Raw genomic sequence first — 144,179 nt, 5'->3', positions numbered from 1 at the left:
AAATAAGGACAATATTGTGGCACTTGTTTATATTTAAAAACTTTACAGCTTTACTAGGACTGAAACAAAACACACATTGTTTAATAAGTCATTTTTAGTATGTCAAACAATTCTTAAAAGGTGTGTCAGTTTATAATCTACTTGTAATGTAAGGACGTGTCAGTTATCTTCAGCCAATGCAAGAATTAACTTGCCAAAGAATCTTGTTTTTTTTAAAAGCAAATTATTATGCTGGATCAGTTGTGTCATACAATACATCCAACACAAGTTGAACAGCAACATTTACACATATTAAGTGCAAAATGGAATCTAAATCTTATACCATACAGTACAACTTCACAAAAGAAAACCCTATTAAGCTACTAATTTCTGCTTCTCTGAATGTCTCAAAACCACTTACTCGGATGCAGTGATTTAAAGAGCACCATTGTGTGATTCAATTACCATTGAATAGCGGGAACTATTACCAGGTTACAGAATTTCTTTCATATTTGTTTATATGTTGATTGCACAAAATGCAATTCAGATTCATTTCCTCACATTTTTGTGAAAAGAATTTCTTCCTACCAATTTTATACTTTAATTCTACACTAGGACCCCCTCTTAAAAATTACTCTTTCCCCTTCTCTGATATCTCCATCTTATTTTACCACCTCTAGTAAAATGTGAAGGAAGGCAACCTGTTTCTGAACCTCCAATATCACTCTGAACTAACAAGCAAACCCCATGCTTAACTCTCCACATGATCATTTATTCCTTACTTGGCAATTCCCTGACACTCTACTCCTCCCATGACACATAGCTATGGTATGTCAATCACATGCAGGGAATTAAAATATGAAAAGGTGTCCCATCAACTTACACAGAAACAAAAGTAGGCAATTTAGCTCCAGCATGTCCACCATTCAATTAGATCATGAATGAACTTTATTTCAACTTCATTTACCCTTTTTATTTCCATATCCCTTGACATCATCTAACAAAAATCTATTGGTTTCAAATCTTGAAAGCTCCAACTGACCAGCATCCATAGCTTTTCGGAAGTAAAGAATGCCAGAGTTCTATTGCTGTGTGAGGAAAAGAGCTTCTCACTTTCCTTCCCAGAGGACCTGCCACTAATTTTAAGATTATGCATTCTATTTCTGGATTCCCCCACCAGAAGAAATCGTTTCTCAATCTACCAAATTGAATTAACTGAGAAAATGCCAACTTCAATAGGGTAAGAATGGATCTGGGCCGAATAAATTAGAGTCAAAGTTGGCAAGAAAAATTATAGATGAACAATGGGTTACTTTCAAGGAAGAGGTATTTCAGGCAGAGTCAAGGTACATTCCCTCGAAAGGGAAAGGTAGGGCAAACAAAGCCTGGGCTCCCTGGATGACAAAAAAGAAATTAAGATAAAGAAGAAAATAAAGTGTGCTTATGACAGATGTCAGGTAGAAATACAACTAAGAACCAGGCTGAAATGTAGAAGGTACAGAGGGGAGGTGATAAAAGCAAATAAAGTAAAAGAGGGAGTATGAAAAGAGACTGGCAGCCACCATAAAAGAGAATCTCAAAGTCTTCTATAGACATGTAAATAGTAAAAAGGAGTAGGGCCGATTAGAGACCAAAAAGCTGAATTTATGCATGGAGGCAGAGGGCATAGCTTAGGTATTAAATAAATACTTTGTCTTTACCGAGGAAAAAGATGCTACCATGGCCATGGTGATAGAGGAGATAATTCAGACATTAGAAGGGTTTAAAATTGAATAGGTGGTATTGGATTTATTGTCTGTACTTAAAGTTGATAAGACAACAGGATTGGAGGAGATTTTTTTTTAATCTTCATGAGATATGGGCTTCGCTGGCTGGGCCAGCATTTACCTAAGTTGCCCTTGAGAAGGTGGTGGTGAGCTGCCTTCTTGAACCGCTGCAGTCCATGTGGTGCAGGTACACCTGCAGCGCTGTAAGGAAGGGAGTTCCAGGATTTTGACCCAGTGACAGTGAAGGAATGGTGATATATTTCCAATCAAAATGATGAGTAACTTGGAGGGGAACTTCCAGGTGTTGCTGTTCCCATGTATCTGCTGCCCTCGTCCTTCTAGATGGCAATGGTCATGGGTTTGGAAGGTGCTGTCAAAGGAGACTTGGTCCTGTAGATGGTATAACACTGCTGCCACTGTACATCGGTAGTGGAGGGAGTGAATGTTTGTGGATGTGGAGCCAAACAAGCAGCTTTGTCCTGGACGGTGTCAAGCTTCTTGAGTGTTGTGGGAACTGCACAATTCCAGACAAGTGGGGAGTATTCCATCACACTCCTGACTTGTGCCTTGTAGATAGTGGTCAGGTTTTGGGGAGTCAGGAGTGAGTTACTCATCACAGGATTCCTAGCCTCTGACCTGCTCTTGTAGCCACAGTATTTATATGGCTAGTCCAGTTCGGTATCTGTTCAATGGCATAACTCCCAGGATGTAGATTCAGTGATGGTAATGCCATTTAACATTAAGGGGTGATGACTGGATTCTCTCTTGTTGGAGATGATCATTGTCAGACACTTGTGTGGCACGAATGTTACTTGTCAGCCCAAGCCTGGATATTGTCCTGGTCTTGCTGCATTTAGACATGGACTCCTCAGTATCTGAGGTGCGGAACATTGCACAATCATCAGCAAACATCCCCACTTCTGACTTTATGATGGAAGGAAGGTCATTGATTGAGCAACTGAAAATGGTCGGGTGGAGGACACTACCCTGAGAAACTCCTGCAGTGATGTCCTGGAGTGGAGATGACTGAAATCCAACAACCACAACCATCTTCCTTTGTGCTGGGTATGACTCCAAACAACAGAGTATTCCTCGCTGATTCCAACTGTCTCCAGTTTTGCTGTGGCTCCTTGATGCCCCATGCAGTCAAATGCAGCCTTGATGTCAAGGGCAGTCATTCTCACCTCACCTCGGGAGTTCAGCTCTTTTGTCCATGTTTGAACCAAGGCTGTAATGAGGTCAGCAACCAAGTGGCGGAAAACTGGGTGTCAGTGAGCAGGTTATTGCTAAGCAAGTGCAGTTTGATAACACTGTTGATGACCCCTTCCATTACTTTACTGATGATCAAGAGTAGACTGATGGAGCAGTAATCGGCTTGGTTGGATTTGTCCTGCTTTTTGCATACAGGGCATTTTTGGGCAATTTTCCATGTAGCCAGGTAGATGCCAGTGTTGTAACTGTGCTAGGTCAGCTTGGCTAGGGGCACGGCAAGTTCTGGAGCACAACTCTTCAGTACTATTGCCGGAATATAGTCAGGGCCCTTAGCCTTTGCAGTATCCAGTGCCTTCAGCCGTTTCTTGGTATCACATGGAGTGAATCGAATTGGCTGAAGATTGGCATCTGTGATGCTGGGGGGCTCCAGAGGAGTTCCTCCAGCACTTCTGGCTGAAGATTATAGTAAATGCCTTATCTTTTGCACTGATGTGTTGGGCTCATCCATCATTAAGACGGGGATATTTGTGGAGCCTTCTCGTCCAGTGAGTTGTTTAATTGTCCACCACCATTCACGACTGGAATTGGCACGACTGCAGAACATAGGTCTGATCCAGTGGTTGTGGGATAGAAACATAGAACCTAGGAGCAGGAGTAGGCCATCAGCCCTTCGAGCCTGCTCCGCCACTCATTATGATCACGGCTGATTATCGAACTCAATAGCCAGCTCCCATTTTCTCCCCATACCCTTTGATCCCTTTTGCCCCAAGAGCTATATCTAACTTGTTCTTGAAAACATACAATGTTTTGGTCTCAACTACTTTCTGTGGTAACGAATTCCACAGGCTCACCACTCTCTGGATAAAGAAATTTCTCCTCATCTCAACCCTAAATGGTCTACCCCATATCCTCAGACCCCTGGTTCTGGACTCTCCGACCACTGGGAACATCCTTCCTGCATCTACCCTGTCTAGTCCTGTTAGAATTTTATAGGTTTCTATGAGATTCCCCCTCATTCTTCTGAACTTCAGCGAATATAATCCTAATTGACTCAATCTCTCCTCATATGTCAGTCCCGCCATCCCAGGAACCTATGCTGCTCTCCCTCTACAGCAAGTACATCCTTCCTCAGATAAGGAGACCAAAACTGCACACAATATTCCAGTTGTGGTCTCACCAAGGCCCTGTACAAGTGCACCAAGACATCCCTGTTCCTCGAATCCTCTGGCTATGAAGGCCAACATATCATTTGCCTTCTTTACCGCTTGCTGCACCTGAATGCTTACCTTCATCATTTAGCTCTGTCTATCATTTGCTGCTTATGCTGTTTGGCATGCAAGTAGCCCTGTGTTGTAGCTTCACCAGGTTGACACCTCATTTTTAGGTATACCTGGTGCTGTTCCTTGCATACTCTCCGGCACTCTTCATTGAACCAGGGTTGATCCCTAAGCTTGATAGTAATGGTAGGATGAGGGATATGCCGGGCCATGAGGATACAAATTGTGTTCGAGTACAATTCTGTTGCTGCTGATGGCCCACAACGCCTCATGGATGCCCGGTCTCGAATTGCTAGATCTGTTCGAAATCTATCCCATTTCACACGGTGGTAGTTTCACAAATGGTGGAGGGATCCTCGATGTGAAGGTAAGACTTCATCTCCACAATGACTGTGTGGTGGTCACTCCTATCGATACTGTCTTGCAAAGATGCATTTGCAGCAGGCAGGTTGGTAAGGATGACGTAAAGTATGTTTTTCCCTCTTGTTGGCTCACTCATCACCTGCCGCAGACCTGGTCTAGCAGCTATGTCATTTAGGACTTGGCCAGCTCGGTCAGTACTGGTGCTACTGAGCCACTCTTGATGATGGATGTTGAAGTCCCCCATCCAGAGTACATTTTGCATCCTTGCCCACCCTCAGTGCTTCCTCCAAGCAGTGTTCAACATGGAGGAGTACTGATTCATCAGCAGAGGGAGGGCGAAACATGGTAATCAGTAGGAGGTTTCCTTGCCCATGTTTGACCTGATGCCATGGGGCCTGGATTCGATGTTCGACTCCCAGGGCAACTCCCTCACGACTGTATACCACTGTGCCACCACCTTTACTGGGTCTGTCCTGCCAGTAGGACAGGACATACCCAGGGATGGTGATGGTGGTGTCTGGGACATTATCTCTAAGATGATTCCGTGAGGATGATTATGTCAGGCTATTGTTTGACTAGTCTGTGAGACAGCTCTCCCAATTTTTCCTCTAGCCGCCCCAGAGATGCAACTGGGAACTAGATTAATTAGAAGAGTTAGGAGTATAATGGTAGCAATTTGTAGACTTATATATGTGCTTAAAACCTTTTTTCTATTAATAAATGTTTAATTTAGTTTTGTAAAAAAAAACCTCTGTGTCAGTGGGCTCATTACTACTGAATTCAAGGCACGCATCCCGAAATAAAGTATAAATGACAAAACAGTTGTGACAGCTGTTTCAAGTTTCCCTCTGGGATTTGAGCAGTTCAGCATCTGCTGTGCTACAACAGTGTGTCACAGAGACCAGTGCTGGGGCCCGAAACTTTCACAATTTATATAAATAACTTGGATGAAATTGGTTAAATTTGCTGATAACACAAAGGTAGTAGGTAGGAAAGTAAGTTGTGAAGAGGACATAACCTATCTATATCCTTTTGTAGTCTCCTTAAGTGAGTGGGCAAAGATTTGGCAAATGGAGAATAACGTGGGAAAATGTGAAATTGTCCATTTTGACAGGAAAAGTAAAAAAGCATATTATCATATGATGAAAGATTGCAGAGCTCTGAGATACAGTGGATTCTGGGTGTCTTATTGCATGAATTGCAAAAGGTTAGTATGAAGGTAGAGCAAGTACTGTAATTGGAAAGCTAACAGAATTTTATCGTTAATTCTGAGGAAACTTGAATACAGAAGTAGAGAGGTTATGCTTCACTTATATAAGCCATTAGTGAGACTGCATCTGGAGTGCTGTGCACAGTATTGGTCTCCTTATGCAAGAAAAGGATGTAAAAGCATTGGAAGCAGTTCAGAGAATGTTTACTAGACTAATACCTGAAATGGGAGGGTTTTCTTATGAGGAAAGGTTGGACAGGCTAGGCTTATATCTGTTAGAGTTTAAAAGAGTAAGAGGCGACTTGATTGAAACATACAAGATCCTGAGGGGTCTTGACAAGATAGATGTGAAGAGGGTGTTTCCTTTTATGGGAGAATCTAGAACTAGAGATCACTGTTTAAAAATAAGGGGTCGCTCATTTAAGACAGCGGCGAGCAGAAATTCTCTCTGCAGATCGGGAGTCTTTGGAATTCTCTTCCTCAAAAGGCAGTGGGGAAGCAGAGTCTTGGAATATTTTTAAGGTAGAGCTAGCAAGATTCTTGATCGGCATAGGGGGAAAGGTTAAAGGGGCTAGGTGGGAATGTGGAGTTGAGGTTACAATCAGATCAGCCATAATACGTATTAAATGGCGGAGCAGGCTCTAGGGGCCGTTTAGCCTACTCCTGCTCATAGTTCATATGTCCTGATATATACTAACTGCCTAGACCTTGGTGAACAGGGCACAATCTCAATGTTTGCAGATGATACAAAACTTGGAAGCATTGTGAACAGTGGAAGCATTGTAAACAGTGGGAAGGGTAGTGTAGACCTTCAAAAGGACATAGGCAAGTTGGTAGAATGGGCAGACAGATGGCAGATGAAGTTCAACGCAGAGAAATGTGAAGCGATTCATTTTGGTAGGAAGAACATGGAGAGACAATATAAAATAAAGGGGCACAATTCTTAAGAGGGTGCAGGAGCAGAAGAACCTGGGTGTTTTTGTGCAAAGGTCTTGAAGATGGCAGGAGAGGTTGAGCTAGTGTTTAATAAAGCATACGGTATCCTAGGCTTTATTAATAAGGGTATAGAGTATAAAAGCAAGGAGGTAATATTGAACTTGTATGAGACACTAGTTTGGCCTCAGCTACAGTATTGTGTCCAGTTCTGGGTGGTGCACTTTAGGAAGAATGTGAAGGCATTGGAGAGAGTGCAGGGAAGATTCACAATAATGGTTCCAGGAATGAGGAACTTCAGTTATGAAGATAAACTGGAGAAGGTGGGACTGTTTTCCTTGGAAAAAAGAAGGCTAAGAGGAGGTTTGACAGAGGTATTCAACATCATGACAGTTCTGGACAGAGTAGATAGGGAGAAACTGTTTCCACTTGTGAAAGGATTAAGAACAGGTTTAAACTAATTGGTAATAGAAGCAAAAAAGTGACATGAGGAAACATTTTTCATGCAGAAAATGGTTAAGGTCTGGAATGCACTGCTTGAGAGAGAGTGTTGAGGAGGCAGATTCAACTGAACCAAGCGAAAGGGAATTAGATTGCTATCTAAAAAGGAAGAATGTGCAGGGTTACGGGGAGAAGGCAGGAGAATGGCCCTAAGTGAACTGCTCATTCAGTGAGCCAGTGCAGGCATGGTAGGCCAAATGGCCTCCTTCCACAGTCTAACATTCCTGTGTTTCTGTGAAACCTTTGAACATTTTAAATACCTTGTTCAGATCACCCCTTATCTTCTAACCTCAAGGGAATACAACTCAAGTTGATACAACTAGTATAATAATGAGTAGTTAGCAGTCAATCACAAATGCATTTTTTTGAATTAACTTTAGGTTAATGTTAAAAAAAATCATGGGTTACAAATTGACCACAGATGCTCAAGCAGGGAGAGAAGACAATTTTGACCTTCCTTCCCTCCTTGACCAACTTATTTCATCCTAAAAGACAGAGCTAAGCTATTATTAACAATGTCAAGTGCACAGTGGTTTTATCTAGCTTGGAAAATAGGACATCAAAATCACTACCCTATGCAAGAGTACAGGCTAAAGTTATCAGCTTCTCCTTCAGTAGCTATTTTCAGATTCTAATTATTCCAAGTGACCTAATTCTGTAAAACAGTTAGAAACCAGGTTTACTTATTTTAGATTACCTGCAAGTACTATATAAAAGGTTGGAAGTGGAAGGAGCAGCACTTTCCTCCAGAACACCTGCCAGGTGATTACTGCAATGTTGATGTTCAATGGAGAAATAACTGTAGATGCAATTATTCAGAAGGCAACACAAAGAGACATTCCTGGACCATAGGCTCAGTCCTTAGATCTCAATATTAATATACATTAATCTGTATAGGCAGCCATTGAAGCACATTGTGTGCGATTCAGCCAATCAGTAGTTGACTCTGCTACAGCCTTCATCGTTTGAAGCAAAAACAGAACTGGCACCTTACTTAACCAGCCCATGTTGATACTGATCCTCCACCTGAGCAGTAGTGCTAATTCCACATGCTCACCTTGTACTTATGTGCCTTTATACTTCTTTCCTTCAGTCACCTAACTAACTTTTCATAAATATTGGCAGAGTTTCAACTTCACTTGCCAACTCCAATAGAGGGGGATGTGGAGAATGCAGCATGTAAAGAAAAGTTTCTCCTCTTTATCTTAAACCTCATTCACCCATGTCCCTTCATTCTACATCCCTCAATTACTGGAATCAGTCTAATTCCATCTACTCTTTCCAACACTAGTTCAGGATTATTAATTTGACAAACAGATTTCCAGGATCCCTTTTAACTCTTGTTCTTAAATGTTTGCTAGTTTTCATTGATGTCATAGACAAAAGGACAAAGAGGTGTTGAAGGTGGTGATATTATCTAAGGAATGTGCTAATTAAGGGGCGAAAACAGGACAAGCAAGGTATAGATAGCCCTAGTCGGGGTGGGGTGGGGTGAAGGGAAGGGATCGAAATAGGCTAAAAGGTAGAGATAAAACAATGGATGGAAATACATCTAAAAATAATGGAAATAGGTGGGAAAATAAAAATCTATATAAATTATTGGGGGGGAAAAGTGGGGGTCAGAAAGGGAGTGGGGATGGGGGAAGAGGGCTCATGATCTGAAATTGTTGAACTCAATATTCAGTCCGGAAGGCTGTAAAGTGCCTAGTTGGAAGATGAGGTGCTGTTCCTCCAGTTTGCGTTGAGCTTCACTGGAACATTGCAGCAGGCCAAGGACAGACATGTGGGCATGAGAGCAGGGTGGAGTGTTGAAATGGCAAGCGACAGGGAGGTCTGGGGTCATGCTTGCGGAAAACCAAAGGTGTTCTGCAAAAATAGATTTCAGTTGTGCTCAGTTAATTGGTGCTTTTTCTATCTTCATGTATTGACATAGCCATTAATACACAGAAACAAGCAGAGAATGAATTACCAAGTTACTGCTGGAAAGCTTTTCCAGGAGCACAGCATCAACGAACTGCAGATCAATGGGGAGGGGCCACTGTTGTCATGAACATTTTAGTTTCCCAATATGGGAATGAGACTACAGTGTTTACTTTTGTCTCTACAAGAGACTCAGATTTGAAGAAGGTATGCAAATAATGAAGTGTACTCAAATTCTATGCAGCACTAGGGTATTCAATTAAACTGAAAAACACCACTGATTCACCAGCTGTAACACAGATTGTTTGTGAAGTTTTACTAGGAAGTAGAGATGACCTCCCATCTGGCCACTGCTGCCGAACAAACAATCAACAATCCACAGCATGGTTTGAGGAATGTGTGTGTTCATTTACTGCTAACTCCTGAGATAAGTAAGTGGATAGGTTGTATTAGTCTAAATCTGCAGGAAATAAGCAAGAGGATAATACATCAAAACTAAATTCAGCATGTGTGCTAGCGTAAAACATTACAAAAAAAAGCACAGGAATCAAAATATAATTGGAAACATTGAGCAAAGACATTCAAAAAATTAAGGATGTGTGTACTGGCAAACTATTTCACCAACCTACTTCAGCAATGAGACCATGTTTCCAGCGAAAAAACTTGCAATCACCCTTTTCTAACTGACTCTAGTTCTACATTAAGGACTTCGGTTCATTTGATTATTCCTGGTATCACTCTCCTCCACACCAATATTCCACCTCCATGAAAAGGTCTGAAATGCTGTCTTCTTTTAACTAATTATCTTCAATGTGTTAATCCCACTACTTTTGCACCACCATGATCTACAACCAACTGGCATTTCTCTTCACAAAAGCGAAGATATGCAGATGCTAGAATTCTGAAATAAAAAAAGAAAATACTGGAAATACTCAGCAGGTAAAGTAGCTTGTGAAGAGAAAAAGAATTAACATTTCATGTTCAATCACAGATCTGACTCTGCAAATCTGCCTGACTGTTTATTTCCAACATTTTTGCTTTATTTCAGCATTTATTTTTGATTTTCTTGATTCTAGTCTTATGAGTCATAATTGATTTCAATCTATAACATTTCCGAGATCAACTACCAACTATGTATCAGCGCTGCACCAAGACAACCTACTTACACCTCCACACCATCGTCGGACTATGCCCTTGCCTCAGCTCATCTGCTTACTGAAACCCTCATCCATGACTTTGTTCTCTCTAGTGTCATGACGCCAAGACATGAAAGAGATCATAAACTGTTAAATCAAACCTTACCTTTTAGCTTATTTAAGAAGAAGACTTTGCTGAACCAAAAGATGGCTGCTACAGGTCACGCAATTCACAAGTTGGCTACAGTTTCTGGAAATTTCCAACAGCAGTTACAAGACAAAAGCTCAACACTCATCCTTGTGCAATCTCACACCTCTCTTCGTTACAATCAACAAAACCAGAGAGCAGCAGATGATCCATCTCCTCTGCCTGGTCCGAGAAACAAAGGGGAAGCCAATGAAACACGTACATGGTAACTTGTGCTCTAATGTTGAAGATGTGGGCAGGGTTCTCGAAGAATACTTTGTCTCTGTCTTCACTAAAGAGGGGAATGAAGCAGATATTCTAGTTAAAGGGGAAGAATGTGAAATATTAGATACAATAAGCATAGTGAGAGAATGTACTGAGGGACTGACATCCTTGAAGGTGGATAAGTCACCAGGGCCAGGTGAATTGTATCCCAGGCTGTTAAAGGAAGCCAGGGAGGAAATAGTGGATGCTCTGAAGATCATCTTCCAATCCTCACTAGATACAGATGAGATACCAGAGGCTTGGAGGTCTGCGAACATTGTACCATTATTTAAAAAGGGTGTGAGGGATTGACCAAATAATTATAGACCGGTAAGTCTGACTTCTGTGGTGGGCAAATTATTAGATTCAATTCTGAGAGACAAGATATAATGTAACTTTGAAAGGAAAGGATTGATCAGGGATAGTCAGCATGATTTTGTTTGGGGAAGGTCGAGTCTTGCTAATTTAATCACATTTTTTGAGGAGGAAACAAGGAGGATTGATGAGACTGGTGCAGTGGATGTTGTCTACACGGACTTTAGGATGGCATTTGACAAGGTCCCATATGGCAGACTGGTCAGAAAAGTAAAAGTCCATGGGATACAGAGGAATATGGAGAGTTGGGTTCAAAATTGGCTCAGTGACAGGAAACAAAGGGTAATGGCTGATGGATGTTTTTACGAATGGAAAACAGTTTCCAGTGGTGTTTCACAGGGCTTAGTGTTGGGTCCCTTACTGTTTGTAGTATATATTAATGATTTGGACTTAAATGTGGGTGGCATGATTGAGAAATTTGCAGATGACACAAAAATTAGCCATGTAGTTGATAATGAAAAGGATAGCTGTTGTCTCCAGAATTATATCAATGGTTTGGTTGAGTGGGCAGAAAAGTGGCAGATGCAATTCAATCCAGAGAAGTGTGAGGTAATGCACTTGGGCAAACAAAGCTAGGGAATACACAATAAATGGGAGGATATTAGGACGAGATAGAGGAAGTGAGAGACCTTGGAGTGCATGTCCACAGGTCCCTGAAGGTGGCAGGACAAGTGGATAAGGTGGTAAAGAAAGCATATGGAATGCTTTCCTTTATTGGACAAGGTATAGAATACAAAAGCAGGGATGTAATGATGGAACTGTATAAAACGTTGGCTAGGCCACACCTAGAATTTTGTGTAGAGTTCTGGTTGCCACATCAGAAGGAGGAAATAATTGCACTGCAGAGAGCACAGAAGAGATTTACAAGCATGTTGCCACAGCTTGAAAATTGCAGCTAGGAGGAAAGACTGGATAAGCTGGGGTGGTTTTCCTTGGAAGTGAGGAGGCTGAGGGCTGATAGAGGTGTACAAGATTATGAGGGGCCTAGATAGGGATTGCCCGTTTCCCCTAGCAGAAAGATAAATTACCAGGGGGAAAAGATTTAACGTGATTGGTAGAAGGATTAGAGGAAACATGAGGAAAAAACTTCTTCACCCAGAGGGCGGTGAGTGTTTGGAATTCATTGCCTGGTTTCGTGGTGGAAGCAGAAACCCTCAACTCATTTAAATGGCTTCTGGGTCTGCACCTAAAGTGCTTTAACCTGCAAGGCTATGGGCCAGATGCTGGAAGGTGAGATTAAAATGGGCAGCTAGTTTTTTTATTTTTCCTTTTGGGGCCAGCACAGACAAGATCTGGTGAATGGTCTCTTTCTGTGCTGTAACTTTTCTACACTTCTTTGGAAGCTCGTTATACTTGCAGAGGCACTAAAAGCCACCAGTTTTCTCCCAAGGTGATAACTGGATTTTGACCATAGGCATGGAAACAGCTCATTAGCCTGCAACTGACTCATTAATAGGCAACAGACATGACCCAAACTTCTGACCTTTAAAGTTTTAATATTATATTTCCAGACTTGCTACTCAGTCTGATGTTTAAACTCCAGCTTGAAAACATCAAAGCAGGATTCCAGGATACCAGTCTGCATCAAGTCTAAGCCTCTGCGAGCTCCATTTTTCTGCAAGATTCTGCCAATGCCTGCCAAGCAGACCAAGTCTCTATATACCAACCTCATCTCACTGTGTCACCATCAGCTTTAAAGGAATTCTGCAAAACCCTGCTTCAGCCAGCTGAACTGTGGCTCCTACGTGAAGGAACGTTCACTGGACTCTGACTTTCTGAACTCTGGCAATCACGTGAACTGATAGCCACATCTGTGGTGTTTTTTCTTTAAGGTATTCACACTTGTAAAAGCTCCTCTTTCTCATCTTCTTATTGTGTTCTTGCAAGCATCAGAAGTTGTGACCATTCCTGGGTTTGAATGTGTGAATAAACTATAATTCTGATTTAACCATAAAGACAGCTTGTTACAAGTCACTTTAAAAACTGACCTCATAGGCAGAGGGGTTTGGGGAAACACGCATGAACTTAAGTTCGCCCAAAACACTTGATGCCTATATTCTAACCCATACCATGTCCTGTTCACCCATGGTGCTTGTGCTCACTAACCTACATTGGCTCCCAGTTGAGCAATGCCTCAATTTTAAAATTCTCACCCTTATTTTCAAATCCCTCCAAGGCCTCTCCCCTCCCCATCTCTGTACCTCCTCCAGTCTATAACCCTGCATCTGGCATTCCTCCACTAAACCCCTTTTATGATGCTCCTTAAAACCTATTTATTTGACCACACTGCTCTAATCATTAAGTGGCTCGGTGGCAAATTGTGTTTGATAGCACTCGCCTGAATCACCTTGGAATGTTTTATTACATTAAAGGTTATGTAACTACAAATTATTGTTGTGTCTTGAGTGCATCACAAATCACTCCTTGCATTTTCTAGCAAATTACTAAGGTTTACTCAAGAAACAAAAGTACTGGACATCCCCAATAAAAAAATAATAAATCGCCTCCTTCATTTGACAGTCTGATCCATCACCATGTCAGTTTCCTCTTTTCAGCTTGTATTTTTAATGCAGTAAAGCCCAACAATATCTTTCCATTTCCATTGTAGTTCCCCACTGTGTATCCTTGCATATCGCTGGCCAGCACAGATCAACCATATTTGTAGTACTGTTGTTGTGGGATGAACATGACAGTCATTCCCTTGGCAGCAAGTTTCTCACACATGATGCCCTCAGTTTATAATTGGTAGGAGGCAGATAGGAGACATCAAATCTGGAATAAGATTTAAAATGAGGTAAAAAGAAAAGTGAAAGTTTTTCCCCTCCAGTGTTCCGAACTTCCTTGTGATTGTATATAAAAATGGCATTAATAGAAGCTCAGGAACAGCTCTACCTCATTTTTTTTTTTAAACTGAAATATGCAGGATATAGGGAGCCTTCAAAGGTTGGAACATAGGGCAGGCAGTGACGTAATGGTATTGTCACTGGACTAGTACTCTAGATACCCAGGGTAATGCTATGGAAATCCCACCACAGCAGATGGTGAAATTTGAATTCAACAAAAAAAAAAATCTGGAATTAAAATGATCATGAAACCATTGTCGATTGTCGTAAAAGCCCATCTGCTTCACTAATGCCCTTCAGGGAAAGAAATCTGCCGTCCTTACCTGGTATGGGCTACATGCGACTCCAGACCCACAGTAATGTGGTTGACTCTTAAATGCCCTCTGAAATGGCCTAGCAAGCCACTCAGTTCTGAAGGGCAATTAAGGATGGGCAATAAATGCTGGCCTAGCCAGTTACGCCCACATCCCATGAACAAATAATGAAAAAATCAAATCAATTTACAAAAAAAAAATGTGATTCGAGTATCTTGGCACACTATCAAATTTGAAAGAGGAGTTGCCCAACCAGCTACAATTTAACTAATATGGGTGCATAATCATAATAAAATAGAAAGGCAAAGAGTAATCCAATCAAGCAGTTTTACTGAGCCTGATTATATGTTTGTGAGATGACAGGAACAATTGCCTCAGTACATCTGTAAACTATTATCTTTCAAAACAGCACCATAGTTTTCTGGAGAATGTATAAGTGCAAGCAGCATAAATATCTTGCACTCAAGAGCGTTGGCATGGAAATTGGACTTAGTCCAGGTTTTTCTTCCCTCTGAAATAGCTCACTGTTATTTCTTTTTAAGGACAAGGGTATGAAGTTCATTTACGGAATGAAACAACGGCAGATCTCCTGTGGCATTGCTTTCGCTAAGTCCAAATCTCTCCACTACATCTCCTCACCCTCCCATTATGCTCTTTGCATTTATTTTAGAATCATAGAAAGGTTATAGCACAGGTGGTCATTCGGCCTGTCATATCTGTACTAGCATCTGAAGGAGTAATTCACCTCGTGCCACTCTTCGGCCTTTTCCCTGCAACCCTGCAAATATTTCCTTTCCAGATAATGATCCAATTCCCTTTTGAAAGCCTCAGTTGTCCCTGCCTCCACCACAATCTCAGGAAGTGCATTCCAGATTCTAACCACTCACTGCGTGAAAAAGTTTTTCATGTCTCCATTGCTTCTTTTGCCCATTGCCTTAAATCTGTGCCCTCTAGTTTTCAATCCTTCCACCAATGGGAACAGTTTCTCCACATCTGCTCTGTCCAGACCCCTCATGATTTTGAGCATCTCTGTCAAATCTCCTCTCAACCTTCCTTTCTCCAAGGAGGACAGTCCCAACTTCTTTGATCTTTCTACATAACTGAAGTTCCTCACCCCCAGAACCATTCTCATGAATCTTTTCTGCACGCTCTCTAATGCCTTCACATTCTCCCTAAAATGTGGTTCCCAGAGCTGGATGCAGTGCTCCACTTAAAGCCGAACCAATGTTTTATACAGGTTTCACATAACTTCCTTGCTTTTGTACTCTATGCCTCCATTGATAAAACCTAGGATGCCATATGCTTTGTTAACTGCTCCCAACCTATCCTGCCACTTTCAAAGATTTATGCACATCTATACCCAGGTCCCTCTGCTCCTGCATCCCCTTTAGAACTGTATTCTTTATTTGAAACAAAAACTGAAAATGCTGCAAAAACTCAGCAGGTTTAACAGCATCTGTGGAGAAAAAATAGTTAACATTTCAAGCCCCTATGACTTTTCTTCAGAGCTAAAGAGAAGTAACGGTGTGATTAAATTTATACTGTTTAAAGGGGGGTGGAGGTAAAGCTGGATAGAAGGCCAACGATAGGTGGAGGCAAAAGAGAGATTGCCAGAGATGTCATGGACAAAAGGGTGTTGATGATAGTGGTACAAGCTAAAGGAGGTGCTGATGGTGGCATTAAGGTCAGAAAGCAGCATGTGATAAAAGCAGGACAAGGGGATGCACTCTGGAAAGAACAACATAAACAAGTGACAGATGGCCCTTGTGGGGGTGGAGTGGGGGAAGGGGACAGTGGTGGGAAAAAATATTGAAAATAGGATAAAAGGTGGGGATAAAACAATGAATAAAAATAAATATTGAAAAAAGGGGATAAAAAAAAGAGGTGAGAATGGAGGAGAGAGTTCATTGTCCAAAGTTATTGAACTCAATGAAATCCAGAAGGCTGTAAAGTACCTAATCGGAAGATGAGGTGCTGTTCCTCCAGTTTGCGTTGAGCTTCACTAGAACATTATAGCAGGCCAAAGATGGACATGTGGTATGAGAGCAGGATGGGGTGTTGAAATGACAAGTGACAGGGAGATCTGGGTCATGCTTGCTGACAGACAGAAGGTGCTCCGCAAAGCTGTCTGTGTTTGTGTTTGGTCTCTCCAATGTAGAGGAGACCGCATTGGGAGCAGCAAAGCAGTAGACCAAATTGAAGGAGGTGCAAGTGAAGCACTGCTTCACCTGAAAGGGGTGTTTGGGCCCTTGGATGGTGAGGAGGAAGGAGGTAAAGGAGCAGGTATTGCACCTTCTGCGATTGCATTGAAAAGTGCCGTGGGAGGGGGGATGAGGTGTTGGGGGTGATGGAGGATCAGGGAGTCCCAGAGGGAATGGGCCCTATGGAATGCCGACAGGGGGGCGGGGGGATGTGTGTGTGTGTGTGAAGGGAAGATGTGTTTGGTGGTGGCATCGTGCTGGAGTTGGCAGAAACGGCTGAGGACCCTTTATTTGATATTGTCTCTCCAGATGCTTACTACGAAAATAAATCACTTCACACTTCTCTGCATTAAATTTCATCTGCCACTTGTTCATGGATTCCACCAACCTGTGTCTTATTGAAGTTTGACACCACCCTCCTCACAGTTCACAATACTTCCATGTTTCAAATCATCTGGAAAATTTGAAATTGTGCCCTTTGCACAAAGGATGTGTCATTAAAATATAAACAGGCACAGCAGGGGTCCTAACACCAATCTCGGGGGAACTCCAGTACAAACTTTCCTCCAGTCTGAAAAATACTACGCTGTGTTTCCTATCACTCAGCAAATTTTGTATCCATATTGCTACTGTCTCTTTTATACCATGAGTTATGGCTTTGCTCACAAGTGTTATCAATGCCTTTTGGAAGTCTATGTACACCACAATCACAACTTTACCCTCATCAACCCTCTGTTACCTCATCAAAAAAACTCCAAGTTAGTTAAACACGATTTGCCTTTACCAAATCCATGCTGGTTTTCCTTAATTAACTCATTTGCTAAGTGACTATTAATTTTGTCCCGAATTATCGTCTCCAAAAGCTTCCCTACCACTGAGGTTAAACTGACTGGCCTGTAGTCATTGGGTTTACCTTTACATTCTTGTTCAAAAAAGGGTGTAACATTTACAATTCTCCAGTCCTCTGGTACCACAGCCAAGTCAAGGAAAATTGGAAAATTATGGCCAGTGCCTCCGCAATTTCCACTCCCACTTTCTTCAGTATACTTGGATACATCTCATCTGGTCCTGGTGCCTTATCAACGTTTATGTAGAAACAGCCTATCCAATAGCACCGCCTCGTGAATTTTAAACCCTTCAAATGTCTGAACTACCTTCTCTTTCATCATGACCTGAGCAGCATCTTATTCCTTGTTAAAGACAAATGCTAAGTATTTATTTAATACCTCAGCCATGCAGACTGTCTTCATGAGTAAATCCCCTTATTTTGGTCCCCAATCAGCCTCACTGTTCCTCTTACCACCCTTCTGCTATTTATATTCCTATAGAGGACTTATAGATTCCCTTTCATGTTAGCTGCCAGTTTCTTCTCATACTCCATCTTTGCTTGTTCAATTCTCCTCTGAACTTTCTATAAATTGGCCTGGTTTTCAATTGTATTATCCACCCGACATCTGTCATAAGCACAGTTTTTCTACTCCATCTTAATTTCTAACTCTTTCATTATCCAGGGAACTCTGGATTTGCTTGTTTACCTTTACCCTTTGTGGGAATGTACCTTTACTGTACTTGAACTCTCTCCTCTTTAAAGGCAGCACATTGTTCAGTTACTGTTTTGCCAGCTAATCTTTGATTCTAATTTACCTGGGCCAGATCCATTCTTACCCCACTGAAGATGTTTCTACCCCAGTTAATTATTCTTACTTTGGCTTGCTCCTTGCCCTTTCTATAGCCACCTTAACTTAATGATACAACGATTGCTGTCCTCCAAATGTTCCCTTACTGACATTTGATTCACTTGGCCCACCTCATTCCCAAGAATCAGGTCCAACAATTAGCACCTAGCTCTTTCTTGGTTTCAACCCTGCTTTCTGTCTGTCCCCAAAGTCCATCTCTTAAATCAATCCATATGATCTTTCCCTCTTTCTAATCTCATCTTTCTATTTCTATACATTTGTCCTGACCTTACCCTGCAATCCTGTACACCCAACTTATCTTTCATTGGCCCTGTTCAAAATTTACTGCAACAAGGTGCTCCCAAGTCCTAGGCTTGAATTTCATCAAGCATTCCTACACTCTATGATGCAAATTTATTTCTAAGCTCAACTTCCCTGAGCTTGCTTCCAGATCACAGAATGCTCCCAGTCACAGTCCAACGTCTTGCTTCTTTCCAGCTGCAAGCACATTCTCTCAACCACTCATGGTGAAATACACTGCCATAAATATCTTCTTAACCCTTCCACTGTGATAAATGTTGCTTTCCATCTTCCTCTGTTTCAAATGTCTTAAAAAACATCAGAAAGAGAGATCAATAAAATATGCATCACATCCAGGAAGGCAGAGAGGAAGAGAAAGTTACAGAAAAAGTAAGGCTAATATTTATATGGTACTTTTACCATAGTACGTGTTCCAAAAGAAATACTGCCGGGGAAAGAAATGTAAAACTAGGCAACTTAAAGTTTGATTGAAAAGGTGAGTTTTGGGAAGGTTTTTTTTAAATGGAGAGAGAAGTACCAAAGGGACTTAGGGAAGGAGATCCAGCCAATGGAGGCAAGCTGGTTATAAGTTCTGCCACCAACGGTAGGGCAAAGGGTCAAAAGCAGGGCACCAAGAGTAAATCACACAATACTGGAGGAAGTTGAAGGGGCAGGGTTGGGGAGACCATCGAGGAAGCTAAAGACATTTTTTTAAAATCAACTGGTAAAATAATTCCTGGGGGTATCCAGATAATGGTACTTGCTTACAAATTGGTATGGTCACTACAGATCCATAATTTGCTACAAGCCCCAGGCTTCAAGGCATAAGTTTGAATGAAATGTTTGGTTTATTATCCCCTTTTTCAAAAACAAATGGTTTGGCACTTGCAGCAAGCACATAAACAAAAAAAAACTGAAAAACATTTTTTTTAAACTAAACAACTAAAATATCTTCGGACACCTGAATCTTTAAGTAGCAACACTGTTAATCAAATTAAAACAACATCTAGTTCATCTTCCATGGCCAGGTAACTAAGAAGCAATTACATCATGCAGCACATCCGTCAGCAGCTGGAGAACAGAGAATTGCGATAACCTCAGTGCCACTAAGGAATATTCATTTTAGAAAGCATTTTCACTCCAGGTTCTCATCCTCCTCATTTAAGAATCATACAAATGCCACTACAGTTTCTGCAGTGTGTTTCTGGATGTATAGCCCCACGAAAACAGTATAACCAAACTAGAGGGTTTTTTTGGTCAAATGTTTTAGAAATGTCTATCATCAGCAATGCCAAATAGCTTTTCCCACCCCAATGATGAATAAGTAATAAAGATGCTGAAATTTCACTGCTGCCTGAATCACAAATCAAATTACATATTTGCAAGCCAACAAAAAGTTAAATATTACTTTCCTCACTCAATCCACTATTTTAATTATACTGATATGCATCTGTATTTACACATCATAGGAAAAGTGCAATTTGTCACGAGGTAAAAATTGTTATGTCTGACATGATGGGGAGCAGTTTTTGCTTCCTGAAAAGTCAATTAAATGTATATTCTTCCCCAGGAAGAATGCATCTATGAAAGTACAAGGAAACCATAATATGTCTGATCTGTTGTCATTTGGCAAAAAAAAGGACCTGAATGAATCAAGTCCTGAAGAAATGTATTGCCTGCTTCCCACTGACAACCAAAGATTATTTTTGAATATTGCATTATTAATTTTCAGCCTTCCACTGCTTTGAACTGAATGCTTCCCAATTTTTAGGTTTGCATTGTTACTTTCACAGAAAGCTAACAGCTGAGTAGGAATATATTAATGAACTGGTACTGTATGACGGACAAACCTACATAGCATAAGAAATTGAACACTTACCTCCTGCCCAAAAGGAAATCCACAAGTCTACAAGAGTTTTGACTCAAAGGAATGACACACAGTTGTGATGCATCTTTTTCTTTTGGATGGGGAGCAAAAAGAAAAATCAGGCGCAACCTTAATCACTGCCGTAAAAAAAAAAATCACTCTCCATTAGGGTTTACATCAAACACCAAAGCCAAAGTTATCACTCCTTCCAGGTGAGGACGATGAACATCATTGAATGTACCACAACAGTTAAGACAAGTAACAGGCAAAATAAACCAGTTACAAATGATGTTGAGCTTGAAAAACAGATTTATCTTACTGCCTGCCCTTGTATTCCAATGTCACAAACATACTGCCCAAACTGGCAACCTTCTGCTAACTTTTCACTTATGACAATTTATAGCCAACACAAGGAATCATCTGAGAATTGCCTCAAAAGAAATGTAGTATCCAAATTTCCCTGCCTTTCAGGCAGAAGCTGCTATACTTTGCTCAGTTTCCTCTTCACATCAGCACAGAACAAACTAGAAGAGAAACCTAAAGGGAATCATTGCCCTAAATTCATATTCTACCACAGTACTCTATGATGTTATACAGTAAACACAATGGTACTAGTGCATAAAATATCTGTTACATGAACAAAAAGCAACTTCAGATTACAATTTTTCATAATGAAACATCAGTACTCTAATTGCTTAAATTACGTGTAAATTTAGAAATAAAGTCCTGCATCCGTCACTATCAAAACATCACACTTAACCTAATTGGTACACGCACCATTTTTTCTAGTGCACATTAAGATACTAAGCATGACATTGTTTAATACATCAATAAGAATTCCCAGAAGGGAAAAAACAGTAAAAACTGGGAAATAAGAATAGTGGTCCGAATTGGTCTTGTATACCTTCAAATGGAACACCAGTAAAAGCTGGGAAATAAGGGTACTGGTCTGAACTGTTTTTTCTTTCTGGGTTGTGCTCTAGAAAAGGTCTGCTTCATTGGTGACTTAGTCTTTTCATGTGATCCTGAGGATGCGTCTTAAACACCGGTGATGCAAGTTGTCAAGTTTTCTTCCCTTGGTAGGTGCAAATTATCCAGGCTTTGCGGCCATACAACAATGAGCTGAGGACCTTGAGATTAGCATCATTGTCCTATGGGTCAGTTTGTATTTCACTATGCCTATTTTGTTAAAAGTGTGTTAAGGTTTACATATAGGTGTATTCAACATTAGAGTATGAGTCAACATTAGAATGGAATGTTGCTGAAAGCATTAACTGAACAATGTGTTCTTACTAACACTGAGGTTAGTTGGAATCAAAAATGTTCCCGCCCTTTTCATGTTTCAGAACAATTTGATAGAAACTCCTCTCCATTCTCTCATGCTCTTCTCCACTCAGCCAAGGTTCAGAGACCTTGGGAGATCAAATGGCATCTTATTTAAAACTACTGTGTACATTTACTGTTGATATATTTTAAGCTCTCTAACAGTTAGTTCCAACTTTAGGATCCAGTTAATCATCTGTTTCCAAAAATGTAACAAAAAAATGCAGTTTATATTAAAATCTGCTGTACTTAAAATGTTTTAAAATGTTAATTTTCAAGTATAAAAATAATTGTTCTCCTGTCCTACTCATACTACAATAATTCAATTGATCAAACTCATCATATATGCTTTCTAGGCAACAGGATCAAATACTAAGTGGATAGAAAGCCCAACACTGCAATTCCCTCAGATCAGAAACAGTGCTCTATATTTAGTTAAATATTTCACTGTCAACTGGTATTAGAATTGTAATTAGTAATTCCACAGGCAATATTGTCTGGTAAAAAAGTTACTGCTCCTTAAGTAATCACCTGCAGTAATTCATTGAGCTGATTAATGTTGTTGGCAGGCGAATTAAAGCAAAACTGGAACTTTATGGTCTGTATTCAAACGCTAGCTTAAAATAAAAATAAATGAAGACTATCCAATTAAAATACTTCTTCTGCAAACATTTACATTAATATTGCAACTGAATGAGAAAATTGTTTATTTTCTGTTACATCATCTGATTAAATAGAAGTGACAGATGGTTGTTTGGGAAAACCTAAACCCCTCCCAAGCCCTCAACAATTAACAGCCTTTAGATTCTATTATTTTACACATCAACCATGCCAGTACTTGGTAATATAGAAATCTCACTACTGCTGATTTTTTAAACGATAACTCCTTTCAGGTATAAGTTTTCAAAAGGAGATGCCAGGACCCTAGGCATCTGAAGGTATCAGCATCTACATGGGGCAGATTTGTATGTTTGTTGTTATAATTTGGTAATTTCTACTGCAGTATACAAATAAATGATTTATTGTAATTATAAATAATTTCCAGTTAGGATTTATGGGAGTAATCAAAACAAAAAAGGAATATAGGATAGAATATTCCAAACTTAAGTATTAAATTCTGGGTGAAGGAATCAAAAAAGGTACTCTCAAAAGCAGTTCTAAATATTCCAAGGTATCATTACACATAAATAATGAGACTAGCGTCCATTTTGAAAATATAAAACTTCCTGACCTGAAAAACTACACATTAAAACTACATGCATGTAATATGCAGACTGATACCATTCTGATTTAATTTGGATGTATGAGACTGTACACAGTCAACTCATTTTATTTCATTAAATATAAATGTTTTGTGAATGGGTTGTATTTACAAGGTAAATCCTTTTGATTAGAACATAATTACGGTATGAAATAAAGCACCTTCCGACAATTTAAAAATAATGATTTCTGCTTTAAAAATGTTCCTTTTATTGCATATGCATTGTTTGCTAGTCCTTTTTATCTATCACCATGAAATGAAATCTAAAGCTGTACTTAGACAATCTAGCCCAGCACTGCTGCAGGTTTCATACTTGCAATAATTCCTGAGGTCAAAGGTACTTTACAATTAAAATTTAAAAACCAAACCGACTGTAATTTCAGCTCAGTTTACGGTGAAAACTTTCAAAATCTGATTTAGAATATTAAAGCATTCTTGTGAACAAACATAACCCCAACTTTAATTGTTAATTCATCCCTTTCCTTGCCGAGATCTTGGCCAGCCACACCAAACATGACCTAGAGAATGAAAGAGTGTCCCCTTCATAGGAATATCATAAGTTCTATTAGTCTGGCTGCCAAATGTTGCACAAGAGCAGCCCAGTGATAACTCTCACATTGATTTGCTCTTGCAGGGAGAAACTTGGCTGCCACGCAATACTACCTGTGCAGCAAGCTGAGACAAGGACTCAGTAGGGAAATCAAATTTCTGCCACTCCAATCTGTGAAGCTTCAGGCTGGTGGTCAAATGCTCTCTGCCAGGGAACTTTGTTTTGTTTCATAACTGTATTGTCCCAGCATAAAAGAGACCACAATGTTCCAGTAAAAATTATTTTAGCTTCCCAGAGCCTCAGGCGAATTGATGAGCCACACAAACCACGAACATCCAAGATTCGATTCCCAGTCCAAACAAGTCAGCTGGTCTCAGCCAGAGCAATGATTAGGGCATTATAATTGACCTCACTGCTTCAAAGTTAAAAAGAAAATCAGCCACTGTTCAGCAACAGAGAAGTGCAGACAACCAGTTAGGATTTGGCCTTACTGTGATGTCCTAATTATCAAAAGTCTGCTAGCATTCACCATTAAGATTAAAATAAAGATCGGACACTTGGGGCAAGTAGTGGAAGGAAACCAGCACTGAAACCATACTCCAACAAATTCTATGCCTACAGGTCAACAGAAAATACAAAATACATTATTTTCCACATAGTAACCATGTTTAGAGTATTTCAAATTGCAAATATTGAATATCCCATCTGCAAGCAGAGAAAGAATGCAGTATGGAATTTGGTTACTATTTTATACTTCCACCCCAGGTACACTATCAGTACAAACAAGAAATTTCTAGTCCCAAAATCATTCTGCCTCTATCCTCCTTAGAAACTATTTCTTTAACCAAGCTTTCAACCAACCCATCCTAATATCTTTATCTGTGCCTCAGTGTCAATTTCAGTCCAGTTGTGTTCCTGTGAAGTGCCTCAGGGTGTTTTCCTATGTTACAGAATGATATATAAATGCATGTTATTGTTGTTGATATAGTACATATAAATTGCATCAAGATATTTTTGTACTGTTCAAGCAATTTCCTACAGTCCTGTTGCAAACTTTTTTGATTTGGCTAGATTATTGTAGTCTTATGCAATGTACTCATTTTTTAAAAATTGATCATTCATTTTTAGCCCTAACTTCACATCTGCATGTTAATTGCATTACTAAATTTAAATTAGAATTTAATTGTTTTATCACTAAAAATTCAGTGAATTAACATAAGTAATCTGTACACAAAAATTTATGATCAACTGATTACAGCAATACCAGAAATGATTTCTTAGAGTTCTCAAACCAAATTTATGCATTCAATAAAGAATTTCTATAAAGACTGTGCGTAAAAAAGGTAAACAACCTTCATGTATATAATACCTTTAACACAGTAAAAAGTCCCAAGGCTCTAGGCAGGGGCTTATAAAACCAACATGCATAATAATCCTCAAGCTTTACACTTCCAGGTGTTAACCAATATTAAAACCAGATATTTAGAAAAGCTTTGATCTTTTGTTTTAAAGTGAATTGCAGATTTTTTCAATGCATGAACACAACCTAATGCTATGTTCAGTTATAAGCAGCAGACCATGAAACAGGACAAAATAGCAAAGGTATTCCTCCGGTATAATAATAATTCCACAAACACAGAAGAGAGCAAAGCATAAATTTACACTTGATTTTTCATACCGTGTTAACAGTTCCAGTCAGGTTTTGTCTTCCTGCTTGATTAAATTTTGATGATAGTTTTGTTTGGTTCGCCATCATTTTTCAATTGAAACCAGCTCAGTAATTCGTGTAACTCTTACCGTCTTCATCCTCAGATTGTATCTCAAGAATCCACACAAAATGGACCATCATCTTGTGAAACTAAATTTTAAAAATTATTCGTTTGTTTAAAACAATGATTTCCTTGTGGCAAAAAGCAGCAATTTATTATTGGTCATCAATATTCATCTGTAACTTTCAACATCATCTGCTGATTGGTATGGAAAGGAAGACCGGCAATCAGCACCATCTTTCAGGCTCTGTAACCTTCAAATGCTAGGAAATAAGAGAAAAGACGCTTTAGTCATCCATCACCATTAACTTTAACATACCAACACCAAAGTTGAACATTATCAAAATGCTAATGTAACCTGTCACGTGCAGGGACAACAAAATCACCAATATTTACGAATTGTTTCGGGTAAATTGAGCTTGTTGAGGGGAGATTTATTTTAAACAAAACAAAAAAGGGTGTAAAGCTTACAATCCGTAATACTAAAGTTCCAAAGAAAAGAAATGCCCAATATCCAAAAAGGGCATTCAACAACTAAATGGAGCGTATGAAAGAAAGTATACGGCGGTAAAAAAAAATAGGAAGGTGTTTGGACAGGGTTGATGGATGCAGAAGGTTGCAATGGTGTGTGTGGCTCAGACTGATGGACAACCTGCCCTCTTCCCCCTGACAGCTCCAGCTTTTGTTTTGGCGCCAGGCAGCTGTCAGCCGACTTCAATACTTTACTCACAAATCACCTCCTAGTTTAAGATATATATTTGTAAAAGACAATACATGCGAAAGAAAAAAACGTGGAAGTAATTGATCAAATTACCTTCCCCCACCCACCCCGCAAGAGAACGAGATCGAGAGGCAGCGGTCGAGCTGTCAAAGGGAGTTCGACGGTTCGGGACAAACTCCCCCACCCAGCCCGCGATTTATTACAAACCGTCCCCGGCGCCTACCATTTGCTGTCAAGGTGCACGTTTCTGTCAGAAATAGCCCCCAAAGCTCCGGCAAAAGAAGCCAGCCCCTGCCCTGCCCTGCCCTCTCTCTCCCCGAAGCCACCACCGACACCCTCCGAACTACCGCCGCTCGAGCTCCCTCGCTTGAAATTGCGCCCTTGGCCGTCGGAGCGTGCAGACGAGCCTTGATTGACAGGAGAGGACGGCCAATAGAAATCAGGATCAGGTTGATTGACGGACATTTTATCCAATGGGAACCAGATATTGGCGACGGGGCGGAGGGCGCGACCACAACGGTTCGTCACCGTGATTGGACGATTGGATTCTCCAATCATTGCACCCGAAGGGTGGGAACCTAGGATAAATGTTTGCAATGGTCTCTGATATTAAATGTAATTATTAATCAAAGGCATCAAAACATTGGAGCAAATAACGAAAAAATGCGCTGTTGAATACAACGGTGCTCAATTGTCCTTTGAGATTTTGTCCCACACAGATTGGACTGAAAACACGTTTGTGGTTGATTGATGTTTCGATAAACGAATCACAATGAAAGACTCCTAATAGGGGCGGGCTTCAGGGGCCTGCGGCACTTGATTGACACTTATTTTGGCCAATGCGATTTGGTTGTTTGGGTTGGGCTGAGCTCCCTGCACAAAACAAAGCATGGAGCAACAGAAGCGTATTTAATCCAAATCACAGCATGTGGTGAATGATGTGTTATAAACTAGACCCAACCTATTTAATTTGCTGAGCAAAAGTTTTAACATTATCTCCATGGTTCTCCGTCCTCCAAAGAAAATAAGTCTAGCAATTCTTTAAGATACCTCTATAAACTGGTGTTCCTGATGATGTGGAATTCTGGAGCATGAGTGCCCAAATCAACAATTTTATTGCGTAAAGCCTTTAAATCCTCACCCACAGGCAATTGGTTTGGCTCTGGCATGCCCTGCCTCAGAGTGTGGCATTCAATCGTGGCTTTCAATAGAGAATTGGATAATTATCAGAACATGGCCTCCTTCTGCGCTGCAACCATTCTATGATTCTTGGCACAATCTCCCCACCAACCTTTTGGACCAAACTGTTGGTCAATCTTGCCAATTAATATCCCCAATTTGTTGATAGCACCTCTATGAGGCACTTGGGGGCATTTTTCTATGTTGGAAGTGCTACATAAATGCATATTGTTGTGTCAGCTTGACACAACAATAGCATTCTCTGACTCAGAAGGGTGTGGGGACTAGTCTCACTGGATCTCCTGAATACATAATCTAGGTTAACACTTTAATTTATTATGAAGGGAATGGTTCATTGTTTGGAATGTCATCTTTAGATGTTTGGTTAAAGCAGTTCAAGTGGATATAGAAGATTGAGCGGTACGTTTGAAGAAGAGGAGGGTCAATGTCCCAGTGTCCTGGACACATTGATTCTTCAACAAGCCCACCCAAAACAAATAACTGGGCATTTATCTCTTTGCTGTTGGTCAGACTTTGCAGTGCACAAATTGGCTGCCATGTTTACCCAAATAACAACACTGATAACACTTCAAAAGTAATTAATTGGTTGTGAAGCAGTTTGAAACACCTTGAAGATAGGAAAGGTGAATACAAAGGCAATTTCTTTCTCTAACAGAGGAATAAGATTTTGTAACAGTAAATGTAATATAAATGAAAAAGGCTTTTCCATACATCATGCCTGTGTCAGCCCCTGAAAGACAATTATTTGGTTCTGTTCACCCATTCCTTTCCTATGTATTGTATTTTCTTCCTTTATAATCTAATTGGAATAAAGAAAGACTTGCATTTATATAGCACTCTTCATGATCTCAAGATGTCCCAAAGCACTTTACAGCCAATGACACACTTTTGAAGTGTAGTCACTCCTGCAACGTAAAAAATGTGCAGCAGTTCAAGACACTAGCTCACCACCACCCTCTCAAGGGCAATTAGGGATGGGCATAAATGCTGGCCCAGCCAGCAATGCCCACATACCAAAAATGGATTTTAAAAAAGCCATTTGAGTAGAGCAAGATCCCATAAACAGCAATATGATAATGATAGGAAAATCTGCTTTTAAGTGTTGATTGAGGGATAAATACTGGTCAAGAAACCTTGTCCTGTTGCTCTTCTTCAAATTATGTAGTATAAAAGTTCAAAATAAACCAGAATGCAAGATTATTAATGAGAAAATTCAAAGTTTCCTGGTGGACAATTGCCCAGCGTTGCCTGGAAACACACCACTAACTTTGTTCCTCCAACATTTGGATTTCCTCTTTGGGCTTTCAGCATTAAAGTCTTGTCAAATTACAATTGTTAAGGTTTGCCAATTACATTGTTATGGTTAAGAGAAACAGGTGATGGGTATTAATTGAGCACATATAAATAGGGGATAGCTGGGACACTGGGCTGTGTGGGAGGAGAGCTGTGAGACTGAACAAGCCAATGAACTTCCTCAATGAAGAAAAGCTTGGTGTCTTGGTTTTCTGATTCATCAACTGACTTGGATCCTGTTAATATTCAGGTGCCCATGCTTTATCCCCTACAGTACAAGTGAAACAATAAACAGAATACCACAGATGCTGCATATCTTAACCCTGAGGAAGTGTCCTAAGGACTGATGGATGGTAACTGACTATTGTTTTTCCATTGATGCTGCTTCCCCTGCTGAGTGATCCTAGCTTTTCCTCTTTTTATCTTCAAGTCAGATTTGTTCATGCTATACACCTTAATTGTAATAAAGCCTTCTGCATCACATCATATTGGGGATAGGTTGGGTTTATTTTCCTTGGAACAAAGAAGGCTGAGAGGTGACTTGATTGAGGTGTACAAAATTATGAAGGGAATAGAAAGAGTGGACAGGATAAAATTGTTTTCCTTGGTGGAGAATTCTAGAATCTTGGGACATAGATTCAAGATAAGTAGCAGAAGGTGTAGGGGAAACATGAGGAAGAACTTTTTATGCAGACGGTAGTGGGTGTCTGGAATTCACTGTCCAAGTTGGTGGTAGAGGCAGAAACTCTAAACTCTTTTAAAAGGTACCTGGATCTGCACTTTAAGTGCTGTAAGCTGCAGGGCTATGGGTCGGGTGCAGGAAGGTGTCCTCGGGCTGGTATGGAAAAGAATGGCCTCCTTCTGTGCTTTAACTTTTCTGTGGTTCTATATTACATGCCAAGCTTAATTCATATACTATATTACCACTCTATGCTATATCAAAACATTTTATTGTATTCTCAAAGAGTTCCTAAATTTGTCAAACTTGTGCCTTTTTAAGTGAGGGTTAATTTTATGCACTATAATGGACTCAAACTGTACCCTCTACAGAGGCTGTTCTATTGTTACCTTGTCCCTCTCTTCCTTCAAAAGAGAGCAGCCAAATTGACATGCCAGTCCTCTGGCACAACTCCATGTCCCAGCATGTTTGAATGATTGTGAACATGGCCTTTGTTATTTTCTCTCCACCATCTTCAGTATTCTAGGATGCTTGCCATTAGAGCCTGGTCCCTTTGCCACTTTGGGTTCCGCTAACTTTATTAGCGCTACTTTCTCTGCTACAGTTATTCAATTACTCTTGTACCCTTTAGTCCCACTGTCGTACACAAATAAATGAGCATCCAATCAAAATGGAAAAACAATATCACAAGAAAGTGCTAAATGTCAATCATAACTGGAAGGGAACAGGATAGAAAAGGATTGATTGTGGTAGCAATTACCAGCTGGTATATGTCTGCCTGTTTAATATTTCCTATGTCTTGCAGGATAAGTCATCCATTTACTGAAGCCTGTCTAACTTTGAAACCAACACTAGTACTCCTGCACATGATTTCTATTGGTTCAGCTGTTCAGGCTCTTAAAGTTACACAAATATCTGTACTTTTCCTAATAAGACATTCACCTTGCTCTACTTTTACTGATCTTCTTAATTGACCCACATGAACTGATTCAGCTGGGATTCTATTGCACACATTTGCAATTCTATGGGGGGAAAATGTTCTCTTTAAACTCAAATATTATTTGGAGCATATCAATTTTGTACACTGTCACCTAGTTCTGTGCTCGTAGTCCAAATTAAATAACATACTTGTATCTCATTGTGTTCTTCTCATCTTAATTTCCAAGTTGTGACACTTTCCTGTTTCTTTTCCAAAAAAAATGTTAAATTCATAGATTCTCAGAATCTTACAGCAGTAACACAGGTGGACACCATTTGGTCCATCATGCCTGTGTTTGGCATTGCTCTGCAAATTTCTGCTGCAAGCAAAGTCAAACTTTTCAAATATTGATCCAATTCCCCTTTGGAAGCTACTAACAATTCTGCTTCCACAACTTTTTCAGATAATACACAGTACGTTCCAAATCATAAGAACTTTCTGAATAAAAATGTTTCTGTTCCCTGGATTTTTTTCTTGGGGAAATGAGGCATGTTGGAAATTTTTTAAAACTAAGCACCAAAGGCTCTTTTCATAGAGACACTATTAACCATCCATAAGTTAACAACATAGTTATCTTGTCACTAATGACCTATCCTCCTATGTTTTGTGTAACTCACCATCTTATCTCCGCAAGTAAGGAGACTGAAATCAGCTATTTCAAAAGTAACAAGAACTCTTGTGAAATATGCTCTTTCCCTCCACCTATATTTCTACACCTCCACCCACTCCCAGCAACCTGCCAGGCTGGAAATCTGTTTGCAAGACTTCTGAGCCCAAATGGGGTAGAGGAGCAAAGGGATTGTGGGGTACAGGTGCGCAGAAAGTAGCAACGCAGGTTAATAAGGCAATAAAAAGCAAATCAAGCTTTATTTTTGGAGGGATTTAATTGAAAAGCAGAGAATTAATGTTCAACCTTGGTTATACCACACTTAGAGTGCTCTGGGCAGTGCCCATACAGTAAAAAAAGAGGCACTGGATAAGGCGCAAATACAATTTATAAGGATGACATCAGAATAGATAAGCTTTTTTAATCAGAAAAGGCTGAACAGGCCAGGGCTCTTTTCTCTAGGAAAAAGAAGGCTGATGGAGATCTTTAAGATTACGAAAAGGTTTGATTGGCTAGACATAGGGAAGGTGTTTCTACTTGTGGAGGAGACCAGAACTAGGGGTTATAAACATAGGGCAAAATTTTCCGTATGATGTGCAGGGGGGCAGGTCTCTCATGTCTGCGTGTAAAATGACGTGCAGTGACATCGGGCATGCGTCCTGACATCACCGCGTGCCATCACGATATTTCGCTGGGCGGGCGTGCAATGAAGTCCGACACGTACCTGCCATTAATTAAAGGGCCAGTTAAGACCCTTTAGTTTTCAATCGATACTAATTTTTCGGCGCCCGTGCGATCTTCAGGTCAATACACGGGCACAATGAACAGGCAGGTAAGAGACTTTTCTATTAACCTCAACCACAGGGGGGGGGATAAGAAAGCTCAATGGGGTTGTGAATCTGCTCTGTGAAGTATTTATTGCAGAAAGTATTTTAAACTTGCCTGTGTGATCTGCAGTACTTCAGAATGCATCCCAGCTGCTTTTTCTGGACTTTTAACCTTCAGGTCAGCACTCTGCAGTGAGGAAGTCTGTAGCTTTCAAGAAGCCTTCCCTTAGCCTGGGAATGGGAGTTGTACTCTCCACTGGAGGCACCTCCTCTGAGGAGGAAGTGGGGGGGGCTAGAAGGAGGAGGAGGCCAGGAGTGCACATTCAGCCTCCAGGGGAGCCACCTTTGGGAGGACAGTGCAGGCACAAGGGGCGCAGGGCCAAGAGGTAGTCCAAGGTGGAAAGGGCTGCAGAAGACGCCTTTATTCTGCTGCCAGGGTTTACAGGTGGCGAAGCAGCTACCTCAACATGTCTGAAGCGCAGTGCCGAAGGAGGCTCTGACTGTCAAGGGAGACAGTCAACTCTATCTGTCAGATGATTGGGCCTGAGATCTCCCATAACTGTGAGGGTGGACACCCCATGCCGGTGGCTCTGAAGGTCACAGCTGCCCTCAACTTCTATGTCTCTGGCTCATTCCAAGGGTTGGTGGGTGATCTTTGCGGTGTCTCCCAATCAGCTGTCCAGACTTGTGTCAAGCAGGTTACAGACGCTCTGTTCAGACGTGCATTGACCTTCATCCACTACCATTGGGACCAGGCCAGCCAGACAGAGCGAGCCAGAGGCTTTGCATCGATTGCTGGCTTTCCCCGTGTCCAGGGTGCTATAGACTGTACACACGTGGCCATCAAGGTGCCAGCAGGTGAGCCAGGTGCCTTCGTCAACTGGAAGGGCTTCCACTCCATGAACGTGCAGATAGTGTGTGATCACAGGATGCAGATTCTACAAGTCTGTGCAAGGTACCCAGGCAGCTCCCACAACACCTACAACCTCAGACACTCCAGGTGCCGAGGCTCTTCAGTGCTCCAGCCCGGCTGGATGGATGGCTGCTGGGTGACAAGGGCTATCCCCTCAGAAGGTGGATCATGACTCCTCTCCACCATCCAAGAACAGAAGCTGAGCAGCGGTACAATAGGAGCCACACCTCTCCTGCACTGGGAGTGACCAGCTGAGGTCAATGCCAATGTGAAGGCTTGCTGGTCAGAGCACATCCCCAGGAAGCCCTGGCAGGTCTCCTGGAGTAGGCTCTCCATGAGAGTCGCCACTCTCTCCATGGAGGATGCATGGCGCTCGGACATGTGGCTCATTGCTTTGACAAGCGTCCGTGTAGACTCTTCCACCACGGAGACCAAGCCAAGCACGGCCTCATGTATCTCCCCCAGATGCTCCCGCACAGCCGGCCACATTTCCTGCAGCCGTTGCATCGCAGACAACTCCAGAGGCTCATCATCAAGCACCGACTGAGCATGTGCCTGGTCCCCTGCAATCCTCCGACTGCTGGCGCCACGGGCGCTCTCTGTCTCTGCAACTCCTCCAGCAACTTTAAAATGCCCTCACCGCTGTGCCCCGGGACACTAGCCGATATTCCAATTCCCACTGAGGTGCTAGTATCAGCACTGCTGGCAGAGATGGTGTGACGCTGGTGAGACTTCAGGTCCCTCAGGAGTGAGAGAGGGCATCCGTAGCTCCTCCTCCCGGCCATGCTCTGATGATGCTGAAAGGAAGAACAAGGACATTGGATCAGTTAGCGTGTGCACACACTGATAAACTTCATCCCTGTCGTCCCCCCCGGCTTATTTTGCACTCAACCTTCCAGAACCAATATACACAAAAATTTTTGGGGTGGTAAACACTGAGGAGGATACCCTTAGATTACAGGAGGATATAGACAGGCTGGTCAGATGGGCTGATCAGTGGCAAATGGAATTTAATGCGGGTAAGTGTGAGGTGATGCACTTGGGCAGGACAAACAAGACACAGGAATACACGATGGATGGTAGGACCCTGGGAAGTAACGAGGATCAAAAGGACCTTGGTGTGCATGTCCACTGGTCCCTTAAATTAGCGGAACAGATATATAAGGTGTTTAAGAAGGCATATGGGATACCTGCCTTTATTGGCCAAGGCATCGAATATAAGAACAGGGAGGTTATGCTGGAATTGAATAAAACGCTGGTGAGGCCACAGCTAGAGTATTGCGCGCAGTTCTGGAATCCGCATTATAGGAAAGATGTGATTGCACTAGGGAGAGTGCAGAGGGGATTTACCAGGATGTTGCTTGAGCTGCAGAGTTTTAGTTATGAGGAGAGATTGGATAGACTGGGGTTATTTTCCCTGGAGCAGAGGGAATTGAGGGGGACATGATTGAGGTTTATAAAATTATGAGGGGCATAGATAGGGTAGACAGGAAGGAACTTTTCCCCTTGGTGGAGGGATCAAAAACCAGGGGGCATTGATTTAAGGTAAGGGGCAGAAGGTTTAGAGGGGATGTGAAGAAGAGGGTGGTGGGAATCTGGAACTCACTGCCTGAAAGGGTGGTAGACGCAGAAACCCTCATAACATTTAAGTAGTATTGCATGTGCACTTGCAATGCCATGGCATACAAGGCTATGGGCCTAGTGCTGGAAAATGGGATTAGAATAGTTAGGTACTTGTTTGACTGACGCAGACTCGATGGGCCAAAGGGCCTTTTTCTGTGCTGTAGACCTCTATGACTGTATGACCCAGCAATGTTGCAACAATAACTAATTTAACAATCATCAGTGCTATGGCTGCTGGGAGGACAATGCAGACCTCACTGTTGGCCTTAAATACCTGGCTGTGCCACCCCAGCCTCACCAACACCAGTATACCTGGGTGCATGTCGCCCATCCAGCTCAATGGCCCCCTGCTCGAGCCGGGTTAATATGGAGAGGTGTGCCTGGCCGCCTCCAGTCCTCGTCCGCTCAGAGACGTTATGTGCATTCCTCTCCTGAGAAAGAGAGAAGATCATTCATTAGGGCAAATTGCACATGGACTCTGCACGTGCACTCCACACCCCAACCAGAGTGGGTCATATCAGGCCTCCAGTGCCACCTCTCCCCGCTGCTGCTGATCACTCAGACAAAGATGCTACGCCTGTTCCTCACTCACTCAATGCCCCCTTGGACACATGCTGCCTACATCACATTAGGAACCACACAGTATTTCCTCCCATAGCATGGAGGTGCAACTACGTGCAGCGTAGAGGGCAGCAGATGGGTCTTTGCTACGACACTTTGAGGCTCCCCTTCCACCGTCTCATCACCCTGAACAGGACATGTCCTGGAGTTCTCAGTGTGCTCCTAGTTGCATCTCCTGCGGGCTGCCCCCAAACTAGTCATGTGCGACTAAGAGCAACACATGGTGTTGGGGAGAACTCATCTCCTCATAGTCCAGTCAGGCTGACTTCAGCATAGGCACTATCTGCTTGGCCAACCAGCGAAGGAAAAATGCCCAACGCAGTCAAGATTTGGGGGGTGGGGAGGAGGCGGGGGGGAGGGGGGAGGAGAGAGGAGGGTGGGGGGGAGGGGGAGGAGGGTGGGGGGGGAGGGAGGAGGGTTGGGGGAAGGAGGGGGGAGGGAGGAGGGTGGGGGGGGAGGCGGGGGGAGGGAGGGGGGGGAGGGGGGAGGAGAGGGGGGAGGGCCTCAAGGGGGTAAGGCTATCTGCTATGTTAAATGCCTAATGCCAACATGGTACTCACCCTGCCAGAGCGCAACAAATTTTTGAAGGGCTTGCGGCACTGGATCCAGGTGCGTTGCACCATGTCACGGGAGCTCACCACCTCCTCCCAGGCATGTTTAGTCATGTGGGAGGATCTCCTCCTCCTCCCATCTAGAGGGACCAACACCTCCCGCTGTACTGCCACCCCCCCACCCCCCCCCTCCACTTCTGGCCTACCCTGCAGCCTGCCCTGCTCTTCTGGCCTACCCTGCAGCCTGGCCTGTTCCTCTGCCCTTCCCTCCAGCCTGGCCTGCTCACCCAAACCCCTCTGGTGCACCCTGGAACTGGCCATTGTCAGCAGCCTACAAAAGGCTGCCAGACCTTCTTTTAAACAGAGTGCTGGTTCGCCATTGGACCTGGCGGCCTGTGCACGCCCACCGCTGCCCACACACTCCTGCTCCATGGGAGTTGGCAAATATGTTGGGCGGGCCTTAATTGGCCCGCCCGTGTAAAATGGTGGCGCAAACCCGATCACGGGCGGCAAGCGGGTCCATGCCCGTTCCCGCTACTCCCCCCCTCAAATGGAAAATTCTGCCCATAAGATAGTCACTAATAAATCCAATAGAAATTTTAAAACTTTACGGGAAACTCTAGAGAGTGGTCACAATGTGGAGCTCACTACCACAAGGAGTAGTTGAGGTGAATAGCATAGATGCATTTATGGGGAAGATAGATAAGTACATGAGGGAAAAAGAAATAGAAGGATATACTGAGAGGATTATATGAAGAGGAGTGGGAGGAGACTCATGTCACACCAGCATAGTTCAGTTGGGCCAAATGGCCTGGATACGGTGCTGTAGACTCTGTGTGCCTCTATGTAAACAATGCTGTTCTGAAAACAGCACCTAGAGGTTATACATGAGTGACCATATTGCACAACTTTCCCTCCACACTTGTGAGTAAACACCTTCACTAAATTCTCTTCTTCTCAAAAACTCACCATGTGTCTTACTACAGGTGTGAGACTGCACTTTCCCACATCGCTTCACAGCACAGCAGGAAAAATATCTATTTGAAAAAACGACACAGAATTTGCTCAATAAGAGTAACTGCAAGAACATCCAAAACAATCATATCAATAGATTTAAACTGACATATATAACTCCATGATGTTGATTGTTCTGAATAAAATAACACTGGTAGTTTCTTTATATGGAAATATTGTCCATGAACTTATCATAATAAATATAAATTAATAAATATATGCTTAGTGCTACACAATAGTTTAAATAAAGCTATCCACCAAATGGAAAAGCTGATACATTGAATTAATATAAAAAGTGTGCACAAAGTAATGACCGATTCACATGCACTGTTTAAGAGTATGATGACATTTATTATTGTGCGTTGTATGATTCCCTCATGCTTTTGTTTTTCGAAGCAAACAATCTTTCACTAATGTACTGATCTTTTTACACTTAATGAGAAGTCATGAGTCATTAATGCCAACCCCTACTCCCTCACTCCCAGTGGGGAATTTGAGGACTATATCCTGCCTGGTCTTAGAGATTATCAGAATGTTCGGTTTTCATCTCCACATGCAGGAAAGAGGAAAAGGGAAATACAAAGGTTTTGAGTAACCATTCGTTTCATTTCATTGTCTAAGGTGAATATGGGCACAGTCAATTTGTACCAGTGCATGCAATGTCAAAAAAAACATACTTCTTGGAAACAGCCCATTGTTCTAGGTTATATCAATAATATCTCAAGAGCTAAAGATACAGGTCCTTAATTTCCTGCACAGTGGGAATGATGAAATTACCTCTGCATAATTACATTTTGACTGGCACTCGGCAATTCTATTGGAATAACTTTTTGATGCTATTTTTCATATGGTGCTGTCTAGACTCTATTAACAACGGTGCTGATAAAATAATTAAAACAGATCTGCAATTGCTGCAACTGTCAATTAGTCAACTCCCTGGACCAGCTGTCTAGAGGCATTGGGAGAACAGTAACAGCCTCTCCCCATTCCCCGCCATAAATTGCAATATATCAAATTAGCTACTAATTACAACATATTGAGGGAAAATAATTTTGAAATTCCCTTACATCAAATTTATATCAGGTTATTCTTTCCTGGTAGTTTAAAATTGTAATTTCCTTCAGCCTTCATTCAGAGGGTTGCAAATCTTTGGAATTCTCTACCCCAAAGAGCTGTGAATGCTCAGCTGCTAAGTATACTGAAGGTGGAGGTTGATAGATTCTTGGAATCTAAGACAATCTAGGGCTATGGGTATCAAGAAGGAAAGTGGAGTTGAGGCAAAGACCATCTTGATGAATGGTGGAACAGGCTCAAGGGGTCATGTGGTCTACCCCTGCTTCAATTTGTTACATCTTCCCTTTTCATGTTCCACCTCCCTCTTATGATCCACAGGCTTTCAAAACCCAATCTTTGTGCCCCCTAACCATTACCTTTTGATATACGATATCTTCTCTCATTTAAGAAAATAGTTAATGACTCACAACAAAGATATATCCCAGTGAGGAAGAAGGATTTGAGGAAGGGAATAAACCAACCATGGTTAACCAAGGAAGTTAAGGATAGTATCAAATTAAAAGAAAAGGCATACGATATGGCAAAGATTAGTGGTAAGCCAGAGGATTGGGAAAGTTTTAAAAAAACAATAAAAGATGGCCAAAAACAATAAAGAGGGAGAAAATAAACTTTGAGAGTAAACTAGCCAGTAACATAAAAATGGATAGTAAGAGCTTCATTAAATATATAAAAAGGAAGAGACAGAGACCAAAGTGAACATAAGCCCCTTAGAGAATGAGGCTGGGGAAATAATAATGGGGAACCAGGAAATGGCAGAGGAGTTGAATAAATACTTTGCATCAGTCTATATGGTAGAAGATACTACCAGCATTCCAATACTAAATAATCAAGTGGCAAAAGAGGGGGTGGAAATAAATGCAATAACTATCACTAGAGAAAAAGTACTAGGGAAACTAATGGGGCTAAAGGCTGATAAATTCCCTGGACCTGATGGGTTGCATCCTAGGATATTAAAGGAAGTAGCTACAGAGATAGTGGATTCACTAGTGGTAATTTCCCAAGAATCCTCAGATTCTGGAAAAGTCCCAGAGGATTGGAAAACTGCCAATGTAACATACTTATTCAAAAAGGGAGGGAGACAAAAAACAGATAACTATAGGCCAGTTAGCTTAACATCCGTCATTGGGAGAATGTTAGAGTCTATTATAAAGGGTGTAATAGCAGAGCATTTAGAATTATATAATCTAGTCAAGCAGTGTCGGCATGGCTTCATGAAGGGCAAATCATGCCTGACAAATTTATTAGAATTCTTTGAAAAGGTAACAAGCAGGATAGATAAAGGGGAACCAGTAGATGTAATATATTAGGATTTCCAAAAGGCATTCGATAAGGTACCATACATAAGGCTACTTAATAAAATAAGAACCTATGGTGTTAGGGGTAGCCTATTAGCATGGATGGAGGATTGGCTAACTAATAGAAGAGAGAGTTGGGATAAAGGGAGCATTTTCAAGATGGCAAACTGCAACTAGTGGAATGCCACAGGGATCAGTGCTGGGGCCTCAGTTATTTACAATATATATTAATGAATTAGCCGAGGGAAGTGAATGTACTATCGCCAAGTTTGTGGATGATACAAAATTAGATGGGAAGGCAAGTGGTGAGGACGACACAAGGAGGGATATAGACGGGTTAAGTGAGTGGGCAAAGAAGTGGCAGATGGGATCTAATGTGGGAACATGTGAGGTTATGCACTTTGGCAGGAATAATAGAGGAGCTGAATATTATTTAAATGGAGAAAGACTGTAGAAGGCTGCAGCACAGAGGGATTTGGGAGTCCTTGTGCATGAATCTCAAAAAGCTAACATACAAGTTCAACAAGTAATAGGAAACACACATGGAATGTTGGCCTTTCTTTCAAAGGGAATGGAGTATAAAAATAAGGACATCTTGTTAAAACTATACAAGGCACTAGTCAGATCACACCTAGAATACTATGAACAGTTTTGATCCCCTTATCTAAGGAAAGATATAGTGACATTGGAGGCAGTCCAGAGAAGGTTCACTAGGTTGATTCTGGGTATGGAGGGATTTTCTTATGAGGGGTTGTTGAGTAGGTTGGGTCTGTACATGTTGGAGTTCAGAAAAATGAGAGGTGACCTTATTAAAACATATAAGGTTCTTAGGGGGCTTGACAGGGTAGATGCTGAGAGGTTGTTTCCCCTTGTGGGAGAGTCTAGGACCAGGGGGCATAATCTCAGAGTAAGGGGATGTCCATTTAAAACAGAGATGAGGGGAAATTTCTACTCCCAGAGGGTAGTGAATCTGTGGAATTCTTTACCGCAGAGGGCTGTAGAATCTGGGTTGTTAAGTATATTCAAGGCAGAAATAGACAGATTTTTAATCAATAAGGGAATCAAGGGTAATGGGGAAAAGGCAGGAAAGCGGAGTTGAAGAGTATCAGATCAGCCATGATCTCATTGAATGGCAGAGCAGTCTCGATGGTCCGAATGGCCTATTTCTGCTCCTACGTCTTCTGGCCTTATGGTCTCTCCTACTTTTTCAACTGTGTTGGACATCTTGATCCTTGACCTTCACGTAGCTTTCTCAATTTAGAAAACTAACTTCACTCCAAATGGATATGAAGTAGGTCAAATCAAATCACCAACTTCCAAAGATAAAAATCAATCTGTACATACAAGGAGGAAATCCTACTGTTGATTTCATTCATTTCATCTTACCTACTCTTCCGATGATTCATCAACTTCTTTCAGATTGTACACCTTCAACCTCTATTTCCCGCTTGGTGAAGCAGCTGAATCACATATCTTGACCTGTTTCATGTCAGTTGATGGGATAATGCAACCTTCTTTCAATTCTTCAGAGGTACAGTATCTCCAAGTTAATCACTTGTAATTTTAACCAACAAGTATAACCTTTCAGCTTTCATTTCTTGACTTTGAATCAGTCTTCATTTATCAACATTCAACATTCTTCGTCCACCATCTCTGACGTCAAAATGGAACTTGGACATCACTAAAACCTTCCAAGAAGTTCAATTTTCTTTTCATCTAAACATTTCTCTTTTCTTCACCATTCACACTGCTGAATGGGCTACGAGAAAAAATATGTTTTCTGATCGGTCATCTCTCTTTTTCACTTATAGGTTCCAATCTTTTTCTTTCCAATCACATTCCTCATCACACACCTCATTCTCAGGATGTGGACATCACTGGCAAGGCTGACGTTTGTTATCCATTCCCTGGAGGCCCTGAAAAAGTGGTGATGGGTCTGCTCCTTAAGCTATTGAAATTTTTCTTTGTAGCATTTTGATACAATTGAATGTCTTGCTCGGCCACTTCAGAGAGTGAAGAGTCAACTATGTTGGTGTGAGACTGCAGTCACATATAGGCCGGAGTGGGTAAGGATGGCAGGTTTCCTTTCATAAAGGACATCAGTGAATCAGTTGAATTCTCTTGACCAATCAACAGCCTCATGGTGGCTTGTACTCATACCAGCTTTTTATTTCCAGACTTTTTTAAACTGAATTTAAATTTGTAACGTGGGATTTGAACAATTATTCTCTTGATTATTGGTACAGACCTCTGAATTACTACAGTAAATATTCCTACAATTTTTTTTCTCTTGCCCCTCCAACCCTGCACATTAGCTGGTCCTGTGTACTCTTCATCTGCACCTGGACCTTGATATGTTGAATATAAGACTCGTCATACAGGCCCTCAATTCAACCCATTCTTTTTCAAGACCTCAAACCTCTGGAATCTGCCTCCAACACCCAATATTTTAAGCTCAAGCGATGTGACATCTAATCATGATTTCTTAACTCATCCCTTCTCCCCTGTTTCCTCCAACGTTGGTGTATCGCACTATGTCTTGATAAAATAAATTGACATTGCTCCACAGGAGCATGAGGCAGCTCACTTTGAATTTACAGTTTTCAGGAATAAAAATCAAAACTCTACAGACTGATAAATAGCAAAAGTAATCACACCACAAAAGCAAAATATTTCAGATGCTGAAAATGTGAAATAGAAACAGAAAATGCTGGAAATACTCAGGAGGTCAGGCAGTAGCGGTGGAGAGAGAAACGTTTCAGATCTGTGATCTGTCATCAGAGAAGTAGTCTGTCTGGTTAGCAGTAAAATGCATTCATGTTCAGAGCTGGGGATCAGATCTATGATTTCACGCATAAATTCCTGACAGCCTCAGGGAGATCATCTGGACTTTGAAAAATATTACAAATAGACGAAAAAAAAATTTCCTTTGCTTGTCCCACTCGTGACAATGTTCATAATTTACAGAGTAACTTTATTACAATTTTTAAAACCCTGCATGAAACCTCATCCCATGGGTGGATGAGTTTTCATGTTTTCTCTATTTGTCACTGGGGCTCCTGGCCTGCCCACTAACCTTAAGGTTGGACGGGCAGGTCCTTTAATTGTTTTAATGATCCTGTCAATGGCTTCAATTGGCCATTGACAGGTCGGTGGGCCCGCAGCTGAATTTGCTGTGCTCCCGCCTTCCTGAAAATTTAAATGGGGCGCAGTGACGTTGGGAGCTCCCCCCCATCAACGTCACCATGTGTCACTTTACGCATCGGCGAGTGGGCCCCACACCCTGCTCGCCGAAGGCAAAATTCTGCCCCTATGTGTGCAAGTCCCTGGAGTGGGATGTGCACCCACAACCTTCTGCCAGAGGCAAAGCACTTTCCACAGCCAAGACTGACACCATGAAAAGTGAAACATAAACGCACATCTTTATTTCTTTCACCCATGCTACTGGGAGAAGTGAAGAGAAGCCCACATACATCCCCATTGCATAGAATGGAAAAGAATTGTGCAAAATATCTCAGACCACACTGGGGCATCTCCTAAGTTAGAAGCTATATCAAGATCAATGTTGGGAAGGAACTGGAATGGGGCCCAGTCTTTCCGAAAGTAATGCATCAAATAGCATATTTGCACAGATATTATATAAAGGATATGGAAGAACCAAAAAAGGTACAAACAAGATTTTAAAAGATGATACCAGAATGGTGAGGTTATAGCTACCAGGATCGACTATAGAGGCTGGGGCTCTCTTCCCTAGAAAATAAAAGGCTGAGGAGTGACCTTATAGAAGTCTTTAAAATTATGAAGCAGTTTGATAGGGCAGGCATCTGCATTTGTGGACAAATCCAAAACTAGAGGTCATACATTTAAGAAAATCACTAATAAATCCAACTGGGAATTCAGGAGAAACTTCTTTACCCAGAGAGAACAGAATGTGGAACTTGTTGATGTGAATAGTATCGATGCTTTTAATGGAAAACTAGATAAACACAGGAGTTAAACTAAGTAAACACAAGAAATGAATAGAAGGTTTTGAGTTCTACAGAAGCATTGTGGGCTTCTCTACACTTCTCCCAGTAACATGGGTGAAAGAAATAAAGAAAGATGTGCATTTACGTTTTACTTTTCATGGTGTCAGTCTTGGCTAAGGGAAAACTAGGTAAACACAAGATGTAAACTAGGTAAACCCAAGATGTAAACTAGGTAAACACAAGTTGTAAACTAGGTAAACACAAGAAATGAATAGAATGATTTGTTGATGAGCTTAGGTGGGGTAGGATGGGAGGAGGATTGTGTTCTTTTTATTTTTGGGATGTGGGTGTTTCTGAAGAAGGCAGCATTATTGCCCATCCCTAATAGCATTGCGGAGCATAAACACCAACATAAGCCAGCTGGACTGAATGGGCTGTTTCTATGCTGTAAATTCTATGTAATTCAATGAATCTGAAGCCACGACTATGGTTTGTAAGACAGTAATAGAACCCAGACCTCCTTATAATCAGTATTGACTACTGAAGTTTTGCACATGGTTTGTAAACAGCCTATTTTCAGGATATGACTAAAGAGCAAAGCAGCTTTTATGAAAGGATTAGAGAACTATGTCAAGAGAACATAAAAGTTGTCAAATCCTAGGATGTTGTCACAGTATTCAATCAGATAATATATGTCTAATTATTCAACGAATAATTGAGGTTCTGCCTAGACACCATGGCCTGAAATTTTCGCTTGTTGGGGATCGCTGAGCCCTGGAGTGGACAGGAAATGAGCCCCCCGCTCCCCCCCCCCCGCCCCCAGCGTGAAACGCGCCCCGAGGAAGGCTCAGCACTGCCGGTGGGGGGGGCAGGAAGGGGGAGGGTGCTGATGTCACCTCGAGCGCACGTGACCATTTCCAGTGGGCTCCCTGAGGGCAGACAGCTCCCTCGGGGGAGGGGGTGGGGGGGGGGGGGGTGCCGCAGACCTCCACAAAATAAAGAAAAACAACAAAAATGCTGCAAACAACGTCCATGCAGCACAATCAAGCATCTAAAAGCAAATCTCAATAAAAAAGTCCCCAGATGTCTCTTATTTTATTTCCCCACGGAAATTTCATCCCCACCGTCCACCACCACCACCACCATGGACTACCTCACATTTTCCCCACCTCTGCCAGATTTTTGCCCACTCACTTAGCCTATCGATATCCCTTTGAAGGCTCTGTGTGTCCTCCTCGCAACTGTTCAATTCACAATCTCTCATCTAACCTTGTCTTCAGCTTTCTGTCCTTTTTAATTCTATTACACGCACAGCCCTTTGTAAATGTGCTTTCTCTGTTCTTCCCCTGCTGCAGCTTCTTTGTCCCAAGCCACACTGTGTCTGTATCTTAACTTCCTTTCTGTTGTTACTGCTTACAGGTCAAGGGACAGCAGGTCCCTTATTATCCAAGAAAATTACAATTGACCTCTTTACAATTCATACAAGCTCTCAAAATCCCCTTCAAACGTTCTTAAAAACAATTCCACAGATACTTTTTAAAAATTATAAATTTTCCTTACTGTACTGCTTCCGGGTCAAAGGTTATCACAAAATACACAACATCTACTGGTTCCCTTTTATCCACCCTGCTTATTACATCCTCAAAGAACACTAATACATTTGTAAAACACAATTTCCCTTTCATACAATCAAGCAGAGTCAACAGGATTTTATTATGATTTTCTGAATGTCCTTCTACTACTACCTTAGTAAAGGATTTCAACATTGTCCCAATGACAGATATTAGGCTAACTAGCCTAAGTTTCCTGCTTTCTGTCTTCCATCTTCAGATTCTATCTATTTGAAAGTTTTCATTAACAGGATGACTATCTCAGCAGTTCATGTCTGGTTTAACTAGCACTACCATTACAAAACAAAAACAAAAACAGAATTACCTGGAAAAACTCAGCAGGTCTGGCAGCATCGGCGATGCTGCCAGACCTGCTGAGTTTTTCCAGGTAATTCTGTTTTTGTTTTTGTTTTGGATTTCCAGCATCCGCAGTTATTTTGTTTTTATCTCTGTATTATTACTACCATTACAAATATTGGCGGAATACAGATATTAGCCTGTGCTGCCTACACAGCTAAAGCATAAGAGTGTGGTGTAAAACAGGCAGCTGATTTGCCATGGCTCTAACGGGCATGGACTGGTGCAAATCATCTTCATCCCCTTCCTTACTCTGCTTTCAAGTTGCAATAGTTACATTGTTCCACCAGGTGGCAGGCCCTATTCAGTTTTACTGGAAATTTCAGGCAGACTGGGAGAAAAGGCAGAAGATGCATGGCAACATCTCTAAGCCAGCTGAAAATTGTTTCGATTATCAAAAATAAAAATTGAGTTTTAAAACATCAATTCAAAATTAATTGTGATGGCCAGATATTGCCAGTTATTGAATGGAACGTTCTTTAAAATAAATTTCCCCTCTTGATATTAGTTGAAGCTCCCTCAGCAAGGACAGGTTAAAAACCTCATCAAAAATGCCAACAGCCTCCTATCAGAAAGGCTTCAATACACCTGATACACCCATTTCAGCTTTAGGTGAAACTATTAGAAATGGTGAGCAAGTTTGTTTTGCCTCATTATTTTTCATGCTCGTTCAATTTATTTTATTCGCCCGCTTTTATTTTAAGCTCCCAGAGAACTGCACACAATTGAACTTGCTCATGGGCAATTTGGCTTGCATCAGATTTGCTCTCCAGTGGCTCTGTAACACTGCTCTTGCCTCTCAGCCTAGACGATCATGGGTTCAAACCCCACTCTGGAGATTTGAGTTTATAATCTAGGCTGACATTACCAGTGCAGACACTGAGGGAAGTGCCATCTTTCTAATGAGGCTTTAAATCTCAGGTGGATGTAAACGATCCCATGCACTATTTTGTATAAGAGCAGGGGAGCTATCCTTGTTGGCCTGGCCAATATTTATCCCTTAACCAACATCTCTAAAAAAACAGATCCCCTGGTTGTTAGCTTATTACTGTTTATAGAGGTCCTTCCTGTGCACATAATTGACTGCTCTGTTTCCTATATTACAATAGTGACAGCACTTCAATAAGTATTGTAAAGCACTTTAGGATGCCCTGACGACATGAAATTGCTATCGTCTCCCTTTTTATACCCTTTTTAAACATTTTTTTTTCCATTTAAGCAAACTGTCTGTTTGTTTCTATCCTGTATTGAGTCATGGTCCATTCACCCAGGTTTTTTTTTAAATTAAACAAAATGAGGTAGTGATATAATACTGGGAGTGAAACATGACCAAAGTCAAATACTCAGAACAGGCTGGCAGCGAATGGGAAGTTTGATTTTCATCGCACTAGATTTTCTTCCTTTCACTTCAATAATGAACAAGCTTTGTTTCAGGTATAAAAAGCAACTGTCCATTCAGTGCTGATTCATTTTCTGCTACTGGCTTTGACTGATTTAATTCCCACTGTAATGACAGTAAAATGTTGTAAAATAGCTTTCGACAGACTTCATCACTATAGTTCACTAAGTACCATTGAGCCCCTACAGCTCCCAACTCTAGTTGGGCATATTCCTGCAACTGTCATCCACATGATCTTCCTGCCACACCTCCCACTCCTGGCTTTGGTTGTCCAACTTGGACATCCTGATGACATCCCCCCTCTCTGCACCAACTGGGTTAGTTGCCCAGTTTTTGGCTGTCAGTCAAACAGCCTTTTCACTCACTTTTGATAGTGTTAATGCTGACATCCAAAAAAATCAAACACAATTTTTTAATGTCTCTATGACATTCCTTCCTGGGTTTGCTCACAGCAGTCTCCTGAAGATTTGTCTGGAATTACGAGAGACTCCAGGCAATCCTGGAGGGTTGGCAACCCAGCCCCAAGGCCACACTGAAAAAATTTCAACACAGAATTTAAAATGAAGGAATAACACTTGAAGGCTACTGCCCAGCCCCGATCTAAGTCAGAGAGTAGGTGCTGAAAATTGCAGTTCAGATTCAAGATTGGATCCACAGGAAGATTATTGAATCTACTGTAGATTAGCAGATCACATTAGCCTGGACTTTGTCAGTGATCATGGACTATAGCCTAGATCCTTCTGCATTACACCTCAAATGAACACATCAGTGAAAAAAGATGCATTATCAATATTTGTTCCCTGACATTTATCTTGACAGCACTTATACCAATCTTGTTCATTTCAGGGCCCTTGAGTCAGTGGCTGCTCCCATTGACACTAACTGTGGCTCCCTGACTCCATCGTCCATTTTCAGTAACCGCTTTATCCTCAGAGGGTCTCAGTGAGTCGGAGCCCATCCCACCATTACATTCCTATTTATTTTATTTTTAGCATTAAAAATGTGTACCGAGCCTATCAAAAGTCAGCCCGTCTTTACATGTCACATTGACCACATGGTACAATGTGCACTAATAAGTGTTTCTAAGTATGTGTGTAGTATAGTAACAGTTATATTACCATAGCAACCATTGATGTTGTGTATTTTTTTGGCCCAAGGACGTTACTGGAGTATGATCATTGAGTAGTCAATGTGGATCTCACACTGCTGGTTTTTTGCTAAAGTGTGCCTTACTTGAAAATTGGTGAAGACAATTGACCTATAAGGAATGTGAGAATGAACCAGGAGAATGAGATCAGGCACCATTGAGGAAATCTTACAAACTTCTAACTTGACAAGTGTCACTCAATAGGAATTGCAATCATTCAGCTCCATTTAAAATTCACAAATTTTGCTGCATCTAAGTAGTAAAAATATACACAGCTCACTATCTGTAAATGGATTCTTAACATGTTCCACCCTTATCAGTCATAAGTGCCATTCCTAACACTTGTCTACTGTTAACAGTTCTATTCAAAGTTCATTTTGATTGTTTTGTAAGTAATTAATCATAGTCCATAAAAGATCATAGGCATCTCTTGGGAGGAAGACAATTGGTTATATATAGTGTACAACACTGCTTAACATATAGAGAATGGACAGTCACTTCTCCCCATGTTGAGGATGTTTCTGGATTCAACTATTTTTGCTTTACAAGGTAAGACAAAATGATGTTTTCAAGGGGAATATGCAAAAAGAGTATAAAACTAATATTTTGAGTTCCAACTGTCATCTGGGTTCGCATGATAAAGGGGGTTGGAGAAAGTGAGGCAGAGATGGAGATGGGAAGTACAGGCAAAGAATGCCATTTCTTTCTTTCATCTAAAAGGGTAAATACAAAGTAATGAACTGCCTCACTAGACATCAGTATGTTCATCGAGTGTCAACATCGCCAACTCCTCCAACAGAACTGGCCATGGTGAATGTCACATCCACTTTTTTTAAAGATATCAGCCATACCTCAGTTGGTAGCGCTCTCACTTCTGAGTCCGGAGGTTGAGTTCAAGTCTCATTCCAGAAGCCTGAGCTTGTAATCGAAGCTGAAATTCCCAGTGCAGTATCAAGGGAGTGCTGAACTGTCAGAGCTGCAGTCTTTGGAATGAAATGTTACACTGAAGTCCTGAGATGCAGGCAAAAGATCTATTATCTTGAAGGAGAGGAGAGGGGTTCTCCCTGGTATAATGGGAAAATATTTATGCCTCAAACAACATCACTGGATCAGATTATCTAGTCATTGTTTTGTTGCTCTTTGTGTGAGACTCCTACATTACAATACTGACTACACTTCAAAAAGTACTTTGTTGGCTGTGAAGCACTTTGGGACGTGCTGAGGTTGTAAAAAGGTCTCTAAATAAATGCAAGCCTTTCCTTTCTTTTATTGACACAACTTACTTTTGCCATCTCACTGTGGTCTTGGTTGCTATTAGGAACAGTTTGAAATTCTCCAAGGAATGTGGCTCTGTTTCATTGAGCAATATTGAGAAAATGGACTCTGGCAAGTGACTGCAACTTAAAGTGAACCGAATGCAGAACAAGCTAACCACAAGCATCTGTGTGAGAGGAGAGGAAGCAATCCAAACAGAGGAACAGGATACAGGAAGATACTGGTGAGTAGAACTGCTAACAGCAGGGACATAGTTCTAATGCTGAGCGACATTAACACTGTGAATATCTTGTTGCAGCATTTAACGACACTACCAGTTGTGGCCAGAATGGAGATGATTAGGTAACAATGATCAAAACAAAAAACTGAGGATGCTGGAAATCCAAAACAAAAACAGAATTACCTGGAAAAACTCAGCAGGTCAGCCTGTCACCCCACTGGGAGTGACTCTGCTGTAGTTTAGATCATGAGATTACAAGGTGGTCATTAATATTTTAATCAGCAAACATGGCTAAAACTAGGGAATATCACATAAACACAATGGGGGCTGGAAGCTGCACTTTAGTTTTTGGAGCAAAGAGAATCAATCCTCATGGGTCACGAGACCCATTTATATCTACTGTTTACTGTTGGCTAACCAAATGTGGCTCCTTATCCTTCTGTTTCACTGAAAAAAGAGACATGCTGTTGAAGTTTTTTGCCTTGCACTCATCAGGACAATGCAAGAATGCCAAATTTCAAAGGGAACAACAATTTATACCGCATGAGAAAAATGGGCCTGAATTCTACCTTTGGGGTGTGCCCGATGTCGGGGTGCCTGGAAGCGGGTGTGTAACCTGCTCCTGGCCGAGTTTGTGCTGTGAATGTGATCTTATGCTGGGTGACCAATTAACGCCTGCCCAGCATGAAATGAGACTGCCAGACGTGTTTTCTGTGCATGGAGGTGGGAATGTGTTGGGTTCAATGGGGACCCAGTGGGGTGTTCAAAAGATGGAAGAGGCAGCTGCCTGAAGGCTGTCAGGAGTTGTTGGGGAGGCTGAGGGAGATGTCTGGAAGGTATCCAACAAATGTCCTGGTGCAGCCATGGCTTCAGCACCTGGCAGCTTCCATGGTGGAAGATGGAAGGGCAAGTCGGGTGGGCACTCTGCACACCCACCCAACCACAACCCCCCCCACCCCCCACCACCCCGTTTCTCAGATAAGTGCCTGGCAGTGCTGGTCGAGGAGGTCAGTGCCAGGTGTCATATCCTAATGCCCAGGGCATTAGGCAAGAGAAGGGCAGCCCACCTGACCAAGAAGGCCTGGACAGAGGTCGCCACCCAGGTCAGTGGGCACAACATGGTGCACTGCACGTGGCTTCAGTGTCATAAAAGATTCAATGATCTGCTGTGGTCAGCAAGGGGAAGCGCAGGAATGGCATTAACCTGTGGAAGGTGGGTGGAAGTCAGGAAAGGACCTTCAGGGAGATGGAACAATAATGAGGCTATTTTCCCCTGTCAGAGGAAGAACAGTCCTAACGCTGCGGACCGCCGCAGAACGGGTGGAGGAGCCAAATCTGTGCACCCTCATGAAGCACAAGAGCGATGCACTGGAGCTGGAATGTCACCGGCCAGCTCGCTCCACAGGTCGCGGTGAGGCAGGGGGTCTCGGGTGAAGGTCAGAGTGCAGGTGACAGGTGCGTGTGTGGTGGGTACTGGAGACATGACGGGCTCCTCTCATCAGGAACTGAACTGTCGTAGCCAGAGAGCCCAGTGAAGCCCCAATGCAGATGGCACCATGCAGCAGGTCTCCACTGTCTCCTCAGCCCCCTGAGCAAGCAGAGTGACTTTGACTCCATGTACTGATCGTTTGTCTTCCTCCGGCAGATGCGCCGCCTGCAGGAGCTGCCGGCGACCCCGAGGACCCCCCTATTGAGCTCTGAGGAAGACATCACACCTGCACCAGCATCACTCCGTCTCTCTGAACCAGGCAACAGCGCAGATACTCACATGTCGGGTAATGCACAGCGGTGAGGGCACATCACACTCACCTGAGGAGCTGGCAGAAACAGAGGTCCCAGGGAGCCAACAGTGGGAGTATAACCACTGCCAGTGTGAGAGAAGGATGAGGCAGCTAGTCTCCCTGCTAGGTGCTCATCCATCAATGGTGAGCAGGGAGGTGCAATTATACCTCATGCTGGTAGACTCTCTGTCGCCTGTCATCTCTATGGGCTTCCCTCAGGGTGGTTTTGACAAGGGCACCAGCTCCCCTGCCCCTCTGTCAGTGGGCCACTGCATCTGATGATGTTGCGATGACTGAGGAGTGCCCAGCCATGGGGCTGGATGCACCCTCCCAGGAGGAGCCGGCTCAGGCTCCAGCAGCCAGAGGATGACAGCCGAGTTTATCAGGATAGCAGAGTCAGCAGCTGTCCCAACGCTACAGTCAGCGAGAGGGGGGCACCAAGACACAGCGCCTGCAGACGTAAGTTGAAGGCACCTTGAGCACAACAGGGGCTTGTCATGGGTGACATTTTTTGTGTTAATTATTTTGACACTTGAATTAGGGATGAACACTTTGTTTGCTCATGTTTGGCCTAAATGGGCTGAGTTGGCTAGATGGTATGAATAGGTGTCAGGTGCAGCACAGCCTTATAAATGTATAGCGTTGTGTGGTGCTAGCGTACTGAGTTGAGTTCTCGGTTATTGATTGTTAGCAAAGGAGACGGTGCCATTGGCTTGACGAGGCAACAATGTCTTGGATGCCCAGTTGAATGTTCGCTACGTCACAGCATCCCTGGTGTCCCTACCTCCATGAGGCTTCCTGTCTTCTGCCTCGAGTTCCTCACCCTGTATCCCCAGCTCCCCAGGCTCTTCCTCTGAGCCATCACTTGAGTCATCCTCCGGGGTCTGTGGAGTTGCTTCGCTTTCCTCAGCCTCCAGTGGATCATCCCTTGACAATGCCAGGTTGTGCAGAGTGCAGTGTGCAGTGTGCAGGGTGCATTGTGCAGGGTGCAGTGTGCAGGGTGCAGTGTGCATTGTGCAGGGTGCAGTGTGCAGGGTGCAGTGTGCATTGTGCAGTGTGCAGTGAGCATTGTGCAGTGTGCAGTGTGCATTGTGCCGTGTGCAGTGTGCAGTGTGCATTGTGCAGTGTGCAGTGTGCATTGTGCATTGTGCAGTGTGCAGTGTGCAGTGTGCAGGGTGCAGTGTGCAGTGTGCAGTGTGCATTGTGCAGTGTGCATTGTGCAGTGTGCATTGTGCATTGTGCATGGTGCAGTGTGCATTGTGCAGTGTGCATTGTGCATTGTGCATTGTGCAGGGTGCAGTGTGCAGTGTGCAGTGTGCATTGTGCATGGTGCAGTGTGCAGTGTGCAGGGTGCAGTGTGCAGTGTGCAGTGTGCATTGTGCATGGTGCAGTGTGCATTGTGCATTGTGCAGTGTGCATTGTGCATTGTGCATTGTGCATTGTGCAGGGTGCAGTGTGCATTGTGCATTGTGCAGTGTGCATTGTGCAGTGTGCAGTGTGCAGTGTGCATTGTGCAGTGTGCAGCATGTGACGACTATAAGGGGACACACTCTGGAAGGTACTGCAATGCTTCTCCTGACAGGTCCAGGCATCTGAAACGTATCTTCAGCAGCCCGTTGGTCCCCTCCACCACCATTGTGGGGGCATGACACCTGTTGTATCTCTCCTCAGCCTCAGTTCTTGGATAATGGAGTGAGGTCATCAGCCACCTCTTCAAGGGATAGTCCTTGTCACCCAGGAGCCATCCATCCACTTGTGCAGGAGCCACGAACAGCCTTGGTACCTGTGAGTGCCACAAGGCATAAGCATCGTGTGAGCTCCCAGGGTAACGGGCATAAACTTGGAGGATCTGTGTCCTGTGGTCACAGATGATCTGAACATCCATTGAGTGGAGCCCCTTTCTGTTGACGACAGCTCCCGGCTCACCTCACCTTGGTGGCCATGTGAGTGCAGCAGGATATTACACCCTGGGCGTGGGGGAACCCCGCAATCACAGCAAAGCCTCGTGCTCTCTCCGCCTGGCTCACCTCATCTGCCTAGAAGCGGATGAATGTGTGGACATGTCTAAAGACAGCATCTGTCACAAGCTTGATGCAACTGTGTGCAGCTGATTGAGAAACACCGCACAGATCCCCCACTGAGCCCTGAAAAGAACCGGAGACAGAGAAGGTCAGGGCGACTGTGACCTTCAAAGCCACCAGCATGGGGTGTCCACCTACGCAGTTGGAGGCGATTTCCGGATCTATCATGTGACATATTGCTGTCACTGTGTCCCTGGAGAGGCAGAGCCTCCTGCAGCACTGGACCTTGGACATCTGGAGGTAATTGGGGTGCTGCCTGAACACTCTAGATGCTGGGTAGTGGCGTCTTCAGCGTGCCCCCCTGCCTTGGCCTCCCTGCTGGTCCTGCACCAACTGAGAGCCCGTGCCTCTCCTCTTAAAGGTCTGTCCCTGCGACACTGCCTGTGCCCACCTGGCCTCTTCTCCCTCCTGCCCCTCTCTTCCTCTTCAGAGGAGGTTCCACCAGCAGAATACACTATCCCCATTAGATGGGATGCAGAGGAGTAGTGTCTTGAAAATGAAGGAGGTCTGTGCTGCAATACTCCGGGGAACCTTCCAGGGAAGACGAGGGCCTGAGATGCTGAAAGGCAGGCTGGACAATCAAACGAGGTGCCAAGAAACTCTGGGACAAATCTGTACTCACACAGCAAAAGACTGGCAATGACAGAGGAAGCGCTGCTGCTCCGGGGGCCTTTTATCCTATGGATGAGGAAACAATTAAAATGTGAATTCCATCCACCCGTTTTGCCTGTGTGATGAGCTAAAAATCACACGGGCAATGTAAAATTGCAGTCAACAAGCTTTTAAATGACCTGATTGACCCTATAATTGTCAGTGGGCGCTGCTCTGACTCTCACACGCGTCCACCAGCCTCAATATTACACGCGTGCGTGATAACATCGGAATGTAAGCCCGACACCTTTTTGTGCAATTTCTTGTGCATTCAGGCTGAGCCCACGCCCAAACTCAGAATGTAAGATTCAGGCCATGATCCTTTTTCAGCAATACTCAAGCTCCGTACGACCAAGCAACAATCCTGCTGTACTCAGGATATTCTGCTTACCAAAGCTTTGGTTATGATTTTGGAAACTCTCAAGTCCAACCCAGTCACCAACGTATTGTCAAACACAGTGTTATCAATATTCACACTATATTTTGTGTCCTATCCACTTCCTGTTTAGATTATTTCTCTAGGGTGCACAGTGGAAATGTTGCAATTCCTTAGTAGTGGGCTCCCTTAACATTCCCGTTACCCCATGTGGTAAAGTCAGAACTAACAAAAAAATGAGAATATATGGAATAAGAAAAGGCTCCCAGGCCATCATGTTCAGTTCTTCTACAGACTCCTGGACCTGAACTCATCTGTTTAACCTCCAGATTCCCAAACAAAACCCTTGGATGTTCATCAGTCTCATGTTGACTATTTAACTTTGGTCCTCATGCCTCTTCCAACCCCAGAAGCCCAGGGACCATTGGGTCCCATAGATTGTTTGGTTGGGTCCATTTCTGTTCCAAAAACCCTGAATCCCATTCCATATCAGATATTTATCCAGCTTCTCTTTAAAGGATTTAAGTGCCACAACATCAACAGATTTTGGTGGGCATAAGTTGTAACTCAGGGCTCCCTTCTTAGTCTCCTCTTAGTCATCATCCACTCACCCTTGCTGCAATAGCAGGAAACCTGGAATCAGCTTCAATATCTATTCTGAAAATACCAACTCTATCTCCCTGACTCCTTTATTGATCAAAAGCTATTGCATTCTCCAACTGTCTGTACCACATCAGGACCCAGAGAAACTAGAATTTATTCCAGCTCAAATATTAGCAAAACTGAAGCTATTCTTTTTGGCTCCCACCAGGATCGATGCACCCCTGACCTTAATATAATTGACCTCCAGTGCAGCAACTTGAGGTTCTGCTCAATACTGTATTCACCTTTGTCCCCCCGCCTCACCTCCTCACCCCCATCAGTGGCGTTGTTGATACAGCAGTCTCTCTCATCCCTGCAGCATTGCCCATATCCACCCTGCCTCACCCCACCACCACATATTCAATGGCTTCATTATGTTGACACTCAACTTGTCAAATGCTCTTCTGGCAGTCTCCACTGCCTCAACCCTTCACAAACTTCAATAGTAGTCAACCTTATCCACACAAAGTCCCGCACTCTGATCAATCCCCAACTGCTTTCAGTCCTGCCCTTGCACTCAATCCCACAATCCCACCACTCTGTCCTCGCCTCACTTCACAGGTTCTTCAAGCCCCAGAAATGTGAATTCAAAACTCTTGTTTTCAATTTCAAACTCTAAAAAATAAGTTTAACTTTTCATGCCCTCAGGATGTTCCAATTCCCTTTACAGCCAGTTAAGTACACTTGAAGCACTGTGGATGGACTGCAGCGGTTCAAGAAGGCAGCTCACCACCACCTTCTCAAGGGTAACTAGGGATGGGCAATAAATGCTGGCCCAGCCAGCAAAGGCCACATCTCATGAATGAATTAAAAAAAAGTGTAGTTACTATTGTAACTTCCAAAAATGTGGCAGCCAACTTGTGCACAGCAAGCTCCCACAAACATGTGATAATGAGCAGATAATCTGTTTTAATGATGTTGGTTGAGGGCTAAGCATTGGCTAGGATAGAGAGGAGAACACCCCTGTTACTCTTTGAAATAGTGTCTTGGGATGTTTTACCTCCACTTGCAAGGGCAGACAGGATCTTGGTTTGACATCTCATCCAAAAGATGGCATCTTTGATGGTGCAGCACTCATTCATTACTGTGCTGGGAGCATCAACATAGATTTAGGGGTTGTGTCAGGACTTGAACTCATGACTTTCTGATTTAGAGGAGAGAGTGTGTCCAACCGAGGCATGGAAGGCACTAGACAGAAGTGTTGGCCAGGCTACCGGGAGAAGTCGCTGCTCTTCTTCAAATATTGGCATGGAATCTCTGACATCCAACTGAGTGATTGGAAGGAGCAGATTGGGATTTAGTCCCATGTTCTTTTCTGAAGGACAGCATCTTAGAAATTAAGTATTTCCATACTGAAGTGTGGACCTAAATTATAAACATGGGGCTCAAGACCACAACCCCCTGACACAGAACCAGATTCACTGTTGGCAAGAAACTGAGTGCAATTTAACCCTCAAGTTTGTAAGATAGTATCTTTAAAAGGCAGCAAGTTTGAATCCCTCTCAAGGTTGTGTTTAGAATGTCTCTGCATTGGAAATCCAAATCTTGCTGCAGGAGCTCAATTGCCACTGGAAAATAATTATGCTAATAAATGATTAATTACCAATATTGTTTTAAAGGAAATTCAGTGTTAAGTTCAATTGGATGATGATGATTTGGAAGAGCTCTTTAAAATATTTTATTCTTCCTTTTTTCTTCTCTATGCTTTGAAACCAAGTGCTGGTGTCACTGATTTTGGTGAGCAGCCCTGTGTGAGTCTGATGTTTCACTGTGAAAGGAAAGCAAATCATCATCTCTAGCTGATTAAAGATGAAATGAAAGCAGGGTCAGGGGTTGCTAATCAGATGGACAGAGATACCACCTGGGGGTAACATTTGGAAATGAGTCTCGTCATAGTTAATTGTGGCATTTCAACCATCAGAGCAGGTCAGAGATTTAAAATAACAAACGTTTCCTCTAATCTCCGTTTGTTTACAACCAAAAGATTAATTTGTCACCTTTGATTGTCGATGCCATTATTAAACCCTTTGATGATTTTTTCTCACTGTCTGTCAGACTGACAAGTGGTCAAAACACTTCTAGTTTTAAAGCAGCCCTGGCTCTTGCTTCTGTTCAGTAATGTCAACTTAACATCTGTCAGTTCTCCTGTTAAAATGGGATTTTAACTTCAGATGTGGCTAAGAATCGTCAACAAAGCTTCTATCAACAAAATGACATACTGGCCCCAGTGTTAGTAGCTTTAATATTATCACATTGCCTAAATTCTCATCACCAAATTAATTGCAGTGAAATTTTGGAAGCAGGCAGATTAGAAAGTCAAATTTATACATGTGTTGCTGTTATCCACTGTCTGTAATATAACAGCCTGGAGGAGTTTTGAGCTAATTTCCTGCAGCAATGGCTCTTACGCTTTGTGGAGATTAAAGTGATAATCCCTCTAATGTACAATGATACGTACAGAGAGAAAATAACAGTGTGAAACTTCTAGGCATTATTCTCTGGTGCACTACAATAGAATTGTCCAAACCCGCATAATACAACACGATAAAACTCAAGCCAACCCCATAGAATAGAATCCTACCCAACTCTACTAATTAGTTTAATTTATTAGCTCATTAGATCGATCATTACTGGCTGGGGAGGCATTTATTGTCCATCCCTAAATATCCTTGAGAAGTTTTCATGTCTTGTTAGGCATTTCAGAGGGCCATTAGGAGTCAATCACATTGTCTGGGTCTACACATGTAGGCCAGACCAGATCAGAGGTTGGGAAAGGTGCTATAACAATGCAAGTTCTTTCTTTCACTTCCACAGCATTCCTGAAGGCTATTGTCCACCTTGCCCCCACCCCACTCTCCTGCACCCATCTTCTCCTGCTGAAACTACCTGAATGCTACCAAGAAGGCAGTTGGCCTAACATTGTCCTCACAGAACCATCAAACTGCATCTGATCACCTAAAGTGGTGGCCACAGCTCACCAGCAATGTGCTAAGATCTGAGGTCCAATTTTGGGGGAGCCTTGGGCCTACAGCTTCTGGCTGACGAAATCCCAATGTACAATTTGTGGCTAGACACAGTATCTAAATAGTTGGTACAGAGTCTGCTGGGATCCCCTGCTTTTAGTCCCATTTTGGGTTATTTGCCAAGCTGATGTACTATCTAAACAAAAAGACATTTGCAAAGCCACCTTTCTCTGAAAATCAACGTGTAGAATTATGATCTTGTATCATTGCTATAGTCACTGCTAATAGAAAGAGGAAGTGGCAATTTTAAACCCAAACTACAGTACTGTCAGTATCAGAAGCTTGTGAAGGGAGGTAGCTTGTCTGTATCTGTACTTTCCTCCCATGTCATTTCTGGTTCACACATTTACTGAAGACATTTGGTTTCTAAGCTGGGCACTTACTGGAGCCATACAGATGTGCAGGTGTTACAGATGCTAATTTTCCATTGAAACTGACCCTTCACCTTTCACTCTGGGTTTTCCATTAAACAAATTGGAATAAATTTCACAAAATCTACTCTAGTCCAGTCAACAAAAATAAAATACTGCAGACGCTGTACCCTTCCTTTTATTCTTCCCTCCCCTCCGCACCCCACTCCCCGTTTGTCCTGCCTCTACTTCTAATTAAAGCCTGTTGTATCTTTCACTTTTTCCAGCTCCGGAAAAAGATCATCGGTCAAAGAAGCAATGATGACATGAGGAAAAACTTCTTCATGCAGCGAGTGGTAAGGATCTGGAATGCCCTCCCTGAGAATGTGATGGAGGCTGGGTCAACTGAGGCTTTCAAAAGGGAATTGGACCATTATCTGAAAAGGAAGTGTTTGCAGGGCTACAGGGAAAAGGCAGAGGAATGGCACGAGGTGAATTGCTCCTTCAGAAAGCCAGCACAGACATAGCAGGCTGAATAGCCTCCTTTTGTGCTGTAACCTTTTTATGATTCTATGACCCGAAACATTAATTCTGTTTCTCTTTCTTCACAGATGCTGCCTGGCCAGCTGAGTCTCTCCAGGATTCACTATTGCTATGGCAGGAGCAGGTCTAATTTGAACAGCCCTGATTTTTCCTCTCAACACCCATTCATAAGCAGAAAGCTGTTTTTGATTTGCTTCTCCTTTTATATGCAGTGGTGTGCTTCCCAACCCCACAAATTTCTATTAATAACCTCACAGCAAACTCGAGATGGGGTGAACTCAGAGGGTTAGTTTATTTGCAGACCCTCAAAGGCGGTAGGGTGTGTCGCTACGTAGCCCCCAGTGTATTCATACAATAAATGAGAGGTAAAGAAAGAAAGATTTACAGGACAAAGACCACAGAGCAAAGAATTATTGTTTGAGAATTATTGAATCCAGAATCCAGAATCAAAAGTCCAATGGGGAATGAACTGATACTGGATAATTCACTTTTCCAGTAGAGCTGACATCCACAATGAGATAGGCATGCAGAGATGAATTAGTCTTGTAGGTGATGTTATAACGTTCAGAAACAGTGTACAGGGGGCAGGTGTACAAATCCGGACAGAGCCCCTTTTCTGAGCAGCTGCTTAGTAAATGGAAGATTTCACGCTGATTTGCAATACAGCAAGAGAGTATAGCTAGTTCGTCTGAGTTCCTGAGATTGTTAATATTCCAACTCTTAGGAACTTGAAAGGATGGTTCCAGGGCTTTTTGTCCTAGCACACTAGTAGTGTCCAGTTGGCCAGGTGTAGCTTATGAAATGTAGATAGTCTTTGCATAATTCCTATTTGAATTTGGTCTCTGCAGCCCACAGGAGTCGTTAGCGTCTTTTCAGAGATAATGAGGCATAAAGTCCTTCAATTCTGCCATATTAGATCCTATTATTTAAAGGTCACAGCCAGACATGGCTTCAGCCATTTTAAAAATTCATTGTCCAGTTTTAAAATTTTAGGAATTAGCAATGATGATATATATATATATATATATATATGTTCACAGCTGATCCTCTATCTCAATGCAATACTCCCACTCATTCCTCATACCCCTTGATGCCTTTAGAGTCTAGAAATCTATCTATGTGCTTCTTAAATATGTTCAGTGACTTGGCCTCCACAGCCCTCTGTGGTAGAGAATTCCACAGGTTCACTACCCTCTGAGTGAAGTTTCTCCTCATCTCAGTCCTAAATGGCCACCCCTGAGACTGTGACCCCTTGTCAGAGGCCCCCCCAACTAAAGGAAACATCATCCCTTCATCCAGCCTGTCCAGCCCTGTCAGAATTTTAAACGTTTCAATGAGATCTCCTCTCATCCTTCTAAATTCCAGTGAATACAGGCCTAGTTGGTCCAATCTCTCCTCATACGACAATCCTGCCATCCCAGGTGTCAGTCTATTGAACCTTTGCTGCACTCCCTCTATGGCAAGTATATCCTTTCTTAGGTAAGGAGACCAAAACTGCATGCAATACTCCAGGTGTGGTCTCACCAGGGCCCTGTACATCTGCAGTAAGACATCCTTGCTCCTGTACGTGAATCCTCTTGCAATGAAAGCCAACCTTTTGCCTTCCTAACTACTTGCTGCACCTGCTGCAAAGGACCCTTTCAACATTTCCCATTCTATCATCATTTAAATAATACTCTGCCATTCTGTTTTTCCTACCGAAGTGAATAACTTCACACTTATCCATGTTATACTGCATCTGCCATGTATTTGCCCAGTCACTCAAATTGTCACAATTGCCTTGAAGCTTCCTAACATCCTCCTCACCACATACATTCCCACCTAGTTTTGTGTCATCAGCAGACTTGAAAATATTACATTTGGTTCCCTCATTCAAATCATTGATATATATTGTGAATAGCTGGGTCCCAACCACTGCTCCCTGCAGTACCCCACTAGTCACCGCCTGCCACTCCAAAAAAGACTCATTTATTCATATTCTCTGTTTCCTGTCTGCTAACCAGTTCTCAATCCATGGCAATATATCACTCCCAATCCCACGTGCTTTAATTGTGCCCACTAATCTCTTATTTGGGACTTTATCAAAAGTTTTCTGTAAACCCAAATACGCTACATCCACTGGTTCTCCCTTATTTATTCTACTAGTTACATCCTCAAAAAACTCCAGGTTTGTCAAACATGATTTCCCTTTCATAAATCCATGCTGACTTTGTCTAATCCCATTGATATTTTCTAAGTGTCCTATCACATCCTTAATAATAGACTCTAGCATTTTCTCTACTACTGATGTTAGGCTAACTGGTTTCCTTGTTTTCTACACCCCCCCCCACTTCCTTTTTTAAATAGTGAAGTTATATTTACCACCCTCTAATCTGGTGGGACTGTTCCAGAATCCTCAGAATTTTGGAAGGTGACAACCAAACACATCCATTATTTCCATGGCCACCTCCTTTGGTACCCCAGGATGTAGATTATCAGGTCCTGTAGATTTATCAGCTTTCAGTCCCATTAATTTCTCCAGCACTATTTTTTTTCTAAAGCTAATTTCCTTTAATTCCTCCTTCTTGCTAGACCCTTGGTTCGCTAGCATTTCTGGGAAGTTATATGTGTCTTCTTCCGTGAAGACAGCCAGTGCAGACTTGATGGGCCAAATGGCCTCCTTCTGCACTGTAAAGTAACACTGTGATACTGTAAAGTAGCTGTTTAGTTGCTCTGCCATTTCCTTGTTCTCCATTATAAATTCTCCTGTTTTGGACTGTAAGGGACCTACATTTGCCTTCACCAATCTTTTTCTTGTTACACTTATAGAAACTTTTACAGTCCACTTTTAGGTTCTTTGCAAGTTTATTCTCATACTCTATTTTTCCTCTCTTAATCAATCTCTTGATCCTCCTTTGCTGAATTCTAAACTACTCTCAATCCTCAGGCTTGCTATTTTTTTCTAACAACTTTATATGACTCCTCCTTGGATCTAATACTATCTTTAATTTCTTTTGTAAACCATGGTTTAGCTTTACCTGTTGTGATTTTGCACCAGAAAGGAATGTATAACTGTTGCAATGCATGCATCCTTTCCTTAAAGATTAGCCATTACCTATCCACCGTCATGCATTTTAATGAAGTTCCCCAATCTATCGTAGCCAACACGCCCCTCATACCTTCGTATTTTCCTTTGTTTAGATTTAGGACCTTAGTTTTAGATTGGACTACTTCACTTTCCATCTAAATGAAGAATTCTATCATGTTATGGTCACTTTTCCCTAACGGACCCTGGGTTACAAGGTTATTTATTAACCCCTTCTCATTGCACAATAACAAATCTTGGACAGCCTATTCCCTAGTTGGTTCCTTGATGTACTGGTCTAAAAAACCATCTTGTACACACTCCAGGAATTCACCTGGAACATTATTATTGCTAATTTGCTTTGCCCAGTCTAAATGCAGATTAAAGTCATCCATGATTACCATAGCAGCCTTGTTGCATGCATCTCTCATTTCCTCTTTAATGTCATCCCCTACCTTACCACTATTGTTTGGAGGCCCACAGACAACTCCCATGAAATGTTTTCTTCCCCTTGTTGCTTCTTAGCTCCACCCAGACTGGTTCTACATCTAGATTTTCTGAGCCAATACCCTTTCTCATTATTGCACTGATTTCATCCTTAACTAATAACACCACCCCACCTCCTTTTCCTCTTTTGCTTGTCCTTCCTAAATATCGAGTACCCTTGGATATTCAGTTCCCAGCCTTGGTCACCTTGCAGCCATGTCTCTATATTCGCAATCATACCATACCCATTTATGTCTATTTGCACTGTTAATTGCGAATGCTCCATGTATTCAGATACAGTGCCTTTAGATTTGTCTTTTTTAACATTTTTACACATCCTTTTTTGTGTTATGGCCTTATTTGCTGCTAGCCCTTGTTTCCTTTGCCTTACAATTTTGTTTTCTACTTTTCTGTCTTTCATTCCTATCTTTGTTTCACTCGTATCTCCCTGTTCAGGTTCCCATCCCCTTGCCACTCTAGTTTAAACCCCCCCCACCACGCCACAGTATTGATGAATACCCCTGTGACGATATTGGTCCCAGTCCCGCTGGGCTGCAACCCATCCAGCTTGTACAGGTCCTTTTTTCCCCAGAATCAGTCCCAGTGCCTCAGGAATTTAAATCCCTTCCTCCTACACTATCTCTCCAGCCACACATTCAATGGGTCTATTTTCCTATTACTGATCCTCACTAGCACGCGGCACTGGAGTAATCCTGAGATTACTACCTTTGAGGTCCTGCTTTTTAATGTACTTCCTAGCTACCTATATTCTGCCTGCAGGACCTCATCCCTCCTTGACACTTATATGAACCATGATCCCTGCCTGTTCACCCTCCCCCTTCAGAATGTCCTGTAGCCGATCAGTGACATCCTTGACCCTGGCACCAGGGAGGCAATATACCATCTTGGAGTCATGTCTGCAGCCACAGAAACGTTTATCTGTTCCCCTTACAATAGAATCCCCATCACTTTTGCTCTTCCGCTCATTTTTGACCCTGCACTGCACGGCTGAGCCACTCATGGTGCCACAGACTTGGCTTGAGCCATTTTCCCAGCGATATTCTAAATGGAAAATCTGTGAGAGAGGGAGATGGACCCAGGGGACTCTTGCACTACCTGCCTAGTGCTCTTACTCTGTCTGGTGATGTAAAAGATGCTATGACATTACTGTATTTCGAAGAAGAGCCAGGATGTTCTTCCCTATGTCCTGGCCAAAACTTGTCCCTCAATCAATATCACAACAGATTATATGGCTGTTACACATTGATGTTTGTGGGAGCTTACTGTGCACAAATTAGCTGCCGTGTTTCGCACAACAATGACTATATTTCACAAGTACATCATTAGCTAATGAGGAAGTTGTGGCGTTGTGGTAGTGCCACTAGACTAGTAATCTAGAGGCCCAGACTAATGCTCTGGGGACACAGGTTCAAATCCCATCATGGCAGCTGGTGGAATTTGAATTCAGTTAAAATGTAATTAATAAATAAAAATCTAGTCTCAGTAATAGTGCTTATGAAACATACATCAACTGTGGTAAAGACCTATCTGGTTCACTAATGCCCTTTAGGGAACGAAATCTGCCATCCTTACTTGGTCCAGCCTACATGTGACTCCATCTGCAACAATATGGTTGACTTTGAAATGCCCTCTGAAATGCCCTAGCAAGCTACCCAACTGTATCAAAGTGCTGCAGAAAAGTCCTAACAAGCACTGTGGGTGTACCTTAACCTGGACTGCAGTGGTTCAAGGTGGCAGCTCACCACCACCTTTTCAAGGGCAAATGGGGATGAGCAATAAATGCCAACCTCGCCAACAACATCCACATCCTGTGAAAGAAAAAAAATCTGTCCAAACGCTTTGGGATGTCTGGCAGTTGTGAATGGTGTTACATAAATGTAAATCTTTTCTATCAGGGACAGGGAGCAGCAAACTGAACACTGAACTGAACACTGAACTGCACAATAGAATTGATTGCAGCAGCTAGCTCATTGCAATGCTTTCTCTGGACCCACTTATAGATTGACAAAAGCTACAGCACAGAAAGAGCTTGTTTGGCACATTGTGCTGGTACAGTGTTAGCTCCACATTTGACCAATTGACTCTCATCCCATTTCACTGTTGCATCTAACAACAGAGACAGTAAGGGGAAGGGGGGCCACTTTTGGAGCAAAGACATGACTGAGGATTAAACCCGACATTACAGTGAATCAGAAACATGTTTTTCCAGTACAAATGCAAACTACATATTCCCATATATACATAAGCATTCCCATTATTAATATACAATGCTTAATATAACTTATTTCTGAATGTGGATTATGTGCAAACGGTAGAATCAGAAACAACAGCTCACAAAAACGATAGGGTCATTTCTTTTTAATTCAAGTTGCCTTCAGATAATCTCTTCTATAAGGCACAGTGAGAGGAAGATAAACTCTGTAGGCTGGAACCCCCCCACCCCCTCCACTGTCTGCAAGGCAAACAAGGCTTAAAACACCAAGGCCTGAACTTTTCATCCAGACGTCAGGCATGTGCCTGACCTGAACGTTTTCCGACATCATGGCGCACGTGTGCAATATTGAGGTCAGTGGGCGCCCGCAGGAGTCGGAGTCACACCCGCTGACAATCAAAGGGCCAATTAAGGTCATTAAAAAGCCCATTGACTGAGATTTTATGCCGCCCGTGATTTTGCACTCATCGCACGGGCAAAAAGGGGCAGGCTGGCAGCACGTTTTTAATCCAATTCTCATCCAAGAGCGGGATTAAAAAGCCCCCCGGACCACAAGCACCTTCATTTTCTTTGTGATTTTGCTGCTGTTAAACTTCTGAGTTTTGCCTGATTTCCTTTTGTTTGCGCTAGCTTTCTAAACTGGTTCACCTATAAATCTGTGCCAAAGTTCTAACAAAATAGATCAGTCTGTACAAACCATAGGGAGCATTGTCGTTTACAAAATGTATTGACCTAGAAAATCCATGGCCACTTGGCATATTGCCACTGTAATTATATGCGGAGGTTGGGGTGGGGGTTGGTGTTGGTTGAACAGAGGGTAGGGGCTCTCTGAACATCAGACTCCTCATGACCCAGGCCTTCATTATGACCCAACAGACAGATACTGCAGGTTTGTCATTGGAGGTGTCCCAACTGATCCAGCAGTAGATGTGGAATATGACCAGATCCCTGCATAATTAAAACGCTTTTTTTAAAAAAAGGATTCCCTTAAAAAAAAGGGAACAACTACACTTTGTTTGCAGCCCCCAGCACTCCCACCCCCATCACCCCAACACCCCCTACCACCCTGCAACCACCCACCACCATCACACGCCTGAGCAGTGCCACTCAGCCAGGCAGTCCAGAGCTGCTGTAATAGCAGGTAGACCAGATGCAACCCCTTGTTGGCGTAGGTGTCCACCATGTTGGAACATTCTGCTCTCTGGAGTTCAGTGGGTAATGGGTTCAAGTCCCACCCAGAGAGTCGAGCACGCGGGCTTACAATACCAGCGCAGCTCTGAAAGAGTGCTGCACTGTCTGTGGTGCCAGTGTTCAGGTGAGATGTTAATCTGAGACCACGTCAACCCTCTCAGATGGATGTAAAAGATCCAACATTGCTGTCTATGGGAGCTTGCTGTGTGCAAATTGGCTGGCCGGCACATTCCCCACATAAGGGCAATGACACTTCAAAAAGCGGGGAGGTAACATTGGACATCCTGAAGTCATGAAAGGAGAAAATGCTTATCTATTATTTTTCCTTTTTTCACTGATGTATGTAGGTGAAGGGAACCCTCAACCCCCTGCCCCCCCACCCACAGCTTCCTCACTGCTGCTACTAAGTTTCGTTGGATTAGTGGCAGATGCTGGGCATGAGCTGTAGGTTTTCAAGCCGTATTTCAGAGCGACTATATATAAATATATTGAGCCAGTTAAGATTTTAGTCAGGATCAGTTCATAGATGAAAAGCTGTAGTATTAACACCAAATTTGTTTGCATGTTGCAGAACCTGTTTTTTTTCCACTGGAAGTTTAATTGAAGTAATCAAAATCACGGGGAAACAATTGGACCCAGCGCCTGACTCATTCCCACTCCCACCCACACCCCCAGGCCAACTGGAAGACGCATTTCACACAGGGCGGTCTTAATTGGCCACCCAGTGTGAAATTGTGTTGCAAATACAATCTTGCCCGGGAGCAGATTCTACATCCACTTCCGGGCCCTGCGACTTTGCACATACCAAGTGTGAAATTCAGGCCCAAAACTTCTTTTGCATTTGGTCCATCAGCATCTGAACAAAGAGAAGACGGCATTTAGCTTCCACCATTTTCTGTTTCCATTTCCAAATCTGGAGCCAGGGAAGAGTTAGAGCCACTGGACGGTATTGTCCCCTCAGTAGAATATACTTTACTATCTGCAAGCATGACCCAGACCTCCCTGTCGCTTGCCATTTCAACACTCCGCCCTGCTCTCATACCCACAAGTCCGTCCTTGGCCTGCTGCAATGTTCCAGTGAAGCTCAACGCAAACTGGAGGAACAGCACCTCATCTTCCAATTAGGCACTTTACAGCCTTCCGGACTGAATATTGAGTTCAACAATTTTAGTTCATGAATTCTCTCCTCCATCCCCACCCCATTTTCGATCCCCCTTTTTCCAATAATTTATATAGATTTTTCTTTTCCCACCTATTTCCATTATTTTTAAATGTATTTCTATCCATTGTTTTATCTTCACCTTTTAGCCTATTTCGATTCCATCCCCCCACCCCACCCCCACTAGGGCCATCTGTACCTTGCTCATCCTGCTTTCTCCACTTAATGTCACGATTAGCACATTCCTTAGATAATATCACCACCCTCAACACCTCTTTGTCCTTTTGTCTATGACATCTTTTGGCTATCCCCACCTATCACTGGCCCTCTATCCAGCTCTACCTGTCCCACCCCCTTAAACCAGCTTATATTTCACTTCTTTTCTATTTTTCCTTAGTTCTGGTGAAGGGCGATACGGACTTGAAACGTTAACTGTGTTCTTCTCCGCAGATGTGGTCAGACCTGCTGAGTTTTTCCAGGTATTTTTGTTTTTATTATAAATCAAGCTGTGTGTTAATTTCTAGTCAGTTGAGTTTTTGGGATCATTGGAAGCCGGAGGAGCACAGGTGAACAGAGAAAGTCACCTGGAACCAAATAAACCAGCCTCAAATATAGGAAGAAGGTAAATCACATGGCAGAGGCTGCTAACAATCCACTCCGAGAGAGATGGGACAACCACAGGTTTCAAACATGTTCAGAGAGTGCTTCCATATTATAGGACCTGAAGAAGATTTAGACTTGAAACAGTAAATCAAGGCCCTGCCTGCTCTCAGATGGATATATAAGATCCCACATCCTATTCGAAAGAGAAGGGGAGTTATCCCCAGTGTTCTAGGCCAATAGTTACCCCTCAAGTAAATATCACCAGGAAAGATTATCAGATCATTATCACATTGCTGTGTGAAAGTTGGCTGCAGCATTTCCTACAAACAACATCGTGGCAACATTTCAGAAGTGCTTCATTGGCTGTAAAGTGCTTTGGGACATCCTGAGCTTGTGAAAGGCACAATAGAAATGCAATCTTTTCTTTCCTGTGATTCAAAGAAGCTCAATCTTAAGTATTTATGCAGAACTGGGGAATCAGGCCACATTTCCCTGGACAACTAACCTCTCGTCAGTGTGTACGAGGAAGCTATAATCCGAGGCACAAAAAGTGCATCGTCCTCCCCTTTATGGAGCCAGATTGAGAAGTTGGTTGCTGTGCCCAAAAATATAAATTAACACTTGACCTTTGAGGCCAAGAATTTAAGGTCAGTGGGACAGAGGGGTTGCTGTGTGGGGAAGCACTTGTGTCAATTGGTCAGCCAGGGTCCTTTGGGGGAAGGAGACACCAGCCCACCTTAATCTAAGAAAACCCACAAAGTTAATGTGTTTTGCCTGTTAAGGCAGGAAGAGGTGTGGAATAAATAATTCAATTCTGCACACCTCAGGTAATGGTTAAATTGGAGGGGTACAGGGCAGTAGGATGGTTGGGGGTGTGTGTATGGGTAGATGGGCTGGGAAAACTCTGGTCTGGAAACTGATACAGCGGATCCAATAGGAAATGGTCTGATAGGGTCCATGTAGTTTCGGCATAGTTTCCACTTGTGTGGAGTCCAAAACTAGAGGTCATAGATATAAGACAGTAACTAATAAATCCAATGGGGAATTTAGGGTAAACTTCTTTACCCAGAGAGTGGTGAGAATGTGGAACTCGCTACCACAGGGAGTAGTTGAAATGCATGGTATTGGTGCCTTCAGGGGAAAGGAGATGAGCACATGAGGCAGAAAGGAAGAGGGGATATGCTGATAGGGTGAGACAAAGTAAAGTGTAGAGGAGGTTCGTGTGGACCATAAACATCAGCAGAGGGCTGCTTCCATGCTGTAACTTCTTTATCAATATCTAACATAAAGCAGTTGTTTAAATGCAACAGCCTGAAAAGAAACAAGGATTAATTCCGACCATCCTAAAAAAAAAACCAACATTCACACCCAAAAACAATTTTAAATCAATTGGTTTATAAGTTTTACTCAGATTCCAATCTGTACAAGTCTTTTTTTACGCCAGTAGTTTCAAGAATAGAAATTCAATACAAATCCACAATACATAATCAACTGCCTTTTTTCAACATTTACAAAACAAGGGTTGAAACATTTACACTCGACTCCCTCTGACATCAGCACTGATTGTTCCAAGGTCCTCTATATACAGAGAGGACATACATGCTTATTAGTAGAGTATGTACAAAATATCAGTAGACTGGATGGTTACAGTCAGTCTGCATTGATTTTGCATCAATCACAAAATATATCTAGATTTAACAGGCAAGGCCATCCTTAAAGGGATACAGTTTTTTGTTTTATGATTTGTCCAGGACTATCTTCACATAGGGGAAAACTTCAGCTGGTCACACAAACACTAAAACAATTTAAATGTTGCAGAAAAATTTGTCCTTTCACCTCTGAGACTCCAGGTTGTATTTCTTTTTGCCTAAACTTCAGGGGCCTGTGTTCTCCCCTGACTGTGCAAGTTTCTTTGAAAGAAGTGTGCACGACTTCAGAAAGTTCCTATTGGGCCCTAGGCTCAAAGCAGAAAACCCAGCCCAAGCAGCATCAGACTGGGAACGCCACTGGTGAGAAAGGGCTGAATGGCCTTTTCCCATTCAGAGTTCGGTTGAGAAGTCAATGCTGAAAATGGAAAAGCGACACATGTGGCACAGGTAGAGTCTCTTCTGAGGTCGGATTGGGAGTGTTTAGTTGAGCTTTGCTCTTCATCGAACCAGAAACACAGATTTAAGATAATTAGCAAAAGAACCGGAGCGGCAAAATGAGGATACATCTATTATTAAGCTGTATTGCTGTGATCTGGAATGCATTGTTTGAAAGGGCTGTGGAAACAGATTTTAAAAAGGGATTGGATAAATACTTGAAAAGGAAACATTTTCAGGGCCATGGGAAAAAAAAGGAACTGACTGGACTGCTCTTTTAAAGAGCCAGCACAGGCATGATGGGCTGAATAGCCTTCCCCTGTCCCATATGGTTCTATGATAATCCTGCTTACACTTGATTCTGGACTGTTTGATGTTGAAGTTCCAAAGTTCCCACGATTTGGAATCCACTGTGACAAAAAAGTTTTTGAAGTTCATACAGGTCCTGCTGAGCTCAGTTTAGTGCATGTGTAACTATCTTCCTGAATTGCTAATATTACCAGCGAAAGTTTCACTTGTGTACACGTGAGCCCGGAGAGACCAGCAGAAAGAGTCACACATTCCCACATTACATGGTCACCACATTTGGGGGGTAGGGGGGGAGACTCAGTCAAAGACACAGTCGAAATTTAGAAGCAAATAAAACTCACTGGGCAAATGTCCTCATAACAGAACTGAAAAACAAATTGCACATGGGTGCAATTACAGTTCCCAACTCTAGTTGGACATATTCCTGGGGTTTTCATCAAAGGTTCCCCATTCCCTTCCCCCTTGAAGCCACCACTGCAATCACCCCATCCATCCCGTTCTTTTTAAAACTAACAAATAAATTCGAAAAGGACTTGTTCTCATCATTGATCTTCTATGCCAGGGCTGCTCCAGTGAGCAGATGTTCCAGGTTACAGGTCAAAGGCTCTAAGCACGGAGCTTCTTATCTACAAATTTCACAAAGTTCAAACCATTCGGTGCAGCAGATTATTTTAACATTTACCATTAACCCAGGTGCAGAGCTTCAATGCAGAAAGAAAATTCAAGTTTAGTAAACTTTTATTTATAGTCCGACGATTGCAAGGGTTAAACTTCCCTATTGCAATGTGGCTGGCCCCATGGGTCGATAGGGTTCTCGAGACCCAAGGAGGAGGGCAGGGGCGGTTGGGGGTGGGGTTGCGGAGAAGGAGTTCCACATTTAAAAGGCTTCCAAGTCTGATTGAACATACTCCTGGAGGTTTCATCACTGGCCTCCCAACCTAATGACCCTGCCCCAGTAAAACAGCTGGTTTTCTCATTTCCGATATTAAAAGGGAAAACGTTCACAGTAAGTGAAGAGCGCAACTTTTTTCTGATTTCCCCACCCCTCCCCTCTACCCTAACCCAAGCATGATCTTTATCCTGGCTATCGCATGCGGCAGTGTCCGGAGATTAATCTTTAATTCCTGGAGCATTGATAACCCAGAGGAAAAACTGGACAGGTGACACCCCACTCCCAGATTCAGTCGAATAGGAAATGGGATGACCCAGAATGGAGGACTTGCCGTGTTGCAATGTAATTTTGTTCACACTGGATTGTACCAGACTTTACTGCCCGTAGGAAGCAACAACTCTTCCTCAGAAAGGGTGGTGTACTTGTACCGCAATACAAGTAATTCAGAAATCAACCACCCCAAGAAACGGTGCACACACGGCCTGCAATTCTCTCTCTGGAAGAATACGAGCTACAATTATCAGAACGCAGAATCGAGCCTTCCTCAGCCCCCTTGTAGGGGCACAATGAATCTGCAAGAAGCTTTGAATGAAAAATATAAAAAAAGGGGGCTTTTTTCTCTAGAAGAGAAGGCTAGAAGGTGACCTGATTGAGGTTTATTAAAATTACAAAGGGGTTTGATATGGCAGACGTAGAGATGATGTTTCCACTTGTGGGGAGTCCAAAATTAAGGGCATAAGTATTAGGTAGTCACCAATAAATCCAAGAGGAAATTCAGGAGAAACTTCTTCACCAAGAGAGTGGCTAGAATGTGGAACTCGCTGCAAGTGATTGAGGCCAACAGTATAGACCCATTTAAGAGGAAACTAGATAAGCACACGAGGGAGATAAGGACTGAAGGATAAGTTATTTGGATGAGATGAGGCAGTGTGGGAGGAGGCGCATGTGGAACATAAACACCAGCATAAGTGAGTTGGACAGAATGGCTTGTTTCTGTGCTGTGCACTCAATGTAGGTTATCTACAATTTAGAAAACTTGGCCAAAAAAAGCACACTTGGAATATATTTCAAGTGGGTGACTGCAAACCGGTTACACAGAACACACAGAGCTCAGGGATTATGGACTGAGTTGCACTGTTTACCGACGTGAGCAGTTTTGTGCTTTAACCGAATCCTGTATACATGATGCTGTGTTATTCACTGGTGAAGGAAATGAGACCAAGAGCAAACCTTGGACTCACTGACCACTTGTAGAATTTTTCCAAGAGATTGCTGGAATTTTGGATCTGAAGTAGAGAGGCTCTTTGTGTCACATTGCAAAGGGTGAGGAGGGGTGGGGTGGGATGAAGGAAATAAAGCCAAGGTTGCTTTTTGCTGACCTATTGTGTGCTTTCCATCATCAATGCTCCTGGATTGCCTTGGGGTCTCTGGGAATTGAAGACACTGGACATTGTTGCAAGCAACCCATAGGGGGCATTAAAAAGTGGCTTTTCAGAAAAAATATTTGAACATTTTACTGTATTAGTTATGAAAATATTGGACATGGGGGGGGGAAATGGCTGTGTGACAGACCAGTAAAAAAAATCATCCAATAGGGTAACAAAAGAGTCAGGTTGCTTTCCAATTGGCTGTGGGAAGGCCATGGTGCAATGATGGATGGGTCAGGAGACCAATCGTGGGGATGCGGGGGCTGGGCAGCTGAACAGGAAGGTCATGTGACTAAAGCACACGGAATAATTCAGCCAACGTTAGAGACTCGAAACTCCTGAATTCCCTTCCCAAGCCTGGTCACTCAACCAACTGCCCTGGGAAGGAGCAAACAGCAGTTGGTCATTTCTCCAGCAAAATTGGTATAAATCAGGAGAGGCAAGTCATTTTACATACATACTGCCTTGGTTGGATTCTGGCACTGGGAAGGAGTCACCCCTGGACTCATTCTCAGCCTCTGTGGGGTAGATAATTAAACTAAAATCCTTCCAGGTCAAAGAGCAGCAGCAGCCCAAGAACACACAGTGGGAATAAATCGCAAATTGATGTCACAGAACAAGAAATCACATGGGGAGAGTTTACTGGTAAACTTTTAATTTAATTTAAATCATCAACTATTAAGTCAAACTAGATCAATTAATATAAAAACCAAAACCAATTTGATTATAATTAAATGATAAATTATCAGTTTTCAATTAATTAATCAAGTCCACATGGATAAAGTTTAAATTAAATAACAAGGGATAGTAACCTTAAAGGGTTCTGATTTTTTCAGCAAATTAAAATCTGCTATATAGATAAAAGTAAAATCATTGAGGATAACCTCCCTATAAAATAAAGTGACATCAGTACAAGGGAAGCAGCTCCTTGGCGAGTAGCCGATGAATCTTTAAGTCTAAGTTAATTTCTGTTAAATCGGTTGGTAGTATAGTTAATAAAGGCATGCCAGGGCATTGCAGTTCCATGGAGTGCAGATGCTGCCAAAGTCAGAGTGAAAGAGGAGTAGTTGAGACACTAGATGGGTTAAAATTGATATAGAGGAGACATTAGAAAGGCCCTCTGTACTTAAAAGTGGATAAGTCACCAGGATTGGATGAGATGCATCCAAGGACAGAGGGAAGAAAGGGTAGAAATTGTGGATGAAGTGATAATTTTCCAATCCTCCTTAGATACAGGAGTGGTGTCAGAGGGCTGGAGAATTGTAAATGTTACGTCTTTGTTCAAAAAAGGGTGTAAATTTAAACCCAGCAACTACAGGCCTGTCAGTTTAACACTGGTGGTGGGAAAGCTTGCGGAAATGATAAGGCAGGACAAAATTAATAATCACTGGACAAATGTGGATTAATCGAGGAAAAGCCAGCACAGATTTGTTAAAGGCAAATCATGTTTAAATGACTAGATTAAGTTGTTTGATGAGGTAACAGAGAGAGCAATGCTGTTGATGTGATGTACATGGACTTCCTAACGGCATTGATAAAGTGCCCACAACACATGTGAGCAAAGTCATAACTCATGGAATAAAAGGGACAGTAGCAATATGGATACATAATTCGCTGAGCGACAGGAAACAGTAGTGATGAACAGTTGGGGGAAGGTACATAGTTCCCCAGGGGTCAGATACTAGGACCTTTACTTTTCTTGACCTTTGTTAATGACCTAGACTTGCACAAGAAATAATTTTAAAAATTTGCAGATGACACATAACTTGGAAATGTTGTGATCTGCAAGAAGGATAGTGATTGACTTCAAGAGGGCAAACATTCTCACTGACTGGGTGGACAAGCAGCAGATGAAATTTAAAGCAGAGAAGTGTGAAGTGATTCATTTTGGTGGCAAGGATGGGGAGAGGTAATATAAATTAAAAGGGGACAATCCAAAGGGGGTTCAGAAAGAGGGACCTCGGGGTAGACGTGCACAAATCACTAAAGGTGGCGGGGCAGGTAGAGACAAGTGGTCAGTAAGGTAGATGGAATCCTGGGCTTTAAAAATAGATGCATAGAGCAGATCGCAAGGAAGTTATAGTGAACCTTTAGAAAACACTGGCACAGCCTCAACTGGAATATTGGGTCCAATTCTGGGCTCTGCACTATAAGGAGGGTGTGAAGGCTTTGGTGAGAATGCATAAAAGATTTATGAGAATGCTTCTAGGGATGAGTGGACTTCAGTTACATCGATAGATTGGAGAAGCAGAGACTGTTCTCCTTAAAAAGGAGAAAGTTGCGAGGAGATTTGATAGAGGTATTCAAAACCATGAGGAATCTGGATAGGGTAGATAAAGAGAAACTGTTCTAATTGGCAGAAGTGTTGAGAACCAGAGGAAACCAATTTAAAGTGAACAGCAAAAAAAACCAAAGATGACACAAGGAAATTTCCCCCCTCCCCCCTCGCACAGTGAGTGGTTAGGATCTGGAATACACTGCCTTCAAGTATGGTGGAGGCAGAATCAATCACAGATTTCAAGAGGGAATTGAACAATTATCTGAAAAGAAAAACAATGCAGGTCTACAGCGAAAGGTGGGGAGAGTGGGACTAGCTGAGTGGCTCTTGCAGAGAGCCAGCATGGACATGATGGGCCAAATGGCCTGTGCTGTCATCATTCTATGATTCCAAGTGATTTCCATGAGTTACACATTAAATAGCCTGTGAATATAACCAGTAGTTTAATCCATAAATTAACTAAAAATAAAATGTGTGCAATATAACCCTTCCAGGCATTCATTCAGAGTCAGGCATGTCAGCACAAAAGACCTGGAACGTCTCTGGATTCGGGAGAACTGTTGCCTCCCCAGCAAAAAGCTGCAAGTTAGTAACACCTGTCTTTCTCTGTAGAAAGTGCAAATCGATCATCCATCGTTTGATTGTCCTGTCCCATCTTCACGATCCAGGGGGATTCCGGGAGGAACTCTATCACGTTCCGGATGCACTCTCCCCCCCCACCCACCCTCCACCACACCAACTTTCGGAGCGAGCGACGGGTCTAAATAAGCATCGGGAATAAGGAGCATTTCAGGAAAATCGACGAGCCCCCTCGGTCATGAGCGGCTCCTGGCGTAGTGATCCAGTCAGAATGTGCCGTTCCCACTGCCCTCAGTAACCCTCCAACCTGGAACAAAGCAGAGAGGCAGCATGAAGGGTCATGGTGTCATTCCCTAACCCTAGCTCAACCACAACACAAGTTAGTTCCAGAGATTACTAAGCAGTCACATGCACCTGATGTCCGCAGCCCCTCCTGGCTTCCCTGTGACATTCTAACTACACTGAAAATAATCACATTATATACAAAGTATTTGACAGTCAGCATCCACATTAATTGCGCTTGGAACAAATGCCAACCTGACAGGAAGCTATTTTATCTTTTATCAGTCTACAGATGCAAACAGGCCATCCAGCCCAATTGGTCCATGCTGGACCATGCCTCCTCCCACACTCGTTCACCTGAGCCGATCAGTCCAACCTTTTGCCCCTTTCCCAGCTTCCCCTTTAACTGCCTCTACGCTATTCACCACAGCTCCTTGTGGTGGCGAGTTCCACATTCGCATCTGGGGGCAGCTCTGTAGATGGGACAAAATTTGGGGAAAGACTCCATTACACTGATCAAGAGAAGATCTGGCGCAAAGCGGGAACGGGAACAGAATATTACAAAGTCAAGCAGAATGAAAGGATCAAAAGTGAAATCACAAACCTGTTTCTCCATAGCAATGGTGGGCCAATGGCATCCAAATTTGCTGAGGGACTCACTGGGGATGGGGGCAGCAGGTGGGGAATTAAAAATTTAAAGCAATGGTTCGCAGAACAAATGACTGCTTTCGGAAATTGGTCCAATGCTTCAATGCTTAAAAATGTTCTTAATCTGCTGGACCAGGACTGCAGGCCCAAGGGTGGGTGGAGAGGTCTGGCCCTCCTCGTACTGGAATTTCTGGGCCACTGATTTTCAGGAGGTAGGGGACTGGGTGACAAAATTGAAGCAAAGAAAACCACACAACTCAATAAACAGATGCCGAGCGAGCGTTTGGCTTTACTTACTTTAGACAGTTCGAGTGATATTTCTGGGACAGCTACGTCTGGGTGTCCATATCCTGTTCGTGGGCGATACAGAGACGAGCTTCCCTCAGAGAAAGATAGGCCTCCTCCTCGGGATCGTAATAGTAAAACTTTCGCAGATATGATATGAGGGGTCTGAGCAAGATCAGGAACGCAGAGTCAGTCAGCAGCAAATACAAGGAAAGGCAGTCCGCAGAATCTCACTGTCCAATGGGAGCCATTTGGCCCATTGTGTAATGCCAGCTCTTTGAAAGAACTATCCAATTAGCCCCAGTCCCCCTGCTTTTTTCCCACATTCCTGTGAACTTTTCAGACAAGCATTTATCCAATTCCCTTTGAAAGTTACTATTGAATCCCTTTCTACCCCTGAAACAGTACACAAGATCTGGGCTGCAATGGATATTGAGAACAGATTCATGTTCAGCTACTATAGTCTCAGTGTTGCATTCACGGACATCAACTTGAATCAATCCCATGGTCACTGCCACACCCCACCGGAACCACCCCTCCCCCACCCCAAGACCGCATCCCCACTTAAACCCTGACCTGCAGGCCACCTATCCTCCACACAGACCATACCACCCCCAGCACAGACCACCACCCAACACCGCTCGGTCCCCAACAACCCACACAGACCCCATCCCGATTAGCACAGCCTCCATCCACCTGGCCCACAGAGCCCCACAACACAGCTGAACCTCCCCATTGCAGGCTGCCGACTACTCACTTCGGGAGCGGGAGTTCCGGGATGTGGTCTATCCGGACAAGCTGTCGGATTCGGAAACGACAGAGGTGCTGCAGGGACTTCACGTTGCTGAAGCGGGAGACGGGATAGAGGAGCTGGACCGGGGTCGGAGGCAAACCTGCCAACAGGAAAATCATCATCATCATCATCGAGAAGCTGTGGCCAACGCTGCCAGACTATGTGGCGCACTAAAGCATGGGGGGGTTCCCCGGGGACCGTGGAGAACAACAACAATTTGCATTTATAAGAGCCCCTACCGTAGTAAATGAGAGTTCAAATCCCAGCACTAAAGCTGGGGAACTCAAAATCAGTTAATTAAATAAACCTGGAATAAAAAGCTAGTGTCAGTAATGTAGGAAAAGCCCATCAGGATCACTGAAGGAAATCTGCCATCCTTATTCATTCTGGCCTCCCCGTTGAGTCCAGACCCACAGCAATGCGGTTGATTCTTATCGCCCTCTGAAGTGGTTTAGTAAGCCGCTCAATCTTCACCTACAACTCCTCAAGGGCAATTAGGGATGGGCAATAAATGCTTCCCTCGTCAGCAACACCCACAGCCCGTAAATGAGTTTTTAAAAAAGTTAAAACTGCCCAAAATGCTGCACAGGAATGTTATCACATAAAATGTGATACCAAAAACCACATGAGGATATTCGAACCGCTGGCCAAAAGCTTGGTTAAAAAGCAGGTTTTGAGGTGTGCCTTAAGGGAGCAGTAAGAGGTAGAGACAGAGAGATTTCAGGGAATTCCAGAGTTTATGACCCAGGCAGCTGAAGACTTGTGATATGCGCCAAACTCCAATACTGCAGTTTAATCCTGATTCTTTACATCCCCCACTTTGTGCACCTTGGACCTGGAAGCATAAAAGGAACACAACAGTCAAACATTCTCACAAAGAAGGATGTTGGCTGAATGTGACAGGTGTGCTGCACAGGGCACCTGTTGACGCAACTCTACAGTTTCCAGGGAAGGGGCCTGAACTGCTAAAGTGAGTGTCAGTGAGCTGATCGACTGACACACTGAAAGATCTCAGTCCCTGACCTCAAAACCAGAATCAGAATTAAACACTGGTGTCAGCAATGGCTCAGTGAGTATTGCACTAATCTGACTGAAGGCCTTGGTTTCACCTCCCACTCCAGAGACTGTCCACAAAATCCAGGCTGACGCTCCCAGTGTGGCACTGAGGGAGTGCAGCAATGTTGGAAGTACTGGCTTTCATGTGGTCATTAAACCAAAACCTCATCTATTCTCTCAGGTGGATGTAAAACATCCCAGAGCCACTATATCAAAGGAGGAAGAGCAGAGGTGTTCTCCTCAATGTATAAGGAAAGATTTATCCCTCGCCAACATTCCCCATCATTTGTATAATTGCTCTTTGTTGGCTGTCACATTTCCTACATGACAACAGTGACTGCACTTCCAAAAGTATTTGGCAGCAATACTGTGCTGCCCCCTCTGACAACGCCCCCCCCCAAACGGTGTTTCCCCCTCCGACAGCGCAGGCCCCCCCCCACAACGGTTTTTCCCCCTCAGACAGCGCAGCCCCTCCTCACAGTGCTGACAGCACAGCCCCCCCATGGTGCTGCCCCCTCCGACAGCACACACCACCCCCCCCCCCAAACAGTGCTGCCCTGGAAAAGTCAGCCTTGGTTATGTGCTCAAGTCTCGAGGCAGGCGAGAGGCCAGCCAGAGTCACCGCTGACCCTTCCGTCTCCCAGGTGGCAGTGTCCAGGGTCAACCCAGGAACACTGGAGTGCGTTTTGATTGGTTGAACTGTAGCTCCCATGGCTGTTTTTTCTCAACCTTGGCAAAAACTGGATAATTGTTTTATTGGGGATAATTTTCACTTCTTACATCAGCAAATCGGATGCTCACTTAACACCCATCCAGTTCTCCTTTCAGGTAAAATCATCAGATAGGAATATCGGACAGTGCAGGTAATCGGAGGGGCAGTTGGGAGGTCGCTGATCCACTACAGCCCATGTTCACTACGAGCAGTGAGAATCACCAGTTTAGCTGTCTCGGGCAGCTGCTGCCTCCTCTCCCTTGAGGAGCAGCACAATTAAAGCTGGGAGTTGGGGGTGGGGGGTGGGTGGAAGTGGCTCACGCACACACTGACCCCATCATAACTCCTGTGTGCAGCTGAGATGACAGAATCTCTACTCAGCAAAATAAATTTCTACAGATGCATTTCCAGGTGTCATCTGACAGAAGTAGGTCTGTAGTCTGAAAGCAGGAAAGGTCAATCAGTCCGTAACAAGCTAATGGCTTCCAGTGAAGATTAGCAATGTCATCCTCTCGGTAAGTGCTGCGAGGAAGAGTGCTTCAAGGATCAGTGTTGTGAGGCCCACATCTTTGACTGATCCCCCAATGCCTAGGGAGAGATTAGTTCTGGTGAATCCACTAGTCGAGACCATCCAGCTGTACAAGCTGGGCTGTGCAATTATGAATCCACTTTTAGTCCCATCACCTTCAATCTGGGATTCAGCCAATTACAACCCATTTCCAGGGATTGAGATTTATCCTCATCCAGTTAAATACTTCAAGCAATGCTCTCATTACCTGCACTCTCTTTTCAAAGGCAGACACATTTACTAAAGGCAGTAACTATGGAAACTGGACATGGGATAAGGAGCAGAGCTTGGATGGAGGATAAAAGGCATCAAAGAGTGGTTGGACTGAACGGGCTACATCCGCATTAGAATTTCTGTATTCCACAGTAAGTTATAGCACAGAAAGGAGGCTTTTCGGCCCATTATATCTGTGCCAGCCATTTGCTGCTGCAGTTAAAAGCTAATCCCATTACACCACTCTCTCCTCATAATGCCAGATATTCCTTGGCAACAAATATTTAATCTTTAAATATGAATACTTGTTCAAAACATTCTCTAACATTCAGGGTAAATATGAGGTACAGGTAAATTAACAAGACAAATGTGGTCAAACACACCACAACACAATAAATGGCAGATGCAACCAAGACAGGGTCCATGGATTTCTCAACAACCCACCTGGACCTCAGTAACAACCAACCTCACTGAAACACTGCCTCTCTCATGAGAGATTCCAGTATTCACCTTTGAAAATCCAACCTTGGAATTCTCTCCAAAGGTCACTTCAATTTGGATGGCATTAACAACGGCTCACCATGCAGGGCTTCAATCTCATCTCCCAAGATTCCCTTCCCCTGAATTCCCGAGTTTGCACCCAAGCACCAACTCTCAAACACAACTTCAGATCTTCAGCCACACTGAGCAGAACGCCATCGTACCAAAGGGGTACCTTTGCCCCAATGGCCTGCAGCATGGAGTCACCATACTTGGTCTGCCATCTTCGATCTTCAGGGCCTCTCCAGAGCTTGCCTTCATTTAAAGTCTGCTACCCACAGGTCTTTTCCTGTTTGGAGCCTGTTTCTCTGCTCCTCACTTTTTAAACTGAACTGGAACCTTTTCCTGTCCCTGTCCCCTCTCTGGGGCTCTTCTTTTTTGGCCTCTCCATGTCCCATCTCCGCTTTGCGACCTCTCCCTGTTCCCTGCCTGGGACAGTCTTCCATGGCCCTCTGCTCCCAGTCACATGACAGAGATTTTTGCACCATTTTTCCTTGATGTGCAGGCACACTGGGCCCAAAGAACTCACACTGCAGAACAGCGCATGTGCAGCCCAGCCCTGGTCTGCTCATGTGCAAAAGCTCCCAGGTCTATCAGGAGTTGAAGTGCCCGAACTCTGCTCAACTGAATGGTGGAGCAAGCTCGAGGTTCTGAATCATCTCTTACTAATGTTCCTCGTATCGTCACCCTCCAGCCTGTCATATCCTGGAGAGTTTTGCCCTTCCACCTCACCCCACACACACTCCTCTCTGCTAGATCCTGGCTGTGGAAAGGTTGGGGGAGGTACTTTATCTGAATGCTTCACCTGTGACGGTAGAATAAGAGCTAGAGACACGCAGTGTTTTGGGTTGGAGATGGTGATGGGAAAATTGACATGAATCTGACTGCATCAATGGCAGGAACCCTATTTAAGACATTGGCCTAGCAATTCAAGTGTGACTGTTTTTGGGTGGGGGAGCAGGATAAATAACCTACGTCTCTGATCCAAGAAGTCCGATACCCCCACCCTCACACAGCAGGATCCAGCAGAGTGGTGTGTGTGTGTGTGTGGGGAGTGGTGGTGGGCACAACTCCATGGGATATGATACACTGAAGGGAGAAGGAACCAGCGACATAGGAACCAGAATAACAGACCATTTAAAGGCCTTGAAATTGCTCCATTATTCAATTCGATTGTGGCCTGGACGGCAGAATCGGAGGACTCGATCCTCACTCCAGTAGTACAATGGAACATTCAACACAACAACAACTTGCATATTTATGCATTTTAGTGTATTAAAATGTTCCATAGTACTTTACAGAAGCGTTATTGAACAAAACCTGACCCCAATACATATCAGGAGATGTTACAACATGACCAGAGGTTTGCTTAAAGAGATCGATTTTAAGGAGCCTCTTAAAAAGGAGACAGCTGGAGAGGTTTAGGGAGGAAATTCTCAAGCTTAGGGCCCAAGCAGAGGAGGCACAGCCACCAATGGCAAAGTGATTAAAAGTGGGGATCTCAAGAGGCCAGATTTAAGAGTGCAGATATCTCAGAGGTTTGGAGGTGGATGTAGAAATAGTGAGGGACAAGGCCCATGGAGGGATTTGAAAACAAGGATGAGAATTTTAAACACAAAACTGAATGACTGGAACAGGAGGTTAGCAAGACTTCACCTTTTCTGTCCACTCATTGTCACACTCAAACTGTAATAGTTCTGTACAATCAGCAAAACAGAGCATGCTCAGTGTTAACATTGTACCAAAACAAGACCGGGAGGTGGTGTGTAGCCCAGTGAGCAGTGTACCAGGGAAAGTAGTGAAAGAAAATTCTAAACTGACTCAGACTGTGCAGACTGGCTGACAGGAGTTCAGTGAAGACTGTTTAAAATTTCAGTTTGAAGGTGCAGTCGCTTCTGACACACGCAATCATGAGATAATGGCAGCTTCCTACAGCTCTGTGGTTAACAAGAGACTTCACAGTGAAAGATTTGCCTTTTTAAAAAATATATAAGGAAAGGCTTTTTTTCGCTCCTCTTCTCCCCCAAAGGTTTAGACTCCCATTCAAAACTGTTAGAAATCTACTCCAACCCCTCTGCACCACAGCCCGGACAAGGTGCAGCAGACAGTTACATGCACATGGAGGGTCTTAAAAAAAAAAATCACAACTGGAATAGAAGCAAAGTGCAGGGTTAACGTAGAGCCCAATAAGATTTCTTCAGAGTTAGAAGAGTCAGATTCAATGAGAAACGTTAACTCTGTTTCTCTCTCCACAGATGCTGCCAGACCTGCTGAGTTTTCCCAGCACTTTTCATTTTTATTTCAGATTTCCAGTATCCGCAATGTTTTGCTTCTGAAAAACTGGATACCTTCCTTCACCCATTGTCAGTGCACGCTTTCCAGACAGTGTCACTGGGCTGGAATGAAGGACAGGAAGCCTTCCTGATTTGTCTTGTCCCCTGGCCTAGAGGCATTGAGGATAGTGGTGACCCTCCTACTGTCCTGGGGTAATATTGACCTCTCGATCAACATCCACTATCACATTTGTGGGAGCTTGCTGTGCACAAGCTGGCTGCTGCATTTCCACATTACAGCAGTGACTACACTTCATAAAGATATTCCATCAGCTGGAAAGGGCTTTGGAATGCCCTGAGATTGTGAAAGATGCTATAGAAAGGTAATTTTTCCTCTTACTGCCTCTCAGCTAAGCTCAGTTGAGTGGAGAGTGGTACTTGCAGAGAAACGGGTAAATGGCCTCTGTCTGAGGTACAGCACCTGGTCTGGAAGGGAGGATCAGAAAAATACCCACCATTAAAATAAGCTTAACACAGAGGAGTTGCCCTTTCAGGACCAATTATCACACGATACCAGGTCAAATCAGTTGTTTATTCTTTTTTTTGTCACTTGACGCTCTACAAGCATTTCGATCTTTGCTAATCTTCACCCCAATCAAAATGAGGCAGTGACCAGAGAATGTAGCTGCACTCTGCCTGTGACTCACACTTGGGAGTTAGCAGAATGATACCCGGGCTAAAGGAGGTTCAATTTTTCGGATGGGTTTCATTGACTGGACTCATTTTCCCTCGAGTACAGAAAACCAATCGGAGATCGAATATGCTCAATGAATTTGATAGAGAAGCTACATATTTCTAATGCAGGAGGGTGGGAATCCTGAACAGAGGGAGGTGGGGGGGGGGTCATTACCTTAAAATTCGAGCTAGGCTGTTCAGGGGGTAATGTCAGGAAGCACTTCTTCATACAAAAACAGTGGAAATCTGGAACTCTTCCCTCCAAATAGCTGTTGAGTCTGGGGGTGGTCATTTGAAAAGTTAAGGACCAAGATGGATAGATTTTTTTTTGTTAGGCAAAGGAATTAATGCTTAAGGAACCAAGATAAAGAGCCAGCCATGATCTAAGTGAATAATGGAACAGGCTCAATGGGCTGAATGGCCCCCTCATTGTCCTATGATAACAACTTGTATTTATATAGCACCTTTGTCATAATAAAATGTTCCTCGTTGTTTAATTAATGATGTTAGAAATAGATAAAACAAAGCTAATTTGATGGAGCTTGCTTGCTTTGGTTTAAGTTAATAACAACAGGTCAACAGGAACCAAACATCCACTTCCTCATTCAAGACCGCTTTCACTTTAAGGAATGCAAGACTCAACCTCTCCCCTTCCTCCCAGATTCTGCTCACCTACAGGTTCACAAGGCCACATCATTAAAGGTTAAACTACAGATTAAGGCATGTGTGACAGCCATTTCCACAAACCGAAGATGAAGGATCAACAGAAGTTATGAAAGATGGTGGGAAATGAGGAATTGTCAGATCTCGGGAATTTGCTGGTTTAGTGACTGTGCGCGGACCAGCTTTGGCCATAAGTACAGCCCTGGACACAGCTGTGGCCCTCCCCTGGAAGTCAAAGCACGAGCTTCATAAGATTCAATGAAGAAAAGCAGGGAGACCCCAACTTACCAGGAACTCGTGAGCGTAGAAAATACAGAAATTTCCCGTTTTTGGAATGCATAATGGCCCTTTCGATGAACTCGACCACAGACTGACAGCGGTCTTCAAATTTCGGATGACACCAGAGGCTGAATGTACCTGTTAGTGAAAGAGAAGTTGCAGTGAGTCATAGGTACAATGCACCCAACGGACCTGCACTTTGCTGGCCAGCACCAGCTCCTCCTGAGGATCAGTTCAACAACAGTAACAAAGGAGAGTACAAAAAATAGCTATTACCTCCAATCCTTCAGAGGACAGGGACCATGTGTTGAAACGGTTCCCTTTGTCCTTTATATAACTCCAAGCTGCTTGCAACATCCACTTGACTATGTCATCATCCACACACAGCCATGAGAGGGCAGAGGCTGTGTATTTTGTGGTAAGTAACTCACCTCCTGAGTCCCCAAAGCCATCTACAAGGCGTATATCAAGAGTCTGATGGAATATTCTCCACTTGCCTGGATGAGTGCAGCTCCAACAACACTTTTTTTAAAAATTCACCCATGGGATGTGGGCGTCGCTGGCTAGGCCAGCATTTATCGCCCATCCCCAATTGCCCTTGAGAAGATCGACATCATCCAGGGACAAAGTAGCCCCCTTGATTTGCACCCCACCACCACCTTAAACATTCATCCTCTCCACATCGGCTGCTGTTATGTACCATCTACAAGATGCATCACTCTCCGAGTGAAGAAATGTCTCATCCAAGTCATAAATGGCCCTTATTCTGAATTTGTGGTACCTAATTCTAGACTCCCTAGCCAAAGGAAACATCCTTTCAGCATCTGCACTGTCAAACTCCTTTAGAATTTTAATATATTCATTGAGATCACCTCTCATTTTCCAAGGTCTCAACTACTCAATCTCCTTTGCCACAGAACAATCCCCTCATCCCATGGATCAGTCTAGTGATCCTTTGTTGCACTCATTCTATGACAACTATACCCTCTCTTAGACAAGGAAACCTTTGTTTAGCTCATGGAGATGGGAGAAGGTGAAGTTTAGAGCAGAGAAAGTTCAGAATCATGAATGATTTTGACAGTTTTTTCTATTTATTCATTCACTCGTGAGTTGTGGGGATCACTGGCTCGGCCAGCATTAATTGCCCTCAGGAGGGTGATGGTGAGCCGCCTTCTTGAACCACCACAGCCCATGTGATGTAGAGTGTTTAGGAAGAAACCATTTCCTGCGGCAGGAGGTTGGGTGACCAGAGGACAAACTTAAGGGAATTGACAAAAGGAGTAGAGGGGATTTTTTTTTAATGGCATAGACACATTGTTTGAAAGTGCAGTGGATGCAGATTCAATAGTAACTATTGAAAGGGAGTTGGGTAAATAACTGAAAGTGAAAAAATTGCAGGGATTTGGGGGTAAAGTGGGGGGTGGGGAGTGGGATTAATTGAATAGTTTTTTCAAAGAGCTGGAAAAGACACAATGGGCCAAATGGCCTCCTTCGGCATTGCATCATTCTGTTTGAAATTATTAAAATCTCCTCGACAATCACTCTCAAAGAGAACCCAAGTGCTCTCAGCCTCAGGCACAGGACCTGTTCCTGTCAATCAGCCCCAAGCAAAAAAAAAAAACATTTTGGATACTGTTCTGAGTGTAATTATTTATTAATTCCAGCGTTTGGCAAAGCTTCATGCGCAGTAGAGAGAGAACAATGTCACGTCATGTCATCATATGGATAAACTCTTCCCTAGCTTTCTGTCAGTTTTGAGCACATGAAGCTCCCTCGGTACCAGCAGTGGCTCATTGGGTAGCATGCCTACCTCAGAGTCAGATGACTCTCCCAGTGCCCATACCGATGGAGTGCTGCACTGTCAGAGGTGGCATCTTTTGGAAGAAATATTAAATCAGGCCCCCTGCTCTCTCAGGTAGACACTAAGATCTCATGGCCACCGTTCAGAACAGCACAGGAGATCTCCCCAGTGTCTTGGCCAATATTTATCTCCCAACCTACATCATTTATTCTTTACTGGGCTGTGGGCGCTGTTGGCTAGGACAGCATTTATTGCCCATCTCTAATTGCCCTTGAGAAGGTGACGGAGGTGGTGGTGAGCTGCCTTCTTGAACCGCTGCAATCCATATGGTGTCAGGTAGGGAGTCTCAGGATTTTGACCCAGCGACAGCGAAGGAACGGCGATAGATTTCCAAGTCAGGATGGTGAGTGGCTTGGAGGGGAACTTCCAGGTGGCGGGGTTCCCAAGCGTCTGTTACCTTTGTCCTTCGAGATGGTAGCAGTCGTGGGTTTGGAAGGTGCTGTCTAAGGAGCCTTGGTGAGTTCTTGCAGTGCACCTTGTAGATGGTACACACTGCTGCTACTGTGTGTTGATGGTGGAGGGAGTGAATGTTTAAGGTGGTGGAGATAGTGCCAGTCAAGCAGGCTGCTTTGTCCTGGATGTTATCAGTGTTGTGGGAGCTGCACTCATCCAGGCAAGTGGGGACTATTCCATCACACTCCTGACATGTGCCTTGCAGATGGTGGACAGGATTTGGGGAGTCAGGAGGTGAGTTACTCTCTGCAGAATTCCCAGCCTCTGACCTGCTTTTGTAGCCACTTCACTAAAACAATGCAGATAATTTGTTCATTATCAAATTGTATTTGCATCTTGCTGTGGTCAAATTTATTCTCCATTCCCTGATGTTACAGCAGTGACTACACTTCAAAAAGTACTTCATTAGCTGTAAAGAGTATTGCGACAGACTGAGGCTGTACAAGGCGCTACAGAAATGCATGTCTCTCTTTTTCACCATCAATATGCCCCAAACAGACGCAGCTCTGAACTTGCTAGTCTCAGCTGTCTGACAACACCGGATCGACAATAGGTTTCTAGGTTGGGGTATGTGGGTTAGAAGAAGTCATCCTGGGTTCCTCTTCCTGGTGATAATCAGTCCCCGCTATTATAAAGTGTGTGGATGATAACTGTCCCTCAGCACTGGGAACATCAGGCCTCCTGCTAGCCTGCCCAACAGCACTGGGAGCGTCAGCCTGCATTATGGTGCTCAAGTCTCTGAACCCATGACCGAGTGACTCAAAGACTAGGACTTTCCTTTGTAGTTTAAGTCAGGGCTGGTTTTGCAGAAGTGATGCTGGCAACACAAGCAGAACAAGTCCGACTGACTGAACTTACGCAGCTTGTTTGCCACGTTTTGGAAGGGGTCCTCGTTTTTAGAATTCTCGTCTTTGTTTTTCCAGAATAGCTCACTTACAAAACCCCCAGGGCCTCCCCTCGAGCACAACAGGCCGAGTGGGACAGCGCAGAATCGCAAAGGGAATAAAAAACACTTCTAATGCAGGCCAACCTGCAACAAAATACACCCACACTAGACATGAATCCTGAGACAAAACAAAAACAGAATTACCTGGAAAAACTCAGCAGGTCTGGCAGCATCGGCGGAGAAGAAAAGAGTTGACGTTTCGAGTCCTCATGACCCTTCGACAGAACTTGCGTTCGAGTCCAAGAAAGAGTTGAAATATAAGCTGGTTTAAGGTGTGTGTGTGGGGGGCGGAGAGATAGAGAGACAAAGAGGTGGAGGGGGGGGTTGTGGTTGTAGGGACAAACAAGCAGTGATAGAAGCAGATCATCAAAAGATGTCAATGACAATAGTACAATAGAACACATAGCTGTTAAAATTAAAGTTGGTGATATTATCTAAACGAATGTGCTAATTAAGAATGGATGGTAGGGCACTCAAGGTATAGCTCTAGTGGGGTTTTTTTTTATATAATGGAAATAGGTGGGAAAAGGAAAATCTTTATAATTTATTGGGAAAAAAAAGGGAAGGGGGAAACAGAAAGGGGGTGGGGATGGGGGAGGGAGCTTACGACCTAAAGTTGTTGAATTCAATATTCAGTCCGGAAGGCTGTAAAGTCCCTAGTCGGAAGATGAGGTGCTATTCCTCCAGTTTGCGTTGGGCTTCACTGGAACAATGTAGCAAGCCAAGGACAGACATGTGGGCAAGAGAGCAGGGTGGAGTGTTAAAATGGCAAGCGACAGGGAGGTTTGGGTCATTCTTGCGGACAGACTGCAGGTGTTCTGCAAAGCGGTCGCCCAGTTTACGTTTGGTCTCTCCAATGTAGAGGAGACCACATTGGGAGCAACGAATGCAGTAGACTAATTTGGGGGAAATGCATGTGAAATGCTGCTTCACTTGAAAGGAGTGTTTGGGTCCTTGGACGCTGAGGAGAGAGGAAGTGAAGGGGCAGGTGTTGCATCTTTTGCGTGGGCATGGGGTGGTGCCATAGGAGGGGGTTGAGGGGTAGGGGGTGATGGAGGAGTGGACCAGGGTGTCCCGGAGGGAGCGATCCCTACGGAATGCCGATAAGGGGGGTGAAGGGAAGATGTGTTTGGTGGTGGCATCATGCTGGAGTTGGCGGAAATGGCGGAGGATGATCCTTTGAATGCAGAGGCTGGTGGGGTGATAAGTGAGGACAAGGGGGACCCTATCATGTTTCTGGGAGGGAGGAGAAGGCGTGAGGGCGGATGCGCGGGAGATGGGCCAGACACGCTTGAGGCCCTGTCAACGACCGTGGGTGGAAAACCTCGGTTAAGGAAGAAGGAGGACATGTCAGAGGAACTGTTTTTGAATGTAGCATCATCGGAACAGATGCGACGGAGGCGAAGGAACTGAGAGAATGGGATGGAGTCCTTACAGGAAGCGGGGTGTGAGGAGCTGTAGTCGAGATAGCTGTGGGAGTTGGTGGGTTTGTAATGGATATTGGTGGACAGTCTATCACCAGAGATTGAGACAGAGAGGTCAAGGAAGGGAAGGGAAGTGTCAGAGATGGACTACGTGAAAATGATGGAGGGGTGGAGATTGGAAGCAAAATTAATAAATTTTTCCAAGTCCTGACGAGAGCATGAAGCGGCACCGAAGTAATCATCGATGTACCGGAGAAAGAGTTGTGGAAGGGGGCCGGAGTAGGACTGCAATAAGGAATGTTCCACATACCCCATAAAGAGACAGGCATAGCTGGGGCCCATGCGGGTACCCATAGCCACACCTTTTATTTGGAGGAAGTGAGAGGAGTTGAAGGAGAAATTGTTCAGCGTGAGAACAAGTTCAGCCAGATGGAGGAGAGTAGTGGTGGATGGGGATTGTTCGGGCCTCTGTTCGAGGAAGAAGCTAAGGGTCCTCAGACCATCCTGGTGGGGGATGGAGGTGTAGAGGGATTGGACGTCCATGGTGAAGAGTAAGCGGTTGGGGCCAGGGAACTGGAAATTGTTGATGTGACGTAAGGTGTCAGAGGAATCACGGATGTAGGTGGGAAGGGACTGGACAAGGGGAGAAAGAAGGGAGTCAAGATAACGAGAAATGAGTTCTGTGGGGCAGGAGCAAGCTGAGATGATCGGTCTACCGGGGCAGTTCTGTTTGTGGATTTTGGGTAGGAGATAGAAGCGGGCCGTCCGAGGTTGGGCGACTATCAGGTTGGAAGCTGTGGGAGGGAGATCCCCAGAGGAGATGAGGTCACTGACAGTCCTGGTAACAATGGCTTGATGTTCAGTGGTGGGGTCATGGTCCAGGGAGAGGTAGGAGGAAGTGTCTGCGAGTTGACGCTCAGCCTCCGCGAGGTAGAGGTCAGTGCGCCAGACAACAACAGCACCACCCTTGTCAGCGGGTTTGATGACAATGTCAGGGTTGGACCTGAGAGAATGGAGTGCAGTAAGTTCAGAGAGAGACAGGTTAGAATGGGTGAGAGGAGCAGAGAAATTGAGACGACTAATGTCGCGCCGACAGTTCTCAATGAAAAGATCGAGAGAAGGTAAGAATCCAGAGGGAGGGGTCCAGGTGGAGGGAGAATATTGGAGATGGGTAAAAGGATCCGTTGAACTGGGAGAGGACTCCTGCCCAAAGAAGTGAGCCCGGAGACGAAGACGGCGGAAGAAGAGTTCAGTATCATGCCGAGCCCGAAATTCATTGAGGTGAGGGCGTAAGGGTATGAAACTAAGTCCTTTGCTGAGCACTGAACGTTCAGCATCAGAGAGGGGAAGGTCAGGGGGTATAGTGAATACACGGCTGGGGCTGGGATTGGAAGAAAGGGTGGGGACGGAGGAACAGGCAGGGGTGGAGGGTCCTAGATGGGTTTTGGTGTCGATGAGTTGTTGCAGCTTGCATTCCTTAGCACTTGAGAGAAAGAGAACAAGTTTCTTGTTGAGGCGTCGGATGAGCCGAAGGATAAAATGAAACTGGGGGCACGCGCAGCTTTGAAAAAGGGTACGGCGGTGCTGCTGGATGATCTGCTTCTATCACTGCTTGTTTGTCCCTACAACCACACCCCCCCCCCTCCACCTCTTTGTCTCTCTATCTCTCCGCCCCCCACACACACACCTTAAACCAGCTTATATTTCAACTCTTTCTTGGACTCGAATGCAAGTTCTGTCAAAGGGTCATGAGGACTCGAAACGTCAACTCTTTTCTTCTCCGCCGATGCTGCCAGACCTGCTGAGTTTTTCCAGGTAATTCTGTTTTTGTTTTGGATTTCCAGCATCCGCAGTTTTTTTGTTTTATATATATATATATATATATATATATATGAGTCCTGAGACAGTTGGAGAGTGAGAATCATCAAACCAAACCATGGTGGTGATACTCATATTTAAAGCTTGCTCACAGTATTAGCTCTCAAAGATTCTATTTCTTGGTTAAGTTTCTATTGGAGTGATGTTTATATGAAGGCGCAGTCAACATAGCTGACCCTCATCACCTCTCTGTAGCACAGTATGTTGACACATTAATGGGCATTACCAAACCACCCCCAACTCTATATAATTATATAATCCACCAGGCGTTCATTTAAGGAGGGGAGAGAGTGAGGGTGAGAGAGAGAAGAGAGAAAGAGGGAGAGGGGGGAGAGAAAGAGAAAGGGGGGGAGAGAGAAAGAGAAAGGGGGGGGGAGAGAAAGAGAAAGGGGGGGAGAGAGAAAGAGAAAGGGGGGGGAGAGAGAAAGAGAAAGGGGGGGGGGAGAGAGAAAGAGAAAGTGGGGGGGAGAGAGAAAGAGAAAGGGGGGGAGAGAAAGAGAAAGGGGGGCAGAGAAAGAGAAAGGGGGGCAGAGAAAGAGAAAGGGGGGCAGAGAAAGAGAAAGGGGGGCAGAGAAAGAGAAAGGGGGGCAGAGAAAGAGAAAGAGGGAGAGAGAAAGAGGGAGAGAGAAAGAGGGAGAGAGAAAGAGGGAGAGAGAAAGAGGGAGAGAGAAAGAGGGAGAGAGAAAGGGGGAGAGAGAAAGGGGGAGAGAGAAAGGGGGAGAGAGAAAGGGGGAGAGAGAAAGGGGGAGAGAGAAAGGGGGAGAGAGAAAGGGGGAGAGAGAAAGGGGGAGAGAGAAAGGGGGAGAGAGAAAGGGGGAGAGAGAAAGGGGGAGAGAGAAAGGGGGAGAGAGAAAGGGGGAGAGAGAAAGGGGGAGAGAGAAAGAGAAAGGGGGAGAGAGAAAGGGGGAGAGAGAAAAAGAGAAAGGGGGTGAGAGAGAAAAAGGGGGAGAGAGAAAGAGAAAGGGGGAGAGAGAAAGAGAAAGGGGGAGAGAGAGAGAGAAAGGGGGAGAGAGAAAGAGAAAGGGGGAGAGAGAAAGAGAAAGGGGGAGAGAGAAAGAGAAAGGGGGAGAGAGAAAGAGAAAGGGGGAGAGAGAAAGAGAAAGGGGGAGAGAGAAAGAGAAAGGGGGGAGAGGGAGAGAAAGAGAAGGGGGAGAGAGAAAGAGAAAGGGGGAGAGAGAAAGAGAAAGGGGGAGAGAGAAAGAGAAAGGGGGAGAGAGAAAGAGAAAGGGGGAAGAGGAAGAGAAAAGGGGAGAGAGAAGGAGAAAGGGGGAGAGAGAAAGAGAAAGGGGGAGGAGAGAAAAGAGAAAGGGGGGAGAGAAAGAGAAAGGGGGGGAGAGAAAGAGAAAGGGGGGGAAGAGAAAGAGAAAGGGGGGGGAGAGGGAGAGAGAAAGAGAAAGGGGGGGAGAGAAAGAGAAAGGGGGGGGAGAGGGAAGAAGGAAAGGGGGGAGAGAAAGAGAAAGGGGGGAGAGAAAGAGAAAGGGGGGAGAGGAGAAAAGAGAAAGGGGGGGAGAGAAAGAGAAAGGGGGGGAGAGAAAGAGAAAGGGCGGGAGAGAAAGAGAAAGGGGGAGAGAAAGAGAAAAGGGGGGGAGAGAAAGAGAAAAGGGGGGGGAGAGAAAGAGAAAAGGGGGGGGAGAGAAAGAGAAAAGGGGGGAGAGAAAGAGAAAAGGGGGGCACAGAAACAGAAAAGTGGGGATAGAAAGAGAAAAGGTGGGGAGAGAAAGAGAAAAGGGGGGGGAGAGAAAGAGAAAAGGGGGGGGAGAGAAAGAGAAAGGGAGAGACAGAGAGAAAAAGAGAGAATAATCTCAAACATGTTTCAAACCAACACCGCACAAGAATGGAATAACTGCGCTTTCATCTGGTCGATATTTGTGTGATCTTGCTGTGCACAAAATGACTGACCCATTTTCCTGCAGTACACAGTCACTCTAAAGTAATTGGCTTCACGTGAAGCACATTAGCGAATATCGATGTGGTTCTGTATTCCAGCAAAAGTGACCTTAATTTTGATACAAAATGAAATTCAAAGCATTTAAAACTTTTTTGGTGCTGAATTTGTACTTTCTTTTTCGTCATTCGTTCATGGGATGTGGGCGTCATGGCTAGGCCAGCGTTTACCGCCCATCCCTAATTGCCCTCTGAACAAGGGGAATTAAGAGTCAACCACATTGCTGTGGATCTGGGGTCACACGTAGGCCAGACCAGGTAAGGACAGATTTCCTTCCCTGAAAAGGACATTAGTGAACCAGATGGGTTTTTACAACAAACGGCTATGATTTTCATGGTCATCATCAGACTTTTCATTCCAGATTTCTACTGGATTCAAATTTCACCATCTGCTGTGGTGGGATTCGAACCTGGGTCCCCAGAGCACTACCCTGGGCTTTTTGGAATACTAGTCTAGTGACAAAAGCACTGTGCCATTGTCTCCTGAAGATGAAGATAGTTCTCAAGGTGGTGGTTGTGTGTGTGTTTGTGTGTGTGTGTGTGTGTGTGTGTGTGTGTATGGGCGGGGGTAGAGAATGAAAGAAAGAAACCACATTCCAAAAACCATCTTGTCATCTTGTGCCTAGGGAAAGATATCTCCAGCCAGGTATAACAACAAACACTGAGTAGCGCCTAGACTCAGCAGCCAAACTCAAACCTCATAGGCTGGGTCACCCACTGGGAAACACCAACAACTTGCCTGAATTTTTTTTCTTCTTTGTTCATTCTGAAGAGCTGAGCATCACAGGCAAGGCCAGCATTTATTGCCCATGAGAAGGTGGTGGTGAGCTGCCTTCTTGAACCACTGCAGTCCCTGTGATGTAGGTACACCCACAGTGTTGTTAGGAAGGGAGTTCCAGGATTTAGACCCACCAACAGTGAAGGAAAGATGATATATTTCCAAATCAGGATGGTGTCTGAATTAGAAGGGAACTTGAAGGTAATGGCGCTCCCATGCATCTGCTGCCCTTGTTCTTCTAGGTGGTAGAGGTTGAGGGTTGGAAAGTGCAGTCAGAGGAGTCTTGGTGAGTTCCTGAAGTGCATCTTGTAGATGGTACACACTGCTGTTACTGTGCATTGGTGGTGGAGGGAGTGAATGTTTGTGGAAAGGGTGCCAATCAAGCAGGCTGCTTTGTCCTGGGTGGTGTGGAGCTGCACTCATCCAGGCAAATGGAGAGTATTCCATCACACTCCTGACGTCTGTCTTGTGGGTGGTGGACAAGCTTTAAGGAGTCAGGTGGCGAGTTGCTTGCCACAGAATTCCCAGCTTCCAACCTGCGCTTGTAGCCACAGTATTAAATGGTTGGTCCAGTTCAGTTTCTGGTCAATGGTAACCCCTAGGATGTTGTTGGTGGAGGATTCAGTGATGGTAATGCCATTGAACATAAATGGTTCAACTCTCTCTTGTTGGTGATAGGCATTGCTTGGCACTGATGAGGCACAAATATCATTTGTAGCACTCTATAACACCTTGCACAGAGTAAAACTTCCCAAGACACATCACAGGAGCCTAATCAAATATTAACACTGATCCAAAGGAGGCTACCATAGACTTAGTCAAAGAGTTAGGTTTTAAAGAAAAGTTTGAAGGAGGGGAGAGAAGTGGGAGGTTTAGGAAGGGAATTCCAGAAATTCCAGTACTTAGGGCCTGGGAAATTGGCAGGACAGCTGCCAATGGTGGCATGAAGGCTGTGGGTGATGAAAAAGAGGACAGAACTCAGAAACCGAAATCTGGGATGGTTGTAGGGGGCTGGAGGAGGTTACAGAGATAGGGAGGGTTGGAGGGGCTGGAGGAGGTTACAAGGATAGGGATGGTTGTATAGCTGGAGGGGGTACAGAGATAGGGAGGCAAGACCCATTGAAGCATTTGAAAACAAGGATGGGAATTGTAAAATCGAGGCATTGCTTAACTGGAAGCCAGTGTGGGTCAACAAGCACAGGGGGTGATGGGTGAACAAGATTCAGTGCAAGTTAGAAGAGATTGACAAGCTTTCATGCTCCATGAGCTAGACTGTCATGAGGAAGGAAATGAAAAAAGAGAAAAAAAAAAACAGGGAAGTTCAATACTGGCACAACATCAGCCGGTTTTTCAGTGACTGTAAATGAAAGAACGGCTCAGACAGGAGTGAAATCAAACTGTCAGCTTCAATCAACAGCCTCTACTCCAGGAAGTGTTCTGATCACTGTTCCCATTCTGTCACTGAGATCTGATCCAAGGCCATGAGAACATTATTTTCTAGCCTTCTGGGTTCCATCAGCATCAGATATCTGCGGCTAGTGCCAGCTATATTAATTAGTTCTCTGTATACAAATTCCCTTCTTAACAGAAGCATCGTTCACTCAGAGGTCATTATTGATCTGCTTGATAAACTTGAGCTCATCTAAAACTCCAGATCCTAATTTGTACCAAGTCCTGTTCACCCATCAGCCCACCCGCCCCTGACCTCCATTGGCCATGCATCAATTTTATGATGCTCACCCTCGCTTTCAAATCTTTGGGCTCTCTCTCTAGCTCTAACTTCTGCAACCGCTGTAGACCCCCAGTTTCTCTGCATTGCTCCAAATCTGGCCCCTTGCTCACCCACAATTTTAATTGATTAAGAACTATACTTCTAGAATTCCCTCCCTAAACCTTTTAATTTGCTTCTGAAAACCTGCATCTTTGACCAAGCTTTTGGCCACCTGTCCTCGTTTCTTGGTGCCGAATTTTGTTGGGTAACGTTCCTATGAAGCACCTGGGAACATTTTACCCTATTAAAGATGCTATATAAATGCAAGATGTTATTGGTTTGGGCCTGAACAAATCTAGTTTTTCAATCAGCTGCCCAGAAATCAGCAATAAACATTAAGCACCCATTTCGCCTGTTGCAATATTATTTGTGATTCATCACATCAACAGGTAAGATTTTAAAAACCGATCTCAGCACTGGCAAAGTGCCTGTTAGAACTCAAGTTTCCATCTCAATCTCATCTACTGTCTAGTTTTGGGTTTGGGAAACACGACAGCTAGGAGGGAAATTGAAGATGGTTCGAAGATACTTTTAACATCAGAGTTGGGTTTCATCCACTGGGAACGTAAGATACAAGAACAAAAGTAGGCTTTTCGTCTCCTCGAGCCTGCTCTGCCATTCAGCAAGATCATGGCTGAGCATCAACCTCAACACCACTCTCCTGCCCTATTCCCATATCTCCCAATTCTCTCAATTGTCCAAAAATCCCTCAGACTCAGACTTGAGTATACTCATCGACTGAGATCCACAGCTCTCTGGTGTGGAGAATTCCAAAGATTCACAACCATTTGGGTGGAGAAATGTTTCCTTATCTTGTTCCTAAATGGTCAATCTCTTATTTTGAGAATGTGATCCCTAATTTTAGACTCCACAACCAGGGTAAACAGCCTCTCAGTATCTACCCTGTCAAGCCCTCAAAGAAATGCATACATTTCAATGGAGATTGCCTCTCATTCTTCTAAATTCCAGAATATATTGTAGACGATTCTACTCCATTTCTTCTCATAGGACAGCTCTCTGATCCCAGGAATCTATCAACCCAGTGAGCCATTGCCAATACTGTGAACACGTATCAGACATTCTGGGGTCTGCTGCTCATAACTTCCTAATCACTAAATGAGAGTTCAGCAAATCATGAGCAATGCCATCTGGAATTATCCCTGAATTCTTTAAAAATGGGAATAGTGAAGCCCATCCCCCACTTAAAGCCTGAACAACAACAGCTCATGATGCACTACAGGCCCCTACATAATATGCACTGAAACAGCAGCCATGGTGTGCTCAACAGTGCCAGAGACTGCAGACAGATAAGGAGGATGAGGAGATACATTGAAACATGATCATAATCACTGAAAATGTAAATTTCAATGAGCACTGCGCTATATGCACACCTCTTTGTCACAACTTTACCTAATACATTACTGCCTGTAAGACTCATATCCTGCAGCCTGCGATAAAGTATGTGCTGTTTGAAATAGTTACTGCATGCAGTAATCTATAAAGTTGTTAGTTGGAAACACACATTCTCTAAGGCTGTGGTAGAGAAATCAACCATTTCTAAAAGGCTTCAGGGTGAAAGAATGCAACAGAGAAAGTTCTGCTCAAGGGGAGTCTCAAATTCTGAGTGGATTGAAGTCTGCTGAACTAGGCCAGACCTTAGCAACCTGGGCCGATGAGAAACGGGGCCAAAAGGTGTTCAAAAGGTTGAGGATGGTTTCGAAATATCTTCAATCTTTTTCATCACTGAGTCTCGCTAACAGTAGGGAGCAGTTTAGTCTCCTCGATCTGCAGTATTCCCTGGCGTGGACTGTCCTTGCATCTTAATGTCCAATCTCACTAAGCATGAGCGTGCACCATCTGCGCAGTTGAATTTTTGAGCTTTTAAGCTGTTATTAGACTTCCATTTCTGTGACTTTGTTGAATAATGTTTACCCACAAATGCTCTTTAACACGAGTTACTTCTCGGATTTCCAGGGACTGATCTAGCGTGACTGCCTTCAGTCCACTCAGAACCCAGAAATGTTACACCATTACACACAGCTGTTTCTGTCAAATTCTTTTCCTGTCACACTTTAAGATTCAGTTGAAGCCACTTAACATCTTCTCCAATGAATACTCCCAGGGATTAATGATTTAGCACCTCCCAAACCCACCAGCTCTGCCAATCAGAAAGACAAGGGCAACAAGCAAATGGCAACAGCATCACCCACAACTCATACATTATCCAGACTTGGTCATATAATGACCAGTCCTTCATGGTCACTGGGTCAAAATCCTGAGACTCCCTTCCTAACAAAATTGTTGGTCTACTTATACCACATAGTGGCTCAACACCACCTTCTCAAGGGCAATTAGAGATGGGCAATAAATGCTGGCTGTGCCAGTGACTCCCACATCCCAAGACTGAATAGAAAAAGTGATTTTTCTATTACACACTTCCTCTCTTTTTATGCGTGGCAAGTCCCCAGTGTTATCTTTGTTGCATTCAGACTCTTAATTCACATTCCAAACATGGTCTACTTCCTTAACTAAGCCATCACCACATGGTTCAAACAAAACCTCACATTTATATAGCGCCTTTCACATTAACACAAGATCCCAAAGCACTTCATAGTCAATTATTTTTTTAAATTTAGTTTGGTTTGTAAGATAGGCAAGCACAGCTGCCAATTTATTCACAGAAAGATCCCAAAACAACAAGAGATGGGTGATCAGTGCCCTTAATTTTTGTTTTTTTTTGAAAAGTGTGTTCCCTATGTAACCTGTCCTTCCTCAAAGCTCCAAGCTCTCGTTGATTGTGTTTGTGTCCATTACCAAGGTTAACACAGCACCAAAGATTATATCATTGCAGTGAAAATAGGAACCAAGATAAATAGACTTGTATTCCTACGGCACCTTGCAGAACGTCAGTATATCCCCAAACTCTTCACAGCTAATTAAGTACATTTAAACTGCAATCACTATTGTGACATAGGAAGCACAGCAGCCAGTAAATGCACAGCAAGCTCCCACAAACAGCAATGTGATAATGATAAATGTTAATCTGTTATAGCTGTAGGTTGAGGGGTCAATATTGGCTAAGACAGCAGGGAAGCTCCCCCATTCTTTGCTGAAAAGTACCATGGCCTCTTTTATATCCACCTGAGGCGGGCAAAAGGAACCTCAGTTTAATGTCTGACACAAAAGGTAGCACCTCAGACAATGCATCGGAGGCAGTTCAGAGGTGGTTTACTAGATTGATACCTGGAATGAGCAGATTGTGTTATAAGGAACGGTTGGACAGACTGGGCTTGTTTCCATTGGAGTTTTGAAGAGTGAGGGGTGAGGGGGTGACTTGATTGAAATATATAAGATCCTGCAAGGTATTGACAAGGTGGATGTGGGCAGGATGTTTCCTCTGGTGGGTGAGTCCAGAACCAGGAGGCACTGTTTTAAAATTAGGGATTGCCGAGATGAGGAGAATGTTTCTCTGAGGGTTGAGCGACTTTGGAACTCTCTGCATCAGAAGGTGGTGGAGGCGGAGTCATTGAATATTTTTAAGGCAGGGGTAGATTGATTCCCTTGCCTAACAAGAATTGAAGGTTATCGGGGTTAGATGGGAATGTGGAGTTAGAAATGCAAACAGATCAGCCATGATCTTGTTGAATGGCGGAGCAGGCTCGAAGGCTGAGTGGCCTACTCCTGCTCCTATTTTGTTACGTTTGTATGCAGTACCCCCTCAGTACTCCACTGGAGCTTCAGCCTAGATTATTGCTTACTCTCTGGAGTAGTACATGAACCCACAACCTTTTCATTTTCAGTTATTTATCTGAAATTGTACTATTTACAGGTGACCAACTAGGTACACTAGTTAAAATGCTTATTTTTTGTGATAAGCCCATTTACAGCGGCATTAATAACACTACACCAGGTTACCACCTTAAATATGGAGGAATTTCTCTTAATGCAAAGATTTTGTAAATTATATTCTAAAACACTGAGCAATGGAATAGTTTATGTTTGAATGTACAAAAGAATTCAAGCAGAAACTGGAGGAACATAAAAAATAACCCCGCTCCAAGCTAAGGCAATTTACGCTCAGAAGTAGTTTCCCCTGACTGGGGGACCTAGAACTAGGGTTCGTCACCTCAGGATGAAGGGTCGGCCATTTTGGGCTGAAACAAAGAACATTTCTTCCCTCAAAGGGTTGTGAATCTTCAGAATTTTCTATCTCAGATGAGCTGTGGAGATTCAGTATTTGAGTATATTCAAGACTGAAATGAAGAGATACTTGTAGGTTCGAGGGAAGCAAGGGGTATGGGAATAGGGTGGGAAAGTAGAGCTGATGTGGAAGATCAGCAGTGATTTATTGAACAGCAGAGCAGGCTCAAGATGTTGTATGGCCTACTCCTCTTCTTATATTTTTATATCTGTAAGGCCTGTATCTTTCAGTAACAATAAAAGGTCAGCAATGGTTTTATCTTGAGTCAGTTATCACTTCAGTATATTTGTTGTATTACAGCAATGGACTAGGTTCTGTCAAGACCAGCGTGAAGATCAAAGCCTGCATACCAGCTCCTATACTATCCAGGAGCAATGCCATAGGAGATCTGTTAACTTCGTTCCAATGTTGTGCGGAGGCAATATCCAAGCAGCTCGTTTTGTTTTACAACTTGTTTTACAGTTGCCTTTGTATTCATCCATTCATAGCCTGTCTCTCCTTTTGGCCCAGTTATTTATGAAGATGGAATAGATTTTACAACGCACAGCCAGCCTTTTATTCTGTGAGTAATGGAGCTCTTCTCAATATCTGTTTTAAATTTACTGTTCACTAATTTAAATTTATGTCCTGTGCTACTGTTCTCATCTTTAATTGTCAAAATAAACAAGGTTATCTCAACTGCACCTACACAAGCCTGGATTGTTGCTTGTTAAAAGCAACCCCCTCATGTGTTTTCTCATCACCAGAATGTAACATCACCCTGGCTTCTGGCTGCTCCTGGGAATAGGAAGTAAAGTGTGCTTGTGACAACTTACTAATGAGTTTCAGAAAAATTAAATGTAAGTCATAAGTTTTGTAGCTTGTATTTTGCAAGCCAACATTTGCACAATATCATCACTAAGAGTCTGGGCTGGATGATGACAGTGTGGCCCCACACTGTTACACAGTCTTAGATCATAACAAACGGAACCTTAAAGAAAGCCAAATTTGTTAAATTGACTGCCTGGCGAGGGTGGCAAATCAGCAAACTAAGAGTCTGGAAATAAAATATTGCACCTCCATCCAATATACAGCGTATAAATTATATAATACACAATGTAGAGAGGTGACGTAGCATGCACTGTAGATTATATAACATGCAACTAGTGCACTTTCTGCAACCTTCGCCTTTGGGCCAAAGATGAACATTTAGCAGGAGTCGGCTCTGAGTCTGGAATCTAATCTTGGATTATGGAACCTCTCAAACATTGCTCTTGTGGTTTCTGACATCATTTGAATCCCTCAATTAGGTTAGCACTCTGTAATCATTGCCAGGCACCCATGATTCTTGTGTCAGTGCACGAGTGCAAGTGTGAGCCTGCCAGTCTGCAAGAGCATGTCTGTTCTTTAACAATGAGCTAGTGTACTAGTGTGAGGCTTGCTCAAACTGCAGCAGCAGAGGTTCTGCAGATGTTAAAAGTATCTTCGAACCATCAGCTGATGGAAAATGTTGTTGCCAGCTTGATGAGGTATTTAGTTGACTTGGTTACTTTTCAGGTTCAAAATTTTAGTATCTAATTGATGTCTGTAAGATAATTATAGTTGATAAGGTAGACAAGAGAAAAATTATTTCCTCTCGTGGGAAGTGTCCAAAACAAGGAGGCATAACCCTAAATTCGAGCCAGGCCGTTCAGGGGTGGTGTTAGAAAGCACTTCTTCACACAAAGCATAGTTGAAATCTGGAAATCTCTCCTCCAAAAAGCATTGAGGCCAAGGGTCAATTGAAAATTTCAAAACTGAAATTGATAAAATTTTTGTTAGGCAAGGATATTGAAGGGTTACAGAAACCATGGCGGGTGGATGGAGTTGAGATACAGATCCGCCATAATCCAATTGAATGGCAGAACAGGCTGAAAGGGCTGAATGGCCTCCTCCCTGTTTGTAAGAGTCTTCTGCCGAGATTATAGGGATCAGTCCCCACGAAGTTCTCCCAATCTTTCAGCATTATTTCTTTATTTATAGTTTCCAGGGATTTTCAGTTGAAGTTACTGTTGAAAATCAGGGAAATCCCCTGTGGAAATTAATAGTGTTTTAAAATAACAACACAACATAAAACATGTAGGGTATCGTAATGTTGTGGTTGTATTACTGGGCTAATAATTCAGATGAGAGTCCAAATCCCACCATCCTAGTTTGTGAATCTGAATTCAGTTTGGAAAAAAAACATTCAGAGGAAGTGATCATGAAGCTATTAAACTGGTTCACTAATGACCCTGAAGAGAAGGAAACCTGTTATTCTCACCCAATCTGACTCTGTATGTGACTCCAGTCCCACATCAATGTGGTTGACCCTTAAGTGGTCATTCGGCTGTATCAAAACATTACAATCCCACTTGGACTGCAGCAGTTCAAGGTGGTGATAGCCCACCATCTCCTTCTTATGGCCAGTAGCAACAGGTTCCAAACACTTGCCTCTCCGACAAGGAAAAGGATGATGAAATACTAGTTTACAAATCATTTCCTGCTGCTGAAAACAGAGCCAGTAACAGCATCATATTGATTAAAAGGCCAGAGAACAGACACTGTCAGTGCCATATCCTCCCCAATCAAACCTCTACCATACCCAGCACAGCCACTGCACAAGGGTTAGGAATGAAAAGTTGATCATTTTATAGCAATAAAACTTACAACCACGATCCCTGTCAATGAGTTCATCTTTCACCTTGTTTTTAAAAAAGATCCTATATTCGTACAGCACCTTCTGCAATCTCAAGACATCCCAACCAATTAAGTACATTTTTTTGAAGTGTAGTCACTGTTGTAACCTAGCAAACATGACAGTTATTTTGCTAAGATCTCACTTGCCTTTGAGTTGAGACTTGTTTGATAATGCTCCTGTGAAGCACCTCTCAATGTTTTGCTGTGTTAAAAGCATTACAGAAACACAAGTTGCTGCCCCCCTCACCTCGATAATGTTCCATCCTGGTGTGATGCGTGATCCCTTGTGAGCGGAAGCTGAGGCTAAGGATGTAGCGTGGGTCCGAGCTGTCCCTCACCAGGAACGAACCATCCGGTTTTCCCTTCAACTTCATTTCAGCATCATCCCAGTTCATCGGACCCCAATACCAGCCACACTGCAGGAGACAGAACAGTGGGCATGAGGCTGGTAAAGAATTTTCAATCTCCATCATGGTATGGAAATAGGTACACGGAGTAGCTGAAAGAAAGACGTGTTCATACAGCGCTTCTCAGCTCTTTACAAACAATGGCGTACTTTTCAAATGTAGTCCCTGTTGCAATTTAGGAAAGGCAGCAGCCAATTTGTGCACAGCAAGCTCCCGCAAACGGTAGTGTGATAATGACCAGATAATTTTTTTTTAAATGATGTTGGTTGAAGGGTAAATATTGGCCTGGACACTGGTGCAGTGGGGGCGGGGGCACGGAAAGGAGAGCTGGGAAGCTGCCCCCTCAAAATAGTGCCGTGGAATCCTTTACATCCACCCAAGAGGCAAGACAGGGCCTCAGTTTAACAAAACAAAAACAGAATTACCTGGAAAAACTTAGCAGGTCTGGCAGCATCGGCGGAGAAGAAAAGAGTTGACGTTTCGAGTCCTCATGACCCTTCGACAGAAGGGTCATGAGCACTCGAAACGTCAACTCTTTTCTTCTCCGCCGATGCTGCCAGACCTGCTGAGTTTTTCCAGGTAATTCTGTTTTTGTTTTGGATTTCCAGCATCCGCAGTTTTTTTGTTTTTACCTCAGTTTAACATCTCATCTGAAAGATGGCACCTCAAAATGAAGCAACCCCTCAGCTGATAGCGTCGGTCTGGATTATCTGCTCTAGTCTCTGGAGTGAGGCTGGAAGCCATGACTTCCTGACTGGGAGATGAGAGTGTTACCACTGAGTCATGATTTATGCTCCAAGGCCAGAAGGCCGTTTCCTTTTTCACCCTCTGCTCCTCTTTTCCAGATTATTGATGTCAGTGAAAGTTTTACAGGTTGTTCGGGATTTCTTAAAAGGAGAGAGGTGACAGTGGTTAGTGAGGGAGAACTTGGGGCCCAGGCAGCTGAAGGCAAGCGGGCTGATTAAAATTGGGGACACGCAACAGGCCAGAATTGGAGGACTGCAGAGACCTCTGAAGGTCGTGGGGCCGAAGGAGTTTACAGAGATAGGGAGGACCAAGTCCATCTAGGAATTTTAAAACAAGGTGAGGATTGGACAGAAAGCCTGTACCTTTTCAAGCTCCCGCAGACTGGCTGCAAAGCTGTTGGAATCCCTCCTGTTCAGCGGGCAATGTTGTGGCTGCACAGTCATCGGCCGGATTTGGAGTGAGTTTTTCTGCAAGTTGTCTGCAAGAGACAAGAACAATCCAAATCAATGCCAGGAATAAACGACATCCCCACACCCTCAATAAAAGGAGGAGAGAGCACAACCAAGAGTGATCACAAGCCAATAATCTCACTGCAGCATTCAGAGGAAGGACAACCACACCCCCAGCGCTTCCTCTGCCATGGAGAAGCTTCAAGAAAAAAGTGACCCTGTAATGTTCCTGCCCGTACCCTAATTCACACCCAGTCCCATTCACTCATCATCCACTGTGCTCACTAACCTTCATTAGCCATGCCTCAATTTTAAAATCCTCACCTTGTTTTAAAATTCCTACATGGACTTGGTCCTCCCTATCTCTGTAAACTCCTTCAACTCCACAACCTTTGGAGATCTCTGCAGTCCTCCAATTCTGGCCTGTTGTGCATCCCCAATCTTAGTCAATCCACTAGCCTTCAGCTGCCTGGGCCCCAAGTTCTCCCTCCCTAACCATTGGCACCTCTCTCCTTTAAGAAATTCCTTAAACTTACCTTTCTGACCAAACATTTGATTACCTGTCTTAATCGATCTTTACGTGGCTCAGTGTCAAATTTTTGTCTGATAACACTTCTCGAAAATACTTTGGGACGTTTCATTATGTGAGATGCGCTATATAACTGCAAGTTGTTGTTGTTGGTGTAGCAGATTGGCTGAGGAGAAACAAACACAATGTTCGGATGCCCTGGTTTTAACCAAAGCTGAAACACTTCCCTCCAGAAAGGAAATGAGGGGATTGTCAGCTTTCTTCCATAATCAAAAACTTGTAATGAAATCAGAGCAGTACCCAACATCAAAATGTTCAATTCCCAAGAATCAGAATCATACAGAGGAAAGGCAACCATTCGGCTCATCATGTCTGTACCAGCTCTTTGAAAGAGCGATCCAATCAGCTCCACTCCCCAGCAAATTTTTCCCCTTCAATTATTTATCCAACTCCCTCTTGAAAGTCACTACTCAATCTGTTTTTACTGCCCTTTCAGGCAGCGCATTCTAGATCATCCTAATTCTCATCATCTCTCTGGTTCTTTTGCCATACAGCTCAAATCCTGCATCTTCTGCTTACTGGCTCTTATGAAAACAGTTTCCCCCTTTTCCTCAGCAAAAAACCTTCATGATTCCAAACACCTCTGCTTAATTTCCCTTTCACTTTCTCCACTCGCAGGGGAAAATTATTGTGGAGAAAAGCAGTTATTCGCCCAGCTTCTTCTTAAATTCAATCATTCTTTGTGTCTCCAGGAACACTTCCATGGCTCACACCATGGTGAGTTATTTTCTCTGCTGTTATGTAGATGGACTGAGTGGCAGCCGGGGAGAGTCAAAACTAAAAACAAAAGTATGAAAAGAACCAAGTAAACTTGGCAGCTATGTGGCTGCATTGGTGGAACCAGTGAAACAAATTTCCTTGACTGGTAGATGTTGGATCCAAAGGTGGGTGTCAAAAATAAGTGAAAATAAGTTTTATTCTCCAACTTCTAATACTTTATAAACCATTTCCTCAGATGAAGGATATTCCTTCACTCGAGGTTTGTGAATCTTTGGAATTCTCTACTCCGGAGCTGTGGGCGCTCAGCCGTTGAGTATATTCAAGTCAGAGGTTGACAGGCTTTTAGATCCTGATCACAGAATCACACAGTGCAGAAGAGGCCCTTCGGCCCATCGAGTCTGCACCGACACATGAGAAACAGCTGACCTACCTTCCTAATCCCATTTACTAGCACTTGGCCCATAGCCTTGAATGTTATGACGTGCCAAGTGCTCACCCAGGTACTTTTTTTAAAAGGATGATGGAATTAAGAGAAATGGGGACCACGTGGGAAGTGTAGCTGAGGTAGGAGACCAGCTATGATCGTACTGAAAGGCAGAACAGGCTCAATGGGCTGAATGGCCTCCTCCTCTTCCTATTTCTTATGGTCTCGAGGAGCAGAGGCAGGGTCTTACCGTTTAAGCTGAGACTGTGCTGGATGGAAGCGTGAGGTGGAGGAGGAGGCGGCAGAGGTAACAACTGTAAGCTAGCAGCAGCCGGGCTCACTGGGTAAGATGGAGGCTGTGGCCCTGCGATATCATCTGGAAAACAACACAAGCTTCCTCAGAAATAAAACCGAGAGGCAACGGGTGGGAACAGGGCAGGTGCTGATCCATCACCCGGGCTTCCAACCTTGGCCGCTGGCTGGTCCCCGCCCCAGCATTTTTGATGAGATTATGAACGGAGGGATTTCAAACACGCCCTCCCACCCCCAACCCCTCCACAACTCCAGAAGACACTGAGTGAAGATCCCAAACTCCCAACACTAATGAACTCTAGAATGACATTGGATGGTGCTGACTGCTGACTTTACATAATCCAGGTAACACACTCAGTATTTGGAGAGATAAAACTAGACATTTTGCTGCATTAAAGGTGCTGTACAAACGTAAGTTATTAGTGTCGTTATTTGCACGCTATTTTAGCGGGTCCTGGGGTTTTTACAATCAAGCAAACAATAACTCAAGTGAAGTGAGGTTTCCCTGTCCTCGATTAGTTGCTCAAGGCAGCAGACGAGAGTAGACACAACTGTAGATGGTACAGCAAGGAGAAACTTGACTCACAACATCCAACTAGACCCTGAGAGTGTGACAAAGAAGCACAAAAAATACTGTTGACTTCGGAGGAGCCGGGAAGGGCACGCCATGTTCAACAGGGTGGGGGCCGAGCTGATATTGACCATTCTATAATGTCATCCAAAGTCATAATTATTCCCACAGGATGAAACTAAGTAAGTAGAGTCCCAGTTTTGGGTTTTCTTATTCACACAGGAATGGCCCAATTGCAATTGATTCCCGGTGGGAGAATGAGACAAATCCAGAAAGCACTTGGCTGCTACGATGGGATAGGCTGGAGTTTCCTGTTTGGACAGGTTGAATGGCCATTTTCTCGCACATCTACCTTATTACCTGTATAAGCAGATTAAATATTTCATATGAAAGGCCACAGCTGAACAATGGCTGATTTCAGTCACCAGATTTGCTGGATCAGAAAATGCAATTCCTCTCTGGAAAAAAAAAAATGCCCAAAAATGTTGGTCTGAAGGCAAATTCCAACTATTTCCTTTTAAAATCCTGGTGTGTCCTATTATCTGGTGCATCTTATGGTCCATCAAATACGGTAATTTATACTCCATTGGCTGGGCTGGGGCAACACCAGATTTATATGGAACAAGCTCCCTGCCCACCCGTAAGAATGCCATCCTCACCCTCCAGTGACTGTTTGCACAGGTCTCTGAGGAACCAGTGACTGTGGAGGTCACTAAGCTGTTAGCAGGTGAAGTTCCTCTTCAGTTTACTCCACTGCTGAACTTGGGGGTGCAACGGAGACATCAAACAAGACCCTTGGAGGGATCAAGTTTCCACAAACAAGCTGACCTAGATTTGAAAATAAACGGCTAAATCTCAGATGGGTAGATCAGAGCATTAACCAGCAGTGCAATTGGTCGCCAGCTTGTTGTTGGCCTGTTAACACAACACGCTTCACTTCCCTCACATAACCAACCCCCTTCATTATAGAGACAAGAGCAGGGTGCAAGACAGGGGGAGCACAAGAAGACAGGCACACAGTCAGGAGCCATCATCTTTACAGAAAAGTCAGTCACAAATGAAGACGGGATTGAAAATGTCAGGCGATGGGCTAGAACCACCCCTTGGTGCGTTTTCTATACTGTACCTAGAAGGCTGAGGCTCCTCCGAGGAGGGGGTGGTGGCGTTGGGGGTTGAGGTGAGGGGGGTCCACGGCGAGAGATATCCAGGTCGACCAGTGACACAGTTTCTCCTGATAACAGATGGAAAGAGACTGGTCAGTGAAAACTGAAAAGGTTTTGCCTTTTCTTCCCCCCACCCTCCAACCACCACCCCACTCACCCCGCCCCCTCCACCACCCCGTTGTGAATGTGTTGGTTTTCTGAATCTGGTTTTTATTTTTTCCCCCCTCAGTCTCTGTCGTGCCTTGCCAGTGTCTCTGCCCAAAATTCCTACACCCCTGGCACCTGCAAACTCAGGTCTACGCTGAGTGCCAGGAATGTTTTATTTTCTCTTGCTTGGTGAAGTCCTCAAAGAGATAACCAGAAGATACAGATTTATGATTAATTGGCAAAAGAACCAGGTGGGGGTGGGGGGAGGGGGCGCCAGGTAGATAAATAAGACATAACGTCACAGCAGGTTATAACCCGAATACACTGCCAAGGTGGGCAGATGCAAATTCAGTGGCAACTTGCAAAATGGAAAAATCTACAGCGTTAGGAAAAACGAACAGATTGGGACTAATTGGATTGGGCTGACATACGTATGATGGGTCGAATGGCCTCCATCTGTGCTGTATAATTTTGTCATTCTATAAGAGCCTCCCTCCCAGTTTGTTCTCAGAACAACTTTGACATAGGTAACTTAATAGGGCACTCATCAATGCAAATCTCTGTCTCACCAATCCATGATAACTATAGAATATCCAGAAATAGGAGTGAAGAGGCTTATCCCCTTTTTGAATCAACACAATCCAACCAGCTCCCTCCCCACAATAATCACTCAACTTCGCATCTCTCCACAAATGCGCCTAACTATTCCAGAAGGTCACAGGTGTTGTGATGATTCAGAGAAACTGTTTCGTGTTAAACAAACTCGGGTCTTTTTCTATTTCATTCTTAACAAAATCATACCACTCTCGGCAGTGATTTTAACAGGCTCAATCCACACTGAGGCATGATTTTGTGTCCCACTACCCAGCCCACTGTCCCATCCATGGATGGGACCATGGAAACCTCCCATCCATGTCATCTAGACTCACGCAAAACCAACTTGTGCCAGATGGGTATCTGTATCATTGTAAAGGTCAGTGTGTTCAGAGCAAGGGCGGGGAGAACACGGGGGGAAGTGACAGCGGCAGAGGAGATTTTTAAAAAAAATTTCTCAATGATCACTCTGTGACAAGTAATGTTGTTACATATAGAAAAACAAAAACTTGCATTTAAGTGGCACCTTTATCGTAAAACATTTCAATATGCTTCATAGCAGCGCTATTAAACAAAATCTGGTATTCAGACACGTCAGGAGTTATTAGGAGGGTGGCTAAAAGTTGGATAAATGAGCATGTCTTAAGGAGTGAGTTAAGGAGCGAGTTAAAAGAGGGATCAGAGGTAGAGATACAGCGAAGTTTAGGGAATTCCAGAGTTTAGAACCTCGGTAACTGAAGGCATGGCCACCAACTGAGGAGTGAAAGAAAATCAGAGATGGGCAAGAGGACAGAATTGGGGGACAGAATAGAGATGTCAGAGCAAGGCCGGAGAACGTTAGAGACAGGAAGGAACGACATCATGGCAAGATTTGAAACAAGGAAGAGAATTTTGAAATCGGAGTGTTATTGGACCAGGAACCAAGGTCAGCAAACAAAGATGAGGTAGGTGCATGAGACTTATTGAAAGTTAGGAGGTGAATAGCACGACCTTGGCTGAGATCAGGTTTACAGAGGCTGCAAGGTGCAAGGCTGGTGAGGGGGGTGTTAGAATAATTGAGTGTAGAGGTAACAAAAGCAACTCCAGGCTTCCCGGTTTCCTTATTTCATCTAGCAGCTAAAAGAGTTAAAAAATACTCAAAATTGTTGATTTTGAAGTGAGAAACTTGAAAGTAAGAACCAAGGATAATTACTAAATCAAATATGTTACCAGGAAAGACACGAAACGGACAGAGGGCCGACATTTCTTGAGACACAAGAGAAGATAAAAAAAAAGAGAAGGTAATTTTTCTGGTTGGGGTCAAGATAGGCTTCTTTAAATTGAAAATTTTTCACCAGTCCCCAAAGCTTCTTTGGGGAGGTGGCTTAAAAAAAATCATTAAACAGCAACTCTGGGATTTGTCTTTACTGTGTAAAGTTATCACAGCAGCAATGAGCAGGCTGCTCAGAGATTTAGCAGGAGGTACTTCACTTCCCAACATTCTCTCTCTCTGTTATCCATGACTGGATAACAACACCCGAGTCAGAAGGTTGGGAGCTGAAGTCCCATTACAGAAACGAGCACAAAATACAGGCTGATACACACAGTGCAATATTGGGGGAGTGCTGCACTGTCAGAGGAGCCATCTTTCAATTGAGGCATTAATTGGAGGCCTCAGCTGTCTTCTCAGGTGGGTGCATAACACCCGACAGCACTATTTGAAGGAGTGCAGGGGAATTCCCCCTGGTGTCCTGGGATAATATTTATTCCTCAACCAATATCGCTTTATGGATATCTGGTCATGTTCACTTTGCTGCTTGTGGGATCTTGCTGTGCACAAATTGGCTATTGTGTTGCGTACATTACAACAGTGACAGCACTTTAAAATTACTCCATTGGCTGCAAAGTGATTTGGGACATTGTGAAAGATGTTATGTAAATGTAAATCTTTCTTTACTTCCTACATTTTGAATTGTGCCTCATTCACCAGATCCTCTCAATAGTTCCAGTGTCACCAAAGCTCTATTCCTCCATGACATGATGCTCTCTCATATACAGCCCTATGTAATTGTTAGATTCGGCACATCCTCCCTCCTGTTACCTGCCCAGATTAGGGTAACTCATTCACTCAGAAGCTGACACTGCCATGGCCTCTGGAAGCTGTTTTCCTGGGATTGAGGCAAATCACGCTTTCTACAGCAAGAGTGGAAATTCACGGAATGTCAGATCTGTGCTGTGATAGTACTTCCTTTCTCACTGAGTGGCAAAATAGCTCATCTCGAAATAGTGACAAGAATGGAGGGAAAGGGAGGAGGAGGAGATAGGAGAAAGAGCAAATAGGAGAGGAGGAAGAGGAGCAGAAGGTGGTGGAGCAGGGAGGGACAGTGGACGAGGAGGGGAAGGAAGTGAGAGAGTAAAAGCAAATTACAAACTCCTTACCTGTGAAAGGTGATGCTAAAGATACTGGAGCGAAGGCACTTTGTGTCCGTGTCAGCCTGGGCTTGCTACAAAAGAAGAACAGATACAGAAACATCAGACAAGTGGGCGGAAAATCCTGCAGAAAGACAGTGAGATTGGTTAATACAGGAAGATACACCCGCACTTGGGAAAACTGTCAAACTCCCCCTGACTCGGAGGCTAGCATCTTATTGCTGAACAGCAGCCTACACTTAAATATTCACACTGTTGTCTCATTTCATAGCTTGTGGGCGGACTCTGCATCACACAGAATAAATCAAGGGTTTGTGACAGGGCCAAATTCTCAGGGGCCTAGTCTGGCTCTGAATTGCCATCTGATTTAGCTGCACATTCTGCCTTCAGCATTTGACCGATTCCTCACCTTCCTGAACATGCGAGCCTCAGAGGGGAGGTCTGAATCTGAAGGCCTGGCTGCTTCCAGCAGCACAAACTCACTGGCAGTTTCAAGGTTCACTCTGGTACACAGCCAGGCCTGCCACATTCAATCTGTGATGGAGCCATCAGGCCAGTCACAGACACAATCCAGAAAGGGTGCGACGCTCACTGGCTTTCAACACAAGTAACGTCCTCCTGTTCCGACAACTTGCACACAACCAGATTCCAAAGTATTTTCCCATTGGAAACGGGGAAAATGAGCATCTGATGCAGCAAAGTTCAAAACAACCAGCAGTGTATTTGTGGAATGAAGCCAAGGGCCACACCCTTACCCCACCCCCATCCCACTGACAAGTGGCTCCCATCCCTTGCTCCCTGAATATCATCATTCACAACCCCCATCGCACACTGACTCGGTCACTGCAGGCTGCTAGGATTTCAACGTTTATTCAGAGGCCGTAACCGTGATTTCGAAGCAATGGAGATGGAGCATAGACACTGCGGGTGATTGTGCTAATTGGACATGCACACACGAATAGCAATCTGTCCAGTTTAACATATGTAAATACAAACAAGGATAAAACTCCCCTGCAGGCATTTGTAGGGGCCACCACTTATAAACGCATAAGAAGAACTCACTCCAAGTACACAGCAAAGCCCCCACCAAAAACCAGCAGCTCCCCCTAGAATCCCCACCAAAAACCAGCAGCTCCCCCCCCCAGAATCCCCACCAAAAACCAGCAGCTCCCCCGAGAATCCCCAAAAACCAGCAGCTCCCCCAGAATCCCCACCAAAAACCAGCAGCTCCCCCCCCCCCAGAATCCCCACCAAAAACCAGCAGCTCCCCCCGAGAATCCCCACCAAAAACCAGCAGCGCCCCCCCGAGAATCCCCACCAAAAACCAACAGCTCCCCCTGAGAATCCCCACCAAAAACCAGCAGCTCCCCCGAGAATCCCCACCAAAAACCAGCAGCTCCCCCGAGAATCCCCACCAAAAACCAGCAGCTCCCCGAGAATCCCCACCAAAAACCAGCAGCTCCCCCAGAATCCCCACCAAAAACCAGCAGCTCCTCCCCGAGAATCCCCACCAAAAACCAGCAGCTCCCCCCCAGAATCCCCACCAAAAACCAGCAGCTCCTCCCTGAGAATCCCCACCAAAAACCAGCAGCTCCCCCCGAGAATCCCCACCAAAAACCAGCTCCCCCCCAGAATCCCCACCAAAAACCAGCAGCACTACCCGTAACCAGAAAAAAACAGTTGTTTATTGCATTGCTGTTTGTGCACAAATTAGACACTGCACGTTCCTACGTAACAACACCGACTGAACTACAAAAGTGAATCACTCACTTTGAGATGCTTTCAGATGGAGGATGGAAACCCATGCTACAAATGAATGTTCTTCATTTCTATTTCTCCAACTTCTTTCAGGAAGTTGGTGTTTAGACCCCAGTTATTGATGAGGAGGACTTCAGCGTTTAGATTTAGCAGCACAAGTATTGCGTCTCTTGCATCATGTTATGAGGACCAGTAATTTCATGACCACAACATAGTCCTAACACAAGCTCCATATAGAGAGCTCTCAAACCACCTGTACTTCACCCTCCAATTGTAAAGGTCAGAGTTCAGACAAACTGGAGAAGGTCATTCAGCCCTTTGAGCCTGTTTCACCATTCAATTAGATCATGGCTGATCTGCATCTTACTTCATCTACTCACCCTGGTTCCCTAACCTTTAATGCTCTTGCCTAACAAAAATCTGTCAATCTCATGTTTTGAAATTTTCAATCAAGTTTCAATGTTTCCTGACATCACACAAATGACCGGTTTCTAATTTTAAAGGTTCTGCCCCCTTGTTGTGGACTCCCCCCACCAGAGGAAACATTTCCTCTCTATCTGCCCGAGCAAATCATTTAATCACAGTTGACAATCAACTGTTCTGCCGGGTATTTGTCAAAGTTCAAATCAACATAAAATGAAGATTTCATCCAGTCAATAACGCACCTAACAAACGATTACTGATAATATTGAGATTTATTTTTACATTGGTATTTCTAATCTTTAATCTTCAGGTGGACACCAACACTATTTCGAAGAGGAGCAGGAAAGTTCTTGCTGCCAGTAAATTACTTCACCCACCTTCATCCTACACTTTTCTGGCTTCGTGGCATCTTGCCCAATTGAGGTTTAGCTATTCGCCTTGTCTGAATATTAAAAACTAGAAGCTATTGAAGTTCAGTGTGCTACCAGACCACCACACGTGCAACACGTTAACTGGTAGAATTTGGACAAACAAGCTGTTGAGTCAGGAATGTACCTGAAGCCTTTGAAGTCCACAATAGGACTAATGCCAAAATGAAACAAGAATTTAACTTTCTTTACATAAAATTAGCAGTTTGGAAACAAGCTATTTCAACCAACTGGTCCATGATACTGTTTATCCTCCTCACCAGCCTCCATCGCACCCTACAAGTATATCCTCCTACTCCTTTCTCCCTTATGTACTTATCTAGCTTCCTCTTAAAGGCATCTATGCTATTTGTCTCAACCAATCCATGTGATAGTGAGTTCTAATTCTCACTGCTCTCTGGGTAAAGAAGTTCCTCCTGAATTTATTGGTGATCCTCACAAATAGAAACATCTTCTCTACTTTTACCTTAGCAAGATGGATTACTTGTGTCAGTGTCAGCTGTGGTTCAATGGATAACACTCAGCTCTAAGTCAGAAGGTTGTGGAGTCAAGTCCAACTCAAGTCTTAAGCACATAATCCAATTGCTTGACACACTCCCAAGAACACAAGAAACAAGAGGAGTAGGCCATATGGCCCATCGAACCTGCTCTGCCATTCAATACTATCATTGGCTGACCTTGGGCTTCAACTCCACTTACCTGCCCCTTCCCCATATCCCTCGATTCTCTGAGGCACCAAAAGTCTGGCAATCCCAGCCTTAAGTGTATTCAGCATGGAGCATCCACAACCCGCTGAGGTAGAGAATTCCACAGATTCACAACCCTTTGAGCGAAGTAATTTCTCCTCATCTCAGTCCTAAATGACCGCCCCCTTATCCTGAGACTGTGCCCTCATATTCTAGATTCCCCAGCCCAGATACAATCTCTCAGCATCCACCCTATCAAGCCCCTTCAGAATCTTGTATGTTTCAATGAGATCACCTCCCTTTCTTCTAAACTGCAACCCTATTTACTCAGCCTCTCATCCCCAAGTTAGTGAACCTTTGCTGTACCACCCCCAATGCAAGTTTATCCTTTCTTAAATGTGGAGACCAAAACTGTACACAGTATTCCAGATGTGGTCTCATTGAAACCCTGTACAATTGTAGCAAGACTTTCTTATTCCTGCACTTTAATCCCCTTACAATAAAGGCCAACAAACCACTTGCCTTCCGAATTGCTTGCTGCACCTGCATGTTAACTTTGTGTGCCTTATAAAAGCACACCCAAATCTCTTTGAACATCAACACCTACAGGTTTCACACCTTTAAAAAATACTGTGCTCTTCTATTCTTACAACCAAAGTAAATAACTTTCACACTTCTCTACATTATACTCCATCTGGCATCTTGTTGCCTACTTACTTAACCTATCTATATCTCTTTGCAGCCTCTCTGTGTCCTCCCCACAGCTTAACTTCCCACCTAGCTTGGTATTATCAGCAAACTTAGATACATCATTCTCTGTCACTTCATCTAAGTCATTAATATAGATTGTAAATAACTGAGGCCCCAGCACTGATCCTTGTGACTCTCCAGTATTCACTGCCTGTCAACTTGAAAATGCCCTGTTTATGCCCATCCTGTTTCCTGTCCATTAACCAATCCTCTAACCATGCTAATACATTATCCCCAACTTCACGAGCCCTTATCTTGCTATTAACTTTTATGTATGGACCAGATGCCTTTTGGAAATCCAGGTAGACTACATCTACTGACTCCCTTTTATCTACCCTAGTAGTTACATTCTCAAAAAACTCCAATAAATCTGTCAAACAGGATTTCCCTTTAGTAAAACCATGCTGACTTGCTCTAAGTGCATTGTTAAGACTTCCTTAATAATAGATTCCAGCATTTTTCCAACAATTGACGTTAGGATAGCTGGCCTGTATTTCATTGTTTTCTACCTCCCTCCTTTCTTGAAAAGCAGTGCAACATTTACCAACTTCCAATCCAAACCCGAGGGATTTTGGAAAAATATAGCCAGTGCATCCACTATCTCTGCAGCTATTCCTCTTAGAAGCTAGGGTGTAGGTCATCAGGTCCTGAGGATTTGTCGGATTTTAGTCCCTCAAATTTCTCTAATACTTCTACTCTGCTCATATTAATTTCCTCATCCTTTTTAGCCCCTAGGTTGCCATCTATTCCTGGAAAGAAACGTCTTCTACTGTGAAGACTGACGCAAAACATTTGTCCAATATTCAGTCAGTGCGATACCGAGAGAGTGCTGTACTGCTAGAGGTACGGACTTTCGGATAAGATATTAAACTGAGGCCCCTCCAATGGATGTAAACAATCCTGTGACACTAGTTCAAAGAGAGCAGGGGGCTTCTCCCCGCTGTCCTGGCCAATATTTATCCCTCAATCAACATCACAAGAACAGATCACATGGTCATTATCACATTGTTGTTTGTGGAAGTTTGCCATGTGCAAATGGCCTCTGTTTTCTACATTACAACAGTGACTACAGGTAAATACTTAATTGGCTGTAAAGCTACAAAGTCTTGAGATTGTAAAAGGCACTTAATAATAAATACGATCTCTTTATTTCTTTGAACAGAAGTCAATTCATCCACGTTCTTCAAGTGTCTGAATTTCTCACATTCTACTTCAAATCATCAGTTAAGGTGAAAAAACCCTGAAATCTGCAATAAAACGTGGAAAGTTCTGGAAGCAAACAGCAGGTCTATTGGACTGTTGGTTAATGGTTAAATCACATGTGGTGAACAGTCTTCAGCTGCAAACAATTCCTCAGATCTGGGGAAATATGAAGAAATAGTGAGAGAGAGGGAGCTGCCGTAGATCTTAAATTGGCAGATAACACGCGCCAGAGGTCATTTTACTGTCTGGTCTTTACCACACGGCCATTTATGGGAGCTTATTATATGCAAATTGGCTGCTGCGTTTCCCACTTTACAAAATGACTGCAAAGTGCTTTGGAGTGTCCTGAGATTGTGAAAGGTGTTTTTTTTATTCATTCATGGGATATGGACGTCACAGCATTTATTACCCATCCCTAATTACCCTTAAGAACTGCTAGGCCATTTCAGAGGGCATTTAAGAGTCGACCGCATTGCAATGGCTCTGAAGTCACATGTAGGCCAGACCAGGTAAGGACCGATTTCCTTCCCTAAAGGACATTAGTGAACCAAATGGGCATTTATGACAATCGACAACTGTTTCATGGTCATCATTAGACTTTTAATTCTAGGCCTTTTATTGAATTCAAATTTCACCATTTGCCATGGTCCCCAAAGCATTACCCTGGGTCTCTGGAGTACGAGTCCAGTGACAATACCACTACGCCACTGCCTCCCCTTAATTAAGAGCAAGTCTTTCATCTGCTTTACACAGCTAGTTGTTATTATCTGGACAGGGCAGTGGAAGCAGGTTCAATAACAACTTGTAAAAGGGAGTTGGATATATACTTGAGGGGAAAAGATTTGTAGGGATTTGAGGGAAAGGAAAAGGGGAGTGGGACTAATTGGATAGTTCTACCCAAGAGTCAGCGCAATCACAATGGGCTGAATGGCCTTCTCTGTGCTGCACATTCCATGAAAGAAAATAGATGCTCTCCTCAGAAGCAGATCTAATACAGAGTACATTGGGCAATGGGAATGCTGCAGCTTTCCCTTTGCGACTCTCCTCTTCCACCTCATCCCTTCCTACATCACCACATCTCTTCATGGCTATCTTCCTCAGCAGAAAGACAGGCTGGAGTTCTCTTCTTCAGACCTCTGCTAATCTCAGCCTGTTGGTGCTCACTAGGCAAGTAGGAGGGGCCCACGGTGTCTCTCACTTTCTCTGTGAGGACAAGCCTATCTTCAGTCCACCTTCTCCTTGTATCTTCACTGAACTTAAATGTGAAACTACTGATCACATCTCCTCTAACCCAGGACTTCCAAACTGTGGAATTTCATACATTACCAGTGTTCCTCTTCTAGTCCATGGGCTTAAACCTCAGCAACTTGAAGCACAACCTTCTGATTTAACTCCTATCTCCTGCACTATTGGCCTTGACACTTCTCGTAATTTTGGAACAATGACTGGGACAGGCTTGGGGACCCTGAACTCTCCCTTGGGACGGGTCTGGAAATGATAAACACTGCACAAATGCCAGCGATATGCTTGAAAATTGCAAAGGGAGATGAGTTGGTGTGAGAAACAGATTATGTGCTACACAAGATGGTTAGATTATGATCTCAGTTGAGCAGAGTCTGCGGCAACCATCAGTAACTGGGTAACACGCTCGTCCCCATCAGGTATCCTATATTTGACAAAACTAACTGACTTACCACTCAAAGCTATTAAAATTAAATTTATAAATAGCTCACCTGAAATAGCTCTGCCTCATCTAATGTATAAAGTGCTGTGATGTACAATCCCTCTGACAGTGAGACACATGCAGGCTGGATGATTCATTGTATAGAGAGCAGGAAGCATTATCTCAGCACACTTGGGTCTATAAATAATTTACAAAGCAGCCAGTACAGCAAGTGTTAGTTCATGTGGAGGTCTCACGGATCTATATATTCAGTGGCGTCTGTCCCATGACTGGGATGGTGGTGATGGTGGTGGTGGTGGTGGAGTTTTCTTAAAGCATCATGCCCTGTTACCACACCTTTGGGTGCCCTCTCCTCTACTTGGATTCAGCAACTGCTGCTTGTGGCACAAACAGGCCCTTCAGTCCAACCTTATCCACGCTAGCATTTACGCATCCTGATTCTTTGTCGTGTAACTCAACCAGGATAACCCTCTACTGCTTTCTCCAACATTGATATTATTCACCTCAATGACTAGAAATCCTCCAATTGAGAAGTTGAAATCCAAGGACAGGTCCACACATAGGCTGACTTAGATGCCTAACAATATCAGCCCTCTTTGTCTTTTTAATGATCTGATTTGTGTCCTCTCTCTGTTTGACCTTCTCCATTGAAACTGCATGTGCTTATGCAGGCCCTCTTCAAAAGACTTAACACACTGACGCAACAGAGCCATTGAGAATGTCCTTTTGGAGGTCAGACACTCAGAACTGCACACAACATTCTACATTTAGACTGACCAACAAGCATTAAACAAAGGTTAAAATAATCTTGGATTCTAGTTAAAAGACTTCAGGACTTGATCCGTTTTGTCTGATAACAAGGCTCACATTGATTAGATATTGCCAACGAGGAGTCATTAATTGCACCTAAACCCTATTCTTTTTCCCATCTGTCAATGGACATCAATCTGATTATTACCCCAGTTCAGTGCAGAGGGTCATGATGGGTGTAACCAACAAGTTTGTGAATCTTTGCGAACATGGCAAGGCATCTAACATTCAGCATGTAGAGAACGAAGGAACTTGCATCTCTAAAGCACACATTGCTTCATGCACAATGGGGGCAACTTTAACCAAACTTTCTAAGTGGGAGACCCAAGGGATTGGGCAGAACAAGTAAAATCAGGCCTAATGGAAAATTAGCGCTGCACCTGTTCCCATCAGTTTCACAACCACAACCCAAGTAGAACAGTCCTCCTCATGTATGGACCAGCATCACTAAAAATAACTGTAGCATAAGAGTCTGGCACATATAACGTGGGACTGAGTACAGTACTGCCCACAGTGATGTAAGTGAACACATGACCTGCACCTAGGAGTCAGTCTAGTGTTGGACAGAGCTGTGTGCACAAGCAAGCAGGGAGACAGCTCCTAGCCATAACCTAGTCTATAAGACCATAAGACATAGGAGCAGAAATTAGGCCATTCGGCCCATCGAGTCTGCTCCGCCATTCAATCATGGCTGATAAGTTTCTCAACCCCGTTCTCGTGCCTTCTCCCCGTAACCTTTGATCCCCTTACCAATCAAGAACCTATCTATCTCGGTCTTAAATACACTCAATGACCTGGCCTCCACAGCCTTCTGTGGCAATGAATTCCATAGGTTCATCACTCTCTGGCTAAAGAAGTTTCTCCTCATCTCTGTTTTAAAAGATCTTCCCTTTACTCTGAGGCTGTGTCCTCGGGTCCTAGTCTCTCCTACTAATGAAAACATCTTCCCCACGTCCACTCTATCCAGGCCTTTCAGTATTCTGTAAGTTTCAATCAGATCCCCCCTCATCCTTCTAAACTCCATCGAGTATAGACCCAGACCCTCAAACGTTCCTCATATGTTAAGCCTTTCATTCCTGGGATCGTTCTCGTGAACCTCCTCTGGACCCTCTCCAGGGCCAGCACATCCTTCCTGAGATACGGGGCCCAAAATTGCTCACAATATTCTAAATGTGGTCTGACCAGAGTCTTATAAAAGCCTCAGCAGCACATCCCTGCTTTTATATTCTAGTCCTCTCGAAATAAATGCCAACATTGCATTTGCTTTCCTAACTACTGACTCAACCTGCTAGTCAACCTTAATATATACTGTATATACATACATGGTTCTTGAAGTTAAGAAATACATACAATTAACATACTTAAGACTATGAAGACTTCATTAAAACCTACTGTATGGTATCCCATACCCTACAACAACTTCATTTGCCGTTTATCCTATAGCTGGCTGTGGGATCTTGCTGTGCGCAGATAGGCTTCTGCCTTTCCCTGCATTGCAACACTTAAAAAGGTTTCTCATGAAAAGTCATCAGTCTGAAATGTTAGTTTCTCCCCCCACAGATGCTGGACATACTGAGCATTTCCAGCATTTTCTGGTTTTATTTCAAAAGTACTTCATTGAGCATGAAACTCATGAAAGGTGCTACGCAAATCAAAATTCTCTATCGTATTTAATTTAAAGAAAGGTGAAAACAGACCGAGATATTGGGAAAGGTGGGGGATAAGTAGGATTCATGGACCCAAGGTCAACAAAGAACTTCCCTCTAAAACAAGGTAACAGATAACAAGTCAAAGAGGATCACGGTTGCTGGATCAAAATCTTGAGGCTTTTCTACTGAACACAAACAGGGAAGCAGACGTGGGTTGCAATAGTTTAAGGAGAAGATTCGCATCACCTTCCCAAGGCTGTAAGAGGTGGGCAATAAAGGCATCCTTGCAAGTGCCAACCACATCCTGAGAATAAATTGAAATAAAATTACCTGGTCGTTCATCGCTGCATATAATTACACATCTGAATTAACTGTCTGAGAACAGATTTCTCATTAATTTTAAATTGCATTAAAAAAAATCCTTCCATTCTGAGTTCAGAGAACTCCAGTCAAAGCAAAATCCTAGCTGTGTGCAAGTTTATTAAAAAACGATCCGTGTGTCCAGTCAACAACAGAAACTCTTCATATCAGTATCGAGTCTGGGAACAAGTGCTGGCAATGTGCTGTGTTATTGCTGCTGTGCTGAAGGGATTGGTCTGGCACCGTAACAACGTTGAATATTGCTGCTGTTCACTGGAGTCCCCATGGGCTCGACCCCCTTCTCCAACTGACGCCACCTCATGCTGATAAAAATGGATGCAACCAAGTACGAAAATGCAGTAAAGCAGCTCGACAGAGGCAGTATAGTACAGAGTCGCCTGCCCCTCCCATCCCAAAACACACTACAGTGTAATTGACACCAGATAGACGGCAGTGATTCAAGGCAGTTCACCATCACCTTCTCAAGGACAATTAGGGATTTGAAAACAAGGATGAGAATTTTAAAACTGATGTCTTAACGAGCAGAGGGGTAATGGGTGAACAGGGCTTGGTGCAAGTTTTGGATGAGCTCAAGTTTATAGAGGTCATCCCCACTTTTTTAATTTCCAGCAATGTTGTGTGCTGTGGACTATTCGATTATCCATCTTTACCTCTCCCTAAAACCACCAAGCCATTCTCCAACCAAATAATGTAACTAAACTGCCTTTTAAAAAGTAATGGATCTCCTTGCTTCAACTGTTCACTGATGTTTTTGTGAACATTGTGATGTGAGAAATATTATTTCCTTGCAATGCTGATGCAACCATCAAATGATTTGTTAATGAAGGTTTGTAGCTAGACCCTCTCCTGGTCAGTGAACTCTTGCTTATTCTACTATATTAATCCAAGTGTTGTTTTAAATGTAGTCATTTAGCTCTGGGAGTAATATTCGATTTGGCTCATCATAAAAGATAGCAAGACTTTCATTAATATAGCACCTTTCATGACCTCAGGATTTCCCAAAGCATTTTACAGCCTATGAAGTATTTTTGAAGTGCAGTCATTCTTGAAAAGTAGGAAACACAACGGCCAATGTGCGTGTAGTAGGTTCCCACAAATAGCAATGCAATAATCTGATTTTTCTGATAATCTGATTTTTTTTTTTAAAGTGACCTTAAATTGAGGGATAAATATCGACCAGGAAATGAGAGAGCACTCTCCTGCTCTTCTTCAACGTACTGTCATGGGATCTCTAACATCTACAAGCGTTGACCGACGGGACCTCAATTTAATGTCTCAACCAAAGATTGGCACCTCTGACAGTGCAGCACTCCAGAGTACGGCACTGGGTGTGTCAGCCTAGATTCTGTGTTCAAGCCTTTGGAGTGGAGCTTAAACCAACATCTAATTTGGAGGGGAGTGCGCTAGCATTCCATTAGCTTATGAACTTTGAACCTGCTACATAAGAAATCCAGGCTGCCTCCAAGCCAGTGAGGTTATGAAAAACATCCTTTGCTTTTGCTATGATCATTAGGTTCACTACAGTTCCCATGGCACTAACCTAATAACAACACATGTAATTACGATTCAGGCCAATAAAGGTAAGAAAGCTCAACGATATTTGATTTTAACTGGTTCTGAAGCTAAAAATTACACAGCTTCCAAAAATAAAGCCATTTGCTCAAATAATTTCCAAGAGAGAATGCAATTTTATTGAACAGGGGAGAAACATAAATGTCTTCAAACATTTCAAATCAGTCTGTGATACCACCCACAGAACTATTTGAGATTCTGGCAAAATAAGATATTCCTTTTGGAATGAGAAATCAACAAAATCACACATTGTTTCTTCTCAATGCTGTTTCTTTTCCTTCCTATACCTAATGCAGATTTTTTTCTTATAAAAGTATATGCAGGGACAATGTTGTTAAGAATTTGTTGGATATTCAGAGATTGCAGCTTCAGAATGTCAAACCCAACCCAAGGCACAACAGAAAAACCTTTCAGATCTCACAGATGAATTAAGTTAAATAAATAAGAAAGCAAAACAAAACAGTACTCGAAGATGGGTTATAACCGCGTTTAAAGCAGTTAGATTTATAACAGCTCTGAGGCCCAGTTCTACTGAGACATAGTCCCTGCAATGTAATCTTATTATAAAGCTACTTGCTGATTTGGTCTGACAGCAAAGTGCGGCATTGGCAACAAACTGGTAAGTGGAAATAGAACCTTTAACTCTTTCATCACCAAACTTCATTTTCATCCTGATGCATCCAGCCCTCAATAGCTTTATCAAAAGCTGGTATATATCCCTCGGCACATTACTGACATCAGCTAAAGATTAACAAAGGTTTGATCTTCAATTGGTTCAAAGCGAGAGGCTTGCAGAAATCTAGTGCTTTTCACTGCTGTAAAATACTCTATTCTTACATAAATAGGATATGATTCAACCTCATATGATTAATTTTTTTGTTTTTCATTTACAGAAAGCTTGCAGATTTGAACTGCAATGAGAAATAATAAAATGGCTGAAAGTTGTTCATTCCCAGATGCTTTGGGGTTTAATATATCAAAGTACAGTTTAGCTGATGGTGCTGTTTAGATTTTGCTGCAAGTGCAGAATGTACGAATTGTATCCATTGACTTATTTTAGTGGCTACATTGTGAAGCAAGATAACCAAGGCAGTCTCGAGGAACAAATTAGGACAATGGAACTCCGGATTATTAGTTATTCCCAAGTGGTAATCGCATTGCATTTGGTGTTTTGAAGGAATGGGTATTATCCACAATAACACTTGCCCTGCTATAACAAATGGGTGATGACTGTTTAGGAAAGATCTCAGGCATTCCTCAACAAGTTGGAGAAAGCAACAGGATCTATAGGATCGATGAAGATTATATCTCTTTCCAGCGAAAAGAAAAGGGCAACACAGGCAGGGAACAAGCAGCCAAATAAAGACATTACATTTGTCTGGACTTGATTGAAGACAATAAAGGGAGTACATTGCAATCATATTTGGTGTCAGATTCAAACAGCCAATGAAGTACTTTTGAAGTATTGTCCTTTTTTACTTCACCCTTGTATTTTCTATACTCCTCTAGGCTTTCTAATGCATTTTTTTTGTGACTGTCATAAGCTTTGTTTTTCTGCTTTATTTTATCCTGTATGCTTCTAGATAACCAGGGAGCTCTAGATTTGGCAGTACCGCCCTTTATATTTGTGGGGACATGTCTACACTGTGCCTGTATAATCTCGCTTTTGAATGCCTCCCATTGGTCTGTCACTAATTTCCCTTCTAGTAGCTGTAACCAATCCACTTTTGCCAGATCATCTCTCAGTTTCTTAAAATTCATCTTTCCCCAACTTAGAACTTTTACTCCTGTTCTATATTTATCCTTTTCCATAATTATGTTAATTCTAGTCACTATTTCCAAAATGGTCACCCACTGTTACTTCATCCATTTGCCCTGCTGCATTTCCCAAGACTAAATCTAGAATTGCATTCCCTCTTGTTGGGCATGTTACTGGCCAAAATAGTTCTCTTGAATGCAGTTTTTAAGAATTTGTGCCCTCTGTGCCCTTCACACTGCTCGTAACCCAGTTGATATTAGGGTAGTTGAAGTCTCCAACTATTACTGCCCTAACATGTACCCTCTCGAACCCCTTGATAATTTTACAGACCTCAGTTCCAGGAAGCCTGAATGTGCATTGGGAGAGATCAGGATTCAGATCGTCTGGAATTCCCTATGGGTGAATAGCCTGACGGCAGGCAAGGGAGTGTACACTCTGTACACACCTCTGGAAGTGTAACAGCAGCCAATACAGAGCAAATTGGGAAAGGGACAAATAAGAGGTTACAACTGGAAAATAAAAAATGACTATGCAACAGGGGTTCAGATAGTTCTTTGCTCAATTCTCAGATATTGTGTCAATAAAATTCCCCAGAGACAGGCACTGCGAGGAATACACTTGTCCCAATTAAAATTTTACATATCCCAGGAGCAACTCAAATGTCAAATGCAGAAAGATACTCCGAAGATATTTACAATTAGCTCAACGGTTGCCTTTTGAAATCTCCAAATAAGCACTCGCCATAGTGGGCGGCTGTCATTAGTGTCATGTATCATTTGCAGTCCATCACATTTTTCATGGGTACACAGCCCATGTATTTTGACCACAGTCACACTAGTATCCCTGGCCAGAAGAGAGATAATTGGGTCATTTCCCCTGCCAATAGCTCCAGGAAACTGCATTGCAGTAAGTAGCTGGCATTGATTTGATATCATTTGTATGTAACAATCTTCCACTCTACATTTTGCTGCAACAAATCCCCCTGCTATTATCAGGGCACATGGCTGTAGTTTTGGTCATGGAGTTTTGTTTACTGCAGTTCACAGAGACCCCTTTTTAAACAGACTCTGTAGACCGTTTGCTAATAGTGCATTGTTTAGATTCCATTCACTGAGTAAATGTACATTGTTTGCCTCTAGTTCTGCGCAAGTCCCGCCCCACCTCCAATCATTGACACACTGCATATGTATTAAGCAAGGAGGTTATGATAAACCATAACAAATCACTGATTAGGTCTCAGATAGAGTACTGTGTCCTAACTCCAAGCAGCACACTTTAGGGAGAAAGTCAATGCTTGGAGTAGGTGCAAATGAGATTTACCAGAACGGTGCCAGGGTTGAGGAACCTGAGGTATGTCGAGAGATCGGAGAAGCTGGGGCTATTCTCCTTAAGAATGGAGAAGGCTATGGAGAGATTTACTAAAGCTCTTCAAAATTGAGGGCCTTGATAGATTAGATCAGTAAAAACGATTTCCACTGGCACGAGTCAGGAACCAGAGGCCACAGATCAGTGGCAAGGAAAGTGGGATAATGAGAACTGCTTTTACACTGCAAAGTCTTATGATCCAGAATGCACAGCCTGAAAGGATGATGGAAGCACAATAATAACTCGGATATATATTTGAAAAGCAAAATTTTGAAAGGCTTTGGGGAAGGAGCAGGGGAGTGGGACTAATTGGATAGGTCTTTTCAAAGAGCCAGGATAGGTTGATGGGCCAAACAGCCTCCTTCTGCGCTGTCAGGTTCCATGATATTCCCTGACTCTTGGTGTAGGATCACTCTTCACATTACCAAATACACTGTTTTCAGAATAAAACTAGCAAGTGCCTGAAGTACACAGGTCAGTCCTTGTGTAAAGAAAAAGACCGGGTCAAAGTTTCAGGTTCCATCAGAGCTAGTTATGAAGTTTCAGGCACACTCCCCAAAACTTTACAGGTGCTGACTGGACAGCTGTGTATTTCCAGCATTTGCTGCTTTCTCTCCTCCTCCTCCTCCTCCTCCTCCTCCTCCTCCCCCCCCAAACCCCTTGTTTTCTACAGTTCCTCTGAAGAGAGTTTTAAGCAGATAATCGCACTGACTCTGGTGAATTGGAATATTGTGTTGCAATCTCTCCAAATGTAGATCCAGTATCAAGTTTATTGTATTCATTCATAGGATATGGGCATTGATGGAAAGGTCAGCATTTATTGGCCACCCCCAATTGTCCTGAGGGAGATTGTGGTGAGCTGCCTTCTTGAACTGCTGCAGTTCATATAGTGTTGGTACACCCATAGTGCTAATAAGGAGGGAGTTCCAAGTGACAATGAAGAAACAGCAATATATTTCCAATTCAGGATGCTGTGGGGCTTGGAAGGAAACTTGCAGATGGTGGCGTTCCAATGTATTTGTTGCCCTTATTAGGGGTAGAGTTTGGAAGGTGCTGTCGAAGATGCCTGGGCAGGTTGTTGCAGTGTAGATGATACACACTGCTACCACTGTGCATTGGTGGTGGAGAAAGTGAATGTTGGAGCTGGTGGATGGGGTGCCGATCAAGTTGGCTGCTTTGTCCTGGATGATGTCAAGCTTCCCAAGTGTTGTGGGAGCTGCACTCACCCAGGCAAGTGGAGAGTCTTTCATCACGCTTCTGACTTGTGCCTTGTAGATGGTGGACAGGTTTTTGGGAGTCAGGTGGTGAGTTACTTGTTGCAGGATTCCCAGCCTCTGACTTGCTCTTGTAGCCACAGTATTTATATGGCTAAAGAAGTTCAGTTTCTGGTCAATGGTAGCCCCCAAGATGTTGATAATGGGGGATTCAGTGATGGTAATGCCATTGTCAAGGGGAGGTTTTCTCTTGTTGGAGATGATCATTGCCTGGCATTTGTGTTGAATGAACATTACTTAAAGTAGCAACTACATTTCCAAGGGCCTACATTAGCTGTAATGCAGTTTGGGGTATCTCATGATAGTGAAATGCACTATATAGTTATTGATAAATCCAATGACTCAAGAGAAACTGTTTTACCCACAAAGTATCTGAGGCAAACAGCATAAAAGCATTTGAGAAGTTAAATAAGCACATGAGAGATCGGAACAGGTTATTTTAATTAAGCGTAGATGAAGGGGGTTGGGGTGAGGAGGCTCACAGAACACAAGGACCAGAATGGACCAATTCTCTGTGATTTGATGTAAATTAAGGGGAGCTCTTTTTATCTGGAATCCTTCACTATAGGCCTCAAGGCTTCACCTTAGTTTCTTAATCACCATGATGGTGAAATGTAATCCCCTTATCCCAGGCATACGATGCCGAACATTGAAAAACCTGCAGCTACAAAGGAGTTAGTAACTGTGACTCTCTCAGCTGAGAAAAATGTGAACAGGTAAATGTTATTGCAGCATATGTATCATTAACAAACAGCAGTGAACACTGACAGACTATACATCTGAATTAGGAACAGTAACCCACTCAGCCCCTTGAGCCTGTTCCACATACAATAAGATCATGGCTGATCTGAATGTAACCTCAACCCCACTTCCCACCTACCCCCAATAACCTTTCACCCCTTTGTTAATCAAGAATCTATCTAGCTCTGCCTTCAAAATACTCAAAAACTCTGCTTTCACCACCTTTTCAGGGAGAGAGTTCCAAAGACTCACTACCCTCAGAAAAAAATTCTCCTCATCTCTGTCTTAATTGAGCAACCCCTTTTTTTTTTAAAAAAAGTAACCCTTCGCTCTAGGTTCTCCCTGAGCAGATGTCCTGAACCCTGGCAACAGGCAGGCAACAAAGCCATCTGGACACTCGCTTTTTGCAACAGAGAACAATTAATCCCCCTCACTACAGTGTCCCCTCCTGCCACTATGTAGCTTTTTGCAACCCCAACTTGAATGGCTTCCTGGCCAACGGTGCCATGGTCAGTTTGTTCATCCACCCTGCAGGCCCCACTCTCATCCAAACAAGCTGAGAGAACCTCAAACCTGTTGAACAACTGCAGAGGCTCACATTCCTGCCCTCGGGGTCCCCTTACCTGCCTCACTCGCAGTCACACCCTCCCATACCTGACTACTGACCAAACCAGAAGACCCTGTCCTAAGTCGTGTGACTGCTTCCTGGTATAAAGCATCCAGGTAGCTTGCCCATTCCCGATGTGTCACAGTGTCTGCAGCTCAGCCTCCAGCTCAATGACTCTGAGCTAAAGTTCCTCGAGCTGCAAACACTCACTGATGACCTGTTTGCCCTGGATCATGTTATCCAGGAGCTCCTACATGCTGCAGCCTTGATACATCACCTGTTCTGCCAGCCTTAATGTGTTTTAAATAATTACTTAATTATATTAATCACTTATTTATGTTGCTTTCTTATATATTTTATTAACTTTACCATCAATTTATGTACTATTTTAAACCTTAGGGATAGAATAGAGCTTACTTACCAGATACTTACAAAACAGCAAGCTCCTTTCCCTGTAGTAGATCAAGAACCAATTTCTATGGGGTGAGAAAGATAGAAAAAGGAAACAAACACCTCCTTCTCCCCTTCCAAGTCTTCGCTCAATTAGCTTAGCTGCATTCTGTTTGCCTTGACTGCACTAAAGAACTCTGGATTGATAGTAAACTGAGCTGAGCTACAGTAACCAGATTCAACCAGTAAGCTCCTACAGCTGAGAGTGAGTTTACCTGTCTAAACTACAAGAAAAAGAACTTAGCCTGCTTACAAAGTACTTTCCAGTTACTGCTAATTACAGGTAAAAACAAAACACAGCTGGAAATCTGAAATGAAAACAGAAAATGCTGGAAAAACTCAGAAGGTTCATACAGACTCAAAACGTTGACTCTTTCTTTCTCTCCACAGATGCTGTCAGGCCTGCTGAGCTTTTCCAGCATTTTCTTTTTTCACTGCTAATTACAGACTAGAGTAGATTTTAAGAGCAAAATTTAAGAACAAAATTAACACTTAACACTCCCCCTCACACCAAGCTCTAAGTTTTCACTCAGTTAGCTCAGCTGCACTCAGTTTGTCCACTTGTGAGTGCAGGATGTGCTCCTCGATTCGGCAGAGATCATCTTCTACAAAAGGTCAGCGATCTCTGGTTTCGATCACCTGGAGATGAGAGAGGGGAAGCCCCAGATTTTGCTCTCCCCACAAATCGGCCAGTGTTTTTCATCTGGTTTCACATCTTATGCAGGAGATCACGTGGTTTTGGTTGAGTGGGGAATGCAGTGATGTACAAGGTGTTGTGTGGGAGAGAAAGTAGCAGAAAGGCAGAGTGTTTTACATGTCTGTCACAGTATGAAGCTGGAAATTCATAATGACTACCAATAAGCCACTCGGTTAGACCCAGACTGGGATCCTGTGTGATTATATTCAGACAGGATTGTATCATTTCACTTAACTCGATCCTGAATTTTAAAAAAAAAAGCTTCAGCAAATCAACAGCTTTAGTGACTGCCTCCTCCTGCTAATTTCCTCAAGACAGGCCCAAAAGGATCAGGGACCCAAATTTATTATTTTACAAAGGAACAAATCACCTCCTATTTATAAATTCTCACTGTAAAACCCAACCCAACCTTTAGAAGGTGCTTTGTATCAGAGAATGATACAGCACAGAAGGGAGCTATTCAGCCCATTGGTGCCTGTGTCAGCTCTTTGAAAGAGCTTTCCAATTATGCCCATTCCCCCAAACACTCTTTTCTTTCAAGTATTTATCTAATTCCATTTTGGAACCTACTTCCACCGCCCTTTCATGCGGTGCGTTCCCAATCATAACTCGCTATGTAAAAAAAAATAAATAATTCACCTATCTCACCCACCCGGTTCTTTTGCAAATTAACTCATGGAGGAAACTGCCTGCATGCTCGGCACTCCCTCATCTATTCCAATTTACAGTTCCACACTGCAGCTACTCTATAACCTGTAGAGGCACATCCGTAATAACAGCAATTATTCTGTTTCTGTCGTTGTGAGAAGTGAGTTGGCTGTGGCACCCACTAGTTAGGTTTTAAAAGCTAAAAATCAGAAAAGGCTGGAAATGTACAGTCGGTCAGTCAGTCTCTGAAAGAGAAAAAAAAAAGACGAGTAACAATTTGGGTGGGTCTTTCATCAGAAAGGACGAAAGCTCCTGCCAGGTGTGTCAGCCTCTCCTTTCTATTTCAGAGACTGGCTGTTCCCAGTTCTAATTCCTTTCCACTTGGCTCAGTCTAACTCTACACTTCATTTCCTGCGACATCTCTGCTCCAAGGAGTCACGACATGTGGGCGTTAGACACACCAAGGAATTTAAATAAAACTCAGCAAGGCAAAAGGAAACAGTCCCTTGTGCGCGTAAAGCAGGTGCCTCTGAAAAGAAGAAGCTTGCTCTGATATGGCACCTTTCACGGCCTCAAGATTTTCCAAAGCAGTTCACAGCCACTAAAGTACTTCTGAAGTGTTGTCACTGCTGTAATGAAAGAAACGTGGCAGCCAATTTTTGCAGTTATCTCCCACAAACAGATGTAATAATGACCATATTGGATGTTTTACTATATTAAAAGGTGCTGTAGAAATGATAAATAATAAGACAATGGAATAAAGCAATGTCTTGGGCTGTAGATCACCATTGGTCCATCTATCTCACCCTTCCAAAAAAATGTTGGCAAAATTTTCTATTCTTTGACATTGTTACCGTGTCGCCAAATTCTTGAATCCTGTAGTCAACAGAACAACTTGCATCTACATAGTGCCCAAGCTGCAGTAAAACATACCAAAATGCTTCACAGAAGCATAATCAGGCAAAAATTGGCATCAAGCCAAAGAAGGAGAATACAGGATGGGTAACCAAAGAGGTAGGTTTTAAGCGGAGTCTTAAAAGGACAAGAGTGAGGCAAAGGGATTTGGGGAGGATCTTCCAGAGCCTACGGCCTAAATGGTTAATGGGACATAGTCATCATGGAGGAGTGATGGTAGGTTGGTTGGTGGGTGGACAGAGATGCTCAAGAGGTCAGTGTCCCTGAGTTCAGTGTTGGCAGACTGAAGGAGACTATAGAAGGTAGGGTATGGTGAGCCCATGAAAAGACATAAACACAATGAAGATCTCTCTAAATTTGAGGCCTTGCCGGACCAGGAACCAATCTAGATAAATGAGCAACATTGTGGGTGAACACAACTCAGTGTGACTCAGGATACAGACAGAGTTTTGGAATGAGCTCAAATTTAATGGACCAAACTTCCATACAACAAAATGTCTGAAAATCTCTGTCCAGTCTCACTCCCATTCTGCGATGTCCCAATGCAGACAATCTTTCCTCAGAACTCATCCCCATGAGACCTCCTCTGGACTCCCTCCAGTAATTATTCTATAGCCCAAGGGCCTCACAGAACACAAGGCTGCAGAGACAGATGTACCAAACTGATTTAAATTCAAAATCACCTCCTTCAACCTATAATTCACACCCCTAGGGATAACATCTTTTCTCAATCACATGTGAACATAGAACCAATGGGTTTGATGACCTAACAAACAAAACATCCACTTCCCTTTGCTATTCCACTAGCTGGAGTTCATCCCATATAATAACTAACCTATTTTGTTACCTCTCTTGCTCCTAATCATGACTTTGTGTCAAATTCCATATACACACTGACCCACCTTGTCCAGGGTCCTTTGGATCATTACACAGTGAGTCAGTTAATGGCCAAGTTAGTGATATACGGAAACACAAGCTTGGACAGCAGACACATTTCTTTAATGTTAACTTTCATGCCTTTTCAGTACTTTATGGACCATTCCCCTCCTCTTCTGATTCTTGCTTTTGTATATTTTCACAATTGCTGACTGTCTACCGGTAGCTCACCGTACAGCTGTGCTTCGTTGCGCAGTGAGGGTTGGCAGTCAAAGCTGGGATCATTGTACCTGAAATGGTTCGATACCGAACCTACAGTTCACCTGCCCACAAACCAAATTGGGCTAAAGCAAATGTGGGTTCCTTAAAGCTTACCATGAGAGACTCAAACTTGTCACAGTCATAGAGCTAATGTCCCTCCTCTTGCTACTTGATTTCACCTCTGCACTACAAGAATCATTGTCCTGACACAATAAGCATCCTGCACTACTTCAAACCCCAAACTTCAAATCAATACCTACATCTTCAAAGTCATAGAATCACACAGCACAGGGAGGTCATCATTTGGTCCATCATTTCTGCGTCCAAGAGTATGCTGTCCAGCCCCTAGAGCTGGTTCTGCCATTCAATGAGATCATGGCCAATTTGCAACCCAACTTCATATTTTTTTAATTCATTTTTACAGGATATGGGATTCACTGGCTGGGCCAGCATTTATTCCCCATCTCTAGTTGTCCTTGAGAAGGTGGTGATGAGCTGCCTCCTTGAACCACTGCTGTCCATGTGGTATAGGTACACCCACAGTGCTGTTAGGAAGGGAGTTCCAAGATTTTGACCGAGGGACAGTGAAGGAACGGCGATATATTTCCAAGTCAACATGGTGTGTGAATTGGAGGGAACTACCAAGTGGTGGTGCTCCCATCTATCTGCTGTCCTTGTCCTTCTAGATGGTAGTGGTCATGGGTTTGGAAGGTGCTGTCAAAGGAGCCTTGGTGAATTCCTGCAGTGCACCTTGTAGATGGTACACACTGCTGCTAATGTGCATTGGTAGTGGAGGGAGTGAATGTTTGTGGATATGGTGCCAATCAAGCAGGCTGCTTTGTCCTGGATGGTGTCAAGCCTCTTGAGAGTTGTGGGAGCTGTACTCATCCAGGCAAGTGGGGAATATTCCCTCACATTCCTGACTTGTGCATTGTAGATGGTGGACAGGCTTTGGGGAACAAGGTGGTGAGTTACTCGCCGCAGGATTCCTAGCCTCTTACCTGCTCTTGTAGCCACAGTATTTATATGGCTAGTCCAGTTCTGTTTCTGGTCAATGGTAACCCCGAGGATGATGATAATGGGGGATCTAGTGATGGTAATACCATTGAACGTCAAGGGGCAATGGTTAGATGCTCTCTTGTTGGAGAGGGTCATTGCCTGACATTTGTGTGGCACGAATGTTACTTGCCACTTGTCAGCCCAATCCTGGATATTGCCCAGGTTGCTGCATTTGGACATGGACTGCTTCAGTATCTGAGGAGTCATGAATGGTGCTGAACAATCATCAGCGAACATCCCCACTTCTGACCTTGTGATGGAAAGAAGGTGATTGATGAAGCAGCTGAAGATGGTTGGGCCTAGGACACTATCTTGAGGAAATCCTGCAGTGATGTCCTAGAACTGAGATGACTGACTTCCAACAACCACAACCATCTTCCTTTGGTGTTAGGTATGACTCCAACCAGTGGAGAGCTTTCCCCCGATTCCCATTGACTCCAGTTTTGCTAGGGATCCTTGATGTCACACTCGGTCAAATGCTGCCTTGATGTCAAGTGTAGTCACTCTCACCTCACCTCAGGAGTTCACCTCTTTTGCCCATGTTTGAACCAAGGCTGTAATGAGGTCAGAAACTGAGTGTCCTTGGTGGAACCCAAACTGGGCATCAGTGAGCAGGTTATTGCTAAGCAAGTGCCGCTTGATAACACTGTTGATGACCCCTTCCATTACTTTACTGATGGAGAGTAGACTGATGGGACGGTTGCATTTGTCCTGCTTTGTGTGTAGCGGATATACCTGGGCAATTTTCCACATAGTCGGTTAGATGCCAGTATTATAGCTGTACTGCAACAGCTTGGCTAGGGGCGCGGCAAGTTCTGGAGCACAAGTTGTCAGTACTATTGCCGGAATATTGTCAGGGCCCATAGCCTTTGCAATATCCAGTGCCTTCAGCTGTCTCTTGATATCACATGGAGTGAATTGAATTAGCTGAAGACTGGCATCTGGTGGGTTGGGGGGGTTTGGGGGGGGGGGGGGGGGGGTGGAGAAGCAGAGATGGATCATCCATTTGGCACTTCTGGCTGAAGATTGTAGCAAATGCTTCAGCCTTATCTTTTGCACTGAGGTGCTGGGCTCCCCCATCATTGAGGATGGGGATATTTATGCAACTCTATCCTCCTGTGAGTTGTTTAATTGTCCCCCACCATCCATGACTGGATGTGGCAGGACTGCAGAGCTTAGATTTGATCCGTTGGCTGTGGGATCTCTTAGCTCTGTCCATCACTTGTTGCTTATGCTGTTTGGCACGCAAGTAGTCCTGTGTTATAGCTTCACCAGGTTGACACCTCATTTGTAGGTAAGCCTGGTGCTGCTCCTGGCATGTCCTCCTGCACTCTTCATTGAACCAGCGCTGATCCCCTGGCTTGATAGTAATGGTAGAGTGGGGGATAGGCTGAGCCATGAGATTACAGATTGTGTTCGAGTACAATTCTGCTGATAGCCCACAGCGCCTCATGGATGCCCAATCCTGAGTTGCTAGATCTGTTCAAAATCTATCCCATTTAGCACGATGGTAGTGCCACACAACACGATGGAGGGTATCCTCAATGTGAAGGCGGGACATTGTTTCCATGACCATGCGGTGATCACTCCTACCAACATTGTCATGGATAGATGCATCTGCAGCAGGTAGGTTGGTGAGGAAGAGGGCAAGTATGAGTTTATGCATAAAGACTTTGTTAATTTAGAATCTCATCTGTAGATGAAGTGAACATAGATCTGAATTTTGTTGTGGTTTCACATACCAGCTCAGCTGTCACTTTGGAAGCTGCTTCCCACAGCTAATTTGAATCAGAATATTGTTAAACAGGATGGCTGGGGAGGAATAGAGCAAAGTAGATATTGTGGACAGGATTCAGGAGGCTGTTCTTCAAAGGATTAGGGAAAATCTTAACTGATCAACAGTTTATCACTGTGGGACCAGACAGAATAAGTCACCTCCCTCTCTGTTGCCAAATTTCTCAACTTTATATCGATATCAATGACACTATAGTCAATGCTCTGCCAAACATCCCCTTCCTATTCCCCCAAACTCCAAATACTGCATCCAACAGACTCTTCCCTCCATGAATCCTCACCAGCCTCATTTAATCACCACCTACTTTTCAATTATTCTTTTCCAGAATCTCAAAATAGCAATCTCATTATTTCACTCCTTCCTTCAACCCACAATTTATTTTAATCTAAGTTTGGTGTCATTAACTAACACAGGTTAGTCATTGCTGTACAAAACAAAAACAGAATTACCTGGAAAAACTCAGCAGGTCTGGCAGCATCGGCGGAGAAGAGTTGACGTTTCGAGTCCTCATGACCCTTCGACAGAACTGGCAAGTTCTGTCGAAGGGTCAGGAGGACTCGAAACGTCAACTCTTTTCTTCTCCGCCGATGCTGCCAGACCTGCTGAGTTTTTCCAGGTAATTCTGTTTTTGTTTTGGATTTCCAGCATCCGCAGTTTTTTTGTTTTGTCATTGCTGTGTCTCTCCTACTATTTTCAGTGCTGATGGTGCATCTGCTCCCTGGGCCTTGGCTCTTCACAATGGCCTCTCCCCTCAAAAAATCTAAGACTGTGCAACTGGTTCTTCAGTGAAAGTAAATAGCAATTCCAAAATTTGCCTTTTTAAAAATAAGCAACCCGCTGTAATATATTAAAAATCTTGCATAAACAGGTACTTCCTGTAATTGTCAAATGCACTTCCTGTAACACTTTGACAATAATACTTTACTTACTTTAAATTTTACTTACTTTAAAATAGCCTCTGACTCACCATGAGCAGTAATACCCGCAATACATTCTCAATATAGGTCATCAATTCTGATGTCTCACATGTTGTCTAATACAAACTTCTGGATCATGGTTAATAATGAAGCCAGAATATCTATAGCTTCTTACATTAATTTTCCCACAAAGCCAAGATTCTGATCAGCAGCTTGATCTTTAACTGACCCAATTTTCGGCTTTAAGAGTGCAGAGCAACTGGATCTTGTTGCCTTAAAGGGATAACACCTACAATTTAGCTGCACATGTTAACATGGTGTAATGTCCTTGTCCCTAAAACAGTGACCCTCCGATTCATTGTGGGGATGACCATTCACATTAGTTTAAAAATTTCATAAAATTCAGCTTCAGATACTTCAACTATTTCACTGTATTTAAACAGATGTTCCATGACTAACAACTTATATTTATAGAGCACCCTTAATAAAGGTGCTTCAGAGGAGCACTATAAAACAAGGTATGGCACCGAGACACACAAGGAGATATTAGGTCAGATGACCAAAAACTTGGTCAAAGAGGTAAGTGTCTTAAAGGAGGAAAGTGAGGTAGAGAGTTGAAGGGAGGAAATTCCAGAGCTTGGGTCCTAGGCAACTGAAGGCACAGCCTCTAATGGTGGAAGAATAACAGCGTAATACAACTCAGACTGATCAGATATCACACAATCATGATATGTCCTTGCATTATACAATTGCTGTATCAATACTGTATAATAAATATCATCCTTTAAGGAAAAAAAAATGACAGTTATCTTAAAGATTAGGAGAGTTGTGTTTTTGATACCCACAAATTAAGTTAGCTCCTCACAAGAATGGTGGCAGTATTGGTTGCTACAATTGGTCTAAGGATTCTTAGACTAATGAACAGGAAAGTCAGCCAGTGACCCCTGTGAAGTGAAGTGGCAAGTCTGTAGACTACAAGGAAGGATGCTCTCAGGCTCAACTGCAATTTGTCTAGTTGCTCAACCATTAAATTGCAGCACAGCACTCACCATTCAGGTAAAGTATGACCAGTTCAGTGACGGACGTTGTCATCCGTGCAATGATAACATGGGCCACAGTAGCCTCACAGCTATAATATCAGAAGAGTAATCCAGCCACAGAGTTCAAATCCCCAACATAGCAACTCAATTCTCTGGATGTTGAAATCACTGGCAAGGTTGGAGTTATTGTCCATCTCTAGTTGCCCTTGAGAAGGCGGTAGCTGTATCAAACTGCTACAAAGACTGAGTGGCTTGCCAAGAGTCAGCCACAATGGTATAGAAACAGAGTCACATGCAGGACAAATCAGGTAAGGTGTAAGATTTTAAAGAAAATTAGAGAACCAATTAGATTTCCACAACAAAATCAACAACTTCAGGGTCACTTTTACTGACGATACTAGTTCTTTAAAAATGTTATAATTTCCAGATATCTTTGAAATTAAATTTAAGTCCTACTCTGGCAAGTTATAGAATTGAATTTCATGAACCTGCCTCTGAGTCGGTACTGCAGAAAATGAATACAAAAACTGCAATAAACACTCTAACAGCATTAACTAATGTCCTTCAGCAAAGGGAACTAGGCCACCTCTGTTCACGGAATCTTTACAGCGCAGGAGGCCATTTGGCCAATCAAGTCCATGCTGGCTATCCGAAAGAACATTCTACATAGTCTCACTCCCATGCCTTATCCCCATAACCTTGCACATTCTCCCTTTTCATATAGCCATCCACTTCCCTTTCAAATACCTTGATCGAACCTGCCTCCACCATCCACTCAGGGAGTTCATTCCAGACACCAACCGCCCTCTGGATGAAAACATTTTTCCTTACATCACTTTTACTCCTTTTGCCAATTATTTTGAATTTATGTCCTCTAGTTCTTGATGCTCTCGAGTGGGATCAGTTTCTCACTATTTACCCCTCAGGATCTCGAATACCTCTATCAAGTCTCCTCTCAGCCTTCTTTTCTCCAAGGAACAGAATCCCAACCTCTCCAATCTATCCTCATAGCTACAGTTCTTTATCCCTGGAATCATTCTTGTGAATCTCCTCTGTGTTCTCTCCAATGCCTTCACATCCTTCAAGTATGGCGCCCAGAACTGGACATAGTGCTCCAGATGAGGCCTAACTAGTGTCTTATACAAGTTCAACATGATCTCCTTACTCGTGTACTCAATGCCCCTATTAATAAAGCCTAAGATACTATATGCTTTATTAACTGCTCTCTCAACATGCCCTGCCATCTTCAATGACTTATGTACGTATACACCGAGGTCCCTCTGTTCATGCACCTCCTTCAGAGTCTCTTCCTTTATTTTATACTGTCTCGCCATATTCTTCATGCCAAAATGAATCAAACCACACTTCTCTGCATTGAACTTCATCTGCCACTCCACTTTTTGAAGTTCAAGACTATCCTCATTACAGTTGACAAGGTTTTCAATCCTTGTATCATCTGCAAATTTTGAAATCATGTCCTGAACACCACAGCCTAGGTCATTAATATATATCCAGGAAGAGCAAGGGTCCCAACACTGACCCCCTGGGGAACTCCACTATAAACCTTCCTCCAATGTGAAAAACTTCCCATTCACTATTCAAATGTATCAAATGCCTTTTGAAAATCCATGTACACCATATCACCAGTGTTGCCCTCATCAACCTTCTGTGTTAACTCCTCAAAAAACTCCAGCAAGCAAGTTAAACATGATTTTCCCTTAACAAATCCATGTTGGCTTTCCTTAATTATTCTGCACTTGTCTAGGTGACTATTGATATTGCTCCGAACTATAGTTTCCAAAAGTTTCCCTACCACTGAAGTCAAACTGACTGGTCTGTAGTTGTCGGCTTTATCCTTGCACCCCTTTTTGAACAAGGGGTGTAACAGTCACAATTCTCCAGTCCTGTGTCTAAGGAAGACTGGAAGATTATCACTAGTGCCTCTTCCCTCAGTACCCTTAGATGTATCTGATCCGGCCCTGGCACCTTATCTATTTTAAGTAAAGATAGCCTAACAGCTCCTCCGTCTCAAATGTAAATTCTTCTAGTGTACCAGTTACCTCCTTGCTCATGTCAGTCTGGGTAGCATCTTCTTCCTTTGTAAAGACAGATGCAAAATACTCATTTAATATCTCTGCTATTTGTACTGCCTCCGTGTGCAAGTCCCCTTTTTTTAAAATCCCTAATCAGCACTATTTTCTTTTACCAGCCTTTTATTGTTTATATGTTTTGAGAAGATCTTGGGATTCCCTTTTATGTTAGCTGCCAGTCTCTTTTCATGCTCTCTCTCCTTGTTTTCCTAATTAGTTTTTCACTTCCCTCTGGTCCTTCTATATTCAGCCTGACTCTCCATTGGATTTTCTACCTGACATCTGTCATGCACACACTTCTTCCTTTCCATCTTCACCTCTATCTCGTCATCCAGGATGCTCAGGATTTATTTGTCCTACCTTTCCCCTTCCAGGGAATATATCTTGACATTGTCTGCAATACTTTTTCTTTGAAGGTGGCCCACTGTTCAGCCACTGTCTTTTCTGCCAAAATTTGATTTCAACTCACACGACTCAGATGCATTCTCAACCCATTGAAATTAGCTTTCCCCTAATTAATTATTCCTGCTCTGGATTGTTCCCTGTCCTTTTCCATGGCCAGTCTAAACCTTATGATATAATATAACTGTCACCTAAATGCTCTCCCACTGGTATTTGATCCGCGTGGGTCAAATCATTCCCCAGGACCAGGTACAACAGTGCCTGCCCTCTTGGACTAGAAACATACTACTGCATAAAATTACCTTGAACACAAACCAGGAACTCTCGCTCCTCTTGTCCCTTTGCACTATTCCTACCCCAATCTATATTTAGGAAATTGAAGCCCCCATTATAATTACTTTAATACTTTCAGCTGTCTGTAATTTCTTTGCAGATTTGTTTCTCTACACCCCTTCCACTAGTTGGTGGTCTATATACTACACCGGTCAATATTATTGTACCTTTTTCATTCCTTACCTTTCACCAGAGAAATTCCATCCTTGGCCCCTCTGGAACATTCTTTCTCTCCTATACTGTAATGTTATCTTTAATCAATACTGCCACTCACCCCGCTCTTTTCCTCTTTTCCAGTCTCTCCAAAACACCTTGTACCCAAGAATATTTAATGCCCAGTCCTGCCTTTCTTTGAACCAATCTCTGTTGTAGCAATAGTATAATTCCATTTATCAACCTGGGCCTGAAGTTCACCAATCTTATTAACCACACCCCGTGCATTCACATACATAGCTTAGGCTTTTTAACTTTACTCTTTACTTTGGTCCCATCTAATGACTTACTATTGCCTACTCTAATTCTACCAAACCTTCCAAGTATTCTACCTACCTTGATAGTACTGTCTGATATATTCTTATCAGTTAATACTCCTCTACTTCCCACTGCCAGTTTCTCTCCACTGGACTCTCTGAATTTCCCTTCAGGTTCCCACACCCCTGCCAATCTAGTTTAAACCCTCCCCAACAGCACTAGCAAACCTCCCCCCCCCAGGGGATTAGTCCCAGTCCTGGGAAGGTGTAACCCATCCTTCTTGTACAGGTCCCACCTTTCCCAAAATCAATCTCAATACCTTAAAAATCTAAAGCCCTCTGCTCCTACTCCATTTCTTCCGTCACATGTTGAATTACTCAATTTCCCTATTCTTATGCTCATTAGCATGTGGCACCAGGAGTAATCCTGAGATTACTGCTCTTAAAGTCCTGCTTTTTAATTCCCTTCCTAACTCCCTAAAATCTGCTTTCCGTATCTCATCCCTTTTCCTATCTATGTCATTGGTCCCAGTGTGGATCATGATCTCTGCCTGTTCACCCTCCCCCACAAGAATGTTCTGCAGCCTTTCTGTGACATTATTGACCATGGCACCAGGGAGGCAACATACCATCCTGGAATCATGTCTACCGCTGTAGAAAGGCCTGTCTGCTCCTCTAACTATGGAATCCCCCACCATTACAGCACTTCCATTCTTCCTCCTCCCCACCTGTGCAGGATTCCTACACTACCTGCCTGTTTCTCTGAAACACTCTGGCAGTCACCCATTCCCTCTCTGCCTGCGTACCTCTTAGCTGAGGTGTGACCACCTCTCCAAATGTGCTATCCACATAATCCTCTGACTTGCGGATACACCAAAGTGACTCCAGCCGACACTCTGATTCCGCAACCTAGGGTTCAAGCTTCTGCAGCTGGTGACACTTCCTGCAGATGTAGTCAATAAGGGCTCTTTGTGCCTGCACAACTTCCCATATCCCGCAGGATGCACATTCCACATGGCTAAGCTGCACTGACATTCCTTAAACTTTATATAAAGTGTTTACTACAGTAATGTAACATAACTCACCTGTCACTCACCAATCATCTCCTTGGTGCCAAGTCCGGAAAGGCCTATACTTACCAATCAACTTATGGGAATCCTATGATGTCATGTAGATTTTAACTGTAAACTCCTGCCTCTCTCTCTCCATTGCTTTATGGACTCTCTCTGAACTCCTGTTACTTTATGGGCTCTCTTATGCTGTTTGGTTAACTTAATTACTGTCTTAATTAAGTTAGAATAATTCCTATTCATACCACACTTCTCCCACCCCTAGGAGTGAACCTAGTTTGCCACTCACTCGGTCTCCCTCTCACTCCAGCGTGGTCACCTGTCTCCTCACATGCCCCTTACTGATTGTGTGATTTGAAAAGTCCCTCTCTTTCAAAGACCCTCTGATGAGTTGCTAGCTAGTTTAACTTCCTACTACAGCAAATAACATCACTTGCACCAACTAATTTCAGGCGATTGACAGTTAACTGCCGTTCCAGGCAGCTCTTCTATTTAATAAAGGTAGCCAGCTTTGATGAAGGTTAATACTATGTCAGATTGTGATTCTTAATCTATAGTTAAACATGAAAAAGACTTACCAGAACTTATCACGTGAACCTACTTTGCTACTGACTTGGTCTCCATCTCATTCCAGCACAGTCGCCTGTCTCCTCGTGTACCCCTTACTGATTCTGTTACTGGTCTATGACACATCAGACCTACACATGCGGTTTGACTCTTTAGGGTAAAAGCTATTTCTCAGTGTGACTCATTGCTTTTAGGAGAAAATTGGTGGGGGGTCTATAATTATATATTTTTCTACATTATTAGGCTGGGCATGATGTTGAGAATGGATCCATTTAAGATATAAGAATCTTTTTCGATGGCTGTCCTCAAAAAAGTTAACATTACTGTTGTGTCATGAGAACTGGGATGCTGTAGTTGAATTCAACCTGAGAGCTCAGTAAGATTTTGTGGCATTCCTGCAGGTGAACTCAGAGACAGCGCCAGCCATCATTGCAACACTGCCATACCACTGCATGTATGGTATAATCAAAGAATGATACAGAAGGACACCACTCTACCCATGCTGGCTCTTTGGTAGGCCTCTGATTAATCAAGCCCCCTTTAAACTTCCCCTGTAGCCCTATATTTGATTTCCCCCCTTAATTAATTTATTTTTTTCATTTCTCTTCTGAATGTAATTACTGAATCATCTTCTGCTACCCTTTCAGGCAGTGTGTTCCAGATCACACTAACCCACTGCATAAAAATGTTTCCTCACATCGCCTCTGGCTGTTTTATAGCCCCCTTAAGTCTGTGTCCTTGGGTTACGGACCCTTCTGCTGCTGGGAATAGTTTCTTATTTACTCTTTTTAACCCCTTTGTGATTTTGTACAGTTCGAGGACATTTTTAAAATTACACTATAGGGAATAAATCCAGTATTTAAGACAATATACACAGATGTTGTGTCACACTTATTGTTGATGACTTTTAACTCATGGCTTCAAATTGATCAGAGCAGTAATGGTCCTTTAGCACTTAACTTCAACCTAGAGTTATATACTGGAGCTCAAAAAGGCTCTCTCCAAACTTTGGGGTGGTTTAGGGAAAGACTAAAACCCTCAATTGTCCTGCTGGGTATTTCTCACCTGGGCACAGTATCAGAATTTCACACAAGCCATCAGTGCACTTTACCAGGATGATACAATGGAGTATTGTGGTTTACCAGGTCACACATTATAACAGACAGTGATTTTAAATCTCCCCAGCCCAGGTAAACAAGAATGAAGCCTCATACCTTCTCATGTCATAACCCTCTTGCAGTTTGGAGATCTCCACCAGGCATCCGGCTGATGTCTCCAGGTCCATTGAATGTCGTTTAGCCCCAGGATCACCGCTCCCGTTGCAGCTTTTAGTTCGGAAGAGTTTGCTGAGGCGGATTTTCAGGGAATTCTTGCGGGTTTTGCCGGGCAGGCGGCTCAGCAGCTTGTCCTCGCCGAGTGAGGGGCTGGGGGAGCTGGAGCACCGACTGAGCCGGACCTTGGGTAGCTCCGGGCTCTGTCTGTCCTCCTCCCGCAGCCCGGGGGAGCAGCTCCTGCCCAGCGGGGAGCTGGAGCCGGAGCCGGAGCCCGAGCCCGAGCCCGAGCCCGAGCCGGAGCCGGCCTCGCCAGGCAGCGGCTGACATCGAGAGTTGCTCCCCGGGGGGCTGCTGTCCCGCTGGGGATGAAGCTGGAAGCTGGCTGCAGGCTCGGCTTGACAGCTGCCCATGTCCAGGCTGCTCACCCCGGGTTCAATCCCCTCCAGCACCAACACGGCGTCGCTGGTCTCGGTCGGCTCCTCGCTCAGGGAGCGGGGGCTGTGGCCGGGAGCTGCCGGGGCCGAGCACTCCCAGCCCGGCGGCCCCGGCCACTCTCCCCCGCCTCCTGCCACCGAGAAGCCGCCAAAGTCCCGGGCCAGGTCGAAGCAGACCCGCTCCTCCCGCCGGGGGCAGCAGCCGGGGGAGACGGGGGGAGACGGGGGAGCCGCTTTCATCCCTCCCCGGGGGAAAGGGAGCGGGAGCCGGAGCCGGAGCCGGAGCGGATCCACATTGCCCCCGGTCGCGGCCCGGCTGGCCCCCTCCCCGGTCCCGGCTCCCGCTCCCGCTCCCGGTCCCGGTCCCGGTCCCGGTCCCGGCCCGTCGTCCGCACGCACCAGGTTGCGGAAAACCATCAGCTGCGGCCGCGATCCTTTTGTTCCGGGGAAGTCGAAATGTTGCAGTTTGCAGGCGGCATCTTGAAACAATGTGGCCGAGCGGCGGCTCCCATCGCAGGGAAGAGCTTTCAACCCCAGCCCCGAATCCGGATCCGAACCGGAGCCGCCGCCGCCGCTCCTCTCCTCCAAATCCGGAGCAAGAACATGCAGCAAAACCAGATCAGCCGCAGCCTGCGAATTCATCACTTCCAAGACCGGTGCTCGTTGGGTGTGTGTGTGTGTGTGTGTGTGTTTTGCAGCGGAATTATTATCACATTAACTGTTTATCCGCCTTCCAGTTGCTGCCGTACTCCCTCCCTCACTCACTCCCTCTCACTCAGTCACTCACTCCCCTCTCCACCAGCTGCCCCAGAGATCGCTTGTTGCAGGGCTACCCTCCCTCCCTCTCCCTCCCTGTCTCTCTCTCTCTCTCTCTCTGTGATCTGCTCACCCCAGAATCGAGCATTTTTTGCAACAACACACACACACACGGAGCAAAAACAAAATCTTCATGAAACAGATCAGAGTGACTGTTTTTAAAGCCACACCCGCTAATACTTCCGCAAAGTCAATGCAATTTCCTCCCCATTCCAACGTCCTGTGCAATTTGCAAAGGTCAGAGCGCCCGGCTCATTTCAAAAATTAAAATCTCTCGGGCAGATTCACAAACCACCAGCTTCTGAAAGAAATTGTTCAGAATGCTGTAGCGGAATTGCACCAATATATCATAAATGCCCACTCCAAAGATATCAGGTGCTCTCAGCTAACATGAAACGGATTTCCGGCTGAGATGAAAGGTCATAATTGAAACGGCTCTAACTGAATTTGGTATCCACGGAGGGATTTTAAACCGTTTACTGATGTAGCCTTGATGGACATCAGGCGATGAATGGTTCCCTTAAAACATACAATTAAGCAAAATGTTCGAGAGATACAGTAGATGTGTCATGAGAATCCTGGGCTTTTGTGTGGTTAATACCCACTGTATGTTAGAGCAGACCTGCTGAGTTTTTCCAGGTAATTCTGTTTTTGTTATGTTACAACAAATTTGATTGGTACATCCTAAAGGATATAACCTATGAAGTTTTAAATTTTACACATTATTCATTTTTTTTTTAAAAAAATTCTATAAATGGCACAGGTGATTACAGCTGGCAAGATAACACCTCTGGAACCTGAACTGGAATCCACTTTAGTGACAGGAGGGAATCTCAGCCGACTGCCTATCAGGGGATCACTTAAAATAGCTTCAGCCAGGCAAAATCCAATGCTTGTCCAATGGTCAGGAGGCTGTAAAACTGGCACTAAGTTGGTTGATATACTCAGGATGGCTACTGTGGAGAATGGTGCAGTAGAGGGTGCTATACTGACATTGGAACTAAGGCATTTTGAGTCTTGCATTTAATTTTTTTCTGTAGTAAATATCCCAAGGTACTCCAAAGGAGTGTTAGCAAACAAAATTGATAACT

General features: G+C 43.6%; 2 protein-coding genes across 4 annotated transcripts in view; both read right to left on the bottom strand.

Annotated features, from left to right (window-relative positions):
- The window catches only part of LOC121269194 (rho GTPase-activating protein 23-like), a 506,984-nt gene extending 480,688 nt beyond the window's left edge, over window positions 1–26,296 (bottom strand). Inside the window, exons 1-2 of one of the 2 annotated variants that reach the window (XM_041173725.1) lie at window positions 26,042–26,296; window positions 25,137–25,490 (exon numbers count right to left, since the gene is read on the bottom strand). In XM_041173725.1, the coding sequence (XP_041029659.1) occupies window positions 25,137–25,214 (78 nt within the window). In that variant the 5' untranslated portion in view covers window positions 25,215–25,490; window positions 26,042–26,296. The remainder of the gene's footprint in view (window positions 1–25,136; window positions 25,491–26,041) is intronic. The other variant, XM_041173724.1, reaches the window with a different exon arrangement.
- A 48,214-nt stretch (window positions 26,297–74,510) lies between these two features.
- On the bottom strand, window positions 74,511–143,051 carry socs7 (suppressor of cytokine signaling 7). 2 transcript variants are annotated; one of them, XM_041173490.1, is made up of 10 exons: window positions 141,779–143,051; window positions 109,894–109,958; window positions 106,698–106,802; window positions 104,939–105,064; window positions 102,869–102,984; window positions 101,600–101,768; window positions 83,409–83,537; window positions 76,325–76,460; window positions 75,580–75,732; window positions 74,511–74,659 (listed from the first exon to the last, which is right to left on the bottom strand). In XM_041173490.1, the coding sequence occupies exons 1-9, from the start codon at window positions 142,912–142,914 to the stop codon at window positions 75,612–75,614; spliced, it is 2,103 nt and encodes a 700-aa protein (XP_041029424.1). In that variant the 5' UTR covers window positions 142,915–143,051; the 3' UTR covers window positions 74,511–74,659; window positions 75,580–75,611. The 2 variants fall into 2 exon arrangements, with proteins under 2 accessions (XP_041029424.1, XP_041029425.1); XM_041173491.1 differs by lacking the exon at window positions 104,939–105,064.
- Window positions 143,052–144,179: the final 1,128 nt, after the last annotated feature.

This window comes from Carcharodon carcharias, chromosome 23, assembly GCF_017639515.1.
Source record: "Carcharodon carcharias isolate sCarCar2 chromosome 23, sCarCar2.pri, whole genome shotgun sequence".
In the NCBI taxonomy this organism is placed as follows: domain Eukaryota; kingdom Metazoa; phylum Chordata; class Chondrichthyes; order Lamniformes; family Lamnidae; genus Carcharodon; species Carcharodon carcharias.
This window is presented reverse-complemented; position numbering and strand designations above follow the sequence as displayed.

Coding starts and splice junctions, on each gene's coding strand:
- socs7 (XM_041173490.1), bottom strand. CDS start 142,914: ATGAATTCGCAGGCTGCGGCTGATCTGGTTTTGCTGCATGTTCTTGCT. Junction 101,769..102,868: donor GTCTGCGGGAGCTTGAAAAG/GTACAGGCTTTC, acceptor TGTCTCCTGCAG/TGTGGCTGGTATTGGGGTCC. Junction 75,733..76,324: donor CCGGAACTCCCGCTCCCGAA/GTGAGTAGTCGG, acceptor GATCTTGCTCAG/ACCCCTCATATCATATCTGC.